Raw genomic sequence first — 144179 nt, forward strand, 5'->3', positions numbered from 1 at the left:
GGAGGTTTACTAGGCTGATGCCGGAGTTGAGGGGGTTGAGCTATGAGGAGAGGCTGAATAAATTAGGCTTGTACTCGTTAGAGTTTAGAAGAATGAGGGGAGATCTCATTGAGACGTATAAGATGATGAATGGGATGGATAGGATAGAGGTGGAGAGACTCTTCCCGCTCAGAAAGGATAGTAGGACTAGGGGGCACAGCCTCAAGATAAAGGGGGGTGCGGTTTAGAACGGAGTTGAGGAGGAACTTCTTCACTCAAAGGGTGGTGAATCTCTGGAACTCTCTGCCCGTTGAAGTGGTGGAGGCTGCCTCGCTAAATATTTTTAAGACGCGGGTTGATGGGTTTTTGATAAGAGAGGGGATTAAGGGTTATGGGGAGAGGGCGGGAATGTGGAACTGAGCCACGACAGATCAGCCATGATCTTATTGAATGGCAGGGCAGGCTCGAAGGGCTAGATGGCCTACTCCTGCTCCTATTTCTTATGTTCTTACCCGAACGGGCACCGGAGTGTGGCGACTGGGGGATTTTCGCCGTGACTTCATTGCAGTGTTAATGTAAGCCTACTTGTGACATGAATAACTAAACAAACAAACAAAAATACATTTTGGCCTCAACTATTTTCCGTGAATTCCACACATTCACCACTCACTGGGTAATGAAATTTCCCCTCACCTAAAAGGTTTCCTTTATCCTCAAACTATGACGCCTAGTTCTCGACTCCCACACCATCGGGAACATCCTCTCGGAATCTTTCCTGACTAACCCTGTTAGAATTTCCTAAGTTTCAATGAGATGATGGGACTTAGACTGCTGGAGTCACAAGGGCACCAACGTCAGGGAGGGGACGCGTACGGGCCAGTGTCTGTGGGTACGGAGAGGGGAGATGACGAAGGGATTTAAACATGAAGGTGTTGGCCGTGAACACAGCAGAATTCCCTGTTCATCTGTCGGAACGAGTAGACAGAACCTGCGAAAGTGCAATGTCACCCCCCCCCCTCCCCTCCCCCTACTGCGCTCCCTGTCGAAGCAATGTGCTGAAGCCCTGAAATGAGACTGCAGAGAGAGAGAGAGAGGTTTCTTGCTTCAGAGCCAAACGTGCTATCAATCCAAACCCAGCTGACGTGAAATGAGTTTTCAGTCACATTTGCACTCTTGGCTGCAGGAACCGGGATGCAGCTGGCCGGGACCTTCTGGAATCATCTATCACAAATTGCCCTGTTATATCCTGTGGATCTTGACCTCATTTACATGTCAATGGAGCACGTGGCTGTAATAATACCTCGATGGTTTCTGCCGTCAGGCTGGGTTTGTTAGTTATGTGTCCCAGAGGCACCGATTAGCCTCTTTACTCGGTGTGAGAAAGGTGTACAAGGCACTGAATCTTGAACCATACATCAAAACAGAGCTGAAAGGTATTTTCACCATCTTCTGGCTTAAATTGCACACAGCTGAATTGCGGTGAAAGTGGAGAGAATTGTCTCCGCTCCACAATTCTTCACATATTTCTGCTACAAGTGTTCCAATCAAATTCGCCCTTAGTCCAGAATGAGTTAGGATATCCGTGGAATCTTCTTCTGGGGTTTTGCAATTAGTTTCTTTTGTCTCATCTATACAATGCTCACAGACTCCAGCCCAAATCTGAAAAATCTACATGACCAGAGACACTATTTATAATTCATAAGATAAAAACAGAAAGTGGTAGAGAAACTCAGCAAGTCTGGCCACATCTGTGGAGAGAGAAACCGAGTTAACATTCCAAATTCATATGACCCTTAGAGAGACTATTCGACTGATATGGAGCACAAAGCTTCACTCCTGTAGCAATATACGTGACATTCTTAAGACTGGAATCAAAGAATCCCTAAAGTGCAGAAAGAGGCCATTTGGCCCATCGATCCCACACCATGACCCTACATCTTTACTCTGCTAACTCCCTAAGGGGCAATTTAGCATGGCCAATCCACCTAACACATCTTTGGACTGTGGGAAGAAACCGCGCCTCTTGGAGGAAATCCACGCAGAAACAGGGAGAATGTGCAAACTGCGCACAGACAATCACCCGAGGCTGGAATTGAACCCAGGTCCCTGGCGCTGCGGGGCAGCAGTGCTAATCACTGTGCCACTGTGCCACCTACTCATAAAGAACTAAAATGCGGTTTAGCAGGAGAGGCGATTTAGGGGAAGGTTAACAAAGCATGGCAATACACAATAAGTGGGAGGATATTGAAGAGTGTAGACCAACAGAAGGGCCTTCAATTAAATGCACCTCCAAAGTTCCATGAAAGTGGCTGGTGTGGAGGATAAAATGATTAGGAAGGCACATGGGGTTTATTAGTCAGGGCCTTTATTAGTCAGGGTATAGATTATATGAGCAGGGAGGATCACCAATGTAATAAGCCTTTGGAAGCAGAAGTCTCTTCACCCAAATTCTCTAATTTGCAAACTCTAATATTGGTATACAGAGTGCTAGCAGTTAGCAGCCTACTCCCAGGGGGTATCAGAGGAACTGGCACACCCGGTTAACTACAAGGCAAAGACTCCCTGATCGGTCCATCACTTGGTTCCTTAATCAGGGAGTTCATATTCCAATAGGCCAATCTCAATCACCTGATTGAAGTTATTATAACCATTTCAAAGAATCATTGAAACCCTAGAGTGTAGAAAGGGGCCATTTGGCCCATTGAGTCTGCACCGACCACAATCCCACCCAGGGATTAGTGGGTAAATATGTAGCCCCCTTTTCCCTACATATTTGCCCACTAATCCCTCTAACCTATGCATCTCAGGGCTCTAGGGGGCAATTTTTAGCATGATCAATCAACCTAACCCGCACACCTTTGGACTGTGGGAGGAAACCAAAGCACCCGGAGGAAACCCGTGCAGACACGAGGAGAATTTGCAAACTCCACACAGACAGTGACCCAAGCCGGGAATCGAACCCAGGTCCCTGGAGCCATGAAGCAGCAGTGCTAACCACAGTGCTACTGTGCTGCCCATTTAGGCCAGGGATGGAGTACTGCATGCCAGTGCGGTCACCCCACTGCAGGGAAGAAATGATCACATAAAAAGAGGGTACAGAGGAGATTATCGAGAATGCTGAGGTCAAAGCAAAATGCTGCAGATGCTGGAATCTGAAACAAAAACGGAAAATGCTGGAAAATCTCAGCAGGTCTGGAGAGAGAATGGAGCTAATGATTCAAGTCAGGATGTCATCGTCCTGACAGATACTGTCAGCCAGCATAATTAAGGACCCTACCCATCCCAGACATTCTCCCTTCCACTTTCTTTTGTCGGGAAAAAGGTACAAAAGTCTGAAGTCACGTACCAACTGCCTCAAGAACAGCTTCGTCCCTCCTGTTGTCAGGAGGGAATGGACCTAACTCACATTAAGTTGATCTTTCTCTAGCTGTGACTGTAACACTACATTCTGCGCTCTCTCATTTCCTTCTCTACGAATGGTATGTTTTGTCTGTATAGCGCGTGCAAAGAAACAGTACTTTTCACTGTATTTTAATACATGTGACAATAATAAATCAAATCAAATCAAAGACCTGCTGAGATTTTCCAGCATTTTCAGCTTTGGTTATGGAGGGTGCTGGAGAGTTCAAGTAATGAGAAAGGATTAGGTAAGTTTCAGGTTCCCTTGAAAAGGGGAAGGTCTGGAGAGAACTAATTAGTGTATAAAACTAAAAGGGACCTGGATACAGTGCAGAGGAAGAGCTCCCCTCAGTTGCCAATGGGATTCATAACTGGGGCAGCATTGTTTTAGTAGGAAAGGTTAGAATTTTAGAGGGGATTCGTAGGGGAATTATATAGAATCTTATAGAAATATATAAAAGGAGTAGATAGGATAGAAGCAAGGGGGTTGTTCCCACTGGTGGGTGAAACTAGAACTAGGGAGCGTGGCTCAAAATACGGGGGAGCAGATTTAGGACTGAGTTGAGGGGGAACTCCAAAGGGTTGTGAACCTGTAGAATTCCCTGCCCAGTGAAGCAGTTGAGGCTACCTCGTTGAATGTTTTTAAGGCAAGGATAGATAAATTTTTGAAAAGTAGAGGAGTTAAGGGTTATGGTGAGCGGGCGGGTAAGTGGAGCTGAGTCCACGAGAAGGTCAGCCATGGACTTATTGAATGGCGGAGCAGGCTCGAGAGACCAGGTTGCCACCTCCTGCTCCTAGTTCTTATGGTCTTATGTGGGGGGGGATTTTCACCATGAGGCTGGTTGGGAGGGGGGGATCTGGAACCCGCTGCCTAAAAGGTAGCAGCAGAAACTCCCCTGGCATTTGGTTATGAAGCTGGCAGAGTGAAATGGAGGTGCCTGCAGAGCATAGGGAGAGAAAGATTAAAAGCAGAGGCCGCAGAGCTGAAACAGAAACAATCAATCACCGCTACTCTGAAGATTTCTCTCTGAGAAATGGCAATTGGAGCAGAAGGGGCTTTTGCTTCAGATGGAAAAGAAATATCTGATCGCCCAACAGCTGAGAAGCCCTCCCCCACAGAGCGAAGAGCGAAAAAGAGGAAGTAATCGCTGCTGTCCTGAGATAGTTTGGAAGCTTTTGCAATGGAGAGAACAGACACGATCACAACAGAATTCAGAAAAAAGCACAGGGGAAAATAAACCCCTCTGGAAAGAATAAAGAATATTACAGTGCAGGAACAGGCCCTTCGGCCCTCCAAGTCTCTCCTCATAAGCCAACCCTCTCAACTCCAAGCCTGCACCGACCATGCTGCCCATCTGAACTAAAGCCCCCTACCCTTCCGGGGACCATATCCTTCTATCCCCATCCTATTCATGTATTTGTCAAGATGCCCCTTAAAAGTCACTATCGTATCTGCTTCCACTACCTCCCCCGGCAGCGAGTTCCAGGCACCCACCACTCTCTGTGTAAAAAAACTTGCCTCGTACATCTCCTTTAAACCTTGCCCCTCACACCTTAAACCTGGGCCCCCTGGTAATTGACTCTTCCACCCTGGGAAAAAGCTTCTGACTATCCACTCTGTCCAGACCCCTCATAATCTCGTAGACTTCTATCTTCAAAAGCTTCCCAAAAGAAAATTACCCACAATGATGAAGAATCTATGAGGTGGGTCAGTGTGCAGGGCAAAAAATTGAAGAAAGGCCGCAGTGTTTCAAAAATGCTGTGTAGTAAATGTTTAAAAGTTTAAAGGATGCCTACCAAAGCCCAAAAAGTGCAGGAAACTCACAGTGCAAAAGCCTGACAACTACAGTGACAGCTTGACATTAAAGGAGAGGTGATGCCCTAGTGGTATTATCGCTAGACTATCAACCTGGAATCTCAGCTCACGTTCTAGGCACCTGGTTTCGAATCCTGCCACAGCAGATGGTGGAATTTGAATTCAATAAAATATATCTGGAAGTAAGAATCTACTGATGACCACAAAACCATTGTCGATTGTCTGGAAAAACCCATTTGATTCACTAATACCCTTTAGGGAAGGAAATCTGCCATCCTTACCTGGTCTGGCCTACATGTGACTCCAGAGCCACAGCAACGTGGTTGACTCTCAACTGCCCTCCAAGGGCAGCTAGGGGTGGGCAATAAATGCTGGCCAGCCAAAGAAGAATCCCATGAATGAACAAAAACAAAAATCGTTCACTATCATAAAGCGACAATGCACTTAAAATGGTACATACAAGAAAAGTGGCTACGAATAGGAAAACTGGAAGAGATCCGGATAGAGTCTCAATAAAGACCCATGGGCAATAAAAGACTCCAGAGGGAGGGCAATGGAAGATTAGTCTGAAAATGTCGAGATTGGCCATGTTAAATTGTCCTTGGTGTCCAGGGTTGTATGGGTTAGATGGATTTGCCATGGTAAATGGGCAGGGTTATGTGGATAAGGTGGGGGGCTCGGCCTGGGTATGATGCTCCTTTGGAGAGTCAGTGCACACTCGATGGGCTGAATGGCCTCCTTCTGCATTGTAGATATTCTATGGATTCTGTGATCTTATTGAGTGGTGTTCCAGACTCAAGGAGCAATATGGCCTAGGCCTACTTCTATTTCTTATGTTTTTAATCCCTCACTAAACCACGTTGACTAGTTAGCCAATAGCGGAACCCTGGTCTACTTGTCCTGAATCAGCAGTCAAGAATTAACTCCATACCAGAAATCTCCATCGTCAGGAGTGAGATTGTTGATTCCAAGTTGGCCCTAAAGCATGTTAACATGGAATTATACAATGCCGCTATTGTTTCTTTACCTAACCCTTGCTCTACCTGAACTTGAACTAGTTTGCTGTTAATGCTGATGTCCAACTAACCCTCTCGCTGCCATTAACACCTCTCATGTTATAAAACACAGAAGATTCACCCACTAAGTGCGAAGGGAAATGGTGCAGGGCTGCTCTTCATCTGAGCTTCCATGCTCAATGTAAAGGGAATTAATGCTACGCCAATCAAAGAAACAATTTACTGGCAGCACGATGGCACAGTGGTTAGCACTACTGCCTCACAGCACCAGGGACCCAGGTTCAATTCGGCTTCGAGTCACTGTCAGTGTAGAGTTTGCACGTTCTCCCTGTGTCTGCGTGGGTTTCCTCTGGGAGCTCTGGTTTTCTCCCACAGTCCAAAGATGTGTGGGTTAGGTGATTGGCCATTTACCCTAGTGTCACAGGGATTAACAGGGTAAATGTGTGGGGTTACAGGAATAGGATCTGGATGGGATTGTGGTTGGTACAGACTCAATGGGCCAAATGGCCTCCTTCTGCACTGTAGGGATTCTAATCTATGCCCATCACACAATGATGTATGTGAATTTCAATGTCAGATTAGATAGGACATCCAATCCAGTGATAGATTGATAGAATAAAACAACTTGTTCCTTTGGTTGCCATGAGAAGCAGAATACACATGGTACTCAACCAGCCCGCACTTCCAAAGCCCACAACATTGACTGTTAGGTGTGATTGGGCAGCATTGGTTGACCAATCCTGAGTGTGCTAATAGCTACACTAACATCCAACTTAAGATAATCAGTCAAACTCGTAACGTTGCTCACTTACGCTCACTAGAAGTGACACACACTCAGATATAGGGGACGGAATTTTATGGCCGCGTTCAACCCAAGACTGGAAAATCCTGCCCGAGGTAATCGGACCTTCCCATTGTCCTCCCCTCGCCCGCTCTGATTCCCGGGCAGGTGGGGCAGTAGAACTCCAACAAGGGTCCTAAGTTTTCCCATCCCTCTCACCACGGGAATTGTAGCTGGCGGAGGGCAGACCATGCAAAGGCCTGTTGACATCGGGCATTATTTTCTAGTTTTGGACAGGTGTGGCCTGAAAATCCCACAAATGAAAGGAATTTGCTGCTTTTTGAGTTACCTGGAATCCTCGGGAGCCTATAGATCCTTGTTAAATAAAATAAGACTTTTAAAAGATTTTTAAAAAAACACAGGGGCACAAATCACGCTGGGGCGGGCTAGTGACTTAAGGAGAGTCTCTGGAGTAAGCTGAAAGATCCACCGTCTGCCTCTCACCAACCTGGCAATGCCTCAGCCAATCTGGGTCAACCTGTCTAACAACCCGCACCCTATTCCCCTGTGCCTTGTTTTTTGTGATTGTTTGAAATTTGACATTCTTGCATTTGCCCTGATGAGTGCAAGATGAAAAGCTTCGACAAGATGTCTCTTTTTTTCAGCAATAAACAATTTATTCCTTAACTCTAACTCTTTCTCAGAATATCATTACTCAGTCTGTGTAACCTATTTAACCTCTTTTTAGTCCAGAAATTCTTATTGAAGGTTAGATACAGACAGCAGATGGCTCTAATCGTATAACTTAATTAGGCAGAGAAAGGGCTGATGAATTTCTGATCAATGAGACCCTGTGATTTCCTTTTCAATTATCCTTACTGTTTGCACGAACTGTTTTATATATTGTCCCCTTTCAGGTTGGGAATCATATAATGTGAGGGATGGCTTTGAAAAGACTAACCTCTTCTGCTACAAGGTAATACAAGGCAATGGAAGCACAGGCACAGACCATTCGGCCCACCAGGGTCCATGCCAGTGTTTATTGTACCACTTGAGCCTCCACACGCCCTTCTTCATTTAACACTCTTCCATTCCTTTCGCACTCGCGTTTGCAGGGACCAGGGTTTGATTCTGGCCTGTCTGTGTGGAGTCTGCACGTTCTCTGCGTGCGTTTCCTCTGGGTGCTCTGGTTTCCAAAGGTGTGCAGGTTAGGTGGATTGGCCATGCTAAATTTGTTCCGTAAAGGTGTGTGGATCAGTCACGGTAAATGCATGGGGTGACAGGGATAGGATGGCGGAGAGGGCCTGAATAAGATAATCTGTCAGGGATTCAATGAAGACTTTATGGGCTGAATGGCCTCTTCTGCCCTTGTCAAGATTATATGATTCTATGTCTTTACTTAACCACTCCGTAAGTGAACCAAAGCTATTTGTCTCAACTACTCCTTGTGGGAAAGTGTTATATTTAAAGTTTAAAGTTTTTTATTAATGTCGGCTTACAATAACATTGCAATGAAGTTACTGTGAAAATCTCCTGGTTGCTACACTCTGACACCTGTTCTTGTACACTGAGGGAGAATTTAGCACGGCCAATGGACCTAACCAGCGCATCTTTCGGACTGTGGGAGGAAGTGCTCTGTGCTTAAGGTTTCTCCTGGACTTCCTATTATCCCATCTTGTGTTTATGGCACTTAGTTTGGGTCTTTGATGCTTAAACTATTAAACCCTTTCATTGCCTTAAACATCACTGTCCATAGAGAAAAGAACCTGGCTTCTTCAATCTGTAATCACTTCAACCAGCTCCATGAGTTGGACCTGCTGGAGTTTAAGCTCCTTAATTGAGGCATGTTAATGCTGCCCAATCAGGGAACTCTACAGAGACAGGAGTGTCCAGGTCTCTGGCACCCGGGATGAATACTCTGTACCGGGAAGTAGCTGCCTGAGTGTGACAAACCATTGGACATAAATCCATCTTGTTGACAGGTCACTGGCCTCTCAGCAGTTATTTCACAATCTCCCCTGAGAAATTTAACCCTTCAGCTCCAGAGTTGAGCTCAGGATCAACCAGGAACGCAATGAAGCAACTCCCATGGTGGATTCAGGATTAGATAGATAATCGCGTGTTTCAGTACAGAAAGGATCGATTGGCAGTTTGTGAATCAGGTTTTATACCAGTGATACTAGAATTGCCCTGCAGAGTTTGAGCAGGTTGTGGATACAGGTGGCAGAGTGGTTTGAGAGGAAAGAATTCAGTTAATGTTGTTTCTCCTTCCAATATTATCGGCACCATTGGTGACACAGAAGGAATAGCCAGCGTGGTCACGGCTCAGGGCATTCAGCGGCAGTAAGAGTGCAGTTGTTATGGGACGCTCAGTAGCAGCAGTGTGTACTATCGACAAGATGCACTGCAGCAGTTCACCAAAGATCCTGAAACGGCACCTTCCAAATCCACGACCACTTCCATCTAGAAGGACAAGGGCAGCAGGTACATGGGGACAGCACCACCTGCAAGCTCCCCTCCAAGCCACTCAATGTCCCGACTTGGAAATATATCGGCCGTTCCTGCGCAGTCGCTGGGGTCAAAATCCTGGAATTCCCTCCCTATGGGCATTGTGGGTCGACCCACAGCACGTGGACTGCAGCGATTCAAGAAAGTGGCTCACCACCACCTTCTCAGGGGTAAATAGGGATGGGCAATAAATGCTGGCCCAGCCAGCGACACCCATGTCCCAACAATGAATTACAAGGAAGGGGTTGCTTCAGCAAACCAAAGCTTCTCAAAACAATAGTTACAACCGTGTATAGTACCTGGCTCAGCTGGCTGCAGGCCAGAGCATGTCTATTCTGTCCATAGCCTTCACATGTTCCTTATAAACACGCATTGCCATATTCCCGCAGCTAAGCAGGCTAGGGAAATGGAAAAGACTTAAGCTTATGAGCTATAGTACCTTCAACTCCATTTACATGTAGAAAAACAACAGCAGATGTGTAGGCCAAAGGTTCTGGTGGAAAATATACAGCGAGGGAGACAGCTTTCGGGACTATAACTAATTTTGTAACGCATATTAATCATATTAACCCTTTGATTCCCACATCAGTGGACACGTACCAATGATGTGCAGAAAAACTACTGTAAGCAGCAGCGACAGTGGGGAGGTGGGGAACTGGGTTCAATCTGATGCAGAAAACCTCGTTCATGCAAACCGTACTCAGGTGTCAAACTACAGGTCCCACAAACCCAGTTTTCAGTATGGGAATCTGGGTCAAGCTGTTACGGAAGATTCCAGGTGCTGCACAATCCAGATTCAGGGGGATAATGCCCGACTAGTTTTATGATATTGACACATTCCCAGGAAGGGTCAAATGGAGGTGGTGTCTGCCAGCGGTGGGACATTCAGGCTAGTGCAAAAAAAAGTTCCACTTCAGCAGCCTACTCTATTCACTCTAACCTTAGCCTGCAGTTGCTACTGGTAAAGGACATCTCTACAAGTGTCTTCTGAGGGATCAGCCAGATGTTTACTGAGTTGTAACAGAGTGTAACGCTTTGGTTTCTCGATTACATAGACTTATGTTGAATTTACAGCACAGATACAAGCCATTTGGCCAAACTGGTTCAGTTAATGCTGATGCTCCACACCCTTCTCTCACCCTGCTTCCCGTCATCCCATCAACGTAGCCATCGATTCCTCTTTCCCTCATGTGTTTATCCAGTTCCTCCTTAAATGCATCTTCACCTCACCTACTCCACGGGGCAGCGAGGCCAACGTTCTAATCAGTCACTTATACGTAAAACTAATGTGTAAAACTTGGATATACAGGGGAGGCAGTGGTTTAGTGGTAATATCACTGGATTGGTAATCTAGAGACAAAGCGTAATGCTCTGGGGACTTGGATTGAATCCCACCGCACCAATCCAAAGATGTGCGGGTTAGGTTAATTGGCCGTGCTAAAATTGCCCTTAGTGTCCTGAGATGAATAGGTTAGAGGGATTAGTGTGTAAATATGTAGAGATATGGGGGTAGGGTCTGGGTGGAATTGTGGTCAGTGCAGACTCGATGGGCCGAATGGCCTCTTTCTGTACTGTAGGATTTCTATGTTTCTATGTTAATCCATCATGCAAACTAACCTCCCTCCATTGACTCTATCCACATTTCCAACTGCCTTGGAAAAGCAGCCAGCATAATCAAAGACCCCCAAGCACTCTGAACATACTCTTTTCCACCTTCTTCCATCAGGAAAAAGATACAAAAGTCTGAGAATAAGGATCAAGAACAGCTTTTGAATGTACCAACCAAAACTGACCTTTCTCTTCACCCGATCTGTAACTGCAACCCTCTATTCTGCACCCTCTTCTTTCCTTTTCCCCTACGTATTCTATGAATGGTATGTTTTGGCTGCATAGTGCATAAGGAACAATGCTTTTCACTGTACCCCAATGATCAATATGTGTGACAACAATAAATCAAATCAAATGGCATTAATGTCCTTTAGGGAAGGAAATCTGCCATCCTTAACTGGTCTGACCTACATGGGACTCCAGAGCCACAGTGATGTGGTTGACTCAAATGCCCTCAAGAAGGGGCAATAAATGTTGGCTCAGTCAGCGATGCTCACATGCCATGAGCTAAATTTTTAAAGAAAGCTCCTCCTGCCTATAGTATTGGTGTCTGTGTGAGTTACCCTCTACAATATATGAATTGATTAACCCTGTCTAGCATTTTTTTCTCACCTTAGTGAACAGCTTGTCCGAAGTTGGCAACCCTCCAGCATTGTGCTGGAGTCTCTGGGAGTGAAAGATTAATCTCCAGGACACTACTGCAAGAAGCACCTTTGGAGAAATTATCAGGGCATTGAGAAAAAGTTGATTTCTTTTCCCTTTCAAGGTCAAAAAAATCTTTGGAAACAATTTCTGCTTTTCCAAGCCTCATTACCTTGCATAAACTCCCAACAATGGTAAACGTTGCAAAAGGGAAGCTGAAATTCCTCGATTTCCACTCCGCAATTCTGACAGCCCATTCCTAGTGCTGTACCGAGGGAGCACTGCACTGTCAGAGATGCTGTCTTGTGGAGGAAACGTTAAACCAAGGTCCTGTCTACCCTCTCACGTGGGTGTAACAAATTGCACAGCACTGTTTTGAAGAAGAGCAACGTCGATGAAACAGGTTATTTGGCCATTATCATGTTGCTATTTGTTGTGACATTGTGCACAAATTGACTGCAGAGTTTTCAAAATTACATCAGTGGCTACATTTCAATAAGCTAATAATTTTTTTAAAAAAATATTCATTCATGGAATGCGGGTGTCAGTGGCAAGATTACTGTCCATCTCTAATTCACCTTGAGAAAGTGGCGGTGAGCTGCCTTTTTGAACCATAGCAGTCCCTGAGGTGTAGGTACATCCACAGTGCTGTTGGGGAGGAGTTCCAGGATTTTGACCCTGCGACAATGAAGAAACAGCAATATGGTTCAAAGTCAGGATGGGGGGTGACTTGAAGGGGAACATCCAAGTTCCCATGTATCTGCTGCCCTTGACTTTCTAGATGGTAGTGATTGTTTGTTTAAAAGATGCTGTCTTTGGAGCCTATTATCATGTTTTTGGGAGCCTTGCTATACCCACATCCAGACTACAACGGTGACTGAAGTTCTTGGTGTGGCAGCTGAGTGTGGTGGTGCTCCCAGGAGTCTGCTGCCCTTGACATTCTAGATGCTAACAGTTGTGGGTTTGGAAGGTGACGTTTAAGGAGCCTTGGTGTGTTCTTCCAGTCCAGCCACAGCTTGTCAGTAGTGAAGGGAGTGAATGTTTATGGAAAGAGTAGCAATTAGGTGTTGTTGGAACTGCACTCATTCAGGCAAGTGGAGAGCACTCCATCACACTCCTGACTTGTGCCTTGTAGATGTTGGACAGGCTTTGGGACGTCAGAAGATGAGCTACTTGTTGCAGGATTCCCAGCCTCTAGCCCGTTCTTGAAGTCACAGTATTGATGTGGCTAAAATTCTGATAATAAATTCCTTCTGAATCCCTCAATTAAACTAGGGGCAACATGATAGCACAGTGGTTAGCACTGCTGCCTCACGGCACCAGGGATCTGGGTTCGATTCCCAGCTTGGATCACTGTGTGGAGTTTGCATGTTCTCCCTGTGTCTGCATGGGTTTCCTCTGTGTGCTCTGGCTTCCTCCCACAGTCCAAAGATTTGCAAGATAGGTGGATTGGTTAAGCTAAATGGTCCCTTTGTGTCAGGTGGACTAGCTATGGTAAATGCATGGAGATAGGGTGTAGGTGGGATTGTGGTCAGTGCAGACCTGATGGGCTGAATGGCCTCTTTCTGTGCAGTAGGATTCTATGAACTTCCCTCCATTACACAAGCCACAGTTCCTTCACTTATTTGTCGCCCACTGACAGTTATTGGGGTTAATTTAAACAGCAGCTTCTTGGCTTAAACAGACTGGTAAAGTTCTGGAATCATCTTTATGCTGGATGCAATTTTCTCCAAATTGCAATTTTCACAAAATTGCACAGAGTGTTGGATCAGAGGGAAAGGCTGTGTGAATTCATCTCCAGATGTCACACACATCTTCTCTGCTCTGACTTAGCAACGCTCCAATGTGCTGGCGAAGATCACACAACCAGCTGGAGAGGAGACCATAACCCAGTTGATCTGATATAATCCTCACATCCACTTTCCTGCCTTATCTCGTAACCCTTGATCTACTTACTGATTAAAAATCTCTCTATCTCGGCCTTGAATATACTTAATGACCCAGCCTCTGCGGTAAAGAATTCCACAGATTCACCACCCTCTGAGAGAAGAAATTCCTCCTCATCCCTATCTTAAATGGTGTGAAGACCTCAGTGTTGGACTGAGGTGGGCACAGTAAGAAGTCTCACAGTAAGAAGCGCTGGGCCTTCATCAATGAAGAGGTAGTTTACAAGTGCGGCAAACTTTGTCTATATAAGTGTTTGTGAACCCATCTCTCCACTCACCTGATGAAGGAGCAGCGCTCCGAAAGCTCGTGATTCCAAATAAAGCTGTTGGACTTTAACCTGGTGTTGTGAGGCTTCTTGCCCTATCTGACATGGGCGACCCCTGACTCTGAGATTTGCCCTCTGGCCCTTGACTCTCCAACAGGGGGGAACAACCTCTCAGTATTTACTCTGTCAAAACCCCCTGAGAATCCTATACATCTCAGTAGGGTCGCCTCTCATTCTTCTAAGCTCCAATGAGTACAGGTCCAACCTACACAACCTCTCCTTATAAGAAAATCTGAGTTCCCTGAGAAACCCTGTGAGCCAGAACTCTGTGTTCTCCAGGCTGCAACCGAGGGCACACACCAAGATAAACATCAACCGCAGCTGGAGAACCATTAACTCGGTAAAAGATGTTTTTCAATCTTCCTGAAATCTCTTTTGGGGCCATGATAAGGGGATGCTAGCATTGAACTGGGTAGGCGCAGTAAGAAGTCTCACAACACCAGATTAAAGTCCAACAGTTTATATGGTAGCACCAAATAAATAATGCTACAAAATAAACCTGTTGGACTTTAACCTGGTGTTGTGAGATTTATCACTCTTCTGGGGCAGCACGGTGGCACAGTAGTTAGCACTGCTGCCTCATGGTGCCAGGGACCTGAGTTTGATTCCCAGCTTAGCTCAGCGGAGTCTTCACGTTCTCCCTGTGCCTGTGTGGGTTTCCTCCAGGGACTCCAGTTTCCTCCCACAGTCCACAAGATGTGCTGGTTGGGTGCATTGGCCATGCTAAATTCTCCTTCAATGTACCCAAACAGACGCTGGAGCGTGGCGAACTGGGGGATTTTCACAGTAACTTCATTGCAGTGTTAATGTACTTGTGACAAATAATAAATAAAGCTTTAACTTCTTCCAGTGCCAAGAATTCTCAGCAAGCAGGTGTTGCAGACTCCAAGATCTAGGACTACTGGCTGAGGAAGAAGGGCAGTCACTGCAAAGGCTTAATGGGAAAGACTTTGTCATCATAACAGACAAAGCAGCTGTACGTGTCAGAGAATGTTTGGCATGAATATTGTGAATATAACCTATAATGGCATCTATAGTGAGGTACCTTATGCACTGCATTCAAATGAACTGATCTACGTTATACTTGATTGTAATGCATCTTTACAAATGTTGCGAATAAAGTATATTCTTGGGAAAAAAATGTACACTGGACCCCCATTACACCAGGCAGAGCATGTGTGGAGATTAATCTGCCAGGTTGCACTGGTATTTTACATTCTAAACAGCAGCTATCAGAGGGACCGCTGGAGGCTACTGAACAAATAAAAATGAGCCAAATCCATTCTTATCTTTTACACGGGGAAGGCAGTGGCGTCGTGGTATTTTTGCTGGACTAGTAGCCCAGAGATCAGGTAATGTTGTGGGAACCTGAATTCGAATCCCACCACAGCAGATGGTGAAATCTGAATGAAATAGAAATCTGGAATTAAAGATTTAAAGATGACCTTTGTTGATTGTTGTTGAAAAAAAAAACCCATCTGGTTCACTAATGCCCCTTTAGAGAAAGGAAATCTGCTCTCCTTACCTGGCCTAGCTTACATGTGTCTCCAGATTCACAACAATGTGGTTGACCCTTAAATAGCCTAGCAAGCCACTCAGCTCAAGGGCAATTAGGGAAGAGAAACAAATACTGGCCCAGCCAGTGATGCTCATGCCTCATGAATGAATAAGAAAAGAATTGTGAGCCTTTGTGACCAGGCAGCAGTACCACTGGAATCTCCTCCTCACACCCTTGATATACAGGATGGAGCCAATGGAGCTTAATTGGGATTTCCAATTTAATGGGCGTATATTCCTCAAATGTGGCCTGGCCTTAAAATGGCTCAGACCTTGTGCAGCATGTGTGTTTCACAAAGAACAGTTTTGCACAGGAACAGACCCTTTGGCCCTCCAAGCCTGCACCGATCATGATGCCTGCCTAAACTAAAGCCGTACGCCCTTACAGAGTCCGTATCCTTCCATTCCCATCCTACTCATGTATTTGTCTAGATGCCACTATCATACCTGCTCCCACCCCCTCCCCGGGCAGTGCGTTCCAGATAATCACCATCCTCTGTGTAAAATACTTGCATCTCACATCTCCTCTAAACTTTTCCCCAAGAACCTTAAACCTAGTCCCCGAGTACTTGACTTTTCTACCCCAGGAAAGAGCACCTGACTATCCATTCTGTCCACACCACTCATCATCTTGTAAACCTCCATCAGGTCACCCCTCAACCTCCGTCATTCCAGTGAGAACAAACTGTGTTTATCCAACCTCTCCTCGCAGCTAATACCCTCCAGACCAGGCAACATCTTTGTAAAGTCTTCTGTACCCTTCCGAAAGCCTTCACATTCTTCTGGTGGTGTGGCAACCAGAATTGTACACAATATTCTAAATGAAGCCTAACTAAGGTTCTGTACAGCTGCAGCACGACCTGCCAATTTTTATACTCAATACCCTGACCAATGAAGACAAGCATGCCATATGCCTTCTTGACTACCTTATCCATCTGCGTTGTCATTTTCAGTGATTGGTGGACATGTTCGCTCAGATATGTCAATATGCCTGTCAATACTCCTGAGTTTTATGTTTATTTATTAGTGTCACAAGTAGGCTTACATTAACACTGCAATGAAGTTACTGTGAAAATCGCTGGTCACCACACTCCGGCGCCTGTACACTGGGGGAGAATTTAACATGGGCAAATGCGCCTAACCGGCATGTCTTTCGGACTGTGGGAGGAAACCGGAGCACCTGGAGGAAAGCCACGGGGTGAACGTGCAGACTCCGCACAGCGACCCAAGCCGGGAATCAAATCTGGGTCCCTGGTGCTGTGAGGCAGCGGTGCTAACCACTGTACCACTGTGGTTTTGTCCCAGTCTTAAAATCTGATCCTTTAGGTGTGCGGAGCCTCAGGCGAGAGCAGATGGGGTTTGAATGATTCACCAAAACTTACAGACCTGAAGTTCCGTCAGCAAGACTGAGTACAGCTGCTTCATCGCTGACCTTCTCTCCACTATAAGGTCAGGGTAGGGGCTGTTTGCTGATGATTTCACAGTGTTGAGCTCCATTTGCAACTCCTCAGGCAGTCCGTGCCCACGTGCTTCCAGTCCTGGACCGTGTCCAGTTCTAAGCTGAGTACTGGCCAGGAACGTCCGTGCCAAACAAGTACCAGGCCGTGAGGATCTCCGACAAATCATAAGGATTAAGCTACGAAATAAATCTTCAGGATTTAACTGGGATTGGAAATTGGGTAATTGTGTGGTTATGAATGCGATAATAACTGGCTTGTGTGTATCGTACATGGATTTAAGAATGAGGGATTAAATCTTTCTTTGGTTGGCACACACTGTCGATGAATCAAATGATCCAGGAAGTTTTTGTGTCACAGGACAATGGCTTTCCAGCTGTCCAACAGGACAATTGCTGTAATTTGCGTGAAACTTCCGATCTGCTTGCCAAACTAACATTTTTGCACGCGTAAGCCCTCCATCTGACGAGAGTCTTTGTGACATTCATCAGCACCTAATTGGTTTTGCTCACTGCCTGTTACCAGCTTATCCTTGGCAATTCCGAACACTGTAAGATCTGAGGTGAAAAGTGCGAGAACAGAATTTTTAATTAACATCATTTGAACACGGGAACCGGAGTGGGCGATTCAGTCTCTGAAGTCTGCCCTGCCATTCATTTAGATCGTGATTATTCTGTACCTTCACCCCCCGCCACCTTAATTCCGTCACCCTTAATTGCCCTTACCAAATCACAGAACAAAAATCTAACAATCTCAATTTTTAAAATTTATTTATTAGTGTCGCAAGTAGGCTTACCTTAACACTGCAATGATGTTACTGTGACAATCCCCCTAGTCGCCACACTCCGACGCCTGTTTGGGTACACTGAGGGAGAATTTAACAAGGCAAGTGCACCCATCCAACACATCTTTCAGACTGTGGGCGGATACCAGAGCACCCGGAGGAAACCCACGCAAACACGGGGAGAAAAGTGCAAACTCCACACAGACAGTGACCCAAGGCCGGGAATTGAACCCAGGTCCCTGGCGCTGTGAGGCAGCAGTGCTAACCACTGTGCCAGTGTGCTGCCAGAATCTGCTGCTTTTTAGAGAACAAAGAACAACCCAGCACGGGAAACAGGCCCTTCGGCCCAACGAGCCCGCGCCTCCGCATCACCCTGCACCTATTTTACCCTGCATGTCTACGAATGGGACCCTACTCAGTCAGATTCAGGGAAGAAATAGTGTCAATTTGGTAGAAACCGATTAGCCTAAGAGCACATCTTTGGGGTGTGGGAGGAAACCGGAGCGCCCGGAGGAAACCCACGCAACCACAGGGAGAATGCGCAAACTCCCACAGACACCGGCCCAAATCCATGTATCTGCACAGCTAGCAGTGCTAGTCACTGAGCTGTTGCGGCGCCCGTCTACCGGTCCAGGATCAAGCACACACACCGACATGAAGTACTAGGCCACTCCTGGACTTCCAAGAGCAGCCCACGCACGACCCGCCGTGTGCATGCCCCTCGCTTGACACGAGGTGGACCTCCACCTGTGGAATAAAGACAAAAAATATTAATCATACAGCCTGCCTTTCCGGTGTCTCCCGAGGTTTAACCCTATTTAATAGCCCCTACCATATCCCTCCATTCTCGTTTCACTCATGTGCCTATCTAACTGCATCTTAAACGAGTCCAACGTTCCTGCCTCCACCACCCTACTCGGTAGCACATTCCAGACCCCCACAACTCTCTGCGTAAAGAACCTTCTTCTTACCTCCAAATTATACCGCCCCCCCCTCACCCTTAAATGATGACCTCTCGTGTTCGTACCCAGTCTAGGGAGCAGTCTCTCACTATTAACTCTATCTATTCCCTTCAGTATCTTATATACCTCTATCATGTCCCCTCTCAATCTCCGTCTTTCCAAGGAGAATAGCCCCAGTCTCTTCAATCTCTCCTCGTAACCCAGTCCCCCCATGCCAGGCAACATCCTGGTAAACCTCCTCTGCACCCTTTCCAGAGACTCCACGTCCTTCCGGTAGTAAGGTGACCAGAACTGGACGCAGTACTCCAAATGCGGTCTAACCAACGTTCTGTATAACTGAAGCATTAGACGGCAGCTTTTATACTCTAAGCCCCTTCCTATAAAGGCTAACATCCCATAAGCCTTCCTAACAACGTTCTCCACTTGTGACGCAACCTTCATGGATTTGTGAACCTGCACTCCCAGGTCCCTCTGTACGTCTATACTCCTAATCGGCCTACCTTTTATCACATAGCTCCTCTCTGCATTATTCCGTCCAAAATGCATCACCTCGCATTTGTCAGGATTAAATGCCATCTGCCACCTATCTGCCCACTGCACCAACCTATCTATATCCTGTTGTATCACCTGACAATCCAGTTCCGTACCCGCCAACCCTGCCATCTTGGTGTCATCAGCAAACTTGCTGATCACACCACCTACGCCCTCTTCTAAGTCATTTATGTAGACTACAAAGAGGAGAGGTCCCAGTACTGAGCCCTGCGGGCACACCACTGGTCACTGGCCTCCAGCCCGACAAGGTACCCTCCACAACTACCCTCTGTCTCCTATTTCCCAGCCAGTTCTCAATCCACCTAGCTACCTGGCCTCGTATCCCATGCGCCTTAACCTTTTCTACCAGCCTACCGTGAGGGACTTTGTTTTTGGGGAGGGAGGTCCGGATTTCTGCTCCTGCTGTGTGTGCAGAGCTGCTTCCTTTCATCATCCCTTGAACAGCATGGGTCTAATTCTGAGGGTATGCCTGCCCCCACTGCACGGCACGGTGGCGCAGTGGTTAGCACTGCTGCTTCACAGTGCCAGCGACCTGGATTCTGGTTTCGCTTCCCGGCTTGGATCACTGTTTGTGTGGAGTTTGCACATTCTCCTCGTGTCTGTGTGGGTTTCCTCCGGGTGCAAAAGTTTCCTCCCACAGTCCAAAGATGTGTGGGTTAGGTTGATTGGCCATTAGTGTCCTGAGGTGTGTAGGTTAGAGGGATAAGCGGGTAAATATGGAGGGATATGGGGGTGGGGCCTGGGTGGGATAGTGGTCGGTGCAGACTTGATGGGCCGAATGGCCTCTTTCTTCACTGTAGGGATTCTATGACCACTCACCCCCCCAACCCCTCCACCTCCCTCCCCCCCTATAACCTCACCCCACACGTTCCTGACATCATCCCTGAATAACATGACTCTATCTTTAAAGTTATGCCCCCCTAAAGTTCTAAAATTATGTATCATGGCTGGCGGATTATGTATCATGGGCCAGCCAGGATACATAATGAATGGCAGGGCAGGCTCAAAGGGCCAAATGGCTTACATTTGCTTCTAGTTTCTATCCTAGATTCTCCACGCCAGAGGAAATAGTCTCTTTCCGTCCGCCCTTACCCTTGAAACATTCTAAACACCTCCGTTAGAGCATCTTCCATGCTCAAGTGCGAGCGTGCAAATGGTGATCAGGGAAGGGGTATTTGTAGCTGGGAGTGTGGTCAGGGACATCGGAGAGGGCCCAAGTTTAAAGAAAAAGAGATGAGAAATGCAGAGAGAGAAAGAATGAGAAAGAGAACATGTTTTAATCACAGCTGACTCACCCTCTGGGGCTCCACCCAAAAGGTATATAAGAATTTATGGTCACTTGGTGATACATCACTTTAGTCTTTTTTCATTCATTCGTGGGACACAGGCATCGCTGGCTGGGCCAGCAATTATTGCCCATCTCTAACTGCCCTTGAAACTGAAAGTTTGCTAGGTCATTTCAGAGGGCAGTTGAGAGTCAACCACATTGCTGTGGCTCTGGAGTCACGTGTAGGGCAGATCAGGTAAGTACAGCAGATTTCTTTCCCTAAAGGACATTAGTGAACCAGATGGGTTTTTCCAACAATTGACAATGTTTTTATGGTCATCAGTAGATTCTTAATTCCAGATTATTTTTTAAATCCAACTTCCACCACCTGCCATGGTGGGATTCAAACCCAGGTCCCCAGAACATTGGTTGTGTTTCTGGATTAATAATCTAACGGGAATACCACTAGGTCATCATCTCCCCAGTATCACTGAAAAAAGATGCATGCTGTCAAAACTTTTCATCCTGCATCCTTCAGGACATTCGCAAGAATGCTAAATGCAAAGGGAACAACATCTTTAACTTCATGAGATGAGACTGCATGTCACTAAGTGGATTACCAATCAGAGTCCACTTTGCAACCAATTCACACTCTGTTCTCATTAAGAATACATCATTCTTCCCTTTGCATTTTCTTGGAATCGCCTGATGAGTACAAGACAAAAAGCTTCGACAACATGTGCCTTTTTAAAAGGATACTCATGTTAGAATTTGTACATTTTCCTACTTTAAAACAGTGACCACATTGCAAAATTATTTAATTAGTTGTAAAAAGCCTTGAGATATATTGGGTGTGTTTTTATGACCTTACTGAGGTGAGATTGTAATACCAACGCAGATTTCCATTGTATAAACCTCGCTCCGATTCCATGGCGGGCGAGTTGGTAGAGTTCGGGTCATTGTGGTCGTGAAAGGCACTATATAAATTCAGGTTTTTGTTCCTTCCATTTCCAACCCTAAGTTGCACGAGCTATGCTAAACTCTCCTTCAGTTGATTTGATTTGATTTATTATTGTCATATGTATTAACATACAGTGAAAAGTATAGCTTTTTGTGCGCTATACAGACAAAACATACCATTCATAGAGAAGGAAATGAGACAGCGCAGAATGTGGTGTTGCAGTCGTAGCTAGGGTGTAGAGAAGGGTCAACTTAAAGAGAGGTAAGTCCATTCAGAAGTCTGACAGCAGCAGGGAAGAAGCTATTCTTAAGTTGGTTGGTACATGACCTCAGATTTTTGTCTGAATGTACCCGAACAGGCACCAGAGTGTGACGACTAGAGGATTTTCACAGTAACTTCACTGCAGTGTTAATGTAAGCCTAACTTGTGACACTGATAAATAAATATAAACTTAACAAACTTAAACTTAAGAATGAACATTTTTAAAAAATCCTAAATTTTCCTGCTTCACGCAGAAAGAAAGGACCACAGAACCTCCCCAGCAGTGTTTAAAAAATGACAGGGCTTCAATTTCTCAAACCTGAAATTAGGCCCTAACATTATGGAAGGCCTTGGCAAATCAGAAATATGTAAATTATCTTGACGGTCTTCAAAAGTGAGGTGAAAGCTCAGCCCAGCTAGGGTCTAAAAGTTAAAAGGTGCCTGTTTACATTTGTCAGAAATGTGTCTCATTCACTGGGGTGATAAAACCTACCTAAAGCGATATTATGGGCCTGCAGAGAGAGATTTGACACCACCTAATCTCTGTAACACACTGCTGGAATTGCCAATTAATGGGTCCACTGTAATAGAGACACAGCATTAAATCCTGTACTGAGAGGCAGTAAGTACGGGGACTGAGCATCCATGATGGAGAACAGTCGTCACTCAATCTTTATAATGCCACAATCCACATAAAAGCACTTTACTCTGTCAAAAGTATTTGATAAAGTGTGGGATATTAACAAGCATGCTGCTGGAGGATTGCAATACAAAGAACATCTGTGGCAGCTGGAGCCAATGCCATTCATGTGATGTTCAGGAACAAGAGAGGTGTCGTTATTTTGTTAACCTCCATCACCATTTAAGACCGGCATAATGACGCCCTGGTGATGGTGAAAGAAAGACTGACTGACGGAGCACTGAAACTGCTCAAAGTGTGATAATCCTGCGTGCTAAAAACTGATTCAAACTGACAGAATTTAAGAGCAAGGCCACATTACGACGTGGCTAACAATCTCTGATGATAGAAGCATAAAAACTAGCAGCAGGAGTAGTGAATTCCACACATTCACCACCCTCTGGGTGAAGAAATTTCGTCTCACCTCAGTTCTAAAGGTTTAACCCCTTATCCTCAAACTATGACCCCCAGTTCTGGACTCCCCCACCATTGGGAACATTCTTTCTGAATCTACCCAATCTAACCTTGTTAGAATTTTATAAGCTTCTATGAGATCCCCTCTCATTTTTCTAAACTCCTGTGAATATAATTCTAACCGACTTAGTCTCTCCTCATATGACAGACCTTCCATTCCAGGAATCAGCCTGGTAAACCTTCGCTGCATTTATTCCCTTAATAGCAAGGACATCCTTCTTCGGATAAGGACAACAAAATTGCACACAGTACTCCAGGTGTGGCCTCATCAATGGCCCATACAATTGCAGTATCAATTACTATACTCAAATCCTCTCTCCACGAAGGCCAACATATCATTTGCCTTCCTTACTGCCTGCTGCACCTGCTCACTTACTTCCAGCGACTGATACATGAGGACTCCAAGGTCTCGTTGAGTATCCATCTCTCTCAATTTACACCCATTCAAGTAATAATCCGTCTTCTTATTATTGCTACCAAAGTGGGTAATCCTCACATCTATCCACATGATGCTGTGGAATGCTCTTTCCTTCCTTTCCCAACAGCTCGGTGTAATGGAGAGAGGGAGAGAGGGTAAGATGGGTGACCTCCCCATTATTGGTTGCCCAGCAATGGACGGTGCAAGTAATGGGTAAACTTGTTGATCTACTGGTCACGCCAACAGCATGCCACCTCCGCCACCACAAAATACGCCATAGGGAAAGATGGAAAATGCTTCCCAACTTATTTTGTTCTGATGTCCATTGATTTGACCAGCACCAGGATGGATAGACTGAGACTGAGCGTAGGAGGCTTAGGGATGATCTTATAGAGGTCTATAAAATAATGAGGGGCATAGATCAGCCAGATAGTCAACATCTTTTCCCAAAGGTAGGGAAGTCTAAAACTAGAGGGCATAGGTTTCAGGTGAGAGGGGCAAGATACAAAAGGGGAAATTTTTTCACTCAGAGGGTGGTGAGTGTCTGGAACAAGCTGCCAGAGGTAGTAGTAGAGGCAGATACAATTTTGTCTTTTAAAAAGCATTTAGATAGTTACATGGATAAGATGAGAATAGCGCAATATTGGCCAAATGCAAACGATTGGGATTAGATTAGTGGTTAAAAAAAAAGGGCGGCATGGACAAGTTGGGCTGATGGGCCTGTGTCAATGCTGGAAACCTCTGTGACTCTATGACATGGGAGTAAATCTCCCATGGATCTGTTATATCCACTGAAGGGACCATACTCACTTTAACATTTGATTTGAAAGACATCTCCAGCCATGCATTACCACCACAATCCTGTGGTGGGCCAATCCTGGGCGGTACGATGGCACAGCTGTTAGCACTGCTGCCTCACAGCGCCAGGGACCTGAGTTCAATTCCTGGCTTGGGTCACTGTCTGTGTGGCATTTGTATGTTCTCTCGGTGTCTGCATGAGTTTCCTCTAAATGCTCCGGTTTCCTCCCACAGTCCAAAAGACGTGCTGGTTAGGTACATTGACCGTGCTAAATTGTCCCTCAGAGTACCCGAACAGGTGCCAGGCTGTGGTGACTAGGGGATTTTTACCGTAACTTCATTGCAGTGTTAATGTAAGCCTACTTGTGACACTAATACATAAACTTAAAAGTTTCAGGTTGCATTTTGTCTTCACGTTTCTCGGGTGGGACTTGAACCAGCAAACTTCGAACTCAGGAGTGAGAGAGATGTTCACTGGAGAGGGGCTGGCCTAGCAGAAGGCTGATGCAGTCCAACACTCATGTAGGAGTAAAGGGGGCATCCGGGCACAACCGTGATGAGAGAACGGGGAGAAGGCAACCTGGGCAGAGAATTCCAAAGATTCCTTGGGAGTTCTTATTCTCTCCCCCCTTGAACCACGAGGAAACCCATACCAACTTACCTGGGCCTCTCTCAATCTGCAACCTACTTGCACAGGTTTCCCAGTGTACGATCAACACTGTGCATGAACCTAGCAGTTAAAATAACAGCGGTCATTGAATGGCGTCATCGGATATGTAACCTTTGAACTTTAATGGAGTTGTGGCCGCCTGGCAGGACCAGAAGATCAACGGGTTTACCCATTGTTCATACCCTTCAGGGGGAATTGTCGTCAGCGGGACTGGATAATCTCACCGGCAGGAAGGACCGGAAAATTGTGGTCATGATCTCTCCTTATCACCAGGCTGTTTATGGGTGCCTGCGTACTATTTGACTGCAATAAGCCCCACACTTACAATAGTGAACGCACTTCACAAAGTATTTTAATGGGCTGTAAATCGACTTTGAGACGGCCTGAGGTTGTGAAACCTCACAAGGGCAACCCTTTCTTTCCTTTTCATGGAAGCTAATAGTCTAATGTGAGATGACTGTTCATTACCTTATCAACAAAGAAAGTGATTGTCGAGGTGACAGGACCTGAGAGCAGAGAGTACGCATAAGGTAATTAACCTCAACGAGCAGCTATTAAAAACACTTCAACAGCAACTCACTGTGCAAAACACTTGGAGATATTCCGCTGTCATAAATGGTGTCTAAAGAAAGGTGCTTTAACTCGCCAATAGGAGATTACATTGATAGGGTGGTCCACATGGATCCAGAGCAGGACCTACACTTAAGGACTTGGCACTCCTTGAGCGGAATCTTGTCTATGGATGCAGAGTCTGCAAATTTAGCGGAGGGCAGCAAGTCACCAAGCGATGTCCCAATCAGGATGAATCATATAATCCCTACGGTGCAGAAGGAGGCAATTCGGCCCATCGAGTCTGCACTGACTCTCTCCTACAGAACACTTTACCCTGGTCCTCTCTCTCACCCTATTCTCATAACCCCACACATTTTCCATGGCTAATCCATCTAACCTACACAACTTGAAACACTAAATGATATATTTGCCATCGCCAATCCTCCTAGCCTGTACATCTTTGGAGTGTGGGAGGAAACCAGAGCACCTGGGGGAAGCCCATACAGACATGTGGAGAATGTGGAAACTCCACATGGATAGTCACCCAAGGCTGGAATTGAAGCTGGGTCCCTGGTGCTGTGAGATAGCAACGTTAATCACTGTGCCAAACCTGTAAACTCACACAGACAGAATCTTGGAGGTAGCTTGTGGTTTGGAGTCCCCACTCTCACTGATATTTAGGACAAACAGCACCAAATGAGAAGAAAAATAATGCATTTATATAGCACCTATCACATCCTCATTATATCCCAAAGATCTTTACAGTTAATATAGAGAGGCACCGCAGGAACTCACCAAGATGCCTTTCAAACCCAGAACCACTACCATCTAGAAGGGCAAGATGCCTGAACTCACCACCACGTGGAGGCCTCCAAGTCATTCACAATGCTGATCTGGAAGTATATCGCCATTCCTTCACTGTCACTGGGTCAAAATCCTTCAATATCCTCCCTAACAGCACTGTGTGTCTACACTACATGGACTGCAGCCGTTCAAGGAGGCAGCTCACCACCACCTTCTCAAGGAAAATTAGGGATGGGCAATAAATGCTGACTGAGCCAGTGATCCCGTAAAAATGAATTAAAAAAATCTGAAAAGGGAGAGTGGGCAGGGCTATGGGGGAAAGCCAACACAGCCAAAATGGGCTGAATGGCCTTATTCTGTGCTGTAACCATCGTCTATGGTGGCACAGAGCTTAGCACTTGCCTCACAGCGCCAGGGACCTGGGTTCAATTTCTGGCTTGGGTCACTGTGTGTGCAGAATCTGCACATTCTCCCCATGTCTGCGTGGGTTTCTTTCAGGTGTTCCGGTTTCCTTCCACAGTCTGAAAGACGTGCTGGTTAGGTGAATTGGCCACGCTAAATTCTCCCTCAGTGTAACCCGAACAGGCGCCGGAGTTTGGCGACTAGGGGATTTTCACATTAACTTCATTGCAGGGTTAATGTGAGTCTACTTGTGGACGCTAATCAAAAAACTGAGCTGCCTGCGTGACCTCCACCTTTAACCCGTGAATATGGAAGGCAAGTGTAGCATCAACAGAAATGCTGCGCTAAAGTGAATCTGTAGCATTTTTCCTCGCGTAGAAAATAAATTTCCTTAATATCGAAACCCAGACGGCGGGGACTGGGTAAATATCAACTCAAGCGCACTTCTAGTTTTTAACATTTATTTAACTGGGAGGCAAAGCTAATTAAAAGTGAACTTCCGTCACTACGTCAAACTGTTAGTCATCAATGTCATCCATTACAAGCCTTCCAAACGAGGACATGACTGTTTTTTCATGCTGGCATTATGTAAATTATCCAGAATTAAAGGTAAAACTCCGTATCAAATTAAAATAAATTGTCTTTCACTCATTAGCATTTCATAAATAAGCAAATTGCTCATTTTTTTTCCCCAAAGCATTCAGACCCCAGGGCAAATGCTTTGAGATGGGCATGGCGAAATGAAAAACAACTTGTTAGCATGTGGAAGGAATGGAGCGTTCATTAATGAGATATTTTGAAGCAAGAACAGCAATGCCACCACAACCCCATCTCCATCCCCACCACCATGTTTTATTTTTATTTACTGGTGTCACAAGTCGACTTAAATTAATGAATTTGCTATGAAAAATCCTCTTTCAAACTGCTTTTAAGAACACAACGTAAGAAATTGAATCCCTACAGTGCACAGAGAGGCCACTCGGCCCATCAAGTCTGCACCGACAACGACCCCACCCAGGACCTATCCCCACAACCCCACTTTTTTACCCGACTAATCCCCCAGACGCTGAGAGAGAATTTAACATGGCCAATCAGCCTAAGCTGCACATCTTTTGAGCGTGAGCGGTAACAGCAGCACTTGGAGTAACCCCACGCAGACACAGGAAGGATGTGCAAACTCTGCAGACAGTCTCCTGAGGCCAGGATTGAACTCAGGTCCCCGGTGCTGTGAGGCGCCAGTGCTAACCACTGTGCCACCGTGCTTCTCCAGATCAGGACTAGGCCATCTAGTCCCTTGGGCTTGCTCAACCGTTCAGTAAAACCATGGTTAATCTGAGTGTGGCTTTAACTCCATCTTTCCTCCCCTAACCCTTGACTCCCTCATCAATCAAACATCTGTCACTCACTCTTTGGGGAGAGGGGGGGAGGGAGTGGGTGAGTTGGAGGAGGATGGGGGAGGGAATTCCAAGGACTGACAACCCTCTGAAGTAAGAATCTGACCTCCTTCAAAAATGGGAGAACTTTATTTTTAAACCACATTCCCAGTCTTAGATTTCCTGTCGAGGAGATGTTCCCTCGGGGGTGTTTTACTGAGTCGGGGGGGTGGGGAGCAGAAAGCTCTGTTCAGATCTGAGTTACTAATTCGTTTACTTCTGTTTGTTAGTGGGTGGAAGAGAGTTTATTTTAATCTGATGCAGAGTCTGATGATTTCACTCAGAACCCGATACAGTTCTGGCTGTTTGTCACCACTCACTTCAGACAAAGCAGAGCAGAGCAGTGAGTGTGAATGCAAGCCTGCATCAAGAAAGATTCTCTTACAAACACTTGGAAGTTAGCCAGGTTCACCCCAAACTTTGCACACAGCGTTGAACAGTACTGCAGGGTAATCTCCTTGAATATATAAGATTCAGGAGTGGTCAAATTTAAACATTTAAGAAGGCTCAAGAGATTGATGAACACAGCGAAATTATTTCCACTGGTGGGGAAATTATTTCCATTGGGGTGGCACGGTGGCAGTGGTTAGCACAGCGGGTTCGATTCCCGGCTTGGGTCACTGTCTGCGCGGAGCCTGCACGTTCTCCCTGTGCCTGTGTGGGTTTCCTCCGGGTGCCCCGGTTTCCTCCCACAGTCCGTAAGGTGTGCTGGTTAGGTGCATTGCCCATGCTAAATTCTCCCTCAGTGTACCCCCGAACAGGCACTGGATTGTGGTGACTTGGGAATTTTCACAGTAACTTCATTGCAGTGTTAATGTAATTTGGGGAAAATTAATTGTGGTGTAAGAAGCAGTTGTTTCAGATCTAAAGACAGGAAATGCTGCAAATACTTAGCAGGTCAGGCTGGGTTTGTGGAGAGGAAATATTTCAAGCGCTAACTCATTGTCTTTCGTCACACGTGCTGCCTGACCTGCTGAATCCTCTTTCTCAGATACCCTGCCCTAACAGAGTGATGGGGACATGGTCTTCTATTGGACTGGTCCATGATTATGCTTGTGAAAGTACTGCAGTCGTTTGCTGTTGCTTTCTGCAGTATGGTTGACCAGGGATCGCCCCTCTTTTACTGTCTATCTTGCGGCAGCGCTCAGCACTTCTGCCTCACAGCGCCAGAGACCCGGGTTCGATTCCGGCCTTGGGTGACTGTCTGTCTGGAGCTTGCACATTCTCCCCTTGTCCGCGTGGGTTCCCACCGGATGCTCCGGTTTCCTCCCGCACTCCAAAGATGAGCAGGTTAGGTGCTAAATTTCCCCTTAGTATCTCAGGGTGAGTGGGTTAGATGGATTAGCCATGGTAAATGTGTGGAGTTACGGGGATACGGCAGAGGGGTGGGGGAAGCGTGGCCTGGGTAGGGTGCTCTTTGGTGCAGTCTTGATGGGCCTCCTTCTGCACTGTAGGGATTCGATAGATGTCAGAAGGCTGGTAATCAACCTTTTTGGCCATGTAGCCATCAAGTCCCTGGAGTGGGACTTGAACCTGGAGTTTCTGTCCCAAAGGTAGGGACGCTACCCATTGACCTGCTGGGTATTCACATCATTTTCTGTTCTTGTTACAGCATCTGCTTTCTGAGTAGTTATTTCAGGTTTTGCAAACTTCAAATGTTAAAGTTGATTTTTGCTAGTCTGAATGACAATGATGTGTGTTCTCAGTGAATGAAAAGGTGAGTGAGGATCACTTGCTTTACGGATAGCGTATTCCATTGCACAACAAGGATACCTCTAATAGAAATCGGTGTTTGAATTCAGCATCTCCTCTGACAGGCAGAGGTCTTTGATCCACCTTGTGAGACGTTCAATCAATGCTCTTTTGTTGATGGCTCTTTTATTGTGATTCTGTTCCAAAAACCCTGCACCTCCTGCCTTTAATGTCATTTATCTCAGGCGCTCTGCAGGTGCCTCTGAATGACCTGACCACGTGTCGTTCGCAGATACATGTTGTCAGGTTATTATATCTTCCTTTGTACAATGAAGCTTCCTCGGGATCTCAGTTCTTTCTTAACAGTCGAAAGGATTAACCCCCGATTGTCCAACGGAAAGAAATAGGAGTCTAAAACTAGAGGGCATAAGGTGAGAGGGGAGATGTACCAAAGGGTCCAGTGGGGCAATTTTTTCACACAGAGGGTGGTGAGTGCTGCCAGAGGTAGTAGCAGAGGCAGGTACAATTTTGTCTTTCAAAAAGCATTTAGACAGTTACTTGGGTACAATGGTTATAAAGGGGTATGGGCCAAATGCGGGGATTAGTTTAGGGGTTAAAAAGGGGGCAGTATGGACAAGTTGGGCCGAAGGGCGTGTTTCCATGCTGTAAACCTCTATGACTCTGTGACTTGACTAACTGCATAAACCAAGGGACAAAACAAAGTAAAATCTGGAGATTACAAATACTGGTCAGAAATGGTTTTGTATATCCTAACATGAAATACCAATAAAAACTGGGAAATATGAGTGCTGGTCATAGAATCATAGAATCCTACAGTACAGACGGAGGCCATTCAGTCCATCGAGACTGCATCGACCACAACCCACCCAGGCCCTTTCCCCAGTCGCAAGTCAAGTTTAAAGTTTATTTATTGGTCACAAGTAAGGCTTGCATTAACATTGCAATGAAGTCGCTGTGAAATTCCCCTCTGGCGCTTGTTCGGGTCAATGCACCTAACCAACACGTCTTTCAGACTGTGGGAGGATACCATAGCACTCAAAGAAAACCCACACAGACACGGGGAGAATGTGCAGACTCCACACAGACAGTGACCCAAGCTGGGAATCGAACCCAGGTCCCTGGCGCTGTGAGACAGCAGTGCTAACCATTGTGCCACCGTGCTGCCGAACTGGTCTCAACTGGTTTTGTAAATCTTAAAATGGAAGACCAGCAAAAGCTGGGGCATTAGAGCTCTGGTTTGAACTGATCTTGTCTACTTTAAGATAGCGGATTGGCCATGCTGAATTGCCCCTTAATGCCCAAGATGTGCACATTCGATAGATTAGTCATGGTAAATGTGGGGAATTATGGGGATAGGGTGGGAGAGAGACCCTGGGAGATTCGATGGGCCAAATGGCCTCTTCAGCACTGCAGGGATTCTATGGCACACCAGTAAATCTTGGGAAACACGAGTACTGGTCTGAACTGGGCCAGTATGCCTTAAAATTTAACACTGGCAAAAGAAAAACTGGGAAATAAATGGCCCAAACTGTTTTTTTTCCATTGAAATAACAATAATTTAACGGGACTCTGAAGATTTTTCATTTTGATGCTGTATAGAATGCAATAAGTTGTATCGATTTGCTTTTAACATTGAAGGAGTGCCTGTTCTGGGAAACTCCTGCAGACAATCCCTGTTAACAGACTGTTAACTCCTGCAGACAATCCCTGTCCTCCATGTGAGTCAGCACCCAAAAGGGTGATGCCTGTCATATAGTTCAGGTGTCAAAGTGGTAAAGAGGTGGCCAACATTCAGTGAAATTCGCGGTCTGTCCTTCATCTAACAGCCTCTCCCAAGGCTAACCAGCTCTTTGGGAAAAATCCGAACATTGATACCGATTTCGAGCACTCAGAGGACTCCGCACCCGGCCACTGAAAGAGCTGGTCACCATTTCATATGAACTTCAGTGAACGAGGTGTTTCATGGTCAGCGCAGTGTTTTAATTTAATTACCATATTTATTTAATTAACTGAATTCAAACCACCCGGCTACCATTGGTGAGATTTTTATTCATAGAATCCCTACAGTACAGAAAGAGGCCATTCAGCCCATCGAGTCTCTCCCGGCCACAATCCCATCCATGCCCTATTCCCATAATTCTCCTTTACCCTGCTAATCCCCCGACACTAGGGTCAATTTAGCATGGCCAATCAACTTAACCCGTAGCATCTTTGGAGGAAACCGGAGCACCCTGAAGAAACCCAAGCAGACACGGGGAGGATGTGCAAACTCCACACAGACAGTGACCCGAGGCTGGAATTGAACCCGGGTCCCTGGCACTGTGGGGTAGCAGTGCTAACCACTGTGTCATTGTGCTGCCCTCGTGTGCTCCAAGGGAGGAAATCTGCCGTCCTTACTCAGTCTTACGTACTTGTGTCTCCTGGACCACAACAAGTGGTTGAACAGCAATTGGTCTCAGAAACCGCCTGGCAAGAACATCAGTTTAAGGGCAATTAGGGATGGGCGATACATGCTGGCCTTGCCCACATCCCTAGAAGGAATTTCCAATCATTAGTCCAGAACATAACCATTATATTACTTTTGAACAACCATATGTTATTAGCACTACAGACATTTAGCAGCTAGATTTTATTTGATTGATTATTGTCAAATATATTGGGATACAGTGAAGAATATTGCTTCTTGTGTGCTATACAAACAAAGCACACCACTCGTAGAGGAGAAAGGAGAGGGTGCAGAATATAGTGTTACAGTCATAGCAAGGGTGCAGAGAAAGATCAACTTAATATAAGGTAGGCCCTTTCAAAAATCCGATATCAGCTGGGGATAAATCTAAAGATTGCCAAATCTGTAAGAGATTGAATTAAAGCATTTTAAGAGTTTAGAAGAGTTAGAATAGAGTTTTAAAAGCGTAGAATGAGAATAAAAGATAGAATTAGAGGATATGCTGGGCACAGCTGGCAAGAAGTCGCAGTGCTGCATCTGAGTTTCTTTGAAGTACTGTGTCCAGTTTGGGGTCGGAGTTGGACAGCTCTGTCACAGTGGGGTTGAGGCTGTAAAATGTGGCAAATCGTTCGAAGTTCCATCGACTTAGGCGAGAAGGGGAAGTACTGCCGGCAGGAGAGCCTGTAAAATTCCGTCCTTGGTCAACTTGATTACGGAGGGACATGCTTGAGTTGGAAAAAGTTCAGAGGAGGTTCACCGGGCTGATTCTTGGGACGAAGGGCTGTCTTGTGAGGAAAGGTTGAGCAGGTTGGGCCTATACATGTTGGAGTTTACAAGAATGAGAGGTGATCTTATTGAAACTGGAACCTGATGGGTATTCATAAAGACACCAGCAAAGCCTGATGGGTAAAAGAGCTAACAATATCAGGCTAGGGACTGTGGGAGTAGCAAAGAACAGGATGTGTAGCTATGGAACAAACATGAGAATTTATTGGACAAAGTCTGTTGCTATGTCAGTGATTGATCACAGACCCTTATGTGCCATGTTCCTGAGGGAATTATGACCCTTGACAGAGGCACAACTCTCAGTATTCATGGTCAAAAACATTGAGATTATTAGTGACAACTTAGTGCCTGCCTTGTGAGCCGTGTGACTGGAAGCATGATCAGTACCAGCAGGATCTCCATCAGAAGAAGAGGCAAAGAGACATCGGTAGCAGTAACCTGGGATCAACCACTGTAGAAGAAGTGGCAAGATCCTGAGTCGGGGACTCAAAGAGATTGGAATAAATCCATCATTAAAAATCTCCCCTTATTCTTCTGAATTCCAATGAACACAGCCCCAATCAAACAGATTTAAGGTGCTGGGGAGCAGGTACAGCGGAGATGTCAGGGGTAAGTTTTTCACTCAGAGGGTGGTGAGTGAATGGAATCGGCTGCCGTCGGTGGTGGTGGAGGAGAACTCGCTGGGGTCTTTTAAAAGACTTCTGGATGAGTACATAGGATTTAATGGGATTGGGAGTTACAGATAGTTCTATGGCCTGGTAGGTATGGATATGATCGGCGTAACTTGTGGGCCGAAGGGCCTGTTTGTGCTGTAGTATTCTATGTTCTATGTTCTAATTAAGGATTCTGATCAGTTTCCTTGTGCATGAGTCGCAAAAACCCAGCTTGCAGGTGCAGCAGGTGGTCAGGAAGGCAAATGGGATGCTGGCCTTCATAGCGAGGGGAATTGAATATAAAAGTAGGGAGGTCTTGCTGCAGCTGTATAGGGCATTGGTGAGGCCGCAGCTGGAGTACTGTGTGCAGTTTTGGGCGCCGCACCTGCGCAAAGATATTTTGGCCTTGGAGGGAGTGCAGAGGAGGTTTACTAGGCTGATACATAGAACATAGAACATAGAACATTACAGCGCAGAACAGGCCCTTCGGCCCACGATGTTGCGCCGACCAGTTAAAAAAAAACAACAACAATGACCCACTAACCTAAACCAATCCCTTTTCGTCCATAAACCTGTCCACAGACCTCTTAAACGCCCCCAAACTAGGCGCATTTACAACTGCAGCAGGCAGGGCATTCCAATCCCTCACCACCCTCTGGGTAAAGGACCTACCCCTGACATCTGTCCTATAACTACCCCCCCTTAGTTTAAAGCCATGCCCCCTCGTGCTAGATTTTTCCATCAGAGGAAAAAGGCTATCTCTATCCACCCTATCTAAACCTCTAATCATCTTATATGTTTCAATAAGATCCCCTCTTAGCCGCCTTCTTTCCAGCGAAAACAACCCCAAATCCCTCAGCCTCTCCTCATAGGATCTCCCCTCCATACCAGGCAACATCCTGGTAAACCTCCTCTGCACCCTCTCCAAAGCCTCCACATCCTTCCTGTAATGTGGGGACCAGAACTGCACACAATACTCCAAGTGCGGCCGCACCAGAGTTGTGTACAGTTGCAACATAACGCTACGACTCCTAAATTCAATCCCCCTACCAATAAACGCCAAGACACTGTATGCCTTCTTAACAACCTTATCCACCTGATTCCCAACTTTCAGGGATCTATGTACACATACACCTAGATCCCTCTGCTCCTCCACACTATTCAAAGTCTTCCCGTTAGCCCTATACTCAACACATCTGTTATTCCTACCAAAGTGAATTACCTCACATTTCTCTGCATTAAACTCCATCCGCCACCTCTCGGCCCAGCTCTGCAACCTGTCTAAGTCTTCCTGCAAACTATGACACCCTTCCTCACTATCTACCACACCTCCGACTTTGGTGTCATCAGCAAATTTACTGATCCACCCAACTATACCCTCATCCAGATCATTAATAAAAATCACAAACAGCAGTGGCCCCAACACAGATCCCTGAGGCACACCACTTGTAACCGAACTCCATGATGAATATTTACCGTCAACCACTACCCTCTGTCTCCTATCCGCTAGCCAATTCCAAATCCAGTTCCCTAGATCACCCCCAATCCCATACATCTGCATTTTGTGCAGAAGCCTACCATGGTGAACCTTATCAAACGCCTTACTAAAATCCATATACACCACGTCCACTGCCTTACCCCCATCCACCTCTTTGGTCAAAAAACTTTCTCAAAAAACTCAATAAGGTTAGTAAGGCACGACCTACCCGCTACAAAACCATGCTGACTATCTCCAATCAACTCATTACTCTCCAAATAACTATAAATCCTATCCCTAATAATTTTTTCCAAAACCTTGCCCACAACAGAAGTGAGACTCACCGGTCTATAATTCCCGGGGAAGTCTCTGTTCCCCTTCTTAAACAATGGGACAACATTCGCTAACCACCAATCATCTGGTACTATACCAGAGGCCAACGACGACCTGAAGATCAGAGCCAGAGGCTCTGCAATCACTTCTCTTGCCTCCCCGAGAATCCTGGGGTAAATCCCATCCGGACCAGGGGACTTATCTATTTTCAGACCCTCCAGAATATCCAGCACATCCTCCTTATCAACTGTAACACTGTCAATTCTACTCCCCTGCAACCCAGTGTCCTCCTCAGCTATATCCATGTCCCCCTGCGTGAACACCGAAGAGAAATATTGGTTCAATGCTTCACCAATCTCCTCCGGTTCCACACATAACTTCCCTCTGCCGTCTATAACTGGCCCTAACCTTGCCCTAACCAACCTTCTGTTCTTGACATACCTATAGAACGCCTTAGGATTCTCCTTAATCCTATCAGCCAAAGTCTTCTCATGTCCTCTTTTAGCCCTTCTTAGCTCGCTCTTCAACTCCCTCCTAGCCAATCTAAAGCTCTCTAGTGCACTATCCGAGTGCTCACGTCTCATCCAAACATAAGCCTCCTTTTTCTTTTTAACCAACGAATCAACTTTTTTGGTGCACCACGGTTCCCTAGCCTTACCAATTCCACCTTGCCTGACAGGGACATACCTATCACAGACTCGCAGTAGCTGCTCCTTGAAAAAACTCCACATTTCGGACGTTCCCAATCCCTGTAATCTCCTAGTCCAACCTATGTTTCCTAATTCTCTCCTAATAGCCTCATAATTACCCTTCCCCCAGCTAAAACCACTGGCCCGAGGTTCATGCCTATCCCTTTCCATCATTAAGGTGAACGTAACCGAATTGTGGTCACTATCACCAAAATGCACACCAACTTCCAAATCCAACACCTGATCTGGCTCATTTCCCAGCACCAAATCCAACATAGCCTCACCTCTAGTTGGCCTATCTACATACTGAGTCAAAAAACCTTCCTGCACACTTTGCACAAAAACTGACCCCTCTAACGAGCTAGAGCTATAACAATTCCAATCAATATTAGTAAAGTTAAAATCCCCCATAACAATTACCCTATTACTTTCACTCCTAACCAGGATCGTCTCCGCAATCCTTTCCTCAACCTCTCTAGAACTTTTAGGAGGTCTATAAAAGACTCCCAACAGGGTGACCTCTCCTCTCCTATTTCTAATCTCCGCCCATACTACCTCAACAGACAAGTCCTCATCAAACCTCCTCTCTGACACTGTAATACAATCCCTGACCAATAATGCTACCCCTCCCCCCCTTCTACCTCCTTCTCTACTTCGACTAAAACATTTAAACTCCGGGACCTGCAGCATCCATTCCTGCCCCTGCTCTATCCATGTCTCTATCCAACCGGAGTTGAGGGGGTTGAGCTATGAGGAGAGGCTGAATAAACTGGGCTTGTATTCGTTAGAGTTTAGAAGAATGAGGGGAGATCTCATTGAGATGTATAAGATGATGAAGGGGATGGATAGGATAGAGGTGGAGAGACTCTTCCCGCTCAAAAAAGACAGTAGGACTAGGGGGCACAGCCTCAAGATAAAAGGGGGGCGGTTTAGAACGGAGTTGAGGAGGAACTTCTTCACTCAAAGGGTGGTGAATCTCTGGAATTCTCTGCCCATTGAAGTGGTGGAGGCTGCCTCGCTAAATATTTTTAAGACGCGGGTTGATAGGTTTTTGATAAGAGAGGGGATTAAGCGTTATGGGGAGAAAGCTGGAAAGTGGAACTGAGCAGCGACAGATCAGCCATGATCTTATTGAATGGCGGGGCAGGCTCGAAGGGCTAGATGGCCTACTCCTGCTCCTATTTCTTATGTTCTTATGTTCTTATAGGTAGTATCACTAAGTTCAAGTTGTGAGTTTGGATATGTTGTGAAGCTTTAGATTCATAGAGTCATGGAGGTCATAGAGTCATAGAGATTTACAGCATGGAAACAGGCCCTTCGGCCCAACTTGTCCATGCCACCCTTTTTTTAAAACCCTTAAGCTAGTCCCAATTGCCCGCATTTGGCCCATATCCCTCTATACCCATCTTACCCATGTAGCTGCCTAAACGTTTTTTAAAAGACAAAATAGAGTTAAAAGACAAAATTGATACTTTCTGAATACTTGTGTGTATAACAAAGTAGATTAGAGGTTACTTATTTTGTGTATAATGAAGTAAAGACAGAGATTAAATACTTTGCGTATAATGAAGTTTGATACCTGGTGTAATTTAATGGTCATGATGTGGAGATGCCGGCGCTGGACTGGGGTAAACACAGTAAGATGCCCTCTTTGTGATCAGAACTCTCCACTCACCTGACGAAGGGGCAAAGCTCGTGGTGTTTGCTACCAAATAAACGTGTTGGACTTTAACCTGGTGTTGTGAGGCTTCTTACTGCAGGTTAGTGGTAACATGGTAAAATACAGTAAAAGAGGTTTGTTATACAATAATTTAAGAGTTTGAGTGTCTTTGTCCATGGTGTCAGTTGACTGCAGTTTGATGGCAACAAAATATATAAGATTGAGAGTGAGCATGACAGGGTAGATGCTAAAAGATGTTCCCTCTCAAAAGAAAAGGTTCCCCATTTAAGATGGGGACGAGGAGGAGTTTCTTCTCTCAGAGGGCCATTAATGTTTGGAATTCCCTACCACAGAGAGTAGTGCAGGCTGGGCCATTGAGTATACACAGAACTAAATTAGAGAGATTTTGATTGACAAGGGAATCAATGGTTATGGAGGCAGGGGGCGTTAGGGTTAAGGTTAGGGAGAGGTAAGTGGAAATAAGCCAACAATCAGATCAGCCATGACCTTATTGGTTGGTGGAGCAGACTCGAGAGGCTTACTCCTGCTTTTACTTACTGGGGAGAGTTTTACCATCCTGCCCATCATGGGATACGGAGCGGGCGAGGGGCGGACCTTGGAAGGGTCCGTTGACCTCCGATGGGATTTTCCGGTTTCGGGGTGAGCGAGGCTGGAAAGTTCCGCCTATTATGTTTTTCTTTTCTCCATTCTTTGGTTAAGAAACTTCTTTAATGTTTCAAGGGGCTAATTTGATGAATGAACTCTATCTGGCTTTAATACAGCACCTTCTATTTCAGGATTATCTGTCCTTCCAATATCTTTTCAGAGCTCTAACATTTGTGGGGGTTTTTTTTCTTATTTTGCCCTTGTTAACTGAGAACCTGATTAAAGCAATGTTTCCCTCACCTCTAAGTAGTATTGATCAATTGGCTAACAAATATTCATTAATTCCTTAAGCTCATTTACTCTGTAAATTGCGTCCTCTCACAAGTATTGGCAAGTAGGACGTTACTCAAGATCAGCAAAATCAGTCATTCGCACAATTTAGCTCCAGTAAAACTACACTGACACCCATGACATGATCAGTTGTCATGTCACCAGGACAAGAGAACAGGAGTAGACCACTCGGCCCCTCAAGGTTCTTCCGAGGTTCAGTGGGATTCTGGCTGACTTCAATCCTCAATCCGTCCACTCAGCTGTCATCTCAGTAATAATTTAGAAATAATTGACTGGCGAATTCATCAAACAGTGGGTTGGTGCTGAGGTGGAAAATTGCACTCAATTCACTACTGACCCTCACACTTTCAGAAGGCTTTGAAGAAGAGGTAAGGAGTTTTGGTCAAAGGGAAGCAGACATCAGGGGTTTTTAGATACATGGAGAGATTGTTTCTGGTGGCAAAAAACTGTCAGTAATAAGTGGGCAAATCGTTTAAATATTTGTCAAGAACAATCTTTTGGAAGGTAAGGAGAATGTCCTTGACACGGTGTGTTGATGTGGGGTGGGATCTTTTGCTTCCAATCTCCATGCGCAAGATCCCCAAAGAGAGCTCACAATCTGGCAAAAACCAGGAATCGTCATTCCTGCTGACGGGATTGCAATCTCCAACTTTACCCATGCCCTTGCCTCACCCATCATCAGCCTGAAACTGAATTTAATAGATTTCAATAAATTTAAATATAATTGTCCAACCCCTCACCAAATGATCATTCACTCACCGATGTCACGTTACGTTGCTGAGGTTTACAAGTTTAGCCAAACATAAACCTGTCAAGGACATAACTCCAGGGCGCAAAGGTCAGTATAGCCCCCAGGGGAGAGCAACATGGCCAGCCAGTGCCCTGGTAATGACCCCCCCCCCCCCCACCCACCACCACAGGTTGGCACAGTCAAGTTGGCACAGCAGTTTATAAATATCTAGTCAAGACAGGTTTCCTTGAATTTGACAAAGGAGTGAGTTTTTATCTCATTAAAAGTAGGCACGTACGAGTTAAAGTAATAAAAATATAACTCAAATTCCACACTCACACGCACACTTACACACATACTCACTCACGCACACAAACACACACGCACACTCACGTACACACTCAAACACACAAATACACATACATACACACACACTCACAAGAACACATGCAAATGTACCTGCACTTGCATTCACACGCAAACACACATGCACACATGCGTGCACACACATTCACATACATGCAAACGCATACAAATACACACACTCGAAAACACGTGTGCACGCACACACACACTAACACATATGCACAAACACAGATGACAGAGGATAGATTTGCTCAAATTAGAGTTTGCATGAAGTAAAAGGCACTCACAGTTTGCTGTCTTGTCTGCCTGCAGACAGGATCCAGTAGTTTTGAATCTTCTGATGTAAAGATGGTGATGACTGAGTTGAATGTTCCTCTGGAAGCTAGTTGTGGAGCTGATTCTAACCATCTTGTCCACTGCAGAGTGTAAATCAGTCACGTTAACGGACAGGGCTCAGCTTTCTGAGAGAGGGAGACGGGCAGGAGATTTCTTTTCACTCAATGCTACTACTGACCTGCTTCTGAAAACCAGGTTATATAAAAACACTCACAAAAAGCCTGATTTGCTACATGACTTCTCTCACTAATGGCCAGGAATTTGAACAAAAATTGTCATCCAATAATACTCAACAAGCTTATCCGGAGATCTATCTTAAAAAGTTAAGGGGCAAGATTCTCTGCCCTCCCTGTGGCCTGTTTCTCAGAGGTGTGCCATTGGTCAGCAGCGGGATCTTCTGGTCCCAGCGCTGCCAATGGGATTTCCCATTGATTCCATCCCAGCTCCCTGGGAAACCCACAGAGGGGCTGTGCCGTCGGCGGGACCGGAAGATCCCACCGGCAGAAGGAGCCAGAAAATTTCACCCAATGTTTTTTGTCAAAGCAACTAACCTTTGAATGGTTTATTTCCAATTGTTGAATACTGTCGGCGCAATAAAAGTCTTTGACAGGCAGGAAGAAGGCTGTTTATAATTCGCAAAGGGGGTGGTGTGCCATTATTTGTAATGAGTTTTGTAGACTGACTGGCTGTGGGGTGTATGGAGATGTAGATTGTAATTGGCCACCACATCTGGCCAGCCTCTTGTTTCAACAGGAATTTCTTTCTTTTAAAAGTGGTTTTAACCTAACTCACTAGACAAGAAACCCATGAGATCCCGGTGGAAACTGACTTTGCTCACCATCCGAATTCTGGCCAATAACATCACTGGCGAACAGATAGGAGGAGATGCCAAACGTAGATGATGAGGTTAAAATTGACCCAGAGTGAATTAGTCTGATTGTTCAATCTTCAATATCCAAAGGAAATCCTTGCTTAATATTGATTCTCTTAAATCTGTTTCTCTTTAATATTGTTAACAAAATAATGTCAGTATATCCGTTTAATGTTGTCAGTTTCACTTTAATGGCATTTGTCAAAGACTTTCCCTTCTGTGGCCTACCTGCCCACGAAGCCTTTCCTCCAATGCTTCTACTCTCTGCTTCAAGCTGTGCCCAGCATACCTTCTAATTCTATCCTTTACTCTCATTCTATGCTTCATTAAGTTGCTCTTTCTCTACACCCGAGCTATGACTATAACACTACATTCTGCACTCTCTCATTTCCTTCTCTATGAACAGTATGCTTTGTCTGTATAGCGCGCAAGAAACAATACTTTTCACTGTATGTTAATACATGTGACAATAATAAATCAAAATCAAATCAAATCAAATCAAATCAGTCTCCAGCCCCCAACTGCCGCCCTTGGCTCCCACTGTCATTTTCTGTCCTTGGCTCCCAGCCTTACTTCTTGCCCTTGGCTTCCAGCCTTGTTTCCTGCCCTTGGCTCCCAGTGTCGTTTCCTGACCTGCTTCCTAGGTCTTGCGTCTTGCTCTTGCTCCCCAGCCTACCCTCCCAGGCCTCACCTCCTCTCACCCAGGTCTTGCCATTCCCTTCCTGGCCTTGCTTCCCTTGTCTAAGGGGACACTCCTGTCTTCGCTGCTGGCTTTGCCTATGCTGAACCCTTGGGCTCCATCCAGAGTAAGAAGTCTCACAACCCCAGGTTATTTCCAACAGGTTTATTTGGTGGCAAAAGCCACTAGCTTTCAGTCATTTGACCCTCCGTCAGGTGAGTGGTGAGTTCTCCACATCATGACTCCATCTAGAGGAAGATGTTGCCCAGTGCAGGTAGTTCAGAGACATCAACTGACAAGAACACTGACCAACCTTTGCTACTCGATGGAGCCTGGTCACTCTAACAGTACGGTGAGCATTTATTTTAAGTGTTATCCTGCATTGTACAGCATTTCTTCTGTAACTAGTGGTGTATACTATTTAACAAGAAGCTGGGAAAGCTCAGTCCTGCTGTACGGTGCAGTGTTTCTGAACTGAACGGGACTAGCCTTATGAATACTGTGGCTACCAGAGCAGGTCAAAGGCTAGGAATATGGTGGCGAGTAACTCCCCAAAACCAGTCCATCATCAACAAGGCACAGGTCAGGAGTGCAATGGAATACTCTCCACTTGCTTGGATGAATGCAGCTCCAACAACACTCAAAAGGCTTGACACCATCCAGGATAAAGAGCTCCCTCTTAATTGCTACCCCTTCCACAAACGTTCAATCCCTCCACCACAATGGCAAACATGTGTCCAATCTACAGGATGGTCTGCAGGAACTCAGCAATGTTCCTTAGGCAGCACCTCCCAAACCCATGGCCATTACCATCGGGAAGAGCAAGGGAATTAGATACCAAGAAACGCCACCAGCTGGAGGTTCCCCTCCAAGTCACTCACCATCCTGACTTGGAAACATGTCAATGTTCCTTCACTGTCACTGAGTCAAAATCCTGGAAGGTGCTGCTTAAGGAACATTGGTGAGTTCCTGCAATGCATCTTGTAGATGGTACCCCCAACTGCCATTATTTGTCAGTGACAAAGGGATTGAATATTTGTGGAAGGGGTGAAACTCAAGCGGGCTGCTTTTCTCTGGATGGTGTTGGACTTTGAGTGTTGTTGGAGCTGCACCCATCCAGGTAAGTGGGGAGTATTCCATCACACCCCTGATTTGTGCCTTGTAGATGGTGGATAGGCTTTGGGGAGTCACTCCTCACAAAATTCCCAGCCTCTTGATCTACTCATATTATTTATATGTCTGGTCCTGTTAAATGAACCGGAATGAACTGAAGATTTAGGCCAGTGAGAAAGTGACATAGGGTAAGACAGAAAGATGGCACAGCACGATGCCATGGGGGTGGCATGGCGGCACAGCGGTTAGCACTGCTGCCCCACAGCGCCAGGGAGCCGGGTTCGATTCCTGGCTTGGGTCATTGTCTGTGCGGAGTCTATGCGTTTTCCTCTGCATGGGTTTCCTCCCACAGTCCAAAGATGTGCAGGCTAGGTAGATTGGCCATGCTAAATTGCCCCTTAGTGTTAAGGGAGACTAGCTAGGACAAATGGGGATTGGGCCTGAATGGGATTGTGATCGGTGCAGACTAGATAGCCTAAATGCACTGGCGGGATTCTATGATACATGATTCAGTGACACAGGAAGAAAGCCAAGTTGTACTGAACTGTGCCAGTGGTAGGCCTGCAATACCTTCAAACTGCTGAATGGCTGGTAGCAGTCAGGGAGGGGCAGGATCCAGATGGCAGAGTGCTTGAACAGCTGGCAGAGCGTATGCGTTGCTCTGTTTGGTTCCAGCAAATCATGGATGATTGCTTGCGTTGCAAGTTTGTGTGACTGATGATTTATTTGGAGCGATCACCTGATGTTGCAGAACCCTCACGTCCCATTAGTTTGAGGAGGGGGGGAGTGGTTGGACAATAAAGTGAGTGAGGAACATTCAACTGAACAGCCCAGGTGAGAGAATAACGCTTGAGTTTTTTAAAAAAGAAAACTGGCTGTTGATATTGAGAGCTGTAAAAAGGAGATCTGAATAGTGTGACATTACATATGCAATGCAAATTTCTGCAAGTCAAAAATATGAGAGAGAGAGAGAGAAAAATCTCATTAAGAGTTTGCCCATTGGGAAATTCCAACATTATTCATAGCAGACCGCATTTGAATTGTGTCTAGATTGCAAATATACCCACAATATGGGAGCCAGGAAGGTAAAACATGAACTGATTCTATTAATAATCTGTTGCATCCTGCGCTTTAAGAGTGTACATGAAAGTGGAATGGGTTCAAGGAACTGAACATTTGTAGTCTAGCCAATAATTAGACTAAGAGTTACAAAAAGAAAAAAAGATTTATATCGTGACTTTTACAACCTCCGGGGATCTCCAAATATTTTGCAGACAATGAAATAGTTTTGAAGTTTTGTAATTTAAGAAACACAGTAGCCAGTTATAAAGAGCAAGGCCCTAAAGGTAGGTGACTAACTGTGGATACTGGTGGAAGAATGACTGCTAGTTCAATGTTATGGTTCAGGTCAGAATTCCAAATTTCTCACCTGGATCGTAAGTTTTGCATCTTGAATTTGGCTGCGATAAGCATGATAGGTTTCACTTTAGGTATGATTCAGATGACACCCAGAGAGCTTTTGTCAAACAAAGTTTAATTAAAAATATAGTTAATATAGTATGGGAAGAAAATTAGCAATAACTTTTATCAATTACAAACAAAATAACCACGATGATGTATAACCCTTAACAACTATATCTGAGAAATTCCTATCAAACCAAAATCTTCCAGAGACAAAACCTTTTAAACAAGTTCAACACAGCAAAGACTTATGCCCATGTGATACTGGAACTGAATCCTTTGGCTGCAGAATTGAAAATCCTCAGTTCTAGTAGTCCTTTTGACACACCCAGAACAGTTTGAAGTCAGAACAGCTTCCCAGAACCTCTAGTCAAGCCACCAACAGCAGATTCTCCCCTTCAGAAAGGCAAGACCTTGCTTTCAGCTAACCAGCAGAATTGCCAAATTAAACAGGGAGAGGGAGAAAGAGAGACACTTCTTTTCAGCTTGTTGTCCCTTCTAAAAACTAAAACCTGCAGCTCAGAACTGGCCTTCACAGCGAGGGGGATTGAATATAAAAGTAGGGAGGTCTTGCTGCGGCTGTATAGGGCACTGGTGAGGCCGCAGCTGGAGTACTGTGTGCAGTTTTGGTCGCCGCACTTACTCAAGGATATTTTGGCCTTGGAGGGAGTGCAGAGGAGGTTTACTAGGCTGATTCCGGAGTTGAGGGGGTTAAACTATGAGGAGAGGCTGAATAAACTAGGCTTGCACTCGTTAGAGTTTAGAAGAATGAGGGGAGATCTCATTGAGACGTATAAGATGATGAATGGGATGGATAGGATAGAGGTGGAGAGACTCTTCCCGCTCAGAAAGGACAGTAGGACTAGAGGGCACAGCCTCAGGATAAAGGGGGGGCGGTTTAGAACGGAGTTGAGGAGGAGCTTCTTCACTCAAAGGGTGGTGAATCTCTGGAATTCTCTGCCCGTTGAGGTGGTGGAGGCTGCCTCGCTCAATGTTTTTAAGACGCGGGTTGATAGGTTTTTGATAGGCAAGGGGATTAAGGGTTATGGGGAGAGGGCGGGAATGTGGAACTGAGCCACGACAGATCAGCCACGATCTTATTGAATGGCGGAGCAGGCTCGAAGGGCTAGATGGCCTACTCCTGCTCCTATTTCTTATGTTCTTATGTTCTTATAACAAAAGAGCTCCTGTCACCTGACTTGCCAAACCTCCTCTCAATGCAGAGTCATCAAAACTAATCCAGAAAGTATCTGAAGCCCCCATTTAAGCCATTTAAAGAGCAATAAAAGGACTCTTGTAGACAGCCCAACAACAATGACATCAGCTAAGGCTGTGAGCTACAGAAAACATGAGTTTATTAAAAAAACTCTTAAAGATACACTAATATCACACTCAGGATCCTGGGGATTCTCTCTAACTCTCCTTCGAAAGGATGCCGGGGATCTTATAGAACATGAGGAGGACAAAAAGGGCCTTGTTTAGTCAAAATGGCGACATTTCCAACAGTGCAGCACTCCCTCCGGGTTACCTCAGTGCGTTCCTGGAGGTTTTGTCACATGACGTGCTCCCACACTTCAGCCATCAGTCTGCCAACATGTCCATCCTTGTGATGTACGGCCTTCCTGCACCAACTGGAAAGCAAAAAGTCAATGGGAAATTCCATTGACAGCAGCGGGGCTGGAAGATCCCACCACCAGCCATTGTCTCCCACCACCGAAAGAAAACATCATGGGGAGGCCAAAGAATCCTGGTGTACATACCGATATTGTTAACTAGAGGGATAAGTAGATGCATCTGGCTGCCGCAGCTTGCAGACTGCTTACTGGTGATGAGACTACCATATTATATCCTGTCAAGCTGGTAGTGATTGAAAGCTGTTTAAAATACACTCCCTTTAGGTTCATGCACCTCATGTCAGAACACAGCCCTCCAGAATATCTACACTCCTCTAATTGCAACATTTTGAGCACCCCTGGTTTTGATTTCCCCTCCATTATTGGTCTCTGGAGTTCCCACTCTACACCTCTCCACCTCTCTCTCAAGGAACTACAAAGGGTCGTGAATGTAGCCCAATCCATCGCGCAAACCAGCCTCCCATCCGTACACTCTGTCTGCACTTCCCGCTGCCTCGGCAAAGCAGTCAGAGTAATTAAGGCCCCCCCCACGCACCCCAGATATTTTCTCTTCCACCTTCTTCCGTTGGAAAAAAGATTCAAGAGTCTGAGGTCACGTATCAACTGACTCAAGAACAGCTTCTTCCCTGCTGCTGTCAGACTTTTGATGCTGGCGTTGGACTGGGGTGGGCACCGTAAGAGGTCTCACAACGCCGGGTCAAAATCCAACAGGTTTATTTGGTAGCACAAGCTTTCGGAGCGCTGACCCTTCATCAGGTGAGTGTAGGATTTGTTTCACAAACTGGGCATTTATAGACACAAACTCAATTACAAGATAATGGTTGGAATGCAAGTCTTTACAGGTAATCAAGTGCAGACACTGTGAGTGGAAAGGGGGTTAAGCCCAGGTTAAAGAGGTGTGAATTGTCTCTAATCAGGACAGTTAGTGAGATTTTGCAAGCCCAGGCAAGTCATGGAGGTTACAGATAGTGTGACACGAACCTCATTAGAATGCTTACCCAAAGATCAGAGGCTGAATGCCCTTGACTGCTGAAGTGTTCCCCAACAGGAAGGGATTACTCCTGCCAGGTGATTGTCGAGCGGTGTTCATTCAACCATTATCGTAGCATTGATGTACCATGCCTCGGGATATCCTTCCCTACGCTTATCTGATCTTCGGGTAAACGCTGTTCAAGGCGGCCTTCACAACACACAACGCAGAATCGCCGAACAGAAACTAATAGCCAAGTTCCGCACACATGAGAATGGCCTCAACCAGGATCTTGGGTTCACGTCACACTATCTGTAACCCCCACGACTTGCCTGGGCTTGCAAAATCTCACTAACTGTCCTGTCTGGAGGCAATTCACATCTCTTTAACCTGTGCTTAACCCTCTTTTCATTTACTTAACCCTCTCTCCACTCACATTGTCTGCACCTGTAAAGATTTGATTACTTGTTAAGACTCGCATTCCAACCATTATCTTGCAATTAATTTGTGTCTACATATGCCCTGTTTGTGAAACAAATCCTGCATTCACCTGATGAAGGGCAGCACTCCAAAAGCTCGTGCTACCAAATAAACCTGTTGGATTTTAACCAAGTGTTGTGGGACTACTTACTGAGACTTTTGAATGGACTTACCTTGCATTAAGTTGATCTTTCTTTACACCCTAACACTACATTCTGCACACTCTCCTTTCCTTCTCTATGAATGGTATGTTTTGTCTGTCTAGTGCAGACAATATTTTTCACTATATGTTAATACATGTAACAATGATAAATCAAAACAAATCAAAATCAAATCCTATACGGTGTTCCTTAAGACCTACTCCTTTGATCAAAGTTTTGACTGTCTGACTAAAGATGTCCTGACCTAACTCGGTGTCACATTTTGTTTTAAAATGCACTTGTGAAGCTCTGTGGGACACTTCATTGCATTAAGGGCGCCATATAAATGCAAGTTTTTGTCATGATTATTATGATTGCCAGAATCTTACTGTCTCACCCACCTGAGGCTTGTAAAATCCCACCCGAGACCAATGGAGAATGCTGTTCTGCACCTGTCCCGATTCCAGGGTGGGCATGATGGTAAGATTCTGGATGACGTGTCTGGAATACAATTGCAGGGGCCTCTGTAGGAAGGTCTCTCACAATCGTAATAACCGTAGCTTGGATAAAAATGTTAACTAAATAAACGAAGTGTTGTCTGTGCCGGAGTTCTGTGTAGAACTGCTCTCCTCCTAGTACCAACGTTAAAATGAAATTATTATGCTTATAATAAATTAACTCATGAATTTAGGCTTTTTCCCATAAAGTCTCTCATTTTCAATGCATTGAGAAGAGCAGTTTTCAATAAATTCTGTGCCCATTCTGCAAACTGCCCATTAAAGGGGGTGAAATTACTTCTGGTGCGGAGGAAGTACATTATACAGCAGTTGAGAGCGATTCAATAAAAATTTTATTCTGCTTTTTAATACATTCACATGAATGTCTAACTCTCACTGCATTTGTGTCCGAAATCTCAAAGCTGCTGGAAGTAATGCGCGACAGAGTGGCCAATTCATAACATGGCCATCATCCCGATCAGCTGTCCTCCAGAATTCCATTGAGATCCCAAAATAATGGGAAGCTTTTGAGCGATTGAAATGAAGTAGAGGCTGTCCTTTCCTTCGCTTTGGGTTGGTTCGCAGATGTTGACGTGCTGATGGTGGTGGCCATCTTTGCTGTTACCGTGGCCGCCAAGATGTCCAGGGAAGGAGACAGCATCTCCAACAGCTCAGGCATTCAGGGGGTGGTTTCTTCATTCGCTTGTGCCTGAGCCTCCTTTCCTCAGTCGGCAGACACAAAGAAGAGGGAAGTCAGGTGGGGAGGCATTGGTGTAGTGGTATTATCGCTGGACTAGTGATCCAGAGACCCAGGATAATGCCCTGGGGACCCAGCTTCAAATCCCACCACAGCAGATGGTGAAATTTGAATTCAATAAAAATCTGGAATTAAGAGTCTAATGATGACTGTGAAGCCATTATCAATTGTTGAAACAACCCATCTGGTTCACTTATGCCCCTTAGGGCAGTAAACCCTTCCTGATCTGGCCTATATGTGACTCCAGAGCCACAGCAATGTTGTTGACTCTTAAATTCCCTCAGGATGGACAACAAATTCTAGCCCAGCCAGTGACAATCATGAATGAATTAAAGTAAAAAGGTGGAGGCCTACTTTCTTGGGTTTCCAAGTTTAAGAATAAAGAACAAAGAAAATTACAGCACAGGATCTGGTCCGTCAGCTCTCCAAGTTTGCCCCGACCATGCTGCTTGACTTGAACTAAAATCCCCTATTCTTCCCGGGACCATATCTCTCTATTCCCATCCTATTCATGTATTTGTCAAAACGTACCCTTAAAAGCGAATTCCAGGCACCCACCAGCCTCTGTATAAAAAACTTGCCTCGTACATCTCCTTTCAACCTTGCCCCTCGCACCTTAAACCTTAGTAATTGACTCTTCCACCCTGGGAAAAAGCTTCTGACTATCCAACTACACATTATACCAATATACTTTCCCAAAAGGTTGGTACACGGCTTTGTGTTGGAAGAGGTTGCGAATCTGGCCTAAGTGTTATAATGCAGCAGTATTGCTGGGGCGTTCCTGAGGCCAGTGTAAGAGTGGTCAAAGCAACATTTGGTTGAACCTTTCATGAATCATAGCATTTGGAGGTAGGAGCATGACAGCAATGTCACTGCCCTAGTAATCCAGAGACTTTTGATGCTCCAGAGACATGAGTTCAAATCCCACCCTGGCAGCTGGGGAAATTTAATTTCAGTTAGTAAGTGTGAAAAAATGCTACTCTCATTAATAATGGTTATGAAACTACTGGACTGCTGTTAAATTCCATCTGGTTCACTGATGCCTTTCAGGGAAGGAAACCTGCCATCCTTACCTGGTCTGGCCTTCATGTGACAGCAGGCCCACAGAAATTTGGCTGGCCCTTACTTGCCTTTGATATGATCCAGCAAGCCACTTAGTTCTAGCAAACCACCAATAAAAAGCATTGCGGACGGCACAGTGGTTAGCGCTGCTGTCTCACAGCACCAGGGTTCAATTCAGGGCTTGGGTCACTGTCTGTGTGGAGTTTGCACATTCTCCCCATGTCTGCATGGGTTTCCTCGGGGGTTCCAGTTTCCTCCCACAGTCCAAACCTATGCAGGTTAGGTTGGTTGGCCATGCTAAATTGCCCCTTAGTGTCAGGGGTTAGCAGGGTAAATATGTGGGATTAAGGGAATAGGGCCTGGGTGGGAGTGTGGTTGGGGCAGACTCAGTGGGCTGAATGGCCTCGTTCTGCACAGTTGAGAATCTAGACCAGGTGTACTGCAGAAGGCAGTTCACCAGCACCTTCTCGAGGGTAATTAATGATGGGGGATAAATGTTGGACTCACAGTCCACATCTCAAGGACAAATGAAAAAAAATTTCAGCAGTCCCAGAAGGCAACCAAAGCCAAAGGTACTTTTCTTCAAGTGAATAATCAATTAAGAACATTTCCCCAAGTGATCTTTTCCTAGGATATCCTCAGCAAACTCCTTCTTCATCGTTAATTGCATACTTCTTATCTAGGAGTTGACTGTCAAGGACACACTTGTGTGCGGAAAGAGTCATTGAATTTCATAGCCCAGAAAGAGGCCCTTCAGCCCTTTGTTCTGCAATGACCATTAAGAACCTATCTGTTCTAATCACATGGTCAGTAGCCTTTTATGCTATTCCATTTCAGGGCTCATCTAAATACTTCTTATGCTGAAGATCAGTCCCAAACATGCGGATTTTCATTCTATCACTCCACCACTGGCAACCTGGTCTTCAGCTGTCTAAGTTTGGAAATCCCTCCCAAAAGTCCTCTATCTCTCGGTTTCTCTACCTCTCCCTCCTCCTTATAGATGCTCTTTAAAACCATGTCTTTCGACAAAACTTTTGGTCAACTCTCCTCAGGGAGGGTTGGTGTCAAATTTTATTTGTTAGTTCTCCTGTGAAGCACCTTGGGATATTTTAATACGTTAAAGGTGCTATAGTAATGCAAGTGATGGTTGTTATTGCACCATCACTGCCAATGTAGGTACTACATCCACGTAACTCCCACCCACCCTCTCTGCTGCTAGTTTTAAATCCCGTCATATTCTTCAGGCTCCGAGTCTCAAAACAGCATGTTGTTAATTTATGAGTGATATAATAAGAACATAAGGAACGAGAGCAGGAACAGGTCATGCTGTCTGCTCTGACATTCCATAAACTAGGATTGGGGAATAGCCAATGTTGTTCCTTTGTTTAAAAAGGGTAGCAAGAATAATCCAGGTGATTACAGGCCAGTGAGCCTTACGTTAGTGGTAGGGAAATTATTGGACAGGATTCTTTGAGGCAGGGTTTATTCCCACTTGGAAATAAATGGACGCATTAGTGAGAGGCAACATGGTTTTGTAAAGGGGAGGTCGTGTCTCACAAACTTGATCGAGTTTTTCAAGGAAGTGACAAAGATGATTGATGAGGGTAGGGCAGTGGATGTTGTCTACATGGACTTCAGTAAGGCCTTTGACAAGGCCCCTCATGGCAGACTGTGACAGAAGGTGAAGCCGTATGGGAACAGAGGCGACCTGACAAGGTGGATACAAAACCAGCTCAGTCAAAGAAGACAGAGGATAGGAGTGGGAGGGTGCTTTTCTGAATGAATAATCTACTTATCCTGGGATGCTATGGGGCAGTTTAGCATGGCCAATCCAACTAACCCACACACCTTTGGTGTGTGGGAGGAAGCTAGATCCTCTGGAGGAACCCCGTGCAGAATCATGGAGAATGTGCAAATGCCACACGGTCACCCAAGGCTAGAATCACCCAAGTCCCTGGTGCTATGAGGCAGCAATGCTGCCCACATGTTTTCCTTCCCTAAAGAACATTAATAAACCAGGTTTTTTTTTAGAACAATTTGCAATAATCCCAGGTTTGCAATGAATTTGAAACACGTGGTGGTGGGATTTGAACACTGATCCCCAGAGTGTTACCCCAGGCCTCTGGATTACTAGCCCAGTTACAATATCACTACATCACCACCTCTCCAAATGAAGTGCACTGAAAATGTAAGAAACACAGTGACTGATTTGGTAACAGTTAGTTTCCATGAGTTGCAATGTAATAATGGCCTGTTTTTATGATACTGATTGAGGCATAAATATCAGCCAGCTCACTACAATTGGATCTTTCACGTGTGCTACATATTTCATAGATTGCAGGTTACCTTAAGAGATAATCACATGACTTCATGGTAATGTCATTAGTGTGCTGCCACAGGCTGCAGTTTTATTTTTAGTTTTGTCTTCTGTGCAGAGCAGAGTAGATCTCTCTCAATAAAACCTGTTGTGTGTTAGTTTAAACCTACATGTGCAAGCCAAGTCTTTTATTTCTGTGTAAAACCCACAACTCCTAACATAGTTAGGACACCACGATGTTCACCTAAACAGGACGGATAGGATCTCAGTTTAGCACCTCATCCAAAAAATGGTGACCACAACTGCGTGGCACTCCCTCGGTTCTGCATGGGAGTGTCAAAGGAACACAGGAACATAGGAATTAGTGGTAGTGGTAGGAGAATTCAGCCCTTCGAGTCTGCTCTGTCATTCAGTCAGATCATGGCTAATCGCCCCCTGGTCTCAAATCCACCTCCCCACCTGTTCCCTATATCCCCCTTTTTTTTGTTAGAAATACACCTATCTCCTTCTTGAAACCAGTCAACAATTCAGACTGTTGGAGGGCCGAAGGGCCTGTTTCTTGTGCTGTATTGTTCCTTGTACTCCACTGTGCTATGGGGCAGTAAGTTGCACAAATTCACCACCTTCTGCGAGAAGTAGTTACCTTCTCATCTCAGTTTTAAAATCTACCACCTCTCAATCCATACCTGTAACCTCTTGTTCAAGATTGCCCCAGAAGAGGAAACATTTGGTTTACATTTACTTTATCAATCCCTTTTAAAATTTTATACACTGGACATAGCTTGAAGGGATGAATTGCCCTATCTGGAAATATGGAAAGGGGTAATGGTGGTAATTGTGCATTTTAAAATAGGAAGGAGAAGGAGAAGAGTGGCATGGTGGCACGGTAATCAGCTAACTCACTCCTCCAGGGACCCGGGTTCGATTCCCAGCTTGGGTCACTGTCTGTGCGGAATTTGCACGTTCTCCCCGTGTCTACGTGGGTTTGTTCCGGGTGCTCCTGTTTCCTACCACAGTCCAAAAGACGTGCTGGTTAAGCATATTGGCCTTGCTAAATTCTCCCTCAGTGTAGCTGAACAGTGTGGCGACCAGGGGATTTTCACTGTAACTTCATTGCAGTGTTAATATAAGCCTACTTGTGACTACTGAATAAAACTTTAACTTCTAGAATCGGGAGAAAAGTCAATATTATCGAAGCTGAAGATCTTCAAAATTCACCTGTGCAAAGTGCAAAAACACTTCATGTGCTCACATTCCTGCACCATTTTAATGGGGTTGTTAAACAGATGATTTTATTGTGTTTTTTGCCAGGATGAAAAAAGATGCTATTTTAGAGTACAAAACAGCTAAAAGCTGAACCTTGAACAGCAGGATTGAAAGACAAGACTCTGGGCTATGCTACAAATCGATGCAATGCTGCAGTTATTGATTCAGACGAGAAAGGATTGAAAACCAGCTGCTCCAACTGTAAATGTTCACAGTTGTGCCATAAATTGTTAATTTTTTTTTCATTCTGTGTTGGTACAACTGAGACCTGATCACTGGGAAGATGAGAGTAATGTGGTGACATCCATCATTCTGCATTTCCTTCCTCATTACCGACATCTCTTTAATAAAGATTAATGAAGAATGTGTGGATAAAGCCATCCATTCTTCACTCTCTGCACCTTAACAAAGGTCTCAGTGGGAGGTCCCTGATGTTGTCTTTTTACTAATGCAGAATGAGTTTATCAAACTGTGGGGAGAGAATTACCATCAAACACCATCATTCTTGAGTCTAGCTTCTTGATTGTTCAAGTAGTTCCTTTTTGGAAATAAATATTAATTTCCTTCTTCTCTGTATACATGGGGAGGGTAGTCTTACAACACCAGCTTAAAGTCCAAACAGGATTATTTGTAGCAAAAGCCACAAGCTTTCGGGTCAGGAGTTCCCAGCCAAGGGACAGCCTGTCCCGAAAGCTTGTGGGGTTTTTTTATTCCAATTTAATCCAATCAAAGCCAATTCAGAGTCTCAACAAGTTGAGACGTTCCCAATCCAAGTGACAAGACAGGGCTCTCACCTCCTGCCTCGGGCTTGATCTACATGATCCAAGCTGATTGGATTAGGTATAGCTCCTCCTCCAAGGCTTGATCTCATTTGCATCTGAGCCCAAAGGCCGAGATGTCGCTTTAAAAAATTGCTTCAAATGAAGCTAAAACGTTATCTAATGTCTTCAACCAAGTACAGCATGTCGATACTACACTTGATCTGAGCCAAAAGGCCGAGAAGCGAACGACAAATAAACCTGTTTGGACTTTAAGCTGGTGTTGTGCAATTTCTTTCTGTCTTATCCCAGTCCAACGCCGGCATCGTCACATCGAGGGTAGTCTTACCAGCTTGTCATGCCAGTCAATCTGTCTGGCAAGCCAGTAAGATTGTGAGAGAGGTGAAAAACTGGGTCCATGCGCAGTTCCTCACCTCTTGAGATGAGACCAAGCACTGGAATGCCAGCCTGATCTGCCCCCTTTCTGGGAAGGACATGAAAGTGAGACCAGGACATAATCATCCGGGCTCACTTGCCTTAATGGCCTCGCCGGTTTAGGTCCTCAGCGGTGAAGGTCATGTCTGGTGCCCGGCAACAGGCTCTGGACAAATGATATTTGCCACGGTCACCATTTTAATGAGACTGCCATCCAATTCCAGATCTCACCAATTGAAATTCAAACTGTCCCTGGTTTGGTTTTGGAACCTGTGAGCACAGGGCAATTTGCCTGAGCCTCTGGGTAACTAGTCCAGCGGTACCACCTCCTTGGCATCGCCAATGCCACCCTCTCCCTGCGCGCCTAACATTATGACCATTATGAGAGAAACAATGGTCACAGCGATGCCAACTACTTTGAATCGACTCAGATAAGAGATATCACAGACAGTAATTCAGATGACAGCAGATGCATTGCAGAAGTTATCAGCACAGAAATGACAACTAGTGAGTCTTGAGATTACAGAATGAGGTCCCCACATGTATGAAAGAATACAGACTGTGCGCAAACTCAGTAACTCAATACCTCGTAACCTGAGACCTCAGTAGAGTTCTGACGGACAACTGACTGGAAAGGGAGTCATATTTTCAATTGACCATTAAGCTGTGCATTAACTTTAGCACCTTTGAGCATTCAGGGATGAATGCAGTAGAATTAGACATTCTTGTGAATATATTAAACAAAAACGAATAAAATTTTTATTGAATCAATTTTTAACTGCTCTTTAATCCACTTCCTGTGCATTAAAAGTAATTCCCCCCCCTTTTTATTGCGCAGTTTACAGACATGGGCCGTGAATTTATTCAACGAGCATCTCCCACTACATTACTGAATTAGAAACTATAAAGGAAAAAAAATGCTCAAATCACCAGTTAATAATCTATTCAAGCACCATAAAGAATGAACTTGCATTTATATAATGTCTCAGAACGTCCCAAAGTGCTTCATAGAAATTGAAGGATTAGGAAATTTGTGGTTACTTGAGAGACCACAAATAAGTGAGTTTAGCAGGTTGCTTAAAAGAATGGACGTCTTCATAGTAATAAATAACAAAGCTTAACAATAACAATAACTCAGAAGGACAGGAATAACTCTGAAAACAGGAGCACTAGTAAAATGTCTCATCCTCTGGCAGACTGCAAAAACCCCACCAAAGCCTGCATATGCTCAGAACCCTCAACGTATAACAATAACGTAGGACAAAGTCTTACCGGAACACTCTGAACTCAAAATGACACTCAGTAGCACTTCTCCCCCCCTTCAACTGGTGCGCTCTCAACAACCTCTCTCTCAATCTGAACAAAATGAAGGAGGTAGTCATCGACTTCAAAATGTGGAGGACATGCACCTGTCTACATCAATGGGGGGAAAGTGGAAATAGTCGAGAGCTTCAAGTTTTTAGGTTACCAAATCACCAACAACCTGTCCTCATAGAATCATAGAACCCTACAGTGCAGAAAGAGGCCCTTCAGCCCATTGAGTCTGCACCGACCATAATCCCACCCAGGCCCTACCCCCATATCCCTACAGATTCTACCTGCTAATCCCTCTAAGCTAAGCATCCTAGTATACTAAGGGTCAATTTTAGCATGGCCAATCAACATAACCCACACAGCTTTGGACTGTGGGAGGAAACAGGAGCACCCAGAGGAAACCCACGCAGACACGAGGAGAATGTGTAAACTCTACACAGACAGTGACCCGAGCCGGGAGTTGAACCCAGGTCCCTGGAGCTGTGAAGCAGCAGTGCTAACCACTGTCCTGGCTCCCCCCCCCCATGCCAACACTATAGTTAAGAAAGCCCACCAACGCCTCTACTTTTTCAGGAGGCTAAGGAAATTTGGCATGCCAGCTACTACTCTCACCAACTTTTACAGATGCACCATAGAAAGCATTCTTTCTGGTTGTATCACAGCTTGGTGTGGCTCCCGCTCTACCCAAAGTGGCAAAAATCTACAAAAGGTTGTGAATGAAGCCCAATCCATCACACAAACCAACCTCCGATCCATTGACTGTCTTTCCGCTGTCTCAGAAAAGCAACCAGCGAAATTAAGCACCCAACACACCCGAACATTCTCTCTTTCACCTTCTTCCATCGGGAAATTGATTCAAGAGTCTGAAGTCACATACCAACTGACTCAATAACAGCTTCTTCCCTGCTGCCAACAGACTTTTCAATGGGCCTTCCTTGCATTAAGTCTCTACACCCTAGCTGTGACTGGAACACTACATCCTGCACTCTCGCCTTTCCTCCTCTATGTATGATATGTTTTGTCTGTATAGTGCGCAAAGTAAAAGTACTTTCACTATATACTAAAAAAAGTTTTTAATAGTCACAAGTAAGGCTTACGTTAACACTGCAATGAATTTTACTGTAAAATTTCCCTAGTCGCCACCTGTTCAGGTCAGTGCACCTAACCAGCACGTGGGAGGAAACCGCGCAGACAACATGCAAACTCCACACAGACAGTGACCCAAACCGGGAATTAGAACCCAGGACCCTGGCACTGTGAGGCAGCAGTGTTAACTACTATGCTACCATGCCGTCCAACACTAATACATGTCATAATAATAAATCAAATCAAATAGACTAAAATGTATTTAAATTCATGCATGTCAAGTTCACACTTTTTCACCGATAGTGGCAGGTAACATCTCAAACTGAGATTACACCAGCGCATATTTCATTTCCAGCCTCTTCCGAGATGTAGCAGCCAGGATGTGATTTATGCCCACAATGAATTTGGGCCATTAGATCTTACTCATAATGTTTTGAGTCCCTCAAAACTGATCCACTCTTCAATAACATCACAACTGTTGCAGGTAAAATAATACCTCTGAGACAGTGAGTCAAAATACAGCGGTTTTTATTACAAAACTCTGGCGTCTTATTCCAGAATTTTGGGAGAAACTGATTCCTGACAATGGATTACCAGACTTCTCATAGAACACAAACACAAGTGGGTATTTATACATTATGAGCTCCAGCAGGAATCATGATTCAAAGTTCCAATTCCTGCCAGACCTCCAGTTCTTGCTCCCTGGGTCGCGATGCAGTCCCAGAGTTAATCAGGAATTACAGTCCTCTAGTCAGGACACAGGGAACCCTTCTGCAGCAGTACCGGCATTCCTGTCTTTGAAGATACTTGTGCGATCGTGGCTGTCCCAGCAGGACTCTTCCTGATAAAAGCTGATGTCGCGTTCTGCCATCAGCAGCTGTCAAAAGCCAATATTGTAAACTACCATCTGTGTAACGATGTCTAACTAACACAAATAGGTAAGATTTACAAAGTCTACAAAATAACAGCCACATTAAACTCCCTGTCTTTATACAAATGGGAGTTAAACCATGTGAGACATGAACAAATAACTTACATTAATGTCAGGAGCGGTATGAGCTAAAGGAAATCAGCTATGAGGAAGGGTTATGTTTGCGACATATTCCAGATACAAAATCTATTAATCCTTTCCCTTCAGGTACAAAGTGCATTCACCTTTTCCCTACTTCAACAACTGACCTGAACTTGAACTCAACACTTTCTCTTTACTGCCAATACCCTTTGCCACCCTTATCAGCGAAGAATCTAGCAAGCTCGGTCTTCATAACATGCAATGACTCAGCTGCTACCACTCTCTGGGGAAGAGAGTTCCACAGATTCATGACCCACTCATAGAAAATGCATCTCATGCCCCACACCTACGGGTCAGTATGGAGTTGGACCGAACTGTGTGTACAACCAAGTATGGGGACAACTTCCAGCCTTAAACCCTTTACTGTATTTATGTGTGTAATCCTTGTAGTTAATAAATAAATATATACATTAAATCTACTTAAGCCTACAAAGACTTCATTAAGACCTACCAAACGGTACTCTGCAACAGCTCCAGGGATATAACAGAGGAAAGGGACTAATCCAACTGCCCTATCGAGACTGCACGGACACGGGGGGGGGGGGGGGGGTAGGAGGATCAGGTGCCTCTTTTTGTGTTTGTAATGAAGCTTTGACTCCATGGCCTCAAACGAAAAAAATATAATTAGCTTTGAAATCATTCATCAGAAGCTACCAAATATATGCACGTTTTCTCGCTTTCTTTCGTACCCATTACAAGATCAATGCGTTCAAATGTAAGAGAAATCAACAAGTTGCCCCTTTCATGGACCTAAGCTGTGATGTTAAAATAAAAGATCAAACCAACACAACATCATAGTCAGTGCTGATGTGACTCAGTGAAAACAAACCTGGACTGCTATCACTTTTGATTCAGTCCATTTACATTAAAAGCTGCTTCCTTGCCACGAATTCCAGAACAATCCAATATTTGTCAAGGCTACAGGGTTATTTTAAAGGATCCCTTGCTTTGAACTCCTGCAAGCTTCTTTGTCATGGTTCTCAGATCCAGCATCCCATGATGGGGGAGCTTTACAGGTTATAATTGCATTTGAAGCAGCTCGGAGAAAGTTCATTCAACTAGTGCCTGGATGGAGGGAGTTATCTCGCGAGGCAAGGTTAAGCAGCTGGGGCCTGTATCCATTGGAGTTTCAATGGATGAGAGGCAATCTTATTGGAGTACATACCCTGAGGGGAGTGGACAGGTTGGATGGTGAGAGGATCAAATTGGAACATGGAATGGTAGAGCACAGGAACAGGCCCTCGTGCCAAATTAAACTAATCCCCTCCGCCTGCCCTTGGTCCATATCCCTCTATTCTTTGCATATTCATGTGCTTAAACCCCGTATCGCCCCTAACGTATCTGCCTCCACCACCACCCCTGGCAGCTTGTCCCAGACATTTACCACTCTCTGTGTAATTAACTTGCCCCTCATATCTCCTTGAACTTTTCGCCTTCACCTTAAGTGCATGTCCATTAATATTAAACATTTCAACTCTGGGAAAAAAGATTCTGACTGTCAATGCTATCTATGCCTCATATAATTTTATAGTATTCTATCAGGTCTCCCCTCAGCCTCCACCGCTCCAGAGAAAACAACTCTAGCTTGCCCAGCCTCTCCTTACAACTCATGCCCTCTAATCCAGGCAGCATCCTGGTAAATCTCTTCTGCACACTCTCCAGAGCCTCTAATCCTTCCTGTAATGTGGCAACCAGAGTTGAATGCAGTATTCTAAGTGCAAAGTTTTATAAACCTGCAGTAGGACATCCTGATTTTGTACTCACTGCCCTAAATACAAGCATGCCATATGTCTTCTTTACCACCCTATCTACTTGTGTGACCACCTTCAGGGAACTATGGACTTGGATTCCAAGATCCCTCTGTACATCAATGCTGTTCAGCGCCCTGCCAGTAACTACATACTTACCCTTAACATTTGATCTCCCAAAGTGCAGCACCTCACACAAGCCCAGATTAAACTCCACCTGCCATTTCTCCACCTATATTTGAAGCTGACCCCACTGTACCCTTTGACAGCCTTCTACACTATCCACGATGCCACCTATCCTTGTGTTTCCAGCAAACTTACTAACCAACCCATCTATATTTTCATTCAAGTCATTTATGTATACCACAAACAGCAAGTAGGGGACAACAGTATAAAAATAAGCTCAAACTTAAGCTCATAGAATCCCTACAGTGCAGAAGGAGGCCATTTGGCCCATTGAGTCCGCATGATCGTAATCCCACCCAGGCCCTGTCCCCATGCATTTACCCTAGCTAGTCCCCTTGACACTAAAGGGAAATTTAGCATGGCCAATCCACCTAACCCGCACATCTTTGGCCTGCGGGAGGGAACCGGATACAGGGGGAGAACATCCAAACTCCACACAGACAGACAGTCACCCAAGCTGGGAATCGAACCTGGGTCCCTGGCGCCGTGAGGCAGCAGTGCTAACCACTGTGCCACCGTGCCACCCACAGGATGGAGACGAAGGCACTGCTTCTCTCTCAGTAGGGCACGGGGTTATGAATTCTCTTCCCCAGAGAGCAGTGTACGTCAATGAATATTTTTAAGGCTGAGTTAGAAAGATGCTGGATTAACAAGGTGATCGAAGGTTAGCAAGGAGAGTGGAGTTGAGTGGTCAGTCAGATCACCTCTGATGGTGGAGTAGGCTTGAGGGGCTGAATGGCCTACTCCTGCTCATAACTTATATATTTGCATGTGTGTTCCAGGTAGGAACATAGAGGTGTTGACCAGTCGAACTAACAAGACAAAAGATGATGGGGGTGATTCTTCCAAAACAATTCCAAGTGCCGAATTCATGTAAAAACCGGAGTAAATCCCAGTGGTTTATTCAGCGGGAGTTTCAAAATGAATCTCCCGCACTCTGTGCACTGCAGAGAGCGTCAGTGTGAATCCCACTGAAAATGTGTGGGTGGGGCCAATTCCTGTTGGAGAGGCCGGCAGCATAGCGCTGAACGGGGCACTGCGCCCGCGCCAATCTGTCAGCGCCAAGATCAACACATGCGCAGTAGCTCCTGCCTGCCGGCTCCCGATTTCTGGCCAGTTCAATCTCTAGCCTGCCCTGCGTCCTCTGCATTGCAGCCCCTCCACCCCCCTTATACTCCAAACACTGGCCCACCCAAAACATGCCCAGGCCAGCCTCGACCCTGCCCCGTCCCCAGCCCACCTCAAATGTTCCCCACTCCCCCCCCACCCACCCGATCTCCCAATCTTCCCCATCCCCCTGGCAGTCCCGACACACTCCCCATTAACCATTCCGTAACACTGGCGTCCCTCTCTCCACCACTCGGCCCAAATGCAGAATGGCAGAAAGGCCCCTCCCACCCCACCAATCACCCCCCCAGAGGCTCCACCCCTCCATTAGGCCCTGCCCCATTAGGCCCTACCCCCTTAGTGTTGGAACTTGGCCCGTTGAGCAGTGCCAGGGGCCCAGGCTGGCACTGCCAAGGTGACAATTACCAGGCATCCCTTTACACCCACCACGCGACCACCCCCCCCCCAACTTGGCCTTGAGTGCCCCTCCTTCACTCCAGCTCTCCGGAAGTGGGGAGTTATTGTAAACCCCGCTGGAGTGAAACACTCCTGATGGGGAGGGAGAAGCTCCAGTCCCGGGCCAGCTAATTACATCAATAATTGATATAAATGCTCATTTGAATAATTTATTCACGTCCTCGCCAATTTCCAGCACTGGGGGATCTGCTCAGGCCTGGACGCCCAGGCAAATCATTAGAGTCTCCTCACCTGCCGCGCTAAAAAAGCCCTTGACAAGTGTCACAGCAGGGGTTTTGAACCAACTCAACTTCAATTTATTTACAAGGTCTTTTTTTATATTTGTTTTTATGGGATGTAGGCATCGCTGGCTGGGCCAACATTTATTGCCCATCCCTAACTACCCTCCATTTCAGACGACATTTTAGAGTCAACCATATTGTTGTGGCTGTGGAGCCACAAGTAGGCCAGGCCGGGTAAGGATGGCAGATTTCCTTCCCTAAAGGACATTAGTGAGCCAGATGGGTTTTTCCGATAATTAATGGTTTCATGGTCATGATTAGAATTTTGATTCCAGATATTTAATTGGATTCAAATTTCACCATCTACTCGTGGGTGGGATTGGAACCCGGATCCCCAGAGCATTACCCTGGATCTCTGGATTGCTAGTCCAGCGGTAATACAACTACATCACTGCCTCCCCAACAAGAGGTCACAGGTATAGGTTGAGAGGCGGTAGATTTAAAACTGAAATGAGGAGAAACGACTTCTCGCAGAGGGTGGTGAAAATTGTGGAACTCGCTGCCCCATCGTGGCATGGAATCTGAATCATTGAATGCTTTTGAGAAAGAGATCATAGAATCCTACCTTGCAGAAGAAGGCCATTCGGCCCAACAAGTCTGCACTGACCACAATCCCAACCAGGGCCTAGCCTCATAACCCCATGCATTTACCCTAGCTAGTCCACCTGACATTAAGGGGCAATTTAACATGGCCAATCCACCTGACCCATACATCTTTGGAGATTGAGATACTTCTGATAAAAAAAGGATAAGGGAACAAGGTGGGGAGGTGGATTTGAATCCAGGGTGATATCAGCCATGATCTGATTGAGTGGTGGAGCAGGCTCGAAGGGTTGAATTTGTCGACTTCAGCTCCTGGTTCCTACCTTCCTAGGTGTCACCTGATTGGAGGAGAGGTCAAACCTGCGAATGCCTTTGGTGAGGTCACAGCACCTCGTGACGAATCACTAAGAGACGCATTTACTCTACATACACAACAAACATGATCAAGGTAGACATTTTTAAAAATAGATTAGTTCTAAAAATGTCAGCAAAGATACAAATATCATCCATCTCTAGAGATTGGTGGCTTGTTATTGAACCAGACAAGAAAGGTGACACCTTGTTCATGAAGGTGATTTTTCCAGCGACATGTCAGGTGCAATAAGCGACATTATTGATGTGACCAGATAGAGAAGACTTTTGTTTTAAACATTGTTCCCATCTGGGTAATATTGGCTGACTTACCTCCTGTCCCTAGTTATCCTAATGGTTTTATTTTCTTTACTTTATATATTTAATAGTTACAAGTCGGCTTACATTGACACTGCAATACAGTCATTGTGAAAGTCCCCTAGTCGCCACATTCCAGCGCCTATTCAGCGCCTGTTCAGTTACAAGTGGTGTACCTCAAGGATCTGTTTTGGGGCCACTGCTGTTTGTCATTTTTATAAATGACCTAGATGAGGGTGTAGAAGGATGGATTAGTAAATTTGCTGACGACACCAAAGTTGGAGGAGTTGTAGACAGTGAGGATGGATGTTACAGTTTGCAGAGGGACATAGATAAGCTGCAGAGCTGGGCCGAGAGGTGGCAGATGGAGTTTAATACGAAAAAGTGTGAGGTGATTCACTTTGGTAAGAGTAACAGGAGTACAGAATATAGGGCTAATGGAAGGACTCTTAGTAGTGTTGACGAGCAGAGAGATCTTGGGGTACATGTGCATAGCTCCCTGAAAGTTAGCACCCAGGTTGATAAGGTTGAAAAGAAGGCGTACAGTGTGTTAGCTTTTATTGGTAGAGGGATTAAATTTCGGAGCCGTGAGGTCACGTTACAACTGTACAAAACTCTGGTGTGGCCGCACTTGCAGTATTGCGTACAGTTCTGGTCGCCGCATTATAAGAAAGATGTGGAGGCATTGGAAAGGGTGCAGAGGATGTTGCTTGGTATGGTGGGAAGGTCTTATGAGGAAAGGCTGAGGGACTTGAGGCTATTTTCATTGGAGAGAAGAAGGTTACGAGGTGACCTGATTGAGGCATACAAGATGATCAAAGGATTGGATAGGGTGGACAGTGAAAGCCTTTTACCTCGGATCGTGATGGCTAACACAAGGGGACATAGCTTTAAATTAAGGGGTGGTAATTATAGGATGGATGTCAGAGGTAGGTTCTTTACTCAGAGGGTAGTAAGGTCGTGGAATGCCCTGCCTGCAGCAGTTGTGGACTCGCCAACTTTAAGGGCATTCAAATGGTCAGTGGATAGGCATATGGATAACATTGGAATAGTTTAGGTTAGAGGGTCATTAGATTGGTTCCACTGGTCAGCGCAACATCGAGGGCCGAAAGGCCTGTACTGCGCTGTAATGTTCTATATGTTCTATTCGGGTACACCGAGGGAGAATTTAGCATGGCTAACGCACATAATCTGCACATCTTTGGAGGAAACCGGAGCACCTGGAGGAAACGCACGCAGATGCGGGGAGAATATACAGTCTCCACACAGACAGTTACTCAAGCCAGGAATCGAACCCGGGTCTCCAGCGCCGTGAGGCAGTTGTGCTAACCACTGTGATGGACCTACCCCTATCCTTTGAAATGAGAGTGCTGCTGTGACACTGTTAGAAGCTCCAGAATTTCGACCCAGCAAAGCTGAAGGAAGGGCTGTGCGTTTCCAGTTTCCAGGAGTTACGTATGATTTGTGGTTGGTGAATGGAGGAGAAATGCGAGAAACTAAAACAAGAGAGCCTGGTGCCCCAGAACACAGCCTATTAGAGAAAGTGCAAGAGCTAAAATGTAAGGTGTTATTAGTTCTTAATATAGCACAAAGCTTTGGGGGGTTTCTTTATTTGTGCGCAGGGAGCCAATCAGGATATCACTTCAGTGATATACACATTAACCAGCTGTTAGTTTTCTTTGCATCTGGATCCAATGACTTTTAGAACTGAAGCTGTTATGGTTGGGAGGAGTGATTTATCACAGTTGAATGTAAAATAGACTGTCGTAGATTAGGTTGATATTTATGCTCCACAGAAGACCTGCTACCACACGTGTGTTGCAAGGTTTGCGTTGCCTTTTCTTCAGCATTACCCCAGTATTGCCCCCGTTCACATTGCACCACCTAACTTCCTTTCTCACCAACATTTTTACCATCAAAGAAGGTTGATGTACCTCCATGGAATCATGGAACCCCAACAGTACAGGAAGAGGCCATTCAGCCCATTGAGTCTCTACTGATCGCAGTCTCATCTAGGCCCTATTCCCATAACCTCACACATTTACCCTTCTATACCCCTGATACTAGGATCAATTTAGCATGGCCAATCACCTAACCCACATGTCTTTGGACAGAGCACCCGAAGGAAACCTATGCAGACGTGGAAAGAAAGTGCAAACTTCACACAGACAGTGACTCAAGGCTGGAATTGAACCCAGGTCCCTGACACCGTGAGGCAAAATTTACACGCACATACGCTTTTCTTGACTTGATGGAATAACCATAGAATGCTACAGTGCAGAAGGAGGCCACTCAGCCCATCAAGTCTGCACTCACCACAATCCCATCCAGGCCCTATCCTCATAACCCCATGTATTTACCCTGTTAATCCCCCGACACAAAGGGGCAATTTAGCATGGCCAATCAATGTAACCCACACATCTTTGGACTGTGGGAGGAAACCCACGCAGACACGGATAGAACATATAAACTCCACACAGACAGTTACCCATGGAATCATATGATCTGTAGAATCCTTACAGAGCAGAAGGAGGCCATTCGGCCCATTGAGTCTTCACTGACACTCCGAAAGAGCATCTTACACAAGCCCATTCCCCCCCATCCTATCCTCGTAACCTCACTCATTTACCCCGTTAGTCCCCTAACCTACACATCTTGGGACATTAATGGACAATTTAGCATGGCCAATCCACCTAACCTGCACATCTTGGGACACTAATGGACAATTTAGCATGGCTAATCCACCTAACCTGCACATCTTGGGACACTAATGGACAATTTAGCATGGCCAATCCACCTAACCTGCACATCTTGGGACACTAATGGACAATTTAGCATGGCCAATCCACCTAACCTGCACATCTTTGGACTGTGGGAGGAAACTGGAGGTCCTAGAGGAAACCCACACACACACAGGGAGTGGTGCAAACTCCCCACAGACAGTCACCCGAGGCCGGGATTGAACACAGCCCCCTGGTGCTGTGAGGCAGCAGTGCTAACTACTGTGCCACCCTTATAACTACTAAAGGCTCTGTGCACATAGTGAACATTGCAGGGTGATTTTATGTGCAGAATGATTTAAGAGTCAGAGATTGATGCAGAGCGCAGTATCTGTCAGACTGCAGTCTAATTCAAGGCAAAGAGAGCTGTGTTGGGGAAATCAATGTTATCTAACGTGTTAAGTTGGGCTAAAGAAGTCAATAATCTTCCTCAGAAGCTTTTTAATCTGATCATTACACGTCAGTGAGAAGTTCAGGGAAACTGTCAGCCTGTTGATGGCACGGATCGCCTGGTTTGTGGAGATGTTAGTGGGAAGTATGGAAGGCGCTGAGTCATTGCAGGATGGGGATTCGGGGATAGACTAGGATGAGGAATGGAGGCTCGAATAATTTCCAGTGACATGGAAAGAAGCTTATTTACTGTCATTCGGTCAAAGTCTGTGTCTAAATCTGCTATCGTGAGAGTGCAAAAAGCATCTCACAAACCAAGGAAAGGAAAAACAGTTTGCCAAGGCCAACTGCCACACTCCTCAGGTAGTTCCCTAACCATCTGTACTATGGTGGCACAGTGGTTAACACTGCTGCCTCACAGTGGCAGGGACCTGGGTTCAATTCCCAGCTTGGGTCACTATCTGTGTGAAGTCTGCATGTTCTCCTCGTGTCCGCATGGATTTCCTCCGGGTGCTCCGGTTTCGTCCCACAGTCCAAAAGACATGTTGGTTAGTTGGATCGGCCATTCTAGATTCTCCCTCAGGGTGCCAGAGTGTGGTGACTAGGGGATTTTCACAGTAACTTCACTGCGGTGTTAATGTAAGCCTACTTGTGACACTAATAAATAAACTTTGTTCTTCTATTCACACATTCTGATCACTTAATGGGCGCTTTTAGCGCATTTATCTTCACCATTTACATTCCTTTTGTCCAATTACAGCCCTCCCTCCTCTACCCCACTCTCATTGTATAAATTTTGGTTTTCTCTGCCTTCAGCTCTGACGATGGGTCATCCAGACGCAAAACATTGGCTCCACTCTGTCTCCACGTACGCTGTCGGACCTGCTGAGATTCCCCAGCATTTTCTGCTTTTGTTTCAGATTCCAGCAACCGCAGTATTTTGCCATGATCTTAGGAACGGAAGAACTCGCATTTGTATAGCACCTGTCTGAGTTACGTTCTATCCCAAAGCGCTTTACAGCCAATGAAGTGATTTTGAACCGTCATAACGTAGGAAAAGATGCCAGTTAGTTTGTGTGCTGCAAGGTTCCGCACAGCTGATCTCTTTTAGTACAGGATAAATAAGGGGTAAGGACACAGGGGAGATCTCCCCTTCCTCTTCCTCGAATACTGGCCTCTAAATATTTTGCCCCTATCCAAGGGGACAGACACTGCCTCGGTGTAATGCCTCATCGTAAAGACAGCAGCTCTGACAGTGCAGCACTCACACAGCAGCATCCCAGATTGTGGCCAAATAGGCCAGGAACCTGAACCCTGGAATAAAAAATGAATGCTTAAATTGAGAGCGACATAGACGCAGCAAATACCACTCATTTGGAATGAATAATTTGTTTTAGTTTAGAAATGACATTTATTAAAGTTTCTCACTCTGATAAATAAGCTTCTCTCCATCTTCTTAATGAGTTCACAACCTACCTGATCTTTCCCAATCATACATGTTATTACCTCGCCGTTGACAGCTCTGAATGCACAAATTAATAATAATCATGTCATTTACTCAAACAGGTACTGACCTGGAAATCCAAATACACAGGATGTGCAATAGAAACGTATAATTCCCGTGGGATTTCTAATTCTGAAACATTATTTGCTTTTCATCTGCGCTTTCCATCACTCCTTGGCATTTAATAACTTATATTTAAAAGTTAAACTTCAGAGAAAGGAAATACTTCACCACCAGGCCCAGCCTACCCTCTCAGGTGTACAAATGGGTGGCACAGTGGTTGGCCCACTGCTGCCTCTCAGCTCCAGGGACCCCGGTTCAATTCCCAGCTTGGGTCTGTGTGGAGTTTGCACGTTCGCCCCGTGTCTGCGTGGGTTTCCTCCTGTTGCCTCCCACAGTCCGGAAGACATGCTGATTAGGCGTATTGGCCATGCCAAATTCTCCCTTAGTGTACCCGAACAGGCACCGGAGCGTGGCAGCTAGAGGATTTTCACACTAACTTCATTGCAGTGTTAATGTAAGCCTACCTGCGGCACTCATAAATAAATCTGAAACTTTAAATGATCCTGCAGAAGCACCCTGTTTGTTATAAAACACAAAGGGAGATGCTGATATCCTGTTGCACCATAGAAAGCATTCTTTCTGGTTGTATCGCAGCTTTGCCTTAGACCGCAATGTAGACCGCAATGTCATGAATGTAGCCCAGTCCATCACTCAAACCAACTTAATATCATAGCAACCATAGAAACCCTACAGTGCAGAAGATGGCCATTCGGCCCATCAAGTCTGCACCAACAACAATCTCACCCTATCCCCACAACCCCACACATTTGCCCCACTAATCCCTCTGACCTACACATCCCAGGACACTAAGGGGCAATTTAGCATAGCCAATCACCCTAACCTGCACACTTTTGGACTGTGAGAGAAAACCAGAGCACGCGGAGGGAACCCACGCAGACACGGGGTGAATGTGCAAACTCCACAGTGACCCAAACAGGAGTCAAACGTGGGTCCCTGGATCTGTGCGACAGCAGTGCTAACCACTGTGCCACCACGCCACTCAATTCATTGACTCTGTCTAAACTTCCCACTGCCTCGGAAAAGCAGCCAGCATAATTAAAGACCCCGGGCACCCTGGACATGCTCCCTTCCACCTTCTTCCATCGGAATAAAGATACAAAAGTGTGAGGTCACGTACCAACCGACTCAAGTACAGCTTCTTCCCTGCTGCCATCAGACTTCTGAATGGACCTACCTTGCATTAAGTTGATCTTTCTCTACACTCTAGCTATGACTGTAACACTACATTCTGCACTGTCATGCTTCCTTCTGTATGATCGGTATGCTTTGTCCGTATAGCCTGAAAGAAATAATACTTTCCACTGTATACTAATACATGTGACAATAATAAATCAAATCAAATACAGAAATGCCCATCTCTTCTTTCTCAAGCGAAAGCTCTGAGCAATATCACTGAATAGCAAAATTCAAGTGTGACAGAAGGATGGCCCATCAAGGTGCTACTTCTCTACAACAACAACCTGCATTTCTATAGCATCGTCAATGATGCGGCAATGACTGCACAGGAGAGTTGTCCAACCGCATATGACACTGATCAATGTAAGGAGGTATCGGCTCAGGTGACACACAAGCTTGGTCACAAAAAACAGGGTGGAATTCCCTCATTTGCCCACCACCCCCAACCCCCAACATCCCCCCCACACACACACCTCAACGAGAGCCAATGTAGGTCGGCGAACACAGGGGTAACGGATTGATGGAACTTGTCACAGGTTAGGACATGGGCAGCAGAATTGGCGTGGCATCAGGTTCACCGGTTCATTCAGGAGGGTGTTGGAATGGCTGTGTCTTGCGGTAACATTTACAGATTGGCATCCCACTTTGGTGTAACCAATCAGCCTGCCACGGCTGCTCCAGCTCTCTGAGTGAACAGTGCACCCTGCGCTGCTTCCCACAACTCCCGAAACCCTGCACATCCTTCCTCTTCAGATAAAAAAAGCATCATTCACAAAGTCTGATCTATTTTTGCTCCTGTTTCTTCACGCTATTAATATTAAAATGCATTTAACAAGGATTGTAACGGTCCAGGAAGGTGGCTCCCCCAGCACCTTTGAAAGGGCTATTAGGAATAGACAGTAAATACTGGTCTAGTCAGCAATACCCACATCCTGTGAAAGAATAAAAAGCGAGATTCATCTTCTGTGAGCCTTTACCCAATATTCTAATCCCCAAAGCTCGAAGGAATATCTGACTTTTTCTTGTTTGAAATGCATTATTCTGGACTATTAGTGATAGGAAAAGTAAATTCCTCAATGCCTTTTTTGTAATATTTCTTCAGAAATGTTATGCTAAATGATTTGATTTGATTTATTATTGTCACATGTATCAGTATAAAGCGCAAAGTATTGTTTTTTGCAGGCTATACAGACAAAGCATACCGTTCATAGAAAAGGAAAGGAGAGAGTGCAGAACATAGCGTTACAGTCATAGCTAGGGTGTAGAGAAAGATCAACTTAATGCGAGGTAAGTCCATTCAAAAGTCTGACAGCAGCAGGACAGAAGCTGTTCTTGAGTCGGTTGGGACGTGACCTCAGACTTTTGTATCTTTTTCCCAATGGAAGGTGGAAGAGGTAATGTGAGGGGTGCGTGGGGTCCTTAATTATGCCGGCTGCTTTTAGATTACACTGTGGATAAAAACAGTGACTGCACTGAGCAATTTGCAGCAGATATTCTGATGTTTCTGGCAATTTTCAAATTAATTTAGCTTCATAAAGAATTAAAAATGTCACTTCTAATTCCGTGAGCATCCGTAATGAACTCCAAGCCTTTTCCCCGTTGAATTACAAGAACTTCAACATCTTCTCCCCCCCCCAACCTGGACCTATTTCTCCCTCGCTTTCTCTCTCTTTCTCTTGGAATGTAAGCAACGGAAAATCAAAATATAACCAAAAATAAATTGTGGAACATGCTCACTATCTTTCTCCTGAGAAGAGAAATGGAATTAACATTCCAGGATTCCTTCCCTAAAGAACCAGATAGGTTTTTACAACAATGGCCTAGTTGTATTATTGCTGGACTATTAATCCTAAAACTCAACTAATGTTCCAGGTTCAAATCACACCACGGCAGATGGTAGAATTTGCATTCATGAAAAAAAATCTGGAACTGGGTATCTACTGATGACCGTGAAACCATTGTCAACTGTTGAAAGAACCCATCTGGTTCACTCATATCCTTTAGGGAAGGAAATCTGCCTTCCTTACCTGATCTGACCTACATGTGACTCCAGAGCCACAGCAATGTGGTTGACTCTCAACTGCCCTCTGAACAAGGACAACAAGGGATGGGCAATAAATGCTGGCCATCCAGCCCACCATTACTAAAACTAGCTTTCAGTTCCAGATTTATTAAATTAGTTTAAATTCCACCAAATGCCGTGGAAGTTTTGAACCCAGGTCCCCAGTGTATAGAGTGATCTGGTACTTAAAGGATTAATATGGAGCTGAGCACAATGCTGCCCACATGGTGATGTAAGAAAGCACATGATCTAGAGCCAAGGCCAGTCTAGAGATGGGTCGCAACATATAAGGACATAATTATCTTTATACTCAACTATAAATATGTACATAGTTCATGACTTCTTTTGAACTTCTTAGTATGCAAGCCATACACATTACGCACCACAGATAGCAGAAGAGATCATGGTGACAGCAGGGGTTAGAAATCTCTCAAAAAGACTGAAGAACTCTCAAGAAAATGACAAAAGGAATAATTCTGCCCTGTAACAACCTCACTCAAGGAGCAAGTGTTGAACTCACTTAAGAAGCTCCAGAGACACAAGATCCTGGCACCAGAAAGGCGGCAAAAGTTAAACTCAAGCAAAAGTCTCCATCGAATCTCCGTGAAAGGTCAGTTTCAAGAAAGATTTTTAAGACCCTTGCAAAGTTCCAGGCAGTGTGAACCTTCTTTTTTTAAAAAGAAATCCAGTCAGGCAGAAACTGTGTATCTCATTACTGGCCCTAAATCTAATGCAGCAGCCTCCCCACATGGATGTCCCAAGTCTGGAATATCACAAAAAAAAAGACAATAAGAGATCAAACATGGTAGATCTTTTGAAAATGGGTACCTTGCAATTCTTCAGTCTCCTGGCAGCGACAATTCTGCAGCCCCCTCCCGACTCATTCCCCGACCCACAGCACACTGTTATGACTAAAATGGCCCTGAGTAGCGGCCTGACCTTTTTTTTTAATCTGTTCATGGGATATAGGTGTCGCTGGCTGGCCAGCATTTATTACCCATCCCTAATTGCCCTTGGAGGACAGTTGAGAGTCAACCACATTGTTGTGGCTCCGGAGTCATGTGTAGGCCAGACCAGATAAGAACGGCAGATTTCCTTCCCTAAAGGACATTAGTGAACCAGATGGGTTTTTCTAACAATCGACAATGGTTTCACCGTCATCAGTAGATTCTTATTTCCAGATTTTTTTTTTATTTGAATTCAAATTCCACCACCTGCCGTGGCGGGATTCGAACTGGGTCCCCAGAACATTAGCTGAGTTTCTGGATTAATAGTCCCACGATAATACCACATTGCCTCCCCAAATAAACAGCCATTTTAAGACTTCTGCTTACTCAGCAGGCCACTGACGCCATTTTGAATTTTGCCCCAAAACATTTTGCCTTTATCAACACTGGTGACTCCAACGTGTCATCCCCTTCACTTCTGATGGAGCAAGGTGGAGAATTCAATATCAAGTGACAGGAAGCCCCGGGTCATGTTTGCAATCTGAGTGGGAGGTGTTCTGAAAAGTGGTCATCCAGCCTGATCAGATCAAATATGTGTCCATTTCTAAATGTGGAGATGCCGGCGTTGGGCTGGGGTAAACAGTGTGTAAGCCTGGTGTTTTCAGACGTCTTACTCCATTTCTAAAGCCAGAATCATGTTTGTGAACCTGTAACATTGACCAGATTCTTAACTGGGCTGGACGTACAGATACTGTGGCTACAGGAACTGGCCGGAGGCTGAGAATTCTGCAATGAGTAATTCACCCCGAGACTCCCTGAAGCCTTTTCTTCGTCTATAGGCACAAGTCAGGCTTGTGATGGAATACTCTCCGCTTGCCTTGACGAGTGCAGCTCCAGCAACGCTCAAGAAGCTTGACGCCATCCAGGACAAAGCAGTCCACTTGATTGGCACCCCATCCATCACCTTAAGCATTCACTCCTTCCACCACTGACAGCACAGCCGCAACTTAAATGGCACTGCCTCTTGAAGTGAAGCGCAGTGGGATGAAGTGACACAAATATATTGCAACAGGGGTGTTTGAAATCATTCATTCAGTCACTCAGTTTTACAGAAGTCTCTCCGCAAACCTTCCAAAAGTAATTGGGCTGCTAACTTTTCCCAGAAACGTCATAAAAAAGTGTAAAATTTCTGCTGGTGTCAATTGCATTTGCTTGATACTGCAATAACTTTGAAGTCATTTAATTAATCCTAACCGGCTTCTATGAAAGGCTTCCCATCAATGCTTTTCTTCTGACCATAAAAGTCTTCATTCCTCCTCCGTGCATCAATTTTGGAACAACTGGAGCCCATTGCAACATGATAATTTAGTTGAGAGTTCTGAATGCTGTTGAACTGCGAACGTAAATCACAAGCAACATTGAAGTTCGGCAATTATCTATGGATACGTTTCGGTCTGTGAATATTTCACTCATTTCATTCAAATCTCATAAAACTGACGCATTAATTCTTGACCAGTTGTACGGCTGTACCTTCCAGGAAAAAAGCTGCTAATTTGTTGTCTATCGGTCAATTTATTTGAGTGTGTGACCAATCAGAAGAAGTCAGGTTATGGGGATATAGTTACAGGGGTCTGGTCATTCAGTCCCTCGAGCCTGTTTGATCATTCATTTAGATCATTGCCCATCTGCATCTTCATATCCCACTTCTGCCCAATAAAATCGATTAGTCTCAGTCATTTTCCATAAGACCATAAGACATTGGAGCTGAATTAGGCCACTCAGCGCATCAAGTCTGCTCCGCTATTCAATATTGGCTGATATTTTTCTCATCCCCATTCTCCTGCTTTTTCCCCATAATCCCTGACCCCCTTATTAATCAAGAACCTATCTACCTGTCTTAAAGACATGCAATGACCTGGCCTCCACAGCCTTCTGTGGCAAAGAGTTCCACAGATTTACCACTCTCCAGCTGTAGGAATTCCTCCACATCTGTTTTAAAGGATCATCCCTTTAACCTGAGGTTGTGCCCTCTGGTTTTATTTTTCCTGCTAAAACATCCTCTCCACATCCACACTATCCAGGCCTTGGAGTATCCTGTAAGTTTCAATTAAATAATCATAGAATTATAGGATAGGATCCTAGAATCCCTACAGCGCAGAAGGAGGCCATTTGGCCCATCGAGCCTGCACTGACAACAATTCCACCCAGGCCCTATCCCTGTAACCCCACATATTTACCCTGCTACATGAGTCTACTGAAACTAGGGTGAATTTAACATGGCCAACCAACCTAACCCGCACATCTTTGGACTGTGGGAGGAAACCGGAGCACCTGGAGGAAACCCACGCAGTCTTGGGGAGAATGTGCAAACTCCACACAGACAGTGACCCAAGCCAGGAATTAAACCCGGGTTCCTGGTGCTGTGAGGCAGCAGTGCTAACCACTGTGCCACCATGCTGCCCAGAAATTTTTCAATTTTCAAGTTCAATTTTCCATAGAACTCCAGCCTCAGTAGATTTTTAGGAGAAAGAGTCCTAGTTTTCCATTGCAACTTTTGAGAAGAAATGTCTCCTGATTTCATGCCAGACATCCTAATTTTAAAGTTATGCCATTCCTTTTCAAATTTATGAGGTCCAATGATGTTGATATTTTTAAACAAATCACCATTCCATCTGTGTTTATTGGGGAAGCGTCGGCTAAGTACCTTATGGAAGAATTTAGCTATTTAAGAGGGTAAGTAGTACATATATTAATTTTTGTTCAGTCCTTTCACCATAATTTGGTCTGCGATTTTCAAACTAAGACTTTAAACTAATTTTAGAAAGGTCATCATATTCCAAATAGCTAGTTTTATACCTTTTTGAAAAGTTAAGTCATATCTCCCTCTGTTGTAACAGCATTCTTTGTTCTTGTATTTCCTTTGCTCTGCACCATACAGGGATAAAGGAGCATCGCTTTCTCTCCTGCGCTGTCCCATTCTTTAAAATTCAAAACTGCAATTGTCGACTTTGTACCTCCAACTCGGTATCATCTCGTTACAGCCACATTTTCCCCCATATTGTCTCAATTATGGTGGCCTGCATTATGGGTCAAATCCAATAAGCCTTTCTTTGTTATAACGATGTGAGGGGGTGGGGCAGTGTGACTTGAGTCTTTAAAATCGAACCTTCAGTCTTAATTACAGTGCTTCCTTAGCTTTCTGTACAGTTGCTATCTTTAGGCAACATATATTGGCAATGCCTGCACTGCCCACATCTCATGAACAAATGAGGAAAAGAGAAGATTAAGGGATATGGGATATTCAAAGTTATGAGATATTTTGAAACATAGGGAGGATTCTTTTGTCCTCCAACAACAAAGTTGATGGCTGGGGGATTCATAGATTAAACATAATTGAAAAAAGAACAGGTGGGGAAATGAGTTGAAATCGCACACACACACACACACACACACACACACACACACACACACACACACACACACACACACACACACACACACACACACACACACACACACACACACACACACACACACACACACACACACACACCATTCCAGACCTTACTGACCCTATCTGCGAGGGAGGTGGAATCATATCCCGTAGAAACTTTCAACTGGATATGTGCTTGAAGAGAGTTGCAGGTTCATGGGAAATAACTTCAGGAGTGGGACTAAATTAGATAGGCATAACAGGGCTGTCAGATAAGGTGGCAAACTCTGAAAAGAGAATGGCAAAACAGGCTCAAAGGCCAAATGGCTGCTTCCTGCTCTTCCTGCCCCAAAGTCCTATGTTTTGCTAATCAGGATGAAGTGTTATGCAGCTGAAAGATTAGTCCATATGAATATTTGCATTGATAGTAAACACATATCACAGTCTGGAACTTTATAGAAATGAACTGAACTCAACTTATTCCAGAATTGAAATACAGTAGGCAGTACTGATTCTTGCTAACAAATGATATGTCTAAAAGGAGGTTAAGTGCATCTCATACCAATTTTAATGGAGAGAATTTTTTTTAATGAGCAGAAAGTAGTTTGTGAGAGGCAGGGAAGCTGTGGGGAACAACAGAAAAACAGGGGTGCAAAAATTTATCTCCAACCAGTTTATCAAACCTCAAAGCAAAGGAGATCTTCCACAGTAGATTGGTGGCTATGAAGAATGCTCAAACTCTTTCTGAACACTGAAAATAAATATTAATTATTCCTATCACGGAACAAGGTCTTTGGTCATTCTGAGTTGAGAATTAGTTTTGAGTGGAAACAAGCCTTTTTGGGTTATTATATGGAATGATGTTAATTGGAAATCTTCTGCTGCTTAGCAGGTATTATGTATTTGTCCCATCCACTGACCCATAGATAAAGGAAATTCCAGAAGGAGTGTGTGTGCGGAGAAGTGTGAGGTAATTCACTTTGGTAGGAATAACAGATGTGTTGAGTATAGGGCTAACGGGAGGACTTTGAATAGTGTGGATGAACAGAGGGATCTAGGTGTATGTGTACATAGATCCCTGAAAGTTGGGAATCAAGTAGATAGGGTTGTTAAGAAGGCATACGGTGTCTTGGCGTTCATTGGTAGGGGGATTGAATTTAGGAGTCGCAGCGTCATGTTGCAACTGTACACAACTCTGGTGTGGCCGCACTTGGAGTACTGTGTGCAGTTCTGGTCCCCACATTACAGGAAGGATGTGGAGGCTTTGGAGAGGGTGCAGAGGAGGTTTACCAGGATGTTGCCTGGTATGGAGGGGAGGTCCTATGAGGAGAGACTGAGGGATTTGGGGTTGTTTTCGCTGGAAAGAAGGCGGCTAAGAGGGGATCTTATTGAAACATATAAGATGATTAGAGGTTTAGATAGGGTGGACAGTGATAGCCTTTTTCCTCGGATGGAGAAAGCTAGCACGAGGGGGCATGGCTTTAAATTAAGGGGGAGTAGTTATAGGACGGATGTCAGGGGTAGGTTCTTTACCCAGAGGGTGGTGAGGGATTGGAATGCCCTGCCTGCTGAGGTTGTAAATGCGCCTAGTTTGGGGGCGTTTAAGAGATCTGTGGATAGGTTTATGGACGAAAAGGGACTGGTTTAGGTTAGTGGGTCATTGTTTTTTAACTGGTCGGCGCAACATCGTGGGCCGAAGGGCCTGTTCTGCGCTGTAATGTTCTATATTCTATGTTCTATTTCATTTCATAGAAATGGATGGGGAGAATCACCGAATAAGGTTTTTAAGAGTTTGCGTCACATGTCAAGGAACCTGTTATAATGTTTAAATAATAGGAAATACTGGTCCATGTGACCTGACAATGTTTGACCCAGAAGCAGCAGCAGGAAGAAAGTGAGAATGTAGAGGTCGTGGAGCCCGCAGTCACAAAGTAGAAAATATAAAGTTATGCCTCCCTGTTTGGTATTCCCCAGGTGATGCTACTGTGCCTTTGATCATGTTTCTCTGCCGTTCTTCAGCAGACCTGTTTTCTTTCTTATTGGCACCGTGATGTCTGTAATGGGATCTTTCCTTGTTGCTAAAGGCATGTAACAGGCCTTTTGCTTATTTTTAATTGGGCCTAAGGCGGTGTTCTGGAGTTTTATGACTCTTTGTTGATTTGCAACTGATTGTTAAGTCAAGCACCTTCAGAAAGCTTTTATTCTCACCGGAGAAATCCAAAGGCTTTTGCTCTTAGTTTTGCAGGAGCTATTGGGACTGCAGACTGAAAACTGTGTTTGTGTGTGTCTCTCTCTCCCTGGTATTGGAAATTCAGCTCTTGCTAGCTGGCTGGCTTCAAGCTAGATGCAAGTGTTGTCCCTGTCTCAAAGTGTGCTGAAAGTTACAGGGCAGGAAGACCTCAGCATTTCAATTCCATGTCCAAAGAACTAATTCACAGCAGTTCTTGCAAAGATCCAGCATCATGTAAGCATACTTGTTTTATGTATTAAACCTAGAGCAGGGTGTGTGTTTGCAGGGATGTTTGTGTTGGAACAGTATTCTTAGCTGTTAAGGTTTATACAATGCTGTAGTTATGTTTTTTTTTAATTGGTAAAAGTTATTGCTAATTTTCTTACGATATGGGAACTGTTCTCAAATTAGCTTTGTTTGATAAAAGCTCCCCAGTGGGACATTTGAATCATACCTGGAGTGAAACATCTTATGCTTACCTGTGCCAAATTCAAAGTGTAAAACTTGTGGTCGAGGCTAACTTCATAAAACATTTTGGAGTTTCTAACCTAGATTATAATGCCCATGAGAGGAAGTGATTTATCCTAACAACTGTTACCATGACCTTAACACATCAATTGACTCATCCTTATTCATAGAGGTAATAGGTAGCCCACTCATCATGTATGATCCCAGTTTCAGGCACATATTTCTTCCGAGCAAAATTCAGGTCGCTTTCCTTCAAGGACTTAGCTAATTCTCTTCAGGCAGAAGTTACTGCGTGAATAGAGTATCACTCACATAATGTTCGCCTCTGGTGAACTTCTTTCCAGAACATTCTCAACTCTCAGCTTTCGTCCTGGTGGTAACATGAACCCACTGGAACCACGTTTGTCTTTGTACATCTAGTGGTTCAGCGAAATGCCAGTTTCCTATCACCAAGATAGAAAGAACAAAGAAAATTACGGCACAGGAACAGGCCCTTTGGCCCTCCAAGCCTGCACTGACCATGCTGCCTGACTTAACTAAAACCCCCTACCCTTCCAGGGACTATATCCCTTTATCCCCATCCTATTCATGTACTTGTCAAGATGTCCCTTAAAAGTCACTACCATATCTGCTTCCACTACCTCCCCCACCAATGGGTTCCAGGCACCCACTATTCTCTGTGTAAAGAATCTGCCTCGTGCATCTCCTGTAAACCTTGCCTCTCGCACCTTAAACCTATGCTCCCTAGTAATTGACTCTTCCGCTCTGAGAAATAAAGCTTTTGACTATCCACTCTGTCTATGCCTCTCACAATCTTGTAGACTTCTATCAGGTCGCCCCTCAACCTTCGCCATTCCAGTGAGAACAAACTAAGTTTCTCCAACCTCTCCTCATAGCTAATGCCTTCCATGCCAGGCAACATCCTGGTAAATCTTTTCTGTGCCCTCTCCAAAGCTTGCACATCCTTTTGGTAGTGTGGCAGCCAGAATTGAACACTATATTCCAAGCACAGCCTAACTAAGGTTCTATAAAGTTGTAACATGACTTGCCAATTTTTAAACTCAATGCCAATGCCTTCTTGACCACCTTCTCCCCCTGCATTGCCACTTTCAGTGACCGGTGTACCTGTACACCCAGATTGCTTTGCGTAAGAATATTCTTAAGGGTTCTGCCATTTACTGTATATTTCCTATCTGTACTAGACCCTCCAAAATGCATTACCTCCGGATTAAACTCCATCTGCCATCTCTCTGCCTGAATCTCCAACTGATCTATATCTTGCTGTATTCTCTGATGGTCCTTATCGCTACCCACAAACCCACCAACCTTTGAATCGTCCACAAACTTACGATCAATCCAATTACATTTAGCTCCAAACCATTTATATATATTACAAAAAGGTCCCAGCATTGATTCCTGAGAAACACCACTTGTCACAGTCCTCCATTCAGAAACACACCCTCCCACTGTTACCCTCTGTCTTCATCGACTGAGCCAGTTTTGTATCCACCTTGTCACCTCACCTCAGATCCCATGCGACTTCACCTTCCGTACCAGTCTGCCATAAGGGACTTGTCAAAGGCCTTACTGAAGTCCATGTAGACAAAATCCACTGCCCTACCAAGTAACAAAAAGCATGGCCATGCCTTCAACTAGATGGTCTTCATCTCAGGACCTATAAACATGGTCTGGGGTTAACCAGCAGGTTTAAAAATGCCTGCTTACAGGCTTCTCATTGGGCAAGTCTCCTCTTCCTCAAATAAGGGAGCTCATACTCCACGAAGATCCCAGGGAGATCTATCAATGATCCCCCGTGGCCTTCATGGCCATTACAACAGCATGGTATGGCTGATTTTGGACACTCAATCCCTGGGAAGAGAAAGAAATAGAGTCAACAGTCCCAGATATGCTTACTGACTACTCAGGAATCCAACTCTCTGACTCAATTTGTAGACCACCTATTCTCTCTTTCCAACTGGAAAGAGAGTGGGCAAGGTTTTAGAAAAAATTATTAGGGATAGGATTTATGGTTATTTGGAGAGTAATGAATTGATTAGAGATAGTCAGCATGGTTTTGTGGAGGGTAGGTCGTGCCTTACTAACCTTATTGAGATTTTGGAAAAATTGACCAAAGAGGTGGATGGGGGTAAGGCAGTTGACGTGGTATATATGGACTTTAGTAAGGCGTTTGATAAGGTTCACCATGGAAGGCTTCTGCAGAAATTGCAGATGTATGGGATTGGGGGTGATCTAGGAAATTGGATTAGGAATTGGCTGGCGGATAGGAGACAGAGGGTGGTGGTTGATGGTAAGTATTCGACATGGAGTTCAGTTACGAGTGGTGTGCCTCAGGGATCTGTTTTGGGGCCACTGCTGTTTGTAATTTTTATAAATGATCTGGATGAGGGTATAGTTGGGTGGATTAGTAAATTTGCTGATGACACCAAAGTCGGAGGTGTGGTAGATAGTGAGGAAGGGTGTCTTAGTTTACAGGGAGACTTGGACAAGTTGCAGAGCTGGGCCGAGAGGTGGCAGATGGAGTTTAATGCGGAAAAGTGTGAGGTAATTCACTTTGGCAGGAACAACGGATGTGTAGAGTATAGGGCTAACGGTAGGACTCTGAATCGTGTGGATGAACAGAGGGATCTAGGTGTATGTGTACATAGATCCCTGAAAGTTGGGAATCAAGTAGATAGGGTTGTTAGGAAGGCATACGGTGTCTTGGCGTTAATTGGTAGGGGGATTGAATTTAGGAGCCGCAGCGTCATGTTGCAACTGTACAAAACTCTGGTGCGGCCGCACTTGGAGTATTGTGTGCAGTTCTGGTCCCCACATTATAGGAAGGATGTGGAGGCTTTGGAGAGGGTGCAGAGGAGGTTTACCAGGATGTTGCCTGGTATGGAGGGGAGGTCCTATGAGGAGAGACTGAGGGATTTGAGGTTGTTTTCGTTAGAAAGAAGGCGGCTAAGAGGGGACCTTATTGAAACATATAAGATGATTAGAGGTTTAGATAGGGTGGACAGTGATAGCCTTTTTCCTCAGATGGAGAAAGCTAGCACGAGGGGGCATGGCTTTAAATTAAGGGGGGGTAGTTATAGGACGGATGTCAGGGATAGGTTCTTTACCCAGAGGGTGGTGAGGGATTGGAATGCCCTGCCTGCTGCGGTTGTAAATGCGCCTAGTTTGGGGGCGTTTAAGAGATCCGTGGATAGGTTTATGGATGGAAAGGGTTTGGTTTAGGTTAGAGGGTCATTGTTTTTTAACTGGTCGGCGCAACATCGTGGGCCGAAGGGCCTGTTCTGTGCTGTAATGTTCTATGTTCTATGTTCTAACTCTCCCCTTTCTACTTTGCGACTGTGGGCTACACCACCTCTACATTCTCACTTTCATCCTGGTGCTGCTTCTGGGTCAAAGGTTGTCAGGTCACATGGGCCAGTATTTCCTATTATTCAAACATTACAACAGGTTCCTTGACATGTGATGCAAACTCTTAAAAGCCTTATTCAATGATTCTCCCTATCCATTTCTGTGACTGAAATGAAACAGAAATTTGAAAAGGAATGGTCAATTGGGTAACAGCATGGGTCATTCCCCTCAAAACACTTTCACAGGTAATTTCACTGTTGTTTTGATTTTGATTTGATTTATTATTGGCATTGCATTGGGATACAATGAAATGTATTGTTTCTTGCATGCTATGCAGGTAAAATATGCCATTCATAGAGAAGGAAAGGAGAGAGGCAGAATGTAGTGTTACAGTCATAGCTAGGGTGGAGAGAAAGGCCAACTTAATGTGAGGTAAGTCCATTCAAAAGTCTGACAGCAGCAGGGAAGAAGCTGTTTTTGAGTCGGTTGGTATGTGACCTCAGACATTTGTATCTTTTCCCAACGGAAGAAAGTATAAGAGAGTATGTCTGGGGTTCGTGAGGTCCTTGATTATGCTGGCTTCTTTGTTGAGGCAGTGGGAAAGTATAGACAGGCTCAATGGATGGGAGGCTGGTTTGTGTGATTGACTGGGCTATGTTCATGACTCTTTGTGATTTCTTACCCAACCAAAACAGAAAAAGCTGGAAAATCTCAGCAGGACTGATAGGATCTATGGGGAGAGAATATAGACAAGTAGATGATCCAACTAGTCTAGATGACCCTTCATCAGACTTTCTTTCCGTCTTGGCCAGAACATGAACCATACCAAGCTGTGATACATCCAGAAAGGATATTTTCTATGAAGCATCTATAAAAGCCATGTGAGAGGAGAAATGGAACCTCAGTTTAATGTCTTCCTGAAGGACATGGCAGGTTCTTGCCAGTATTGACCTGGGAGTGCCAGCTTAGATTCTGCAACAATTCCCGGAAGTGGGACTGTGATCCGGTAACCTCCTGACTCATGACTAACTCTGGTAAAGAAAAATAACAAAGAGAAAGTGCGGGAAATATTCAGCAGATTGGAGCATAGAAACTAGGAGCAGGAGTAGGCCATTCCGCCCAATGAGCCTGTTCTGCCGTCCAATAAGATCATGGCTGATCCTCTATCTCAAGGCCACATTCCCACTTTCTCACCATACTTCTTCCTGCCATTAAAATCTAAAATATTATCAATTTTTTCTTACACGCATTCAGTGACTTGGCTTCCACAGCTTTCTGTGGTGGAGAATTACACTTCGTCTGAGTGAAGAAACTTTTCTGATAATTGATACCTGCGGAGATTTGACATTTTGAGTCAAGTATAACACTGGTTCAGTTTTTATTTCAGATCTCCAACAGTACTTTGCTTTGATTTTAGGGTTTAGTTCACCTCTCCTCCTGCAATGTCTACCTTGTAGAGTTTCTGCTGTTTCTTCCGGCAGGATTTCTGTTTGTCTCTTTGACCTTGTTCTACTTCACTCCATTTCCCTCTTGGTGTTTGATGAAGCTCGCTTTCATAGCCGCCTCTCCTTCCTCAGCAACCGACTCTGGCCCTGAATTATTCCATATCAGCACCGACTGGAATTTCCATCCTCTCAAGACTTCAGACAGGTGACGTTCTGTTCATTGGACCATTGGCCTCACCACAGCCTGAGATCCACACTCAGTACCATGTACTGCCACATGCACACACTCCACCGCTCTCTGCAGAAGCTCTATTCACCCTACCTTTTTTTAAAATATGTTTTATTTATTTAGTATCACAATGTGATGATTTCAGCCAGGCTAATGAGGTGAGCTTGCTACAGTATAACTATCTGATGAGTCCTAATTGATGGTTAAATCAGGGAGCCTCAGGCTCCCTATTTAAAGCAGGTCTGTCAGACTCCTAGCCTGCATTTAGCAGAGAGCAACTGGAGAGCTGGCTGCGTACAGATGTATGGTGTAAATAAAATAACTTGGTGACTTTTGCCTCCATGGAGTTATTACACAAGTAGGCCTACATTAACATTGCAGTGAAGTTACTGTGAAAATCCTCTAGTCACCACAGTCCGGCACCTGTTTGAGGACTTTGGGTAGCATGATGCCACAGTGGTTAGCACTGCTGCCTCACAGCACCAGGGACCTAGGCTCGATTCCCCGCTTGGAAACCGGCTGTGCAGAGCACATCTTTCAGACTGTGGGAGGAAACCGGAGCACCCAGAGGAAACCCAAGCAGACATGGGGAGAATGTGCAGACTCCACACAGACAGTGACCCGACCCGGGAATTGGACCCGGGCCCATGGCGCTGTGAGGCAGCAATGCTAACCATTGTGCCAACATGTCATGCTCATGCTTCCTTGGTCCACAGCTTTATTTTATCTTTCATCCCATCTGACAGCATGTGAACAAAACACGTTTATCTCTTTCTTTCATGCTTTAGGGAAGGCATGATTTTATTTTAATGTTCAGTGTATCCAAAAGTATTTTTGTTCAGTAAAGTGAAGGATTATGAATTCGTAATATGTAGCAAAGAGGGGGTGCGATTCAGTCCCTCATTTATATGTACCTCAGTTTGCAATTTACACATGCAGGGTGTTCCCCAAGCATAGGTCATCCTGAAGGACTGCCATCTTTTTGAAATTGCCTTAAGGGCAGATCCCTTTCCATTAGAGGGACAACGAGATCTATGCCGACTCTGACTTCTTACCAAGTGACGGTCCGATGGATTTTGTCACAATATGTCACATCTATTTATTGACAAATGAAAATGTTTGGCTGAGCGCTGTTCTCACAAAGGCTATGTGACTCTTAAATTATTTTAGCATTAAGAAGCCCAGGGGCTACTGTGTTAGCAAGTCAAATTATTTTAATTATTCATTAATAATCTCTCAAGGGTGTGCAAACATGAAATCCATTATTTAGAATGTTAGTTTTCTGGCAAGACCAATACATTGTAGCAAACCACAGCAGGTCTCCAAACTCAGGGCTCCTGAGTCTCCCGCTGAGCCATACAGAGTAGCAAAGGTTCTTCGGCCCATCAATACTACACCAACAATAACCATCACTAATTCGCACTAATCCCTTTTTCTAACACTTGCCCCATAGTGGCACAGTGGCTAGCACTGCTGCCTCACGGCGCTAGGGATCCGGTTTTGATTCGAGCCTCAGGTGACTGTTAGTGTGGAGTCTCCCTGTGTCTGCATGCGTTTCCTCCAAGTGCTCTGATTGCCTCCCGCAGTCCAAAACACGTGCTGGTTAGGTGCATCAGTCATGCTAAATTCTCCCTCAGGGTACCCGAACAGGCATTGGAGTGTGGCGACTAGGGGATTTTCACAGTAACTTCATTGCAGGGTTAATGTAAGCCTGCTTGAGACACGAATAAATAAATTTAAAACATCAATGTCCTTGAATGTTATGATATTTCAAGTGCTCATCCAAATAATTTTTAAAGGTTGAAAGATTTCCAGCCTCCGTGATCTTCCCAGACAGTGCATTCCAGATTCCCACCAAAATGATTTCTCTCAGATCCCTCTGAATCTCATCCTAAACCATGCTCCCTCATGATTGACCCTTCAGCCAAAGAGAACAACCATTTCTTATTCACCCTGTCCAAACCCCCCATAATCTGATGCACTTCTATCATGTTCCCCCTCAGCCTTCTCTATTCTAAAGAAAATAATCCAAGCCTTATCCAGTCTCTCATATTTTAATGCTCGATCCCAGGCAACACCCTGACGAAGCTCCTCTGTACCCCCTTTAGTGCAGGCAGCGCAGACTTGGTGGGTCAGATGGCCTTTTTCTGCATGGTAGGGATTCCATTGTCTCGGAGGTAAAGGTTATTGAGGTTATTTTGTTGTTTGAATTTTACCGTATTTCTTTAACTTGCTGTCTCTTTTAAACATAGAAATATAGAAGATAGGAGCAGGACTGGTGAATCTCTGGCATTCTCTGCCTGTTGAAGCGGTGGAGGCTACCTCGCTGAATATATTTAAGTCACGGGTAGATAGGTTTCTGATAGACAGGGGAATTAAGGGTTATAGGGAGAAAGCGGGAAAGTGGAACTGATCCACTTCAGATCAGCCATGATCTTATTGAATGGCGGGGCAGGCTCGGAGGGCCAGATGGCCTACTCCTGCTCCTATTTCTTATGTTCTTAGGAGGCCATTTGGCCCTTTGAGCCTGCTCCACCATTCATTACGATCATGGCTGATCGTCCAACTCAATAGGCTAATCCTGCTTTTCCCTATTTATTGTCCATGGTCCAGTGGTTAGCATTGCTGCTTCACAGCGCCAGGGGCCCGGGTTCGAGTTCTAACTTGGGACACTGTCTGTGTGGAGTTTGCATGTTCTCCCCATGTCTGTGTGGGTTTCCTCCCAAAGTCTGAAAGATGTGCTGGTCAAGTGTACTGACCCAAACAGGAGCCAGAGTGTGGTGACTAGAGGAATTTCACAGTAACTTCATTGCAGTGTTAATGTAAGCCTTACTTGTGGCTAATAAATAAACTTTAACTTTAGTTGCCTTATTCAGAGAGTCAACCACAGTGCTGTAGCTCAGGAGTCACCTATAGGCCAGACCAGATAAGGAGGGCAGATTTCCTTCCCTAAAGGACATTAGTGAACCAGATGGGATTTTTCAACAATCAATAATGGTTTCATGGTCATCATTAGATTCCTAATTTCTATTTAATTCAAATTCACCATCTACCATTGTGGGGTTCAAATCCAGGTCCCCAGAACGTTAGCTGAGTTTCTAGATTGATAGTGTAGTGATAATACCACAAGGCCATCACCTCCCCCATTAAGAATGAATGACATCAATCTTGAAGGATTTTAATGGAGTAAATAAGGTGAAACTGCAGGGGGCGGGGGTTGGGGTCAGTAGTAACCAGTTTAGATTATAGTTTTTAGTTTAGTTTATTTGTGTCATGAGTCGTCTTACATTAACACTGCAATGAAGTTACTGTGAAAATCCCCCAGTCGCCACATTCAGGCGCCTATCCATGTACACTGAGGGAGAATTTTGCACGGCCAATGCATCTAATCAGCACATCTTTCAGACTGTTGGACGGAACTGGAGCATCTGGAGGAAACCCATGCAGACATGGGGGGAATGTGCAGATCCTCACAGAAGGTCACAAAACGAACCCAGATTCCTGGTGCTGCGGGACAGTCGTGCTAACCACTGTATCGTCCCAACGCCCGCAAGATTAAGATAACCAACGAAAGAACCAAAGGGGGGAGCGGGAATGAACATTTTGAACTCCCTTCCCTCACAGTCTCTCCATTGTGACCCCAAACTCTTTTTTCCAGCCTTTCTGGGCCTTACCTTCCTACCACACCCTGAGACCAGCAACACTTACTCTTCCCTGGAGGTTAAACAAGAAATCTTTCTTTCAGGTAAGGTGGAGAATGATAATGAGCAATAAATTCCTCTCACTGAATTAAAGACAGCCCAGCAAGTGGCTGGCTACATATTTGCTCACTTAAAAATTTTATAACTTTTCTTCTCCGTTTGTGTTGCTAATTAATAGGGCCCTTGTGTACCAAGAGGAGGCTTAAAGATTAATTGGGATTAGCCACATGGTATATTCATTCTCATTAACAAAGTGACAGATCAGATTGAATTTCTTCCTCAAGTCTTAATTAAATATTCTAAGATTGCCTGACTCGATTCGCAATCAGCACGTTCACAGGCTAATTATTCTCATAAATAACCCGCTTTTGTCAACTGGTTTCAGTGGCTAAAGGTCCCACTTATTGAAGGGCATGTCCGACAGGTGATTTATGAGGGGAGGTTAGGGCACTCGTATCCGCTGGTTGATACTTGCCCCTGACACGAGCATCACTTGTTGTCTTTGATTCGTCACCAGATGGCCATTAGCCGCGGAAATACTTCCAAAAACTTGAGGATCGTATTGTAATTAGCTGGATAGGAAGTTTTTCCCTTTAACTGGGTGTCTCTCTCTCTCTGTGGAAGTGCTTTTTGTTCCCCTTGACTGGCAGGCCCTCCAGACCGCCCTGGTTCGAAGTCATAGAATCATAGAATCCCTACAGTGCAGAAGGAGGCCATTTGGCCCATCCTGTCTGCACCCACCACAATCCCACCCAGGCCCAATTCCCATAACTCCACATATCTACCCTGCTAACCCCCCCACCCCCAGTATCAATTTAGCATGGCCAATCTACCTAATCTGCACATCCTGAGCATCCAGAAGAAACCAGTAGACATGGGGAGAACGTGCAAACTCCATACAGAGCCCAGGTCCCTGGCGCTGTGAGGCAACAGTGCTAACCACTGTGCCGCCCCTAACCACTGTGCTACCATGCCACTCATTAGAACATAGAACATTACAGCGCAGTACAAGCCCTTCGGCCCTCGATGTTGCACCGACCTGTAAAACCAATCTAACCTACACTATTCCAATATCATTTATATGTTCATCCAATGACCATTTAAATGCCCTTAACGTTGGCGAATAGTTGCCTCATGGATGCTCCTATGAATGCTGAAAATAGGACATTCCTACTTGCCTTTACTTCCTCCGTAATGATCTCCAGAGAATAATCTAAATCTTGGGGGAAGCTCTGTAACTCAGTAATAGAGGAATCTGGCTCTAAAGGGGTCTGCCCCCTTAGGAACATTGTTCAGATATTCCCATTGGAAAATACACGTATATAGATGCATCCAGCTAATCATGGCAACTTGTCAGGTCTTAAGGTCAGCTGGAGGTTAATTGTAATTACTTGTAAATTTCTGTCCCCGGGTTTTGGGAAGACATGTCTACTCTTCACTTTGCTCTTTCACTTTGCACCCCCCTCTGCCCACACTCGTCAAACTTTTAACGTGTGTCTCTGAAGCATAACAGGAACAGACAAATACAAATTTTATTTTTATTCATGCATGGGATATGGGCGTCACTGGCTAGGATAGCAAATCCCTGATTGCTCCTGAAAAAGGGGGTGATGTGTGGCCTTCTTCAACTCTCTCAGTCTATCTCATGTTGACCGACCCACAGTCCTGTTAAGGAGGGAGTTCCCAGATTTTGACCCAGCGACAGTGAAGAAATGATGAGACAGTTCCAAGTCAGGATGGTGGGTGGCTGGGAGGGGAATTTGCAGGTGGTGGTGTTAGTATGTGCCTGTTGCCCTTGTCCTACTAGGCATTGGAGGTTGCAAATTTGGAAGGTGCTGTCGAAGAAGCCTTCGCAATTTGCTGCAGTGTATCTTGTAGACGGCACACCCTGCTGTCACTGTGGATTGTGGTGGAGGGAATAGTTGTTGAAGATGGTGGGTGGGCTGCTTTGTCCTGGATGGTGCTGTGCTTCTTGAGTGTTGCTGGAGCTGCACCCATCCAGGCAAGAGAAGAGTATTCCATCACGTTCCTGACTTGTGACTTGCAGATTGTAGATTTGATTTCTGGAGTCAGGAGGTGAGGTAACTCACTGCAGAACATCCAGCCTGTGGTCAGCTCCTGTAGCTACAAGACTATAGAATTTCTTGTAAAATTGCTCATTAGATATGCTGCCTGATCAGATGTAACAATAATATAGGTTCCACAGTAGTTCTAGCTGCCCACTCAAACAAATGTAATTTATCTCTTCTCTCTGATAACTGGTTTTGCAAGATAATCTGGTCTTTCTATCTTGACTTCTAGACCTGGTTCTTGTTTAGTGGACAGATTGTAGATATACTGTAGTATCTGCATCAACACCGGTTTATTCATACTACATTGAAACAGGCTACAGAGCAGGTATGTTGCAGATAGACATGGTGTTCCAACCTCTCAAGAAAGACTAACAAATAATAACTGATGTCAGTAATACATCATCATTTCTGACATACATTGGCACTTTCCATCTAGGGGCGATGGTCGTGCAGTGAAATTGTTACTGGACTAGTAATCTAGGAACCAGAGTAATGCTCTGGGATCCGAGTTCAAATCTCATCCATGGCAGATGGTGAAAATTGAAGTCTGGAATTTAAAGTTTAATGGTGAACAGGAATCCATTGTTTTCTGTTGTAAAAAAACATCTGGTTCATTCATGTCCTTCAGGAAAGGAAACCTGCCATCCTTACCTGGTCTGCCTATATGTGACTCCAGATCCACAGCAATGTGGTTGACTCTTGGGTGCCCTTGGGGATGGGTAATAAATGCTGGCCCATCCCATGAATGAATAAACAAAACATTTTATGTTTCAGCTAGTAAAATGGATTAGTTATATTCCAGCAGTCTATTATGTAACAAAAATAATCTTTCCATATAGTGACCCACTTTCCAGTTCTACTCTGACCTGCTCTTTGAAAGGCAGTCGGTGCTTAGTACAAATGGTATTCCGACATCATTTGAAGTGTGGCACAGTGGTTAGCACTGCTGCCTCACAGCGCTAGGGGCCTGGGTTCACTTCCGGCCTGGCGTGACTGTCTGTGTGGAGTTTGCACATTCTCCCCGTGTCTGCATGGGTTTCCTCCCACATTCCAAAAGTATGCAGGTTAAATTGATTGGGCAGGATAAATTGCCCCTTAATATCAGGGATACTAGGAGGGTAAATATGTAAGGTTACGGGGATAGGACAGGACCTGGGTGGGATTGTTGTCGGTGCAGGCTCAATGGGCCAAATGGCCTCCTTCTGCACTGTAGATGCTATGATTATATGAAGTGGTTAAGAAGGGAAGTGAGTATAGCTGAGGAGGTGGTCACCTCATAAGTTAGATACATTTGCTCCTGCATTATCACTCGTTAACAAGAAAAGACATGAAACGAAATGGAGCTAGGTAGAGTGAACTGGCAAATGTGCTTCAGGGAGACAGCAGCAGAAGTTCAATGGCAGACATTAAAAGGGATATTTCAGAATGCAGAAAATAAACACAATCCAATGAGAAAGAAACATTTCAAGGGGAGGGCCTGTCATCTGTGGTTAACTAAACAAACTGATAGGCAGCATTAAATTGAAAGAAAAAGCCTTTATTTGCACAAAGAAGTGTAGTGGTCAGAAGATTGGAAAGCATATGTTTATTTATTTTATTATTGTTACAAGTAGGCTTACATTAACACTGCAATGAAGTTATTGTGAAAATCCCCTAGTCGCCACACTCCGGTGCCTGTTCGGGTACACTGAGGAAGAGTTTAGCATGGCCAATGCGCCTAATCAGCATTACTTTCAGACTGTGGGAGGAAACTGGAGCACCCGGAGGAAACCCATGCAGACACGGGGACAACGTGCAGACTTTGCACGGACGAGGACCCAAGCCTGTCACCCAATCATGTCTGACATGTGGGAGGTTTTTAAAGGCCAGTTGATTGAAGTGTAGGACAAGCATGTCTGTGGAAAAATGAAGGATAGAAATGGCAGGATTCGGGAACCATGGATGACCAGGAAATTGTAAGCTGAGTCAAAAGGAAAAAGGGAGCATACAATAAAAACTGATGAAGCCCTTGAAGAGTACAGTGAAAGTAGAAAGGAACTTAAATGCGGAATTAGGAGGGCTAAAAGGGGCCATGAGATATCTTTAGCAAATGGGGTCAAGGAGAATCCCAAGGTTTTTTATGATATATTAGGAGCAAGAGGATAGCAAGACAAAGAGTAGGCCCCCACTCAAGGACAATGGAAGGAAGTTATGCATGGAGCCGCAGGAAGTGAGTGAAATCCTTAATGAGTACTTTGTATCGGTATTCACCAAGGAAAACGACATAACAATTGTTGTGGTCAGGGACAGATATGTGAACACCCTTGACAACGTCAATATATCAAAGGAGGAAGTGTTGAGTATCCTAAACTGCATTAAAGGAGACAAGTCTCGGGGGCCAGATGGGATCTATTTCAGTTTTCTGCGGGAAATATCTGGGACCTTAACGGATATCTTCACATCCTCTTTGGCCACAGGCGAGATTCCAAAGGACAGGACAATAGCCAATGTTGTTCCCTTGTTTAAGAAAAGAAGCAGGAATAATCCAGGAAAGTATAGGCCGTTGAGCCTGACAACAGTGGTAGGGAAGCTTTTCGAGAAGATACTGAGGGACAGGATATATATATATATGCTCATTTGGAGGAAAATGAACTAGTTAGTGACAGGCAACATGGTTTTGTAGAGGAAATGTCATGTCTCACCAACCTGATTGAGTATTTTGAAGCGGTGACAAAGATAACTGATGAGGGAAGGGCTATGGATGTAGCGTATATGGACTTTAGTAAGGTGTTTGACAAGGTACCACATGGCAGACTAGTACAAAAACTAAGACCACATGGGATTCAGGTGGGCTGAAAAGATGGATACAGATTTGGCTTGGCCCTAGAAAACAGAAAGTAGTGATGGAAGGGTGTTTTTCAGAATGGTGATTTATGGCTAGTGGTGTTCTGCAGGGGTCAGTGTTAGGACCTCTGTTGTTTGTAGTATTTTTAAATGATCTGCAAAAAAATGTGTGTGGTCTGATTAGTAAGTTTGCGGATGACACAAAGATTGGCAGAGTTGCTGATAGTGCTGAGGATTGTCAGAGGATGCAACAGGATATAGATGATTTGGACACTTGGGCATAGAAATAGCAGATAGAGCTTAATACAGACAAATGTGAGGTGATGCATTTTGAAGGATCTAATTTAGGCATGAATTACACTGTAAATGGCAGAATCCTTAGGCAGCCACTTCAGGTCTTGAACAGCAGGTTAGGTGTAAGGATTTGCATTCTAATCAGTAATCTCTAAACAGTCTGTGCTTTATATGCTCTGTCTGAGGCCAGAGCTCTCCATTCACCTGACGAAGGGACTAACCCCGAAAGCTTGTGCGTTTACTATCAAATAAATCGGTTGGACTAAAACCTGGTGTTGTCAGACTTTTTACTGTGTTTACGCCAGTCCAACGCCGGCATACCCACATCAAGAATCCTTAGGAACAGAGGGATCTGGGCACACAGGTTCATAGTTCACTAAAAGTGGAAACGCAGGTAGCCAAGGTGATTAAGAAGGCAGAGGGTATGCTTGCCTTCATCAGCTGGGGCATTGACTAGAGGAGTTGGGAAATCATGTTGCAGCTATATAAAACCTTGGTTAGGCTGTGTTTGGAATTAACATGTTGTTATGGTCACTACATTATCAGAAGGATGTGCAAGCTTTGGAGAGAGTACAAAGGTTCACCAGGATGTTGCCTGGTCTCAAGGGTGTTGGATATGAGGAGAGATTGAACCAACTAGGATTGTTTTCACTGGAAAGATGGAGGGAGGAAACTGAGAGAGGCTTGTTTGAAGTTTGTACATCCTCCCTGTGTCTGTGTGGGTTTCCTCCAGATGCTCCGCACAGTCCAAAAATACGCGGGTTAGGTTGATTGGCCATGCTAAAGTTATCCTTTAGTGTTAGGGGGATTAGCAAGGTAACTACATGGGGTTATGGGGATAGGAACTGGATGGGATTGTTATTGGTGCAAGCTCGATGGGCAGAATGGCTTCCTTCTGCACAGTAGGGATTCTATGATTGTATAGAACCATAGAACATTGCAGCACAGAAACAGGTCTTTTGGCTCTTCTTGGCTGTCCCAAACCATCTTTCTGCTAGTCCCACCGGCCTGCACACCCCTCTCATCCATGTACCTGTCCAAGATTTTCTTAAATATGATATGAGACTAGAACCTTCTGAAGTGGGCTGTTTGTTCATGCAATCTGACTTAAAGCAACCTTCGAAGAGATTTCTCAGGTTAGATTTTTGAAAGTGAAGATTGCAATTTTTCATAAATGAGAAACTTTTTTTAATTCATTAATGGGATGAGGCCATTGTTGGCTGGCCCAGCATTTATTGTCCATCCTCAGTTGCCCTTGAAATAGTGGCTGGTGAGCTGCCTTTCAATGAGATTGGTTAACACACTGAAATTACTCATGTCTGGGTGGGTTTTTTTTCAGAAATCCATGGACTCTGTTTTGGTTACATTTGCCACATTAACTCAAATGTACCTTATATCAACCCTGAATATTAGAGCGCAAGATAGATACTATAAATTGTTCTTTCTTCCGGAACCTGTAGAGTTTATTTTTGTTGGTTCTAAATCCATGGAAATTTGTGGCTTTCTTCACTGAATCTTGAATCTTGAATCTCAAACTTTGTCTACTTTAAACAAAATATTCTTGGCCCTACATTGGGTCTTACCAATGACTTGGGAGTCTGGTCAAGGATCATAATATAAGTTGAGATGTCTTGCAGGATTTCAGACCCTAGGTGCATATGAATGTTGGTACCAGCTGATAAAATTTCCAGCTTGAATTTTTACAATAATGATTGAAAAGCAGAATGGCTTTGTCAATTGATCAGAGTTTGTCGGAGTGGGAAGATTTATCCCTGAATGATTTGTAGCAACTCAGGTTGCTACAAGGGGAGGTCACTCCGACGAGCAGAAAAATCTGAATGAGTTAAAAGCTGGGGGCTGAGAGAGCAGACATACCTGAGGTAATAGCACAGCATCCGGGATTGGAAGAAAAGGAAATATTAATCCAGGTAGCAATTCAATTGAGACATCTGGAACGCAATTGAAAATAGAGAAGCTTGAAATAAAAAAAAGAATAAAAAATTTGAATTGGATAAAGAGGAAAAAGAATAAATGCATGCGTAAAAATTCAAACTGGAAAAGGTTAGAGAGAGATGCAAATAGTTTGACCTTGAGGTCCAAAGACAGAAAAAAAATCAAACAACTTCATTAACTGATGACAGAAAAGCTTACCGTATGTAATGCAATAGAATGCAGTAGCTCGGATAAAGCTTTGACATGACAAAAAGTCCTTGCCTATTGTCTAACTTCACTGAATACAAATTTGAAAGATACTTTATCTTGTTTAAGAAGCTAGCTACAAAGTTAAAGTGACCGAAAGATGCATAGATTCTCATGTTCTGAAGCGTTTTGCTCAAGAAAGTTATGGATGTATATTCTTGCACTTTGGAAGAACAGTGTTCAGATTAAGTTTTAAGTTTATTTTATTCGTGTCACAACTAGGCTTACATTGACACCGCAGTGAAGTTACTGTGAAAATCCCCTTGTCGCCACACTCTGGAACCTGTTGGGGTACACTGAAGGAGAATTTAGCACAGTCAGCGTACCTAACCAGCACGTCTTTTGGACTGTTGGAGAAAACTGGAGCACCCAGAGGAAACTCACTCAGACATGGGGAGAATGTGCCAGCACCGCATAGGTGGTGACCCAAGCCAAGAATTGAACCTGAGCCCCTGCTGCTGTGAGGCAGCAGTGCTAACCGTTGTGCCACCATGCTTTAAGTTTATCTTGGAGATATATCAGTTGAAATTTTGGACTTTAAAGGTAAGACCAAATGAAATGTTTGTAAAAATTTCCAAGCAGAAAAAAATGTTATTAGACTGATGGTTTCAACCATATAAACTGGAACGGAATTTTGAGAATGTGATGGAGCTAGTAAATCTGAAAGAATTTCAAAATAGCACCCAAATAGTTACTCGGTCAGAGCTGGAAGACTATTGTTAAGGTGGTTCTGATAGATGGATCTGATAGATCACTTAACATCGAGAGGGCAGTAGCTTGTAAACACATGGGAAGGTGGAAGAATATAAGAAAGTGCAGTTTTGTGGAGAAGGCAGAGGTTGTTCCAGTCCATAAGCATGATAGTGTAGAGGTACAAGTGATGAATAAGTAACCAGAATGCCTCCATTGCCATAAGAAAGGGAATCTGAAAGTCCTTTGTTGTGGTAGTAATAGAAGCGCTTATTCAGTCTTTAGGAAAAGCTCTACCAGAAAAGGAAATGGGTATGAAACCAATACCAGTGGTACAAGTGAATCATGTTCTGTTGAAACAACTAGAAAGGGGGTTATGGCTCAGGTTAATCATAGAATCATACAGCTTAGAAGAGATCTTTCGGCCCATTGAGTCCACATGACACATTAGAAACCTGAACTCCTACCTAAACACATCTGCCAGCACTTGGCCCAAAGCCCTGAATTATGTGATGTTCTTAGTGCCCATTGAGATACTTTTTAAAGGTTGTGAGGCATCCTGTCTCCACCGCCATCCAAGGCAGCGCATTCCATGTCATCACCACACTCTCGGTAAAAAAGGTTTTCCCTCGCATCCCGCCAAACCTCCTACCCCTCACCTTGAACCTGTGTCCCTCGTGACTGATCCTTCAACTAAGGAGAACAGCTGCTCTTTATCCACTCTTATCATGTCTCTCATAATCTTGAACACCTCAATCAGGTCAACCCCCAATTTTTTCTGCTCCAACAAAAACAACCTACGCAACCTCTCTTCATAACTTAAATATTCCATCCCAGGCAGCATCCTGATGAATGTCCTCCGCACCCCCTCTAGTGCAATCACATCCTTCCTATAATGTGTCAGCCAGAACTGCACACAATCCTCCAGCTGCGGCCTCACCAAAGTTCTATACAGGACCAACATGACTTCCCTGCTTTTGTAATCTATGCCTCAATTGGTAAAGGCAAGTGTCCCATATGCCTTTTTCACCATCCTACCAACATGTCCTTCCACTTTCAGAGAAATGTGGAAAAACACACCACGGTCCCTTTGTTCCAAAGAACAATCATTCGTTGAGGACAAGGGAAAATTTCCTTAACTATTGCCAAAGTGAGTCAGGTTCCTGGAGTCCTTTGAGGTTTTGACTCAAAGGGAAAAGTATTCCCTTAGTCTTCCAATAAAACAAGCAAACAAATTAATATTTTGACTTTGATTTATTTCAATGACAGGCAGATCAGTGATTGATGTTGGCTGGTGATATAAATCGTGTTGCATTTGGTTTGGTGAAGGAAAAATTATTAATGGTGTATGATGGAATTTATCTCCCTATTCCATTATGTAAAGTCAAGTCAAAGTGACTTACTAAACGGAATTTTTACTATGGTAATTGTTCAAGGCTTACCTTTTGAAAGTGTAGATTTTATATTCGGTACTTCCCTTCATCGGTCAGGGCATTGAACTTAAAAATTGACAAGTCAAGTTGCAGTTTTATAGAACCTTAGTTCGGCCACACTTAGAATAGAGTGTTCAATTCTGGTCGCCACATTATCAGAAGGGTGTGGAGGCTTTGGAGAGGGTACAGGAAAGATTTACCAGGATGTTGCCTGGTATGGAGGGCATTAGTTATGAGGAGAGGTTGGAGAAACTTGGTTTGTTCCCACTGAAACAATGGAGGTTGAGGAACAACCCAATAGAAGTCTACAAGACATGGACAGAGGAGATGGAAGCTTTTTCCCAGGGTAGAAGAGTCAATTACTAAGGGCATTGCTTTAAGGTGCAAGGAATAAGATTTGAAGGAGATGCCTGAGGAAAGACTTTTACACAGGGAGTGGTGGGTGCCTGGAACTCGCTGCTGGGGGAGGTAGTGGAAGCGGATAAGAGAGTGGCTTTTAAGGGGTATTTTGAGAGATCCATGAACAGGATGGGAATAGACGGATATGGTTCCTGGAAGGGTAGGGGGGTTTTAGTTCATGTGGGCAGCATGGTTGGTGCTGGCATGAAGGGACAAAGGGCCTGTTCCTGTGCTGTAATCTTCTTTATTCTTTGTAATGATTTGGTCAAGATAGACAGTAACATGGCAACAACTGTTTGATCTTTCCAAACTCTTGAAAATTACCACGAACAAGCGTGGGAAGCTTATCACCAATAATAAGCAACTGAAGAGAATTCTAATCTGTGAAGACCAATTTTCACACATGAGAAATGAGTTTGAAAATGGATAACAAGAAGTGAAAAGAACACTGGTGTGTCGATCACAGGAAAATAAATTGCTGCTGAATCAAAATACTAGTTTGAAAGCAGAATTAAAATCCAAAACTAATAAACTGTTGGAGCTTCAATATGGAACGAGCAAAGGAATTCTTGAACTCTGATACAGTCTGGAAAATAAATAAGAATGAGATGGGTGGAATAGAAGAGCAGATCCAGTCTTTGAAAGTGTAAAAGGGAAAATTTAGAAAAGAAATTATCTAATGAGTGAATTGGAGAAGTCTAAAGAAGAATTATGCAAGACTTCTTGAGAAGGTGAGAGGGCATGGGATCCGAGGGCCTTTGGCCTTGTGGATCAAGAACTGGCTTGCCTGCAGAAGGCAGAGAGTGGTTGTGGATGGGTCTTTTTCTGAATGGAGGTCAGTCACCAGTGGAGTGCCCCAGGGATCTGTTCTAGGACCCTTGCTGTTTGTCATTTTCATAAATGACCTGGATGAGGAAGTGGAGGGATGGGTAAGTAAGTTCGCTGATGACACGAAGGTCGGTGGTGTTGTGGATGGTCTGGAAGGATGGCAAAAGTTGCAGCAGGACATAAATAGGATGCAGGACTGGGCGGAGAAGTGGCAGATGGACTTCAACGCGGATAAATGCGTAGTCGTCCATTTTTGCAGAACCAACGGGATGAATGAGTACACTATCAAGGACAGGAGTCTTGGTAGTGTTGAAGAGCAGAAGGATCTTGGGGTCCGGGTCCACAGGACTCTTAAATCGGCCTCGCAGGTGGAAGAGGTGGTCAAGAAGGCGTATGGTGTACTGGCCTTCATTAATCGAGGGATTGAGTTTAGGAGTTGGGAGGTAATGCTGCAACTTTATAAGACCCTTGTCAGGCCTCATTTGGAGTACTGTGCGCAGTTCTGGTCGCCTCACTATAGGAAAGACATAGAAGCTATTGAAAGGATACAGAGGAGATTTACAAGGATGTTGCCTGGACTGGGAGGCATGCCTTATGAAGTTAGGTTGAGGGAACTGGGTCTCTTTTCCCTGGAGAGACGTAGGTTGAGAGGCGACCTGATAGAGGTTTATAAAATGTTGAGAGGAATAGATAGGGTGGATTCTCAGAGGCTATTTCCCCGGGTTGAAATGGTCGCTACAAGAGGACACAGGTTTAAGGTGCGGGGAGGAAAGTACAGAAGTGATGTTAGGGGTAAGTTTTTCACTCAGAGGGTGGTGAGTGAATGGAATCGGCTGCCGTCAGTGGTGGTGGAGGCGAACTCGCTGGGGTCTTTTAAAAGACTTCTGGATGAGTATATGGGGTTTTATGGGATTGGGGGTTATAGATAGTTGATGCGATCGGCGCAACTCGTGGGCCGAAGGGCCTGTTTGTGCTGTAGTGTTCTATGTTCTATGTTCTATGTAACTGTGGAGGAAAGGTTCCAAAATGAAATGAAAGCCCATATGTTGTGGTGCTGCTGGTGGTCCAGCTTCTTACAGACTTTGTTCCCTTCAAATGACTAGATGAAGAGTTTCAGAGTTTTAAAATTGGCCTTTTATTACAAACCATAGCAAAAGCTTCAGTATACCAGCTCGTGGTGCAGTTCAGGGAACTGGATATATAGCTACACAAACAGATATTCTTCCAGATTCTATTACTAGTAATTAAGCTATACTAATCAGACAGGTACATTTGTATCAAAGTTATGTATGTCCATTCACAACTATTGATTAGGTTTACGTCATGCATAAAATACAAATGCTACTAACCAATCACAACATGTGCACATCCACTTGATTATAATATCCAATTAGTGTGCATGTTTGAATGTGCTATCTGGTCAGTAACATAACAAATTGTTATGTAGATATCAATTACCCTTCCCAGGTCCAAGGCCACTTATGTTGATGAATACTCTCAGGCCTGGGAGGCATCAATAGTCAAACCAACGCTGTTCTCAAGCCATGAATCACATTGCCTCTCTATGTTCTCTTTAGACCATTTGGTTTTCTGAAAAGCTCTGCATTGTTTTACAGTCTGTGAAGTTTGACACCTTAGATATCACCTTAGATAAATTTAAATCTGATGGTGTAGGCAGCCTAGGACCAATCCTATTGTAAGAAATATTGATGTGTCATCACGGATATCAAAGAAGAGGGCAGTGGGACAAAACAAAAGGAGCAACTGCCACCTGCCACAGCTCTTTGCCCAAAGCCCCATCGAGATAGCAAAGGTACCAAAGTAGAAAGAAGAATCGACAGAAAAGGCCCAGAATATTCCAGAAGACACAAAATCTGATTGCAATTTAGAGAGTAACTAATTTTTTTAAAAAAAATGAGTGGGAATTGTATTTATTGAAACAGAATCTTGTTTTATTTGGTTTGTTAATACTTTGATAAAGTTGTTCACCGTTGATAAATAAATTGTTACGCGTTGATTTCAGAGTGTCAGGGATTCATTTTGGTTTAACCAATAGCAGTTGCTGAATAGCAGGTCACACCACTTCACATGCACTTTTTGCAGGTTATAAGGCAAGTTATTCCTCTTTGGAGGTTTTGGTGTTAGTTCTCGGAGGGGGAATCAATCTACGCTTTATAACACATCATGCTATTTTAAAGAAACCTTCACTGTAACGAAGCTCAGGAGTAGCCTTAAGGTTCCAACAAGACAAGAAAAGGTTGGTGACTTGGTGTTGCGGGCTGCTGGAGAGAATATACCTGTTTGGAGTAGTGGTATTCTGCGTGGCCAGCTCACAAGCTGAAGTTGTGAGTTAGTGCTTGAGCGCATACTAGGGATTCTAGGGGAACAGAACTTTAGGAGATGAGACCAAATTGCTGTAAGGTGGGATATTATTGATGCCAAAAGAGAAAATGCTGGGAAATCTCAGCAGGCCTGGCATCATCTGTAAGGAGAGAAAAGAACTGACGTTTCAAGTCCGGATGACCCTTTGTCAAAACTTTACAGATGCTGACAGATCTGCTGAGATTTTCCAGCATTTTCTCCTTTGGAATAGTGTTCCTCTGGTTGACGTGTCAGGAAAAGTAGTGATGACATGAAAATATTAAAGAAAGTCCATAAATTGGATTGCTTTCTGCTGGTTATTTTTTTTAAAACTGTTGGAAAATGTTGGCTGCTTAAGGGCAGGGACCATTTGTTTGCGTTCATAGAATAAATGTGTTTGATATATTAATGAACTTGGCACAGCATTGCAACAGATGTTTACCTAAGGCAAGCTGATAACATTGAGGAAGAAAGCACAAAAGGTTTGAATAAGGTGTTAGAAGTTCAAAGGAAGAAACACTTGATTGATTATTGTCAGCTGTATTGGGATATAATGAAAAGTATTGATTCTTGCGAGCTACACAAACAAAATGTACCATGCATAGAGTACATAGGGGAAAAGGATAGGAGAGGGTGCAGAATATAATGTTGCAGTTACCTAGGAAAAAAGATCAGCTTAATATGTGACAGAACCATTCAAAGGTCTGAACGCACAAGGGAAGAAGCTGTTCTTGAGTCGGTTGGTAATTTTGTATTTTCCCGACGGAAGGCGGTGGAAGAGAGTATGTCCTAGGTGCATGGGTTCCTTGATTATACTCACTGCTTTCCCAAGGCAATGGGAAGTGTCAACAGAGTCATTGGATGAGAGGCTGGTTTGTGTGATGGACTGGGCTTCATTCACAACTTTTTGAACAATATGCGAATTTTGTATTTACATTCTAAAAGGTAGACTCACAAAATGAAGGCAATCAAGTTTGACTCCTGAAGAGGTCAGTCAAATAAGGGAAGATCAAAAGGGACAAATATATATTTGTAGTATTCAACTGATGCAAGAGTAGATGTTTGAGACCTGAGCTAACAGCACGAGTAACTGTTTAATTCCCAGCAAGCCATATCTGTGAAAGAAGGCTGCCTTGAAAAACCAGCTCTTTTGTTTGAAGTCAGAAGCCTCCCCAAAGATATATAACTGCCCGGTATGGTAACTGTTACTAGATTTCTTCATAGTTTTGAAAAACCTATCAGATGTTGTGGAATTTTAGGGAAAATAAGCTCTGAAGGTAGCGAAGTACAAGTGTTTAAGTTAGTTATTCTGTGTACAGCCATTGTTTCAGTTCTTCTGGTTATCTTTATTCCTGTTTATTTTCTTGTTTGATTAACACATATTTTATTTAAAATCATCACCAGACGTCTGCTACATCATTCTCTGGTTTTCGTATCTCTCCTCACATTGTATCTAATTGCAAAATGCAGTCAATGGCAATTGTTTTAAGTTTTCCATCTGGGATTTATAATAACCCGGCATTTATCAAATGCCATGTATTTAACAGACTCACCATGTTTACTGATGTCTGGGTGGGTTGTTGAGTAATCCATGGACTCTGTTTAGGTTGCTTTCGGCACACTTATTTTGTAATGTGGTGTGTTCAACCACAGTTTACCTGTTAATTCACTTGTAACTCATTTTAATCCAGAATCTCAGAGTATAAGATAGATATTGTAAATTGTTTTATTTTTCTGACGTTATAGAGACATTTATTTTTGTTTGTTCAAAATGTGCGGAATCTTGTGGCTTTATTCGTTGAACAAGTGTCTTGAATCTCAAACTTTGCTGGCTACGATTGCCAGGGACCAAATCTTAAAAACTCATCAAACAATCACCTACCTGCTCATCTAATTAAAGCCTTGAGCACTCACCGGCTTTTGGAAGCTGAAGGAAAGATATAAATGCAGCACTTGGTCACCCCCACCTCCCTTCCCCTTCCACACCTCCATCACCTTCTGCACCAAAATCCCAAGTTAACATATTATACTGAGAACTTGTCACATTCTCCAACAGTCAGCAAGAGTAGGCAAGAACTACCTTTACTCTGACAACTATTGTAAAAAACAGTAATGTGATTGCCTTAACAATGGAGACATTATTCGTCTTTTTTTTACATTTCAGGAGCAATGAATTAAAAGTGTGATACCTTTAAAAGCCGGTTTTGTGACAGTGTATGGATGTTTAAAACACAAGTACACAAATTTCAACATTATAACAAGGACCAAGCATCAGGGTTGCCTTGGTAACAGGCTTTGCAGGCTTTTAAATTTTGAATTCAGCAGCCTATCAGTTTAAAGAGGGCACTCAGCGATCAGGAACCCATCACGTTTGAATTCGCAGTTGTTGACAGCATCAGACCAATCCTGCTGTAGGAAAATTAATAGGGCATCACAGTAATAAAGAGGAACTCAACTGCCTGCCTGGAGTAGTTCAACTGAAGGGCTACCACCTCTCAACACCTAGAGAGGGAGAGAGAGCTTCCTGCCAGCTTAAAATATCTCTTACGAGAACTCTCCATCTACCTAGTGAAGGGTACCATATCAGAAAGAGCTAATAGATATCAGAATTAACAGAAGAACTCCAAAAGGTTTTCCAAAGCCAAAACATCCCTGATTGTCTACTTTTTTTGAGGGTGACTACTTTTTTTTTGGTAATGAATGGACCTTGTATTTATTTGAACAGCATTCCAGTAGTATCTTACTTTAATCGAAATATTACTTGTTTAGTTAAAGTTCCTGATTGGTTAAATAAATAGCTTCTTAATTGTTCACTGAAAGTGAGTATCAGGTATTTCTGTTAATGAACTTCTAAACGTGAACGAAGAACAGTTCACCCCTTCTCAAACACTTTTAACAGATTACAAAGTGAGGTTGTCCTCTTTTGGGGATTTGGCATGCCTTCTCAAAAGGGGATCAACCTCTGTTTTATAACAAACCTCATCAAACTCCGTGCTCCTACACTCCATAGAATAACAAAACCTACTTACTTTTATACATAGCCAATGAGTCATACCCAAATTGCAACAGCTAGGTTAGCAGTGACTATCACTTTTAGTTGATCAGCTGATATCTGCCACATCCAAGCAGATTCTGTTAGCTAGGCAGCCTAACAAGCCTCCAGTTTTAAAGTTCTAAGTCAGAGTCTGATTGCTAATCTAAATTATAACTCAAGACAAAACTTTCCAGAGAGATTCCCAGCTGTACCGAACTCCCAAGTTAACATATCATGCTGACATCTTGTCACATTCTCCAACAGTCAGCAAGAGTGAGCAAGAACTAGCTTTATTCTGACAACTATTGTAAAAAAACAGTAATGTGATTGCCTTAACATTGGAGACATTATTGTTTTTTTCACATTTCAGGAGCTGTGAATTAAAGGAGTATTTTTTAAATGTAAGGAAGTGGATGTGAATGTGAATAAATGATGGCACAGTGGTTAGCTCTGCTGTCTCACATCGCCAGGGACCCAGGTTCACTTTCCAGCTTGGGTCACTGTCGATGTGGAGTTTGTACATTCACCCCATGTCTCCATAGGTTTTTTCCAGGTGCTCTAATTTCCTCCCGCACTCCAAAGATGCGCAGGTGAGGTGAATTGGCCAGGGTAACAATGCAGAGGGTTACGTGGATAAGGAAGGGGGCCTGGGTGAAATACACTTTTGAAGAATTGGTTCAGACTCGATGGGCCAAATGGCCTCCTTCTGCACTGTCGGAATTCTATGGATTCTATGAAAATGAAATAAACCCAATTAAAAAACAATATTAAAATTTATATTGGAAGATTGTATCTAATTCTATAGGTTTATGAGTGAAGGCAATGAGAATTAAAGTGAATAATGCAAAATACATAAAATAATATACTAAAATAGTTTATATATGTCATGTGCATTTATGATACAATTTGTCTAAAATTATATTTTTATGTAATGTGTGCAATCATCATAACTTGCACAAAGAATGAAATTTAAATGGCATATTTCATATGTGGGATTATTAAAAATATTTATACCATATTTATGGAAATATCCATTATGTATTAGGAAGCTGAAATATGCATCTACCAAGCATGAATGCATCACAGCCTTGCAGCTCCCAATGGAAAGGTTCTCCTAAGCTCTGTGACACAGGAAGAGGTACGGTGGTATTCAATTACTCTTTCATAAGTTTAAAATTTATTTATTAGTGTCACTAATAGGCTTACATTAGCACTGCAATGAAGTTACTATGAAAATTCGGCGCCTGTTCGGGCACACTGAGGCAGAATTTAGCACGGTCAACGACATCTTTGGACTGTGGGACGAAACCGGAGCACCCAAAGGAAACCCATGCAGACACCGGGAGAGTGTGCAAACTCCACACAGGAACCGAAGCCAGGAATCTAACCAGGATCACTGGCACTGTGTGGTAGCAGTGCTAACCACTATACCACCATGCAATGAAGTTATTGTGAAAATATCCTAATTGCTACATTCTGGTGCCTCTTCGGGCACACTGAGGGAGAATTTAGCATGACCAATGCACCTAACCTGCACGTCTTTCAGGCTGTGGGAGTTAACTGGAGCACCCAGATGATGTAGACATGTTTTAAAGGGGATTGCAGGCACATTGGTTTTTGTTAAGTAAATGCAGCATTGGATGTGTGACAAGGGAAAGGAGGAAGGCTGGAGAGATTGAGTGATGCGGGGTATGCAGCACGAGAGGTGGAGGGAGGAGGAACAGACCTGCAACAGAGCGTAGATTGATTATTAGAGATGGGGAGGTAGTGGCACAGTAGTATTTCTGTAGATTAGTAATCCAAAACCCAGCATAATGCTCTGGGCACCCGAGTAAGAATCCCACTATTGCGGGCAGTGAAATTTGAATTCAATAAAAAAATTCTGAAGCTAAGAAGTCTAATGTTGACCATGAAACAATTTTCGATTGCCGTAAAGACCCATCTGGTTCACTGGTGTTCTTTTGGGAAGGAAATCTGCCGTCCTTACTTGGCCTGGCCTACATCTGACCCACAGTAATGTGGTTGTTTCTTTCTGAAATGGCCCAGTAAGAAATTCAATTTGAGGGCAAATAGGAATGGGCAATAAATGCTGATCTTGCTAGCGACACCCACAACCCCTGAGAGAATAAAATATAATGGAGGAAAGCAAAGAGGAGGAAGGCCAGGGGTTGTTTGGAGCTCAGTGGTGAGTGATGAAAAGGAAAATGATGGGATGAGGTTTAGAGGACAAGACTTATTCCGTTAATGGTAGGGTGTTGGGAAGAGTTACAGAACAAAGAAATCTAAGGGTATAGGTTCATAGTTCCTTGAAAGTGAAATCATAGGGTGGTGAAGAAGACATTCAGCATGCTTGGTTTCATTGATCAGAACGTTGAATACAGGAGCTGGGACGTCTTGTTGAAGTTGTACAAGACATTGGTAAGGCCACACTTGGAATACTGTGTACAGTTCTGGTCACCCTATTACAGAAAGGATCTTATTAAACTGGAAAGAGTGCAGAAAAAATTTACTAGGATGCTACTGGAGCTTGTTGGTTTGAGTCATAAGGAGAGATTGGATAGACTGGGACTTTTTTCTTTAGAGTATAAGAGGCTGAGGGTGATATTAAGGGGGTCTATAAAGTAATGAGGGACATAGATCAGTCAGTCAATATCTTTCCCCAAATGCAGGAGAGTCTAAAACGAGAGGGCATAGGTTTAAAGTGAGAGGGGAGAGATACAAAAGTGTCCAGAGGGGCAATTATTTTCACACAGAGGGTGGTGTGTCTGGAACAAGCTACCCAGAGGTAGTGGGAGATGCGGGGGCAATTTTGTCTTTTAAAAAGCGTTTACACAGTTACATGGGTAAGATGGATATGGAGGGATATTGGCCAAAGGCGGGCAATTGGGACTAGCATGTGGCAAGTACAAGTTAGGCCAAAGGGCCTGTTTCCGTGCTGTAAACAGCTATGACTCTATGAAAGCTAAACAAACACATCAAAAGGATGATAATGAAGGAAAAGTCTGGAGAATCCCGTGGAAGGGTTGTGAGGAAGTCCAGAACAGGGGGTCGTAATTTGAGGATAAGGGGTAAACCTTTTAGAACTGAGGTGGGGAGCAGGTTCTTCACCCAGAGGGTGGTGAATGTATGGATTTCACTACCACAGACAGTAGTCGAGGCCAAAACGTTACCCGATTGCAAGAAGAAATTAGATACAGCTCTTAGGGCAAAAGGGATCAAGGGATATTGGCAGAAGGGCGGATCAGGATATTGAATTTGATGATCAACCATAATCAAGATGACTGGCAGAGCAGGCTCAAACGGCCTACACCCTGCTTCTAGATTCTATGTTTCTATGAGAAGTGGGAATGAGTTTATTGGATGTAAAAATGATGGATTAATGTTGAGACTGTACTGGAAAGGAAGAAACAAATTATATGTATAAAATATCTTTAATAACCACAAGATAGTCCAAAGCATCTTATAGCCCGAAAATCATTATTGAAGTGAAGTCACTGTTGTAATGTGGGAAACTTAACATGCAGTTTGCACTCAGATAAATGTAAAAGATCCCACACAGCAAGGACCCATGAATAATAATGTGAAAATCATCAAATAGTCTCATTTAATCATGTTGACTCAAGGGTAAATATTGGCCAGAATATTGGGGAGAGCTTCCCTAATCTCCTTCGAAATAGTGCAGCAGAGCCTTTCACACACATGGGTGGCACAGTGGTTAGCACTGAGGCCTCACAGCGCCAGGGACCTGGGTTCAGTTCCAGCTCGGGTGACTGTCTGTTGGAGTTTGTACCTTCCCCCTGTGTGGGTTTCCTCCGGGTGCCCCGGTTACCTCCTACAGTCCAAAGATGCACTGGTTAGACTGATTGGCCATACTAAATTACCCCTTAATGTCAGGGGGATTAGCAGGGTAAATGCGTTGTGTTATGGGGGGAGGACCTGGGTGGGAATGTTGTTGGTGCAGGCACGATGGGCCAGATGGTCTCCTTCTGCACTGTAGGGATTCTATGATTCTATACATCTAGGAAGGCAAAAGGGTAGGACTTTGATTTACTGATTCATACAAAAGCAGTGTCTCTGGCGCTGTGGCAATCTATCATTACTGCATTAGAATGTCAACATTGGTGTGATTTTGGATGTGGTTATGCTGGGATGGGTTGGGGATTGGTGTGGAATCGTGTATTGAATGAATATTGAAGCAAGAAGCTTTTAGACTATGAGAGAAGTGGGACATTACTCCTAGAATGTTAGTGCAATGGGAACATAACTCGTCAGTCACAGGTAGGTTTACAGAGCGCAGGGGTGAAGGCCGCAAGACTAGCAGGGTTTGGACACACAGTGACGATGCACTAACTGTTTTCACACTTGCGATTGCATTTTCTAACGTAATCACCATGGGCAGCACAGTGGTTAGCACTGCTGCCCCACAGCACAAGCAATCCGGGTTCAAATCCAGCCTCGGGTGACTCTCTGTGCGGAGACTGCATGTTCCCTCTGTGTCTGTGTGGGTTTCCTCCGGTTTCCTCCCACAGTTCGAAAAGGCGTGTTGGTTAGGCACACTGACCATCAGTGTGTCCGAACAGACAGTGGAGTGTGGTGACGAGGGGATTTTCACAGTAACTTCATTGCAGTGTTAACGTAAGCCCTGTTGTGACATTAATAAATAAACTTTAAACTTTGCTGGCAAGTCCAGCATTTGTTGCTCTTCCCTCATTGCCCTCAGGAAGGTGGGGGCAAAGTAACTTAAATCACAGCAGTCCCTCTGGTTACTTCTCACTTTCCTGCAGCAGTTTGATGCAATTTGCTTGGCCATTTCGGAATCCATTGTTCTCATCCTGGTGTCGCTTATAAGCCAGACCTGGTAAAAATGGACGATTTCCTTCCCTAAGGGATATTAGGAGGAATTTTGTCCTTCATTGCTAGAGGAATGCAGTTTAAAAACAGGGAGGTTATGTTGCAGCTGTATAAGGTGCTGGTGAGGCCACACCTGGAGTACTGTGTACAGTTTTGGTCTCCTTACTTGAGAAAGGATATACTGGCACTGGAGGGGGTGCAGAGGAGATTCACTAGGTTGATTCTGGAGTTGAGAGGGTTGGCTTACGGAGAGAGACTGAGTAGACTGGGGCTATACTCATTGAAATTCAGAAGGATGAGAGGAGTTCTTGTAGAAATATATAAGATTATGAACGGAACAGATAAGATAGAAGCAGGGAAGTTGTCTCCACTGGCGGGTGAAACTAGAACTAGGGGGCATGGCCTCAAAATAAGGGGGAGCAGATTTAGGACTGAGTTGAGGAGGAACTTCTTCACACAAAGGGTTGTGAATCTCTGGAATTCCCTGCCCAGTGAGGCAGTTGAGGCTACCTCATTGAATGTTTTTAAGGTAAGGATTTTTGAACAATAAAGGAATAAAGTGTTACGGTAAGCAGGTGGGTAAGTGGAGCTGAGCCCACGAAAAGATCAGCCGTGATCTTATTGAACGGCAGATCAGGCTTGAGGGGCCAAATGGCCTACTCCTGCTCCTAGTTCTTACGTTCTTATTATATGAGGTTTAGTTTCTTCTCAAGGTTTGTTATGGCGAATAAATTTGGATTCCTTATTTCTGTTAGGAATTGGAGTCATAAGATCAAGTAGCACGGTATGACTGGTGAAATTGCTTCAAAAACATCAATGTGCGATTGTCTAGTTTTTGTGCCATTCCCACATACCCAGCTAAGCTGGAAAGGAGGAATTGCTGGAGTGTGTGGGTGAGGTACTTGCTGGGGTTAAACAGTGTGTGTAACAATCCCATAGCTTCAACTCTGCGTTAGAATTAAGGGTCATATAAGTTGTGATCGGGTGCAAGATGCATAGATTGGTACGGTTTTAAGAAAAAAAATGTTTTTAAAAGACATGCTGCAACTATGCTAGCGAATAAATTTTGTACAAAAAAAATAAAAGAAAATTACAGCGTAGGAACAGGCCCTCCAAGCCTCCAGTGACCAAGCTGCCCGACTGAAATAAAACCCCCTCGGCTTCTGGGGACCATATCCCTCTAATTGGCCATCGCCTCCCCAGTGAGTATTCCCCTAGTGGTATTATCACTAGACAATTAATCCAAAAACTCAGCTACAGTTCTAAGGGTATAGTTTCGCATGTCGCCACGGCAGATGGTGAAATTTGAATTCAGTAAAAAAAAATCTGGAATTAAGAATCTACTGAGGATCATGAAAGCATTGTCGATTGTCAGAATAACCCACCCGGTTCTCTAATGGGCTTTAGGGAAGGAAACCTGTCATCCTTACCTGCTCTTAACCGATGCGTGACTCCAGAGCCACAGCAATGTGATTGACTGTCAAATGCCCTCTGAAATGGCCAAACAAACCAATCAGTGGCAATTAGAGATGGGCAATAAATGCTGGCCAGCCAGCGATGGCCTTATGTCATGTATGAATCAAAAAAAAATCATGTATTTGTCAAGACACCCCTTAAAAGTCACTATCATATCTGCTTCCACTACCTCCCACTGCAGCGAGTTCCAGTCACTCACCACCCACTGTGTTAAAAAAAAAACTTGCCTTGTACATCTTCTTTAAACATTGCCCCTCGCACCTTAAAGCTATGCCCCCTGGTAATTGACTCTTCCACCCTGGGAAAAAGCTTCTGACTGTCTATCAATGCGTCACACCTTTCACAAAATGTGCATCTTAGTTTGAATTATGATTGCTATTCAGTGAAATTGATTCTGATGTTTTGCAAGAGAGGCGCACAATGGAATGGTAAAACCACAAACTTATAGGACCCCTTGCTAGAAAAGTGTGACCTTTGGATGGGTACTTTTGCAAAGAGTTGGTAAAATAAACAGGATGAAAACATATGTTCTAGCAAGAAAAAGCTAATGTATTGATGATGGCATCCATTCATTTGATTAAAATGAACCTTGTTTTATGTTAGAGAGGAAATTCCAGGGTTTTGACACAGTGACAGCGAGGGAATTATATTTCCTAGTCAGGATGTTGAATGACTTGATAGTGCTACTTGATAGCGCTGTTGATGATCCCTTCCATCACTTTGCTGATGATCGAGGGTAGACTCATGAGATGGTAATTGGCCAGGTAGGATTTGTTCTGTTTCTTGTATACGGGACATATCTGGGCAATTTTCCACATTGCCGGGTAGATACCAGTGTTGTAACTGCACTGGAACAGCTTGGCTAGAGGCGTGGCATGTTCTGCAGCACAAGTCTTCAGTACTATTGCTGGCGTATTTTCAGAGCCCATAGCCCTTTACAGTATCCAGTGCCTTCAACTGTTTCTTGATGTCTGTTGGAGTGAATGGAGTTGGCTGAGGACTGACATCTGTGATGTAGAAGAAGTCGAGATGGATCACCCACTTGGCACTTCTGGCTGAAGATTGCAGCAAATGTTTCAGCCTTATCTTTTGCACAAATATTCAGGGCTCCTCCATCATTGAGGATGAGAATATTTGTGGAGCCACCTCCTCCAGCGAGTCGTTTAATTGTCCACCGTCTTTCACAGCTGGATGTGGCAGATCTGCAGATGTGATCCATTGGTTGTGGAATTCCTTAGCTATATCTATTATTTGCTGTAAATGCTGTTTGGCTCGTAAGTCGTCATGGTAGACTGGTACAAAAGGTGAAGTCACACGGGATCAGAGGAGAACTGACAAGGTGGATACGGAACTGGCTTGGCCATAGAAGACAGAGGGTAGCAGTTGAGGGGTGCTTTTCTGAATGGAAGGCTATAACTAGCGGTGATCCAAAGATCAGTTCTGGGACTTTTGCTGTTCATAGTATATATAAATGATTTGGAGGATAATGTAGCTGGTCTGATTAGTAAGTTTGCAGATCACACAAAAATTAGTGGATCGTGAAGAAGATTGTCAGAGGATAGAGAAGGGTATAGAACGGTTGGAGACTTGGGCAGGGAAGTGACTTAAGGTGCATGGTGAAACGTTTAGAGACATGCAACTGGCTTTTAATATTTTTTATTCATTTGTGAGAAATGGGCATCAACGGCTGGCCAGCTTTTATTGCCCATTGCTTACTGCCCTCAAGAAGATGATGGAGAGCACCTTCTTGAATCGCTGCAGTCTATGTGCTGTGTGCTGACCCACAGTGCTGTTGGGAGGGTATTCCAGGATTTTGACCCAGCGATTGTGAAGGAATGGTGATATATTTCCAGGATGGTGAATGGCTTGGAGGGGAACTTGCAGATGCTGGTGTTCCCATGTGTCTGATGCCCTTGTCCTTCTAAATGGAAATGGTCATGGGTTTGGAAGGTGCTGTCTAAGGATATTTGGTGAACTGCTGCGGTGCATCTTGTAGATAGTACACACTGCTGCTACAGAGCGTCGGTGATGAAGGGAATGCATGTTTGTAGATGCGATGCCAATCAAGCGGGCAGGATTGCCAATCAATCCTCATTCATGAAAGCCTCTGCTCACTAGTCGAGTGACTTTATCAGCCCATCACACCACCATAAAAAACTTTAAACTAAAGGGGCAACATGGTGACACAGTGGTTAGCACTTCTGTCTCACTGTGCCAGGGACCGGGGTTCGAATCCCAGTTTGGGTCACTGTCTGTATGGAGTTTGCACGTTCTCCCCATGTCTGCGTGGGTTTCCTCCAGGCGCTCCGGTTTCCTGCTACAGTCGGAAAGACATGCTGGTTAGGAGCATTGGCCACTCTGAATTCTCCTTCAGAGTACCCAAACAGGTGCCGGAGCATGGCAACTAGGGGATTTTCACAGTAACTTCATTGCAGTATTAATGTAAGCCTACTTGTGACTAATAAATAAACTTTAAAAAAACTTCCCCTTCATTCAATCTTTTTTTTGTCTGTCCCATCACTTCATAAATTCAAACACCCTTAGTACAGGATCCACATTAATGGACTCTCACAGAAGGAACAATATGAATATGACCAATAGAATGAACAAGTATGACCAAAAGCAAAATGGATAAGAGGGCCAACCCAGGGCTTACAAAGGAAATTAGAGAGAGTGTCCAAGCCAAGAAAGAAGCATACAGATTGGCCAAGAATAATAATAGGTCTGAGGAGTTGGAGCAGTTTAGAATTCAGCAAAGAAAGATTGATTAAGAAGGGGAAAATACAGTATGAAAGGAAACTTGCAGGGAACATAAAGACCGGCGCTAAAAGTTTCTATAGATACATGGAAAGAAAGAGATTGGTGAAAACCCCTGCAAACAGAAATAGGGGAATGTATAATAGGAACAAAGGAACGAATGAGCAGCTGAACACATACGTTGGTTCTATCTTCACAAAAAAGGACACAAATCAGATACCAGAAATGTTGGAAACACAAGATTTAGTGAGAGGGAAGAACTGGGGGAGATCAATATTAGTAGAGAAATGGAGCAAGGAAAATTGATGGAATTGAAAGTGGATAAATCCCCAGGGCCTGATAATCTACATCCCAGAGTACTTAAGGAAGTCGATCTCAAAATAGTGGTGGTCATCTTCCAGGATTCTATAGATTCTGGAACAGTCCCTGCAGATTAGAGGGTAGCTAATGTAATTCCAATATTCAAAAAGAGAGGTAGAGAGAAAACAGGGAATTGTAGACCAGTAAGTTTAACATCGGTAGTGGGGAAAAGTCTCGAATCCATTATCAAGGATTTTATAGCGGAGCATCTAGAAAGCAGTGACAGGATTAGACAGAATCAGCATGGATTTATGAAGAGGAAATCAAGCTTTGAAGATGTAACTAGTGGAGTTGACAAGGGGGTGCCAGTCGATGTGGTATATTGGACTTTCAGAATGTGTTTGACAAAGTCCCGCATAAGGGATTATTGTGCAAGATTAAAGCGCATGGGATTGGGGAAGTTTATTGAAATGGATAGAAAACTGGTTGGCAGAGAGGATGATGTGGGTATGCCGGCGTTGGACTGGTGTAAACACAGTAAAAAGTCTGACAACACCAGGTTTTAGTCCAACCTATTTATTTGATAATATACTGGCAGAGAGGAAACAGAGAATAGGAATTAATAGGTGCTTGTCAAATTGGCAGCCAGTAACTAGTGGGGTGCCACAGGGATCAGTGCTGGGACCCCAGCTACTCACGATACATATTAATGATTTGGAAGAGGGAACAAAATGTAACATTTCAAGCTTTGCAGATGATACTACATTAGGTGGGAGGGTGAACTGTGATGAGGATGCACGATGCACCAATCCTTCAGAATGATCTGGGCAGGTTGCATGAGTGGGCAAATCAATGGCAGAAGCAGTATAATTTGGATAGATAGAAGCTATAATTGGATAGATCCACTTTGGAAGCAAAAACAAGAAGGCAGATTGCTACCTGAATGGCTGTAAATTGGAAGAGGGGAGTGTGCAGCAGGACCTGGGTGTCCTTGTGCATCAGTCACTGAAGGTAAGCATGCAGGTTCAGCAGGTGGTAAAGAAGACAAATGGTATGTTGGCCATCACTGCGAGAGGTTTCGAGTTCGGAAGCTGGGATGTGTTGTTGCAATTATACAGGGTCTTGGTGAGGCCACGCCTAGAGTAGTGTGTTCAGTTTTAGACTCCTTTTCTGAGGATAGATATTCTTGCTCTCACAGGATTGCAGCGAAGGTTTACCAGGCTGATTCCCGGGATGGCGGGATTTATGTATGAGGAGAGATTGACTGGGTTATGGGGGGGGGGGGGGGGGGGGTGCTCCCACCGAGAGTTATAAAATTCTAACAGGACTAGACAGGATGGATGCAGCGAGGATATTCCCAGTGGTGGGGGAGTCCAAAACCAGGGGTCACAGTCTGAGGATTCAGGGTAGACCATTTAGGATGAAGGTGAGGAGACATTTCTTCACCCAAAGAGTAGTGAGCCTGTGGAATTCATTACTACAGGAAGTAGCTGATGCCAAAACAGTGAATGTATTCAAGAGGTGGCTGGATTTAGCATTTGGGGCAAACGGGATTAAAGGTTATGGGGAATAAGCAGGATTAGGCTATTGAATTGGACGATCAGCCATGATTGTAATGAATGGCGGAACAGGCTCAAAAGGGCCAAATTGCCTCCTCCTGCTCCTACCTTCTGTGTTTCTATGTTCCAAACAAAATCAACCCATGATATCCACATCCCTCTTGACATTGGTCGACACTAAAATAAATGAATCTCATTGGGTGAATAATGAGGATGTCATTTGTTATACATAGAGAGTGGGAAAAAGAGACACTTTTCTGTCAGTGAAAACCCAGTCCAGTCAAATCCTCAGAGTAATCTGTGCCAGACAGCTTGGGGAATAAGGTCTTCAGTTCATCCGCTTCAATAATGTGGAGGATTTAACAATAATGGAAAATAGGACACAAGTCAATTTATTTTTCATCCTGGGACTATGGAAATGCCTTTCAGCTGAGAGACCCTTTCAAGGGAACTGAATTTAAATCTTCCACTAATCTTAATGTGGAACTCAACTCTGAATTCCAATAACTGTTTAAATATCTCGTACACTCTCCAACTCCTAGCCATCCCACAGTATCAGCCCTTTCCAAAGATTTGCTCTTCATCCCTAGGCAAAAATGTTCCACACGGTGGATCAGCCTCCCCTTTGCTGACATTTCAATTCTTTAAGCTGAATCTATATTGTTAAAGACATCATGATCTGGACCTTCTCTTTTCCAGCATTGCAACAACGATAACACTTCAAACTTAACTCACTGGTTGCAAAGTGCTTCATCCAGTAGAGGGGAGTAATGTAGGAGCAAGTCTTTCATTCTTGGTCCATTAATAGGAGTCGAGTAGTGTCATAACAAAATCTCCAAGTGGGCAACAATAGGTGGAGTAAAAATTGTGACGATACTCTGCCTTTAAGAAATGTATTTGAGTCATGTTTTAGTACAGGATTTTTTTTTGCATAGTCTGTACTATAACCATAGCCTCTGTTGTTACTGCAGCAGCATAATTGCTCCTAATTGCTAGAAAGTTTGATTTCATCTGGACTAATCTGTTCTGCTATTTTAATGTTTTCACCCGAGCTTTTATAAAGTGGGACTTGATTAAGTTGATTGACAAAAAAACTGGGTGACTGGGTGGAGCTAGGCTTACACAGAGCAACCAGCTTAGTCTGCTGCTTGGGATCTTTCAAGAAAGGTCACTTTCTCTGGGTCTCTTTTTCTCTTTGGATTTTAAGGCTGGGATTTGCCAGGAAATAAATCTCTTTCTCTGAGGTTCTGCTGTCTGGGAGTGGAACTTTTTCTGGAGGTTGCTGTATGAGGGTCAGAAGACAGGTGTCTGTCTGGATCTCTGTCAAGAGATGTTGAAAGGCTGGAAATCTAGCATTCATGTGTGCATATCTGTTTTTGTGCTGATTTCAAAAAACAGGATTTATGGCTATGAGGATACTGCTTACATTGGAACTATGGAGATTTCTAGTTGTTAAGAATTATACTTTACCATGTTCAGGTATTTCCAATTGGTAAGAGTTATGCTAATCTTTCTATTATAGTTTACCCATGTTGTTAAAAAAATCATCCATGGGATATGGCATCAATGGCTGGCCAGCTTTTATTGCCCATCCCTAGTTGCCCTTGGAGGGCAGTTGAGAGTCAACCACATTGCTGTGGCTCTGGAGTCACATGTAGGCCAGATTGGGTAAGGGCAACAGATTTTATTCCCTAAAGGACACTAGTAAACCAGATGGGTTTTTCCAATAACTCTTAATTCCAGATATTTTTCATTGAATTCTAATTCCATCATCTGCCGTGGTGGGATTCGAACCCGGGTCCCCAGAACATTAGCTGAGTTGCTTGATTAGTAGTCTAGCGATAGTACAACTAAGCCACCACCTCCCCATGCCAAAATCAAGAAGAGTTGTTGTCTAAGTTAACTCCACAATATACCTTGAAGTTTCTGATCTGGTCTCTAACACAATTACTTGTCTATAGAAAAGAAAATCTATTTATGAGGAATTATTAGAAGCGAAGTAAGGGGAAATCCATAACAAAACACAGTCTGCTGATCCAGGCCGCAAGGTTTTAAAGCCCACCCCTCAGTTCCAATTCATATAGACCTCCAACCTATTGGCCAAATCCTCAGAGGAGAAAAGCCACATGATTTCCGAGGTCACCTTTTTAATAATCGCAAAGTATTCACAGTGCTGAAACAGGCTTTTTAGCAAAATTGATCTGTGCCAGTGTTGAGACTCCACACAAATCTCCTCCCAACTTTTTCATTTCCTCCCATTAACAGATTCTTCCATTCCGTTTCTCCTCACATACTTACCTGGCTTTCCCTTGAATGCACCTATACTAATTGCCTTAACTACTCCCTTGTGGAAATTAGTCCCACGTTCTAGCCACTCTCTGGTTAATGAGGTTTCTCCTGAATTCTCTACTGGGTTGTTTTATCTTTATGGATATCAAACACCATCTGGTGACTGTGACAGGTTAACGTGGCACTATTTTGAAGAAGAGTGTGAGAGTTAGCCTCGGTGCCCGGGTCAATATTTATCCCTCAGTCAACAGGCCATCTGACCATTTTCACTGTGCCATTTCTGGGGTCTTGCTGCCAACGAATTGTCTGCTGCATTTCCTGCATTACAGCGGGGATTACACTTCAAAACTACAGCACTAGCTGTAAAGTGCTTTGGGACATCCTGAGGTTACAGAACAGAGAACACTACAGCAGAAACAGGCCCTTCGGCCCACAAGTTGTGCCAATCATAACCATACCTTCCGGGCCTATCTATAACTCTCAATCCCATAAAATCCCATGTACTCATCGTTGTGAGAAGGTGCTATATAAATCATAGAATGATACCAAGTTTCAGGGACAGGAAGAGGCCACTTGAACCACCATGCCTGTGCTAGCCATTAGCCTAATCCCACTTTCCAGCATTCAATCTGTAACCCTGCAGGTTACGGCACGTCGAAAGCATCTCCAGACACCTTTTTAAATGAGTTGAGGGTTTCTGCCTCTCCTACTCTTTCAGACTGTGAGGTCCCGACCCCTACCAACCTCCGTGTGAAAATGTTCTTCCTCATCTCCCCACTAATCTTTCTACCAATCACTTTAAATATAACCCTGCCTCATCACAGTCCTCTCCGCTAAGCTAAATCAACCCCTTCCCATCCACTCTATCCAGGCCCCTCTCAATTTTCTACATCTCTATCAGATCACCCCGCAGCTCCCCTCGTTCTGAGGAGAACAGTCCGAGCCTGACCAATGTTTCCTCATAGTTGCAAAATCCTGGTCAATCTCCTCTGTACCCTCTCTAATGCAATTCAATCCTTTCTGTAATGAGGTGACCAGAGCTGCACGCAGTAATCATGTTGTGGTCTGACTGATGATTTATACAGTTCCAGCATAACCTTCCTGCTCGTATATCCTATGCCTCGGCTAATAAATGAAAGTATTCCATGTGCCCTCTTAACCATCTTATCAATCTGTCCTGCTACCTCCAGGATCTGTGGACATTCAATCCAAGGTTTCTCACTCCCTCTACACCTCTCAGTATCTTCCCACTTATTGTGTATTCCTCCACCTTGTTTGATCTCCCCAAATGCATCACCTCATGATTCTTTGGGCTGAATTCCAGTCACCACTTTTCTGCCCATTGACCTGACAAGTGATATCTTCCTGCCATTTACTGCAATCCTCCTCACTATCTGCTGCATGGTCAATTTTTGTGTCGCCTGCAAACTTCATGATCATTCCCCCTATACTTACATCCAAATCATTAACGAATACCACAAAAATCAGGGGATCCATAACAGATCCCATTGGAAACAGCCTTCTGACCTCAAAAACATCCATCAATAATTAGCCTTTGTTTCCTGCCACCAAGTCAACTTTGTATCCAGCTTGCCACATTCCCCTGGATCCCGTGGGCTTAATGAGCCTGCCTTGTGGAACCTTGTCAAAGACCTTGAAGACCACATTAAACTACACTACCCACATCAAATTCTCCTTGTTACCTCCTCAAAATATTCAATCAGATTTGTTAGACGCAACCTTCTCTTTACAAATCCATACTGATTTTCTTCTTTCGTCCATGCCTTTCCAAGTAATCATGTATCCTGTCTCTCAGAATTGATTCCAAAAGTTCTCACACTACTGGCAGTATGATGGTATAGTGGTTAGCATTGCTGCCTCACAGTGCCAAGGACTTGGTACAATTCAAGCCTCGGGTCACTGTCTGTGTGGAGTTTGCACAATCTCTCTGTGTCAGCGTAGATTTCCTCTAGGTGCTCCAGTTTCCTCTCACAGTCCAAAGATATGTGGGTTAGGTTGATTGGCTATGGTAAATTAAACCTAATGCCAGGGGGGATTAGCAAGGTAAATTTGAGGGGTTACAGGAATAGGTCCTGGATGGAATTGTAGTCAATGCAGACTTGATGGGCTGAATGGCCTTCTTCTGCACTATAGGGATTCTATGATTCTATTGCGGTCAGACTAGACAGGACCACAATGATTCGGCCTATGCCTAGCACACTTCTCAAACAAAGCTATAACATTAGCAGAGCTCCCATCTTCTGGCACCTCATTTGCACAGTGTATGAGTTCTTTTTAATCTCCTACTGGGGAGGACAATATTATTGAGGAAAAAACTATCTGGGACAGATGACAGTTATTGAAATCAGGAGGATTTGTCCAGTTAGAGTGTAGTGCGGGGGTGGGACCAGGGATATTCCAGAAGTCCAAGTATAAATAGGTAAAGTGAAGATTTTTGTTCCATCACAGAATACAGTGCAGTCTGGTGTGAACTACACAGATCAGTGGAGGATGGTATTTGACACCAAGGAATGCTGGGAAAATCCCTTAATGAGCTGGGAATCTACATCTAATCCACTGTCAAATATAGAATAAAGTAATACCACCAATGAGGATGCAATTGCCTTTGTGGAAAAGAATGGTTTGAGTGTGATATGGAGGAAAAGAAGATAAGGGTGTCCAAACCAAAGGCTTAAAGTGCAAACTAGTCTTGGAACAAAAGGAACAGGGCGTGAGCCAAGGAGGTAACACCATCACAGTTGCCCATGTATAAAATCAACTGTCGTATTTAAGTTTTTCCTCTAACCTCTGAATACGTGTGACGTTTAACCACAAAAAACCCAATGGACTTGGCAGGAAGCTACACCATGATCACAGCTCTTGGAAGAAGAAGCAGTCATTTCCATTAAGATTACATGAAGAAACATTGCATAGAAACATGGAAGATAGGAACACAAGGAGGCCATTCGGCCCTTTGAGCCTGTTCTGCCATTCATCACCATCATGGCTGATCGTCCACTCAATAGCCTAATCCTGCTTTCTCCCCATAACCTTTGATCCCATTCACTCCAAGTATAAAATCCAGCTGCCTCTTGAATGCATTCAGTGTTTTGACATCAACTACTTCCTCTGATAATGAATTCCACAGGCTCACCACTCTTTGGGTGAAGAAATGTCTCCTCACCTCCATCCTAAATGTTTCGCACTGTATTCTCAGACTGTAACCCCTGATTCTAGGCACACTCACCATCAGGAACATCCTACCTGCATTTACCCTGTCTAGTCCTGTCAGAATTTTATAAATCTCTATGAGATCCCTCTTCATTCTTTTGAACTCCAGCAAAAACAATCCTAACCTAGTCAATCTCTCCTCATGCATCAGCCCCTCCATCCCTAGGATCAGCCTGGTAAACCTCTGCCGCACTCCCTCGAGAGCAAGGACATCCTTCCTCAGAAAAAGAGACCAAAACTGCGCACAATATTCTAGGTGTGGCCTCCCCGAGGATCATTTCAACAAGGTCTGGTCTCGGTGTTCCAGCCAAATGGGTGAAAGATTCTTCAGACACTTGCGTCCATTAAAACAACTCCCAAAGAAATAAAAGTGGCCCGTTTCAGGCACTGTAGAAAAGACAAGAGGCTGTGCATCGATGTGAAAGAGTTAAAAGAGCATAAAAGAAATTTAGCCCTTGCTAAGCTCTGAAGGTTTTTTCCAGGCCAAGACAGAAGTGTCTTTGTCCTTGTGTTTGATTTCTCAATTCTCTTTTTAACCCTGTCTTTCTCCAGCTGGTACCCACCTTCCAGTACCAAATTACTTCCCCTCTCCCTCCACTCCGCCATCAATACATCATCCCTCACACTCCTGCCCTCTGATACTCCCTCCCAAAACCTTCCCAAAGTTCCTCCCACACTTACCATGTCCCTCCTTGATTTCAAAAGGCCCTTGTCTTTTCTCCCCTTTGTGCTCAGTTTCTGCCTCCTATTCAGTATCCCGTGCTTTGTAAGATGCACTGAAATGCCGGTGCTCAGCATACAGAGCACAACACAAGCGAAGGTCAGTCGGGTCAATGAGGAGAGTAGTGTTGGTGCATTAGACATAATTGATTCACCATTACTAAATGCATTGGCACACTGTTTGCTGTGATTCTGATGAATGGACTAAGGGAGGCTTCACTGTTGATGCCGGAGAAGTAGCAAGGTCATTTTGGAGCTCTTATTCTGACTGCGTGGCTCTAAATACTAAGTGTAAAAATGACATGGGACCACCTAGCGTTGGCGGTTCAGAATGATGCCATTCAGCTAACTGGTCGATGGCATTCAAGATTCACATGATTATCCTCCAACTTCATCCAACTCAATCAACATAGGAGCTGGAGCAGGCCATTCAACCCATCATGTTACTCGACTATTCATTTTGATCATGGCTGATCATCAAATTCAATATCCTGGTTCCCCCTCCCACCTCCCCCCACCCCCCCACCCCTCCACCCCACATCCCTTGGTCTCTTTAGCCTCAAGAGCTATATCTAATTGCTTACTGAAATCAGACGTAATCTGCTATACATTTCCCTCTCATGGTTTTATCCAGATTTTCGTAGAATCACGGGATATTTACTGGCCAGGAGGAGGCCACTTGGTCCATCATTTCTGTGCCAGCTCTCTGAATGAGTGATTCATTTAGTGCTACTCTGTCACCTTCTCTCTATAGCCCTGCATAGAAATATAAAAACATAGAAACTATCTGCAGGAATAGGCCATTTGGCCCTTTGAGCCTGCTCTGCTATTCATTATGATCATGGTTGATCATCAAATTCAATATCCTGATGCCCTTTCCCTCCATATCCCTTGAACCCTTTAGCCCCAAGAGCTATATCTAATTTCTTCTTGAAATCACATGTTTTGGTCTCAACTATTTTCTGTGGTAATGAATTCCACACATTCACCGCACTCTGGGTGAAGAAATTTCTCCTCACCTCAGCTCTAAAAAGTTTGTCCCTTGTCCTCGAACTATGTCCCCTAGTACTGGACTCCCCCACCATCAGGAACACCGTCTAACCCTGTTAAAGTGTTATACATTCTTCCTTTTCAGAATGCCCTACTTGAACATGTGTCCACCAGAATCTCATGCGGCGTATTCCAGATTTTTACCATTCGCAGTGTAGCAAAGTTTTTCCTCATGTCTCCATTGCTTCTTTTGCCAATTACCGTGAATCCATGTCCACTTGTTTTCACAGCTTCCAGCAGTGGGAATAGTTTCTCTCTATCCAGAAGCATCAGGACTTTGGACAGCTTTATCAAATCTTCCATCAACCTTCTCTTCGTCAAGAAAACAATCCATCTACATATGAACTGGTTTGGTTAATAAGTTTGCAGATGACACAAAGGTTGGTGGAATTGCGGATAGCGATGAGGACCATCAGAGGATACAACAGGATACAGATCAGTTGGAGACTTGGGCAGAGAGATGGCAGATGGAGTTTAATCCAGACAAATGTAAGGTAATGCATTTTGGAAGGTCTAATACAGGTGGGAAACGTACAGTAAATGGCGCATCCCTTAAGAGTATTGACAGGCAGAGGGATCTGGGTGTACAGGTACACAGGTCACTGAAAGTGGCAACGCAAGTGGAGAAGGCACCCAAGAAGTATACGTCATGCTTGCCTTCATCAGCCAGGTATTGACTGTCATAATTGGCAAGTCATTTTGCAGCTTTATCAAACATTAGTTAGGCCGCACTTAGAATATAGTCTTCAACTCTGGATGCCACACTACCAGAAGGACGTGTAGGCTTTGGAGAGGGTACAGAAAAAATTTACTAGGATGACGCCTGGTATGGAGGGCATTAGATGAGGAGAGGTTGGAAAAACTTTGTTCTCACTGGAACGACGGATGTTGAGAGGTAGTCTAATAGATTATGACGGAGAGAGTTGATATTCGGAATTTTTTTCCTAGTGGGGAAGAGTCAATTATAAGGGGATATAGGTTTAAGGTGCGAGGGGCAAGGTTTAATGGAAATGTACGAGGCAAGTTTTTTTACACAGAGGGTGGTGAGTATCTGGAACCCACTGCCATGGGAGGTAGTGGAAGCAGGTATGATAGTGACTTTTTAGTAGCACCTGGACAAATACATGAACAGGATGGGAATGGAGTGACATGGTCCCCAGAGGGGTAGGGGGTTTTAGTTCAGGTGGGCAGGCTTGGAGGGCTGAAGGACCTGCTCCTGTGCTGTTATTTTATTTGTTCTTTGTAATTAAAGTTTCTCATCTGTGGTAGGATTGTTGGAACCTTCCACGCCCCAGAAAGGAACCATTTTCAGTGTTCTTTGCTAGTTAACCCAGCCAGGTCATGTTATTATAGCACAAAATTAAAGCTTCAATTACTCAATTTGACATACTTTAATGCAGGCAGATATCATGATGAATAATGATCTCACTAAACAACACCCAACTCCAGCTTCTGTACTGGATTCATTAGCCACATATTAGAGACTCACTCCACTGGCTGGAAGGGAACCCAACGTGGATGTCTTGGTGGAGACACCGGCAACTCTGACACCTCTGATTATGTTGATGGAACCCAATAACCAAACCTTGAGCCTCCCAGTTTGGGTGGAGACTCCTTGCACAGGATTAAGTCGAGGCCCAAAATTCTGGCCTAGGCTAACTCCCAAACCATCATGAATCTTACTGCCTGAGAAAATATTTGTCCATTGCTGTCAAAATCCCAATGGACGATGAGTCCTGCCTCCCTTCACAATTTGCCCAGAGATGGCAAATTAACAGACCATCATCCTTCTAGTCAGGGGTGTGGGAATGGAACTGCTAGCGAATGGGAGTGTCTGAGTTAGGAATCCCCCTGAGAAAGTGTTGGAGGAAGACAGTGGGAGCTCCTCATCCACCCTCTGAAGACATCAAGAATATTTTAAAAAGGACTGACTATCAGTGTGGAAAGGGAACCCCCACCTCCACCACACACATAAGATGCCCTGCAGCTGCAGATGTGGTCTTTTGGCAGATGTGGCTCAGGGAGCAGGAAGGCGGGGGATAATGGAGGCCTTTCTGCCCATCCAGCCTGCTGCTGGGAGACTTTCTCCAGACAGCTGCCACATTTCAAATGGCCATCCGACTGTAAGATACCAACAGCACCACCGACCTCCTCCCAAATGGCCGCTTAATTACAGGGAGGTAACCATCATTACACAGCCCCTGGCAAGATTGCCCAGAGCTGGGAAGACATCACCAACACACCATTAGTCTATCCTATCTTTCTCTAGGCCCTGCACTGAATCTCTACTCCACAGATCATATTAGGTTCCAGCCACAATTTCCACACAGCTTCCCGTTTAGGTGATCTGAAAAATCCTTGCGGCTCCATTCAAAATGGAAGATGGATACTCCTTCAAGATGTTGGCACAGTGCTTGATACTGCTGCCTCACAGCACCAGGGACCTGGGTTCAATTCTAGCCTTGGGTGACTGACCGTGTGGAGTTTGCACATTTTCTCTGTGTCTGTGTGTGTTTCCTCCGGGTGCTCCAGTTTCCTCCTACACTCCAAAGATATGCGGCAATTTGTCCATGCTAAATTGCCCCTTAGTGTCAGGGGGCTTAACGGGGTACACATGTGGGGTTAGGGGGATAGGGCCTGGGTGGGATTGTTGTCAGTGCAGGTACAATGGGGCTGCACTGCACTGTAAGAATTCTAAAATTCAGTGTCCTGACTGGCAATTAATCCCTCCAGCAAATCCGTCGAAACAGCGATCAACTGGACAGTTGTGGGATCTTGCTGTGCACAATCTGGCTGCTGTATTTTCCTTAACAACAACAGGGACTGCACTTTGCAGAACGCCAAGTGCCTCAGGATGGTGTAATAGACATTATGTACATCAAGGTCTTTTTCTTATTAAATATAAATTTATGAGAATGAAGCTTTCACCCGATCCAGTGCTTGCTGTGTCACAAAGCGCTTCAAGTTATTAATTATTATCATTCTGAATCAGAAGCTGATGACTAATTACCAGCGGAAATCAGCTCGGACAAATAAGACAAAACTATTCTGACATGTTGCAAGGAAAAGCAATTAATACATTGAGCACTATTAGCACGAACAATGCGAAAAGTGGTCTTGAAATGCGCAGTAAATATTTAATTATTTGTATCAAGCTCAGTTCGTTTTGAGTAATACAGACAAGGCCATTTATTTAATTATGCCTGCGCGTAAGTGAAAAATATTCAGACTGCTGTGCTTGCCAATCACTTTCTCTGGTTAAAATCAAACCAGCTTGGATGCATGAGACCAAATCTGATCTCGGAATACTGGCTGACAATAATTTCAGCTGCGTGTCAGTTTGCAATTAATTTTGCAGCGTGGAGCCTATACAGGGAAGGTACATCAGGGTGCTCAAATTGTAAACAGCCCTACATCATTACGGCGTTGAATTTGATTATTAAAATAAATGAAAACTAATGGTTGCAGCAGTGAAGCTGACACTCCCATCATGTGTGATTTGACTGCCCTCGTTCTCCCTTGCAAAGAATTACTTTGCATTTGCCAGCATGAGGGACTATTATGATGATGGATAGCGGTGAAGATGTTTCATTTTATTTGTACGCACATGCTAATAATTCAAGTATTTGCATTCATAATGAAACTGTTTGCAGCGCAGTTGATAAAGTTGCAACCAAGGCTTTTACAATGATCCCAGAAATTAGATGGAGTTAAACCTCGCTGTTTAAGCCCAGGGGCGTCAGTAAAATTCTTATTATTGTCTGATTGTTATTAATAAAGTTTCCCCTATGGAGCAGGAAACAAGTTTACTTCATCCAGTGCTTTGTAAAGGCAAAAACAGTCATGACTCAATAGGGAGCGCCCTGTTTCAGAGGGTTTTGGCTTTATTATCCCACCGTGAAGACTTGAGCCCTTTACCTCGATTGACATTTCAGCGCCCTACTGTGGGAGTGCTGCACTGTCGGAGGTGCCGTCTTCTAGCTGAGCCTCTAAGCAGAGACTCTGTCCGTTCCCTCATAAAAGATCCCTTGGCGCTATTGATGATCAGAGGGTTAGATAGGGTGGACAGTGAGAGCCTTTTTCCTCGGATGGTGATGGTTAACACGAGGGGACATAGATTTAAATTGAGGGGTGGTAATTATAGGACAGATGTCAGAGGTAGTTTCTTTACTCAGAGGGTAGTAAGGGTGTGGAATGCCCTGCCTGCAGCAGTTGTGGACTCGCCAACTTTAAGGGCGTTCAAATGGTCAGTGGATAGGCATATGGATAACATTGGAATAGTTTAGGTTAGAGGGTTATTAGATTGGTTCCACTGGTCGGCGCAACACTGAGGACCGAAGGGCCTGTATTGCGCTGTTAAGTTCTATATTCTATATTTCAAAGAGGGGTTGGGGTGTTCTCCCCAACGTAGCAATCAAACAAAAAGGGGGGAATGGACAAGTTGGGCTGATGGGCCAGTTTCCATGCTGTATACCTTAATGACTATGACCAAACTTTATCCCTCAACCGTTACAATTAAGCAGCATGAGCAGCTTAATTGATGACAATGGGGTGGAACGCATGGAACACTGTACTCTCATTAGTGCTGAGCTTGGAGGCAGGAAGGGTGGTACTTAGGTAGGATTGCGGCATCTCGATATCCCACCACCTATCAGGTTCTGGATAGACAGTTCCAAGATCAAATATTCTGCCCCGCCAATTAATGACCACTTAAGACCCTCATCCTTCTGCTGCTGCTTTTAACCCAGCTACAGGTCAGCCTGGCACCCTGCAGTGTGTTCAACAGGTAAAGGTATGCAGGACATTTGTTATGTTGATGGGGGAGTTCCCCCTATCCATAGAATCCCTGCAGTACAGAAAGAGGCCATGCGGCCCATCGTTTCTGCACTGACTCTCTGAAAGAGCATCCCACACAGCCCTCCCCTCCACTCTATTCCTGTAACTCCACACATTAATCGTGGCTAATCCTCCTAACCTACACATTTTGGGACACTAAGAGGCAATTTAGCATGGCCAACCTGCCCAGCCTCCACATCATTGGAGTGTGGGAGGAAACCGGACCATCTGGAGGAAACCCAGGCAGACACAGGGAGAATGTGCAGACTCCACACAGACTGTGACCCAAGGCGAAAATTGAACGCATGTCCCTGGAGTTGTGAGGCAGCAGTGCTAATCACCATGCCATTGTGCTACTCAGTTCCTGGTCAAAAAAACTCAATATCAGAAAGGAGAAGGGAAACTATCATCCTTCCTTTACTTCCTGAACTCTTCACCCCTTGGCTCCCACGACACAAAAGCACCCCCCCCCAACCCCAACATTCCGCCCTTACATTACTTACAGTGGCCGAGGTCGCTCCGTGATCCTGAGACCCCAATGCCTGTCCTTCCAGCATCAGCCACAGCCTCTCCTGTGGCGCTGCCGAGCGCAAGAGCTGCTGATCCCTGATTGGCCTGCAACTCTCGCTGGGTGGGACGTCTGCTCTGGGGTCTTGACGTGGGGTTGCCAGCATTGGACTGGGGGTAAACAGGGTAAGAAGTCTCACAAGACTAGGTTAAAATCCAACAGGATTATTTAGCAAACGCCACTAGCTTTCAGGTGAATCACCTGATGAAGGAGCCGCGTTCTGTAGGCTAGTGGCGTTTGCTACCAAATAAACTTGTTTGACTTTAACCCTGGTGTTGTGAAACTTCTTTCTGGAGTCTTGACTCCAAAGGAAAGCCTTTCGCTGGCTTTACCACTACCTGATTGGCTTGTGGTTCAGTGGGCCATCTCGAATGGAGGCAGTACAGATCTATCGCCATGTCACTGGCCAGTGGGAAAGCCCCCTCCAAGTCTCAACAAGATTCCGCCCTATATTTCAAAAGCACCACCTTGTCTGTAAAGCATTTTAAGGCAAGGCATGGGCCTGAAAAGTGTTATACAAAATGTACCGGCTTTCTCTTTCTTTCTATAGTATAGAATATACAATGTGTGTCCAATCCCAGCGAACATCAAATACATCAAACTGGTTCTCACAGAAACACCACACTGAACAGTCTGACCAAAAACATCTCTGAGATAAAGACAACTTCGGCATTGTGCACGGACCCTTTTCATTTTTAATATCCTGATGTTACAGCTCAGTGAAATGGAAGTGGGTCAAAGCAACTCCATTGAGGAGATTGGAATCATAATTAAAAATTTTGATTTGTTATGTTTTTGGTGAAGATTGGAGATTATCATAGAATTCCTACAGTGCACAAGGAGGCCATTCAGCCCATCGAGTCTGCACCAAACACAATCCTATAATTGTAAGCCATATGGATAGATATCAGGGCAGACGACCAGAGATTTCTTCGAGGAGTGAGGTTTCGAGAAGTATCTTAAAGAATAAGACTGGAGAAGGAAGGGGAGCGGATGGGTTTAGAGCAGGAATTTTAACAATATGCTTCTTCCTTTAGCAATTCTCAAGTTCTGTATGACCAAGCAACTGTTGATATAGCAGAGGTATGAGGGCAGGAATTCTCTGGCCATTCACACCGGCGGGATTCTCCTGTCCTTCTGGCAATGCAACCCACCGCGGGTATCCCACTGGCCTGGGGGTGACATCACTGGGAATTCCCACTGGCAGAGGCGGGGCCCCAGAATCCCACCACTAGCAAACAACCTGCCACCTCCCACCAGTGGGGGACACGTGGCTGGGGAGTCCAGAGAATCACACCCAGGAGTTTCACAGTGAGGCAGCTGGGAACACACCCACCAAGGCTGGAATGATTAAAGCTGGAGATTTTATGTGATGTGTGGAAGCAAAGATTACGACACAGGGTGAAATACTCATTCGGAGAGACCCAGCAGATGAAATGAACCAAATAGCTTCCTGTTACACTGTAACAGTTGTGTGATTCTATGATAATTCTCCAAATGCACCCACAGTGTGGAGATGCCAGTGTTGGACTGTGATGGGAACAGTAATAAGTCTCTCAACACCAGGTTAAAGTCCAACAGGTTTATTTGGAATCACGAGCTTTTGGACCGCTGCACCTTCATAAGGTGAGTGATGAAGGAGCAGTGCTCCGAAAGCTCGTGATTCCAAATAAACCTGCTGGACTTTAACCTGATGTTGTGAGACTTCTTACTGTCTCAAAGGGTACGTTACCTTAGATTACTTGCCCAAGAAGATTAAATAATACTAGAGAATGTCTATAATCAATTGAATTCTATTATTGACAGGAACAGGATTGAAAGGCAATGAAATCATTTCCCTTAATTCCTTGTGTCGTTAACAGTATTCAAACGGGTGTCCAAGGAATTGGGGCAACTGATCTGACACAGTGCAAATTAAGCAAAGTAACACCATTATCCCTGTGACAGGAGATCCCCTGTTACACTCACTGCTCAATAAAAAGGAACAACTTACCCTAGTGTTTCATTACAGGCTTAACAATCCCAAGTCCTCAAAAATAATTAGGTGTCAATGTGTTCACAGCAACCCAATTCACAACCTAAAAGGCAAAGATTTGTGCTCAAGGGCAATCTCACACTTGCATCTTGCTGCTTCATTTAAATGTGTTCATTTCAAGAGATGCTATATTAGAGAAATCTTTTCTGCATTGGTAAATGACCTCACACTTCAAGATGACAGCTACAGATCTGCGACAAAAAAGTTTATTAGTGCCATAAGTAGACTTATACTGACACTGCAATGAAGTTACTGTGAAAATTCCCGAGTTGCCACACACCGGTGCCTGTTCGGGTACACTGAGGGAGATATTAGCATGGCCAATGTACCCAACCAGAACATCGTCTGCATTGAGAGGGGAAACTGGAGCACCCAGAGGAAACCCACGCAGACACGGGGAGAATGTGTAGACTCCGCACTGACAGTGATCCAAACCAGGAAGTGAACCCAGGTCCCTGGCGCTCTGAAGCAGCAGTGTTAACCACTGTGCCACACTCAAGCATAAGTGGGGAGATGAGGAGGAACATCTTCACTCAGAGGGTGGTCTGAACGTGTGGAATCCTCTACCACAGAAAGCTGTGGAGGCCAAATCACTGAATGTATTTAAGAAGGAAATAGATGAATTTCTAAACTCTAAAGGGGTATGGGGAGATTGTGGGAGTATGGGAGTATAGTGTTGAGATGGAGGATCAGCCATGATCATTTTGAATGGTGGAGCAGGCTCAAAAAGAAGCATGGTCTATCTCTCCTCATCACTAAAGTTCTCCATTCCTGGCAACGTCCTTGCAAATCATCTCTGTACCTTCTCGAGCGCAATCACATCCTTCCTCTGAAGTTCTAGGCTGGGGATTCATTCTAGTTCCATCTCCTCCACTCTCAGCATCTTGCTGGGCACTAATACAAAGAGGGCAGGGGACAAGGTGGGACCAATGGGAAATTCGGGGGGTGGTGCCAACCCCACCTCCTTTACGTTGCCCCAAATTCTGTCCCAACAACCCTCTTCCTAATCCCTTAGACACTTGCCATCAGTTTACCCAGAAACATTTGCAAACCTTTGCAGGGTAGTATGGTGGTAGGGTGATAAGCACTGCTGCCTCACAGAGACCAGGGATCCAAGTGTGATTCAAATTCTATTATTGACGGGGACACATTTGAAAAGCGTCAGATAAATGTCAGTGTGGAGTTTGCACATTCTCTCTGTGACTGCGTGGATTTCCTCCAGGTGCTCCAGTTTCCTCCCACATTCCAAAGATGTGCGAGTTAGGTGGATTGGTTATGCTATCTTGCCCCTTAGTGTTGGGGGGGATTAGCTAGGGTAAATACATGGAGTTGTGGGATAGGACCTGTGTAGGATTGTGGGTGGTGTAGACTCAATGGGCCAAATGGCCTCCTTCTGTTCCAGGAAATGTAGCTGAGGGATAAGGGATAATTAATTGCGATCATCGCGAGGCTTATGTTCGGATGAGGCTTGAGGGCTCAGGTAGTGCAGTAGAAAGCTTTAGATTGGCTAGGAGGGAGTTGAAGAGGGAGTTAAGAAGGGCTAGAAGAGGGCATGAGATGACTTTGGCTGATAGGATTAAGGAGAATCCTAAGGCGTTCTATAGGTATGTCAAGAACAGAAGGTTGGTTAGGGCAAGATTAGGGCCAGTTACAGACAGTAGGGGGAAGTTGTGTGTGGAACCGGAAGAGATTGGGGAGGCATTGAACCATTATTTCTCTTCGGTGTTCACGCAGGACGGTATGAATGTAGCTGAGGAGGTCACTGGGGTGAAGGGGTATAAAATAGAAAGTATTGCAGTTGATACAGAGGATGTGTTGGATATTCTAGAAGGGTTGAAAATAGATAAGTCCCCTGGTCCAGACGGGATTTACCCTAGGATTCTATGGGAGGCAAGAGAGGTGATTGCAGAGCCACTGGCTCTGATCTTCAGGTCGTCGTTGGTCTCTGGTATAGTACCGGAAGATTGGAGGACAGCGAATGTTGTCCCATTGTTTAAGAAGGGGAACAGAGACTTCCCTGGGAATTATAGACCAGTGAGTCTTACTTCCGTAGTGGGCAAGGTTTTAGAAAGAATTATTAGGGATAGGATTTATAGTTATTTGGAGAGGAATGAATTGATTAGAGATAGTCAGCATGGTTTTGTAGCGGGAAGGTCATGCCTTACTAACCTTATTGAGTTCTTTGAGAAGGTGACCAAAGAGGTGGATGGGGGTAAGGCAGTAGACGTGGTATATATGGATTTTAGTAAGGCGTTTGATAAGGTTCACCATGGTATGCTTCTGCAGAAAACGCAGATGTATGGGATTGGTGGTAATTTAGGTACTTGGATCAGGAATTGGTTAGCAGATAGGAGACAGAGGGTGGTGGTTGATGGTAATTATTCATCATGGAGTTCGGTTACAAGTGGTGTGCCTCAGGGATCTGTTTTGGGGCCACTGCTGTTTGTAATCTTTATTAATGATCTGGATGAGGGTATAGTTGGGTGGATTAGTAAGTTTGCTGATGACACCAAAGTCGGAGGTGTGGTAGATTGTGAGGAAGGGTGTCGAAGTTTGCAGGGTGACTTGGACAGGTTGCAGAGCTGGGCCGCGAGGTGGCGGATGGAGTTTAATGCGGAGAAGTGTGAGGTAATCCATTTCGGTAGGAATAACAGATGTGTTGAGTATAGGGCTAACGGGAGGACTTTGAATAGAGTGGAGGAGCAGAGGGATCTAGGTGTATGTGTACATAGATCCCTGAAAGTTGGGAATCAAGTAGATAAGGTTGTTAAGAAGGCGTACGGTGTCTTGGCGTTTATTGGTAGGGGGATTGAATTTAGGAGTCGCAGCGTCATGTTGCAACTGTACACAACTCTGGTGCGGCCGCACTTGGAGTACTGTGTGCAGTTCTGGTCCCCACATTACAGGAAGGATGTGGAGGCTTTGGAGAGGGTGCAGAGGAGGTTTACCAGGATGTTGCCTGGTACGCAGGGGAGGTCCTATGAGGAGAGACTGAGGGATTTGGGGTTGTTTTCACTGGAAAGAAGGCGGCTAAGAGGGGATCTAATAGAAACATATAAGATGATTAGAGTTTAGATAGGGTGGATGGTGATAGCCTGTTTCCTCGGATGGAGAAAGCTAGCACGAGGGGGCATGGCTTTAAATTAAGGGGGGGTAGTTATAGGACGGATGTCAGGGGCAGGTTCTTTACCCAGAGGGTGGTGAGGGACTGGAATGCCCTGCCTGCTGCAGTTGTAAATGCGCCTAGTTTGGGGGCGTTTAAGAGATTGGTGGATAGGTTTATGGACGAAAAGGGATTGGTTTAGATTAGTGGGTCAATGTTTTTTTTTTAAAAATAAGACTGGTCGGCGCAACATTGTGGGCCGAAGGGCCTGTTCCGCGCTGTAATGTTCTATGTTCTATGTTCTATGGGTGTAGAGAAAGATCAACTTAATGCAAGGCAAATCCATTCAAAAGTCTGAGGGCAACAGGGAAGAAGCTATTATTGAGTCGGTTGGCATTTCAGAAACAGCTTCTTCCCTGTTGCCATCAGACTTTTGAATGGACATGCCTTGTATTAAGTTGATCTTTCCCTACACGCTTGCTATGACTGTAACACTACATTCTACACTCTCTCATTTCCTTCTTTATGAACTGTATGCTTTGTTTGAATAGTACAAGAAACAATACTTTTCACAGTATACTGATACATGTGATGATAATAAATCAAATCAAAGCACATCAAATAATTTATTGTAAACTCGGTATTTCTCTCTGCTGTGTGAAGACAGGTCTCTCTCTCTCTCTGGAAGCTGCTGTCTGAGAGTCAGAAGTCAGGCGTTTCTCCGTATCTCTGTCCAGTGTTAAAAGGCTGGAGGACCAGCAACCCACGTAAGCCTGTGTGTCTTGCTAACTGATTCTGAAGGGGAGTCTATGGGAAATATTGCTTCAATTGGAATTGACTGAGATAACTAACCATTAAGAATTAAACATTGTTTTGTTTACACATTTCAAATGGTAAAAGTTATACTCATCCATTTTTGTTATAGTCAGCCAAAAGAGAAAATGCTGGAAAATCTCAGCAGGTCTGGCAGCATTTGTAAGGAGAGAAAAGAGCTGACGTTTCGAGTCCAGGCCATCCTTTGTCAAAGCTAAAAGGCATAGAAAGTGGGAGATATTTACATTGCCGGGGGAGGGAATGAAAGATGAGTCATAGCCACAGAAACCAGGGGAAAAGGCTGCTAAGAGCTGTCCGCAGAGAGAATAAAGAGTGTGAATGGCCAAATGGCAGAGAAGCTGTAAGATGTGACAGATGAAGTTTATAGTCAAGTTTATAGTCAAACTGTATTGTTCAATAAAGTTTGCTTAAATAAAAACTTCCTAGTGGGTTCCTTGAAGGTCTTATGAGGAAAGGCTGAGGGACTTGAGGTTGTTTTCGTTAGAGAGAAGAAGGTTAAAAGGTGACCTAATTGAGGCATACAAGATGATCAGAGGGTTAGATAGGGTGGACAGTGAGAGCCTTTTTCCTCAGATGGTGATGGTTAACACGAGGGGACATAGCTTTAAATTGAGGGGTGATAAATATAGGACAGATGTCAGAGGTAGGTTCTTTACTCAGAGGGTAGTAGGGTCGTGGAATGCCCTGCCTGCAGCAGTTGTGGACTTGCCAACTTTAAGGGTGTTCACATGGTCAGTGGATAGGCATATGGATAACATTGGAATAGTTTAGGTTAGAGGGTCATTAGATTGGTTCCACTGGTCGGCGCAACATCGAGGGCCGAAGGGCCTGTACTGCGCTGTAGTATTCTATGTTCTAGTGGGTCAATAGAATCACACCTGGAGTGGAACACCTTATCCTCACACTAATGCCAAAATCAAAAACAGTTGGGGTCTTGTCTAAGTTTATAACATACCATGGAGTTTGATCCATAACACTGACCAATAAAAGCATTTCTTGATATAAATTATCCAATGGAGCATCAAGTTCTTTGTCCGATTCATGGACTCAAAGCTGACCAATAACATTATCCAAATTCTTACCTGCTCAGGACCACTTATCTTCGATCCCTGTCGTTACTTTTTACAACTCCCTGATAGGGAGAATGCAAGGTCTGGAGGCGCCTCTATCAGGAGCCACACTGTTTGCAATTGCCCTGCCATCAGTCAGTAATGATCAGAACCGCTCAGCATGGTTGTCCAATTTAATTTCCTATCACCCAGCGAGAAGGAATGCTTTTCATTTCATGCACAAACATCGCTGTTCCAGCACCATAGCGACTGCAAACTGTTGTCACTGTCGTTTCCCCCCCCCCCCAGAACAATTGGACATAAACAAGGTTATTCCCAGAATATTTCAGGTCAGCAAGTTTGAACAAGTTCCGTCCATGTGATTTGATTTGATTTATTATTGTCACACGTATCAGCATACATCAGTGTTGTGTCCTGCGCGCTATACAAAGCATACTGTACATAGAAAAGTGTAGCTAATTTACGAAGCATGCTGGGATAATTGGCCAAGTACCGAAACAGGCAGGCTGAAGCTTAAAGGATGGAGATAAACAGGCTGCAGCTCAGTCGACCGAATACACAGGAAATAGGCTATCCCAAAGACAATGGACACTCTCTGGTCAAACAGACTTGTTTACCAGACAAAAGGGAGCTTTAACCCCTTATTTGAGAGGTGTCTCCAGCACTTACAGACATGGTCATCAGGTACACACCCAGAGATAAGTGTGGCAGCGCCTGATTGGACTATTCTCGATCAGGGCGATCAAGTCCTGATCGATTGATTGGCGTGAATCAAGAGACTGCGCAAAAGGATACAAAACCAAGGAGGGATAAAAGGTGCTGCACAACAGAAGAATCCCTTTTTCTCTCTCCCAATGAATGAACGACAACAACGGTGACCATCGCCAGCAATGACCAGCACGAGAAGAGCCACCACACCCAAGAAGGAAGGAAGACCAGGGCCAGAGTGTCAGACTAGACCGAGGGATTAGACTACACAGAGGACTATGGAGACAAACACTCAGATAAAGGCCAATATCTGCCTGGGTACTTACCAGTCATGCAAAAGATAGTTTTGGGCTTGACCTTTAGTGTAAGATAAGATAATTTAGTGTTGATTGTGTGGGTGATTAATAATGGTGTGTGTGAATAAATATCACTGTGCTAACAAGAAGTCTACTCGCAATTCTTTGTCCACCATATAAGGGTTAAAACAGACTGTGCAGCAGGCGCAGGCAACAGAAGGAAAGAAAAGAGTGAAGAATGAACTGTTACAGTCATAGTTTGGGTGTAGAGAAAGAGGTAGGTCCGTTCAAATAGATTTTTGAACAGTAAAGGAATTAAGGGTCATGGTGAGGGGGTGGATAAATGGAACTGAGTCCACGAAGAAAATCAGCCATGATCTTATTGAATGGCAGACCAGGCTCGAGAGGCTAGATTACCTACTCCTAGTTCTTATTTTCCTGATGGCAGCAGGGAAGAAGGTGTTCTTGAGTCGGTTGGTACATGACCTAAGACTTTTGTACCTATTTCCCAATGGAAGAAGGTGGAAGAGAGAACGTCCAGGGTGCGTGGGGTCCTTAATTATGCTGGCTGCTTTGCCGAGGCAGTGGGCAGTATAGACAGAGTCAGTGGATGGGAAGTTGGTTTGCGTGGCCAGCTCAAAGCACGCTGGTTTATTCGATCAGGTTTGCGTACAGCTGTCCGAAGCAAAGGCACTCCACATTTCATCTGACCCCAAACTGGATAGGTCTAAACCACAAGCCTCACTTAAAGTTCTGAAAACTTGGTCAAACGTTACACTGCAGGGTTAGGTGGCTGAGGAGGAACAATTCATCACACGTGCACATTCAGCACACTAGACAGCCATCTATTGTCGTATGAGTGAAAAATGGCTCAGCATCAGCGCTAAAACCCATTAGCAAAAAAAAAACCTATTGGCGTTATATGAAGTGGCATGAAAACGTGATGCGACCTCACCACCGCCTTCCTATAGGACTGCTGAGCTTAAAGCAAACAGCTTTGCATTGACTGGGAAAATTCATGGTGCTGACAAAAATGATGTATCACACAGAGCCTGGTGACCTTCCCTAATACTTTGCTTCAGTTGAATGTCTCCTGGTTAGTTGATGCATGAATGCATTGCTAATAATGGGGCAGATGATTTATGGTTTAGCTTATTGCCAAATAACAGTCAGTAAGTATCCCATTTTCCATCATTAGAACTAAATTCTTTAGATGACAGATGTGGCTCAGAATATAAACTTGATGCTTCCATTATGAAGGTATCTTGGACACGTTAATGGTATCATGTTAATTAAGGGTTAGTGCTTTGTCATTCAAATAGTGACTTACCCGGTGACAGTCTATTCAGATACTGTTTAGGTAAATTCCACTAAAAGGCTTGTGCATGTTATTGTGAGACTAGCTGCTATAATTAGTTCTCTTCTGTCCATGTGACAAAGTCACCCTAAAGTTTCCTGCGTCGAAGGTAGGTATACTTTTTTTTTGATTCATTCATGGGATGTGGGCATCATTGGCGACGGCAGTATTTGTTGCCCATTTTAAACTGCACTCTGAGGTCAGTTAAGAGACAGTCACATTGCTGTGGTTCTGGAGTCACATGTAGGCCAGATCGGGTAAGGTCAACAGATTTCCTTCCCTAATGGACATTAATGAAATAGCAAGTGCGCTGTTGGCATGTATTGCAAAGAGACTACAGTATAATGGTTTTTGCAGTTGTATAGTGTGTTGGTGAGACCGCACCTGGAATAATGTGTTCAGTTTTGGTGTCCTTATTTGAGGAAAGATGTAGTGGCATTGGAAGCAGTTCAGAGGATGTTCACCAAATTGATTCCAGGGATGAAAGGGTTGGTGTATGAGGAGTGATTAAATAGTTTGGGCTTATATTTGCTAGAGTTTAGAAGGATGAGAGGGGATCTGAGGCATCTAAATTTTTAAAACAGATTGCTTGAGTAAATGTAGACCAAATATTCCCTCTTATGGGGCAATCTAGAACATGAGATCACAGGAATAGATTGAGAGGCAACAGTTTTAAAACTGAGATAAGGAGGAACTACTTCTCATAGAGGGTAGTGAATCTGTGGAACTCGCTGTCCCATTGTTGACTGGTTTCAAGAAGGAGATAGACATATTTCTAATTAAAAAAAGGATACAGGGAGGTGGATTTGAGATGAGAGAGAGATCAGCCACGACGTGATTAAATGGCAGAGCGGGGTCGAAGAGCTGAATATTCCAACCATCACTTCTGAGCACACGACACTGTACTCCACTGGGTGCATCAACCCTGAAATGTGTGCAAGATTCTCAGGGAGTGGAACGCAAACTCTGTAAACAGATTAGGAATAAACTATTAAGCTGCATCATAAGGTGACAAAGCACACACTAAAAATTAGAGGAAGAGAGAAGAAAAATCATGTCTTTAAAACCAAGGGCACCATTCTCCTGATTTGGTTCCAAGTGACAACACCTGGAAGTAGTCCCATTTTAAGCCTGAGGCCCATTTCAATGGGCCATTGGGATTCTTGTCAGGGATTAACAGGCCCACTGAATCCCAGCACAAGTTTCTTTGAAAAAGCACGCAATATTTGTAGAATTGGTGTTTCAACAACTTTAATGACTGTCGTTCTAGCGCATGTTTTGGCACAATGGTTAGCGTTGCTGCCCCACAGCGTCAGGGACCCAGATTCGATTCCTGGCTTGAGTGACTGTCTCTGTGGAGTTTGCATGTTCTCCCCGTGTCTGCATGGGTTTCCTCCCGGTGCTCCAGTTTCCTCCCATAGTCGAAAAGACATGCTGGTTTGGTGCACTGGCCATGCTAAATTCTTCCTCAGTGTACCAGAACAGGCGCCGGAGTGTGGTGACTAGGGGATTTTCACAGTAACTTCATAGCAGTGTTAATGTAAGCCTACCTGTGACACTAATAAGTAAACTTCAAACTTCAATTGGCCTTCTTAGTAAAATAGAGCCTCCAACAGTCTGGCACTCGCTCAGTGCTGAACAGACGTAACATCCTGGAGACCCAATAGTGAAGTTACCACGTTGTCAGAACACTGTCCCAGCTCATCACTCATTTACTTTATTGTGTTTTAACTTCATTTGTTTAATTTAATTGATTCCCACCACCATTCTACCACAACCAGTTTTATACAGGGAATTGGAATATTAACACACAGGAAATTGGGGAGTTGGAGTAGGCCATTCAGCCCCTTGAGTCTCCTGTGCCATTTGCTAAGGTCATCGCTACCCTTCCACCTGAACCCCACCTTTCCCACACATTAATCTGTTAATACTGATTGGGAATAAGCAAACTGGTTCCTCTTTACTTCAGCCCCCTCTGTTGGTCACATAAAAAAGGCTGTTAAAGATTATTTTCCCCCATGACTGACTTTTCCAATCCATGTGTATTTATTCATTAATAAGAAACCAGTCAAACCAGGTCTCCTTGATTCAAAGAAAGACTAAGTGTATTAGTTACCAAACCCAAGATATAAATACTTAAGTCATGACAATACGTACATGCAGATTTCAGAATGCTGACCATGAAACCTGTTGTAAAAAAACCACCTGGTTCACTCATTGCCTTTTGGGGAGGAAATCTGCTGTCTTTAACCGGTCTGGCCTACATATGACCCTCAACCTGGAGTAATGTGGTTAACTGCCCTCTGAAATAGCTGTGCAAATCAAGAAATGTTGGCCTTGCCAACAACCACATCCCACGAATTTTTAAAAATTCTCAATGGCTCAAGGATTACGCACTTTATTTTGGTGAAATGTCAAATAAAGTCCAATATCTTGACTATTTCAGATGCCCCACACGTTTCCAAAATGTCCAATGTTGTTGTCTCTGCTTCTCCGATGACTTTGATTCTTGTTCCCAATACAGAGTGGAGCACTGATGTTCTGTAAATAATACCCTTTGTTTCAACGTTCATTGATGAATATCTTTAGTGCACCAGCAGTGACTTGGCATGACAACAACAGCTCACATTTCCGTAGCATCTTTATTGTAGGAAATGATCAACAACAACAACTTAGATTTATATCAAACAAAACTTGATCCTAGGTCCAGGTAAAGTCAAATACTCAGTCAAAGAGCTTTTGACGGTCATAAAGGAGGAAGGAGATGCGGAGATGTTTATTGAAGGAATTCCAGGACATTAGTTCTGGGCATTTGAAGGACACTCACGGAGAAGTGAAGGAGGATATGCAAGACAAGAAATTGGAGAAATGCAGAGATCTCGGAGGATTGTGGAGCTGGAGGAGGTTACAGAAATTGAATCATAGAATCCCTACAGTGCAAAAGGAGGCCATTCAGCCCATTGAGCCTGCACCGACTCTCCGAAAAGCATCTCCAGGCCAGCCAAGCCCAGCCTGCACCCTCCTCCTGCCCGTCCCACTGCCTGCCCACCCTACCCCTGTAACCATGGCTAATCCACCTGACCTACACATCTTTGGACACTGGGGAGAATTTATCTCGGCCAATCCACCCAACCTACACATCTTTAGACTATGAGAGGAAACCAAAGCACCTAGAGGAAACCCACGCAGAAATGGGGAGAACATACAAACTCCATACAGACAGTTACCTGAGGCTAGAATTGAACCTGGGTCCCTGGTGCTGTGAGGCAGCAGTGGTAACAAAGGAGTGAGACTATGGAGTGATTCAAATGCAAGGATTGTCTTGGCTGGCGGGGCAGGCTCGAAGGGCTAGTTGGCCTACTTCTGCTCCTATTTCTTATGTTCTTATGTTCTTATGTTCTTGAGGATCAATATATTAAATTCAAGGTGTTTCTGGTTGGGCACCAACGTAGGTCAAGATACTGAGATGATTCCAAGGTGAACTCCTTCAACCCAAATAACAACAGTGACTACATCTCAAAAGTATCTGTTAGCTACCAACTGCTTTAAGGCATTTGTGTGTCGTAAGAGGAGTGAGATACATCCAGATGCTTTTCTTTAACAAGGTTTAAATAATTTGGCATGTGTATCAAAATAGCACAGGTATGAATAACTGGAATGTATTTATGTGTACACTTAAAATCTGCGCAGAGGAAAAATAAAAGACACTGATTTGTGGTAGGACTGAGAGGTTTTGAGACAACTCCAGCTGGATAAATATTTATATAAAGTAAGATTGGTTTTATTTGTCAGAAGTAGGCTTACATTAACACTGCAATGAAGTTACTGTGAAACTCCTCTAGTCGCCACACTCTGGAGCCTGTTTGGGTACACTGAGGGAGAATTTAGCACGATGAATGCACTACTAGCACATCTTTCAGACTGTGGGAAGAAACTGGAGCAAACCCACACAGACACAGGGAGAACGTGCAGTCTCCGCACAGACAGTGACCCAAGCCGGGAATCGAACCTGGGGTCCCTGGCGCTGTGAGGCAGCAGTGCTAACCACTGTGCCACCGTGCCAGTCCTATTTATATCATATTATGTATTAATATATTGGTTACAAGTGCGCATTTCTTTTTGTTATCTTGCCTGAAGGATTGTAACAATGTTTTGTTTCGAGATTTTCTCCCTCCCAAATAAATTCAGCATATTCCGTAATAAATATTCAGGAAATGAACGCGCGTTATTACCAGAAGGTGTTGAACAGTCACATGATTTATTATAAAGTATGTTTGAATCAGTACCTTATTAACTGTGGTAGCGAGTGACTTAACCTCACCTCTGCTTTATAGCTCTATCAACAAGATGTATAAATGTATGGTCTTATCCTCTCCTTAATGTGCTTGCCTCGGTGGTAGCTTTTAGTTTTGCAACCGCATTTTAACATCCATCACTGCAAGTTAGAATGCAAATGACAAAGCGAAATGAAACAAGATATACACAGAGTTTGGGAAGTCAATCCTGACGCCCAAGGCATCCAAACACCAGGGATAACTGCGGGAATCGAAAACCAGAGTAATCAGTCACCGCAGTAAATGACTGTAAGTATTTGTTAAAAAGGTGCATTACTGTCTGAAGTGTAAATAATACTGAATTCCGACAGTTGCTGCAAAACCAGTAGGAAGGCGAGTTTTCCAAATTGTTAAGGGGCGGCATGGTGGCACAGTCGTTACTGCTGCTGCCTCTCAGCACCAGGGACCTGGGTTCGATTCCCGCCTTGGATTGCCATCTGTGCGGAGTTTGCATATTCTTCCCCGTGTCTGTGTGGATTTACTCCCACCGCCCAAAGACGTGTGGGGGTTAGACGGATCGGCCAATGCTACGTTGCCCCTTAGCATCGGGGGGACTAGCTAGGGTAAGTGCATGGGATTTTGGGGATAGGCCCTGGGTGGGATTGTAGTCGGTGCAGACTCGATGGGCTGAACAACCTCTTCTGCACTGTAGGATTCTGTGATTATTTATAATTTTCCTGCCCATTCCAGGAGAGTACCTGATTGTGAGGGTGTGTAGGCAGAGCCTGGTCATCGTGCTCCATCCACCAATAGCTCAGGGCAAGCAGTGGCGAGAGAGGTGGGCGAGGGGGGGGCAGATGGAGGGTATACGCAGAAGAGAATACATTGCCGGGGGGCCTGAGATGAGGACAGGGTTCCCAAAAATGAGACACAAACCCTTCCTCAGTTTCACGTGGCAGGCTGAATACTTGGTGGTGGACTCCCCTACCAGGGGTAAAATGCCAATGATGCCGAGAGGAGAGCCTAAAATAGCCACTTAAAAAGGTCTCAATTCATAGACTCCCTACACTGCAAAAGGAGGCCATCCTGCCTATTGGGACTGCACCAACCACAATCCCAACCAGGCCCTATTCCTGTAACGCCTATATTTACCCTGCTAATCCCTCTGACACTGAGGTCACTTTAGCATGGTCAACCCACACATCCTTGGATTGTGGGAGGAAACCGGAGCACCAGGAGGAAACCCACACAAACACAGGGAGAACGTGCAAACTCTACACGAGACAGTGAGCCGAGACCAGACTTAAACCCGGGTCCCTGGCACTGTGAGGCAGCAGTGCTAACCACCACTATGCCGCCATTGTCCCAGAGGAGAACAAACCACCCAGACCAGAACTTTGCCCCATCACCTGTAAATATTAACAGGGACAGGCGGGGTGAGTAGATGCTGGCACCCGCCAAGCACCCAATTTCCTCTCCCTTCACATGTCATACTGCACCCAATCCCCGCCAACACCCTCCTCCCCCAGGACAGTGGTAACCATAGAATCATTGTGGCACAGAAGGAGGCCATTTCATCCATTGAGCCCACGTTGGCCTTTTGTCGAGCAATCCAGCCAGCCCCATTCATCCGCCACATCCCCATCATTAGCATCCTCCCACCTGGACACGCAGCCAATCAAATCCACTGGGAATTATGTAGCTTTATATCCGGCACACTTGCTGGAAAACCAGTCCATAACAGGCTGCTTCTGCTACAAGTGCTACATGTGAAGTGGTGTTCTGGGTTGTTATTTTTGGTTTTGTCACCAATTGCCAATCCCCTGTAGCCACCGATCACCATGGTGTTAAGACATTGCGATAAAATGAGAAAATAAGCAATCCAATCATTGGGAGTGTGTTCCAGCTGCAATTTTAAAGGAAAACTCTTTTTTTTTAGATAGAAGAGACTCAAATTGTCTGAGTTTTTAAAACTAGAGCTTTAAACATGCTGATTTAGGTTCACAGCAGTGGGAGTATGTGGAACATTACAGCACAGTACAGGCCCTTCGGTCCTCGATGTGTTTAACCATGGCAGGTTTAGTAACAATAAAAGATGGGGGTGGATATCGTATTTACATTCTAGAAAGGTGAGCTTGTGTAACAAATGTAATTAAGAGTAACTCCTCAGAAGGTTGGATCAGATAAGGGATGATCAGAAAGACAGTTGCCAGAATTTCACCACCCCAACTGCCCTGGGTGAGATTTTATGAGCCTTGCCCGAGTGAGGTTGTAAAATTCCAGCCAACATATCAGAGGTAAATTCATCCAATACAGGGAGCTGTTTTGAGATTGTGGCCTACCAAAAACCTATTTTAAGAAGTTTTTATTTTAAATCAGTCACAACCCTAAAAAGATATGTTGTCTAGTGTGGTAACTATTGCTGGATTGTCCTTATAGTTTTAAAATCTATGGGGTGTTGTTTGGGCAAGATTTAACTTCGAGTTTTGGAAAATAGAGGGTTTAGAACTGGGTAAATTTAAAGATATTGTGGATGGCCAGTACTGTAATTAACTGTATTTTTTAATTGACTTTCTTATTCATGGGCAACGTGGTGGCCCAGTGGTTAGCACTGATCCTCACAATGCCAGGGCCCCAGGTTTGATTCCCAGCTTGGGTCAACTGTCTGTGTGGAGTCTGCACATTCTCCCCGTGTCTGTGTGGGTTTCCTCCCACAGTTCGAAAGATGAGCTGGTTAGGTGGATTTGCCATGCTAAATTCTCCCTCAGTGTACTCAAACACGCACCAGGGTGTGGGGCGACGAGTGGATTTTCACAGTAACTTCATTGCAATGTTAATGTTCATTTTTATTCATCCGTGGAACATGGGTGTCACTGATCAGCCAGCATTTATTACCCATCCCTAATTGCCCAAGGGCTGTTAGGGAATCAATCACATTGCTGTGGCTCTCTATAGCCAGACCAGTTAAGGACGGCAGATTTCTTTCCCTAAGGCAGTCCTTGCATGTGACACTAATAAATAAACTTTAAACTTGAAAACTTATTGCGTGTTTAACTGTTTAATAAACCTTTAAATTGTTTTAAATCATCACAAAAGAGTCTGGGAAATCCTCCACTGGTCTTCCCGTCTTTCCTCACTTTTTACCACATTACAAATATACAGTTAGAAAGGGGAATTCCAATGTTCCCTCCTGAGTTTTGGAATAATCCAAAATTTAACATCAGCGGTGCTCTTTACAATGGTGACATAGGGGGCTCACAGATGACTTTCCTTTGCCATTGACTACATGTAGAAGAATGGGTAGAGCCTTCATGTCACTCCTGTCTACTGATTGTTTGGCTCGGGCCAACTCATTACATAGAAGATGGAACATAGAAGATCGGAGCACGAGGAGACCATTTGGCCTTTCAGGCCTGCTCCGCCATCCATCACAATCATGTCTGATCATCCAACTCAATAGCCTAATCCTGCTTTCTCCCCATAACTTTTGATCTCATTCCCCAAATCCTATATTTCACACATTAAATCCTTTCATATCTGGCTGTCTTTCATTTGAGCCAGCGTAGCGACCCACCTCCACCCCCCCATCACTCCTCCACCCACCCCTTGCCTGAAGTGTGCCACCAGTCGTCTGTTTTACCTTTGAAAGGGTTGCTATATTTATAATTTCGTCCTTCTGCAAAATGCCCAGAACAGCAGAGATGAAAGTCTGCTGAGCTCCCGTTCTTGAGAGCTGGAAGTTATTTGTGTTGCACAGCCCTTGGAGCACGCTGTTCAGGACACAGGCTTCGTTAAT

At 44.4% G+C, this 144179-nt stretch overlaps 1 non-coding gene and 1 pseudogene across 1 annotated transcript; one reads left to right on the forward strand and one right to left on the reverse strand.

The window, feature by feature from the left end:
• The first annotated feature begins 4446 nt into the window (after nucleotides 1–4446).
• Nucleotides 4447–119036, forward strand: LOC145350220 (uncharacterized; annotated as a pseudogene).
• LOC145350431 (U2 spliceosomal RNA) lies at nucleotides 54261–54452 on the reverse strand. The gene has a single exon (XR_013888207.1). It is a non-coding gene; the product is annotated as a U2 spliceosomal RNA (small nuclear RNA).
• Nucleotides 119037–144179: the final 25143 nt, after the last annotated feature.

This window comes from Carcharhinus amblyrhynchos, chromosome 11 (genome assembly GCF_965287045.1).
Source record: "Carcharhinus amblyrhynchos chromosome 11, sCarAmb.v2.hapA, whole genome shotgun sequence".
In the NCBI taxonomy this organism is placed as follows: domain Eukaryota; kingdom Metazoa; phylum Chordata; class Chondrichthyes; order Carcharhiniformes; family Carcharhinidae; genus Carcharhinus; species Carcharhinus amblyrhynchos.